General features: G+C 42.6%; 2 protein-coding genes across 3 annotated transcripts in view; both read right to left on the bottom strand.

Annotated features, from left to right (window-relative positions):
* The window catches only part of LOC124236886 (E3 ubiquitin-protein ligase LNX-like), a 91,220-nt gene extending 60,350 nt beyond the window's left edge, over positions 1 to 30,870 (bottom strand). Inside the window, exon 1 of one of the 2 annotated variants that reach the window (XM_046655838.1) lies at positions 30,503 to 30,870. In XM_046655838.1, coding sequence (XP_046511794.1) covers positions 30,503 to 30,594 — 92 coding nt within the window. In that variant the 5' untranslated portion in view covers positions 30,595 to 30,870. The remainder of the gene's footprint in view (positions 1 to 30,502) is intronic. The other variant, XM_046655837.1, reaches the window with a different exon arrangement.
* A 1,564-nt stretch (positions 30,871 to 32,434) lies between these two features.
* LOC124236834 (E3 ubiquitin-protein ligase LNX-like) lies at positions 32,435 to 115,531 on the bottom strand. Its single transcript, XM_046655773.1, has 4 exons — positions 115,255 to 115,531; positions 38,534 to 39,020; positions 33,006 to 33,098; positions 32,435 to 32,639 (listed from the first exon to the last, which is right to left on the bottom strand). Exons 2-4 carry the CDS (start codon positions 38,923 to 38,925, stop codon positions 32,435 to 32,437), a joined length of 690 nt encoding a protein of 229 aa, XP_046511729.1. The 5' UTR covers positions 38,926 to 39,020; positions 115,255 to 115,531.
* Between the last annotated feature and the right edge of the window lie 28,648 nt (positions 115,532 to 144,179).

Raw genomic sequence — 144,179 nt, 5'->3', positions numbered from 1 at the left:
GAAAGCTCCCCACCACCGACAGTATCTTCCCCAATAACCAAGGGAGGAAACAGAGGGATTCTAGTCCCACTACGTGGGCAAAATGCCACCAGCAATTAGGTGACATTATGGTCTAATATAGTTTACTTTTTCCTTTCATTCATTCATTTGCCCAAGAAATAATAATTTTGAGTCTACTGTGTGCCAGGTCCTGGGAACAAGGTTTTATAAATAAAGTTTCTAAGTTTATCTAAACTTAGTACCCATGTTCAATTGTCTTTCCCATCTGTCTCCTAAAACTTACAACACAAAAGTTGTTGCCTACCCCATCATGGTTATGTCTGCTCAGCATGTCAATCACTCACTCACACGGGCTCACTCCAAAATATTTAACAAGCAAGTACAGTTTACACAGCAACCAGTGAAAACAGGTAATTGGCCAATGTGAAGCACACCTGGACTAAAGGGACTGGCTGCCTCTACCTACCCCGGCACCATCTCCTGAGGAGGAGGGAAGGGTGAAGCAAATGATCTAACCTAGCCAATCAGGACATCCATAGCCAAAGGGATCGATTCCAAGATGGACATGTGACCCACATCACATCAGAGTTGGGACTATGCATGACTGGTTCGTGGGAAGAGGCTGCCTGTGTAAGAAGCAATCACAGAGGAAAACAGAGCTGTGAGATGGTGAGAGACAGACAGACAGACAGACACATATTGATGGAAGCCCAAGATCCAGTGATGCCTGGTAATTTCAGTTCATGAGTTGCTCTGTTTTTGCTGGTTTATTGACATCTGCAGCTAAAGAGTCCTGAGCAATACACACACACGCGCACAGGAAAACACAGGTAAACACAACACAATAGGTTTTGGTGGGGAGGGGAGTGTGGAAATAAGAAAACTTAAAATACCAAAACCTGGACAGGAGACAGCGCTACTGGAGCTGGATTGAGAAACCCACAGCTACCTTGCCTCCAGCACTGACTCGTGAAACAGAACAGCATCTAAAGAATGTGCCCAGGGGGCAGGGAGATACTTCTTCCATACCTCTGTCTGCTCCCTTGTCCAGAGACCAGGAGCAGTTATTCCAGCTGAAAGATAGAGTAATGTAGGTGGTGACTTTCAAAGCAAACAAGTTGCTGTTGTCATGTTCACTTATTTCTATATCCGTATAGAGATTACAACTCCCAGGAAACAAGAGAACAAAGGTCTAGGGAGAAGGGATGACAGGCACACTGTGTCCTGGGAGGGACAGTCCACCCAGTAAGATGTGAAGCTCTGGGCAGGGCAGATGCAAGGAGACCCTGGAGGCAGGACAAGCATGGCATTTAACAGGTCCATCTCCATCACGGGCTCCCAGAGAGAGAGAGCACCAGGAGGTGGTGGCTGTCCAAGCTACAACCATAGCATGGCAGAGCCTTGCTGGAGAGACCTCATTATGCAGTGGGGATGGTGCTGGGCCTAACTTGCTTGGCATCGGTAATTTAGAGAAAGAATCTGCCTGGTTGTTAAGTGCATGGCGACCAGCAGCAAGGGAAATGGACACACACCATCCAGGGCGAACAGACTCTGAGAAATCTTCCCTCAGTCGGGGATGGGTAAGAGAAAGAAGTTAATACAGGGCCTGTGAAAAATGCTGCAAAGACTAGAAGAAAATGTACTGAATGTTTTTCAGACCTCAATGTGGAGAAGAACTTTCTATACTACAAAGAAATGGAAGGGGTAAAGTTTGATATGTTTAATCAAGTAAAAATTAAACACCTCTCCATCAAAAGTTCCAAGCTGATTACAATTATGTAAAAATGTTTGCCTTCATACACAAACCCAGAAAACAACAATAGTTGTATTAGAGCAATGTGCTTATAGATAACATTTGTGTTATTTTCCAAATGATATTTATGATTATCTTTAAATGTTTAAAAATATATGAAAAGAGTAAGTAAAATCAAAGACTAGTGGAACAATTGCAACAGATGTAATCAAAGAATTACTCTTTAATGTATAAAAAGTACATTAAAATCACGAAAAATCCACCAAAAATGGCTAAGAAATATTGAAGAAACGTACGCAGCAAATGACACATACGAAAGGATTGTTCAACTTCACTTGTAATTAAAGAGGTGCAACATTATAATTAAAGAAACAGTGAGATAGTATTTTCATATATCAAATTGGCATTGATGATATCTGGTGCTGGAGAAAGTGTTTAAAATGAAGCACCTTGATAAAAGCTGATAGTAGGAGTGTAAATTTTTTAGAAAGCATTTTTGGCATATGTATCAAATATTTAAAAAGTTTCCTTCTACTCTGAGTAAGCAATTCTACTTCTAAGACTTGAACCTAAAAAAATTAGAGATTTATATTAAAGGATGTTCATCAGTGATTACTTAGGATAGTGACAATTTGAAAACTTAAAGATATGTCTAAGTAAATGTGCCCATGTCTAGAGAATAGTCGAATCCATCATGAGATGCCGAAAGAGAGAATACTAGTATGCAGCTAGTGAAAAACACTTGTTGAGGTATCTCTGGGTAAAATTACATAATGTCTGGAATTTGTTTTGAAATATTCCAGAAAAAAAGTATGGGGGGGGGTATAGGATGAAACAAAATTGTAAAATGTTCATAATTGTTAAAACTGGGAGATGTATATATGGAAGTTCCTTATGCAATTCTCTCTACTTTTGTGTACTTTTCTTTTTCTTTTTTTTAAAAGCTTTTCCTTTTCCTTTTTCTCTCCAAAGCCCCCTGGTACATAGTTGTATATTTTTACTTGTGGGTCCTTCTAGTTGTGGCATGTGGGATGCCGCCTCAGCATGGCTTGATGAGCGGTGCCATGTCCGCGCCCAGGATCCAAACTGGCAAAACCCTGGGCTGCCAAAGTGCAGCACGTGCACCAACCACTAGGCCACGGGGCCGGCCCCCTTTTGTGTACTTTTGAAAAATTCTACCTTATAAAGTTTAAATCATTTGTAAAGAATGATTTTTTTTTTTAAGATTTTATTTTTTCCTTTTTCTCCCCAAAGCCCCCTGGTACATAGTTGTATATTCTTCGTTGTGGGTCCTTCTAGTTGTGGCATGTGGGACGCTTGCCTCAGCATGGTTTGATGAGCAGTGCCATGTCCGCACCCAGGATTCGAACCAACGAAACACTGGGCCGCCTGCAGCGGAGCACGCGAACTTAACCACTCAGCCACGGGGCCAGCCCCATGTAAAGAATGATTTTAAAATGGAAATATGAATATTAAATAAGAACGCAAGGTAGAAAATTGCATACATACATCCCTCTGTATACACCCACATAGTAATATAGTTTCTAACCTTTCAAAGGAGTATAAGTCTAACTCCATTCAATCCTTTTTTTTTTGATGCGTGATTTAGAGCATAGAGCTGTCCAATAGAAATTTAATGAAAGCCACCTAGGTAATTTGAATTTTTCTGGTAGCCATATTATATAAAGTAAAATCTAACAAACAGGTAAAATTAATTTTAGTAATACACTTTATTTAACCCAGTGTTTAAAAACCATTACTATTTCAACATCTAATCAATAAAAAAGTTATTAATGAGACTTTTTACGTTCTTTCTTCATAATAAGTCCTTGAAATCTATGTGTGTTTTACATCCGCAGCACATCTCAATCTGGAAGCACCACATTTCAAGGGCTCAGTAGCCATGTGAGGCTAGTGGCCACCAAAACAGACATTACAAAGCTAGCCCTTTCAAACCCCTCTCCCTACATGCTGGACTCCTGGGTAGTCTTGTTGCAAACCAAACAAACCAGCCAGAACAACGATGCTCTAGTCCCTAGCCGGCTCTCTTGGAAGGCTGACAGCACCAAGCTCAAGTCTAGCAGGCCCTGTTAGACAATGACATGAAGCCCTAAGGTCCGGGCATTTGGCCAGGTAGAAGCCCAGCTTCTCTTCCTTTCTTATCTCCTCTTCTCTTTATCAACGTCCTGCCAAGGTCCTGCCATGAAATGAGTATGCCTCCCTGACAGCCTCCGAGGGTCCTCTTGTTCATGGTCATAATTTTCTCCCCCTCTTTCTCTCTGTTGCTCTCTCTCGTTCTCTCGCTTTTGCACAAAAACGTGCATGTACATACACTGTCTAAACTGAATTGTGTCCCCCCAAATTTATGTTAAGTCCTAGCCCCCAGTAACTCAGAATATGACTCTATTTGGAGATAGGACCTTTAAAGAGGTAAAGTTAAGTGAGGTCACTAGGGTGGCCCTAATCCAGTATGACTGGAGTCCTTATAAGAAGAGAAAATTAGAGGCTGGCCCCGTGGCCCAGTGGTTAAGTTCGTGTGCTCCGCTGCAGCGGCCCAGGGTTCCACCGGTTCGGATCCTGAGTGCAGACATGGCACCACTCATTAGGCCATGCTGAGGCTGCATCCCACATGCCACAACTAGAAGGACCCACTAACTAAAATACACAACTATGTACCGGGGGGATTTGGGGGAAAAAAGCAGGGGAAAAAAAAAAAGATTGGCAACAGTTGTTAGCTCAGGTGCCAATCTTAAAAAAAAAAAAAAAAAGAAGAGGAAATTAGACACACACAGGTCGAGAGGGAAGATCATGTGAAGGAGGTCACAGGAGGGAGACAGCATCTACAAGCCTAGAAGAGAGGTCTAGAGCAGATCCGACCCCCGCGGCTCTCAGAAGGAACCAATACTGCTCGCACCTTGATCATGGACTTCTAGCCTCCAGAACTACGAGGAAATAAATTCCTGTGATTTAAGCCCCTCAGTCTTTGGTACTTTGTTACGGCAGGCCTAGCAGACCAAACCATGCACACACATTGCATCCGCCTTCTTACTTAACTCTTTCTTCCAGTAAGTTAGTGTCCACAGGCGTTGGCTGAGAATTTTCCTCTCCTTTTGCCCAGCAAGCAAGTGCTGTGGACATGAGGTAGGGAAAGAACACTTTATGGGCAACAGAATACTGTGATTTGCAGAAAATGGGTCAGAAATTAAGAAGATATGCCACCTGTCCTTTTTCTGCACCAGCTCGTTGCGTTCTCTTAAGGAAACCACTTAATTTTTCAGGGCGTCTTCTCCTCTGTGAAGTGAGAGGCTTGAATGGCCAATCTCTAGCAATCTTAAAATTCTATGGCTCAGACATGGGGTCCGTCGCATATTCTACACCCACAGTTCCCTGGATGAGGCGCACGGAAACAGATAGTGGTTAGGACAATATTTAGTTTTCAAAATGTTTCTCAGTATAAATTATTTTAGCTTGAAGCTAGTTGTTTGGTTTTGCCTGCCCTGATGCTTCCCCGCCATGTAAACATATAAGCTTGGGGAGAATGTAAAGGGAGGTGAATGAACTATAATCATTGTGTAAACTGTGAACCAGGATTCAACGTGAGGCTGGAATGCCCCACATTTGTGATACGTTTGAAGCAAGCTGCTGGTAAGCCACAATTTCTGCACTTCATTTGTCTTGACACTGGACCATAATTAATGCTCAGAGTTCTAAGAGGGATCTTAGGACAAGTCCTTCCAGATACGGGTGTTGTTGCTCTTTGTTCTATCACAACAACATCCTGGTGATGTATTTATTTCTGCCTCTTCAGGAATGTTTAGGAGACAGACACAGGATGGCCTCTTTAAGGACTGGAACCCACGTTTTTGCCTCAGTTGATCTTTTTGCTGGAAAGGAGTTAAGAGCTCTGGTACTCTTGTAAGAAATATGTGCCACAAGCTGACACCCATTTCAGTCTTCCAATGAAAAACAAGGGCAACGTTCTTTCCAAATATAACTGTAATGGCTTCAGTTCTTAAGAAAGGGCTGGACCAAGGACACAAATACCATCAATATATTCAGTGTCCTCTTCAGGAAAGCATCTGTTGACACAAGGCCACCAGCTACAACAGCTGAAGACCTCAAGGGAACCCGAGACTGGAAGCCCTTGAACTGCCAGATTGCAACCAGGCTTATTTTAAACAAAATGTTTGCTTTCTGTAAAGATCCCCGCAGAAGGCCTTTCCCTCTTGAATGGACCAGCTCTTCCAGAGCACACAGCACTTAGACAGTCCCCATAGGAAATTCTCCTCATGCCAGTTGGAAAATAACATCCCCAATATGACTGTTTGGAGAGGAAGTTCCAACCACAGGAGACAGACTAAACAGCGGAATTCCTGAAAGCATCCAAATCATTCACGTTAGCACAAAGGCGTCGGATTCGGCTTTGCTAGCGCCCAGCTCGTGTTGGACTGCAGGCTGTTGGGTCTCGCCGAGGCCGCCTCACCTGTGGGCAAATTCAGGTCCAGCCTTCCCTTGGGGAAAGCTCCAGGCTGCCCCAAAAGTTGCTGCCAGGCCTCATCTGCTCCAAATATTTTCCCCTCTGGGAGCCAGCTCTCTTCTCTCTTTTAGGTCCAAAGATCCCATCAGGGGAGGTTATTTATTGTTTTCCTGGGTCATACAACCATAGCAGGGACAGTCCCTCCAAAAGGACTCCATTGTTAAGCACATGTGCTCCCGACACGCAGAGAGTGCCACTTATGAGCACAGAGCACGATTTTGTTTAGTTAGTTAATTGCCCCTGGCCAGCAGAGTTGAGCAGGTCTGGGAAAGGAAGGACTGAGCCTCACCTTTCAAAATTGCTGTAATCCTCTAGGCGGCCGTGGAAGCAGGGGCTGAAGGGCGGGGTGGGAGGGAGTTGAAAGGGAAGAAGCCCAGTAGGGCACTCATTGAACTAGATTTGCATGGGGAGCCTGATAAAAATATAATCCTGGGCCCCACTCCCCCCTTAGGAATTAGGTCCCTAAGATAGTAGTTCTTAGCCAGGGGCAATTTTGCTCCCCAAGAGATATTTCACAATGTCTAAAGACATTTTTGGTTGTCACAACTGGGGAGGGTACTACCGGCATCTAGTGGGTAGAGGCCAGCCATGCTGCTAAACATACTACAATGCACAGGACAGCCCCCCACAGCAAAGAATGATCTGGTCCAAAATATCAATAGAGCTGAGGCTGAGAAAGCCTGCTCTATGGGTTAGGAGGGTGCCAAGTACCTGTGTATTTAACAAAGTCTCCAGGTGATTCTAATGCACACTGAGGTTTGAGAACCTCTGTCATGTGTCGACAGCCAGCTGACGACATCAGGTTGCCAGGGCAGCAAGGGTGGGTTCAGATGGACATGGGAGTACACGGAATACACCCAAATCAGTAGCTCTAAAGACAGTCCTGGTCTACTTTGCAAGTTCATTCCAAGTAAGACCCATGGAAGACTTGCATAACAGGACTTAGAGTGGGACTGTGGGTGTGAGTAAGCACAGGGTTCAGGTACCCCAAGCAGAAAGGCAAGGGTCTGTTGAGCAGCTACATCTCTGAAATACCAACCTCACTGCTAGCTTTCCTATCATTACCTTTATGGCTTTGTTGGTTCTTCCAGAGTGTTTGCAAGTCCTCTTTGCAGGTGCACAATGCTTTTGGGGTAGGGCCCTATCGTCAATGCTAAGTGTCATAAGGTGATGACGAGGAGAAAAGGAGTTAATTCCAGGCCCTGCATTTGGTCACGTGGTGCGCAGCCAAAGACTTACGAGAACCTGTCTTTGGGGAAAGATGTGAAAAAGTTCAGGAGAAACATCTCAACGATCTTCTAGTTCTCGAGAGAGTACCATAGCAAGAGTCAAACGATTTGTGCTCTACTTTCTGTCACTCTACTCAGCAGCCAGGCTGCTTTGGCCAGGCTACTATCTCTGGGGGGGCTTTGGTGCCCTTGTCTATGATAATGCTTCACCTGTCTAACTCACTGCATTGCCATGAGGATCACCAAGAGAATGTCTGAGAAAGGACCTTTTAAAAAACGACACGGATTACTCAGGCAAGGGAAACGAAAAATAAACAAACGGGACTTCATCAGATTAAAGAGCTTTTGCAAGACAAAGGAAACCAGGAACAAAATGAAAAGACAACCCACCAACTGGGAGAAAATATTTGCAAATCATATATCCAACAAGAGGTTAATCTCCAAAATATATAAAGAACTCATGCAACGCCACACAAAAAAACAAACAATCTGATCAAAAAATGGTCAGAGGACATGAACAGACATTTTTCCAAAAAAGATATATAGAAGGCCAACAGACACAGGAAAAGATGTTCAACATCACTAATCACCAGGGAAATGCAAATCAAAACTACAATGAGATATCACCTTATACCTGTTAGAATGCCTACAATCATCAAGACAAAAAATAAATGTGGGAGAAGATGTGGAGAAAAGAGAACCCTCATACACTGCTGGTGGGAATGCAAACTGGTGCAGCCACTATGGAAAATAGAATGGAGATTTCTCAAAAAATTAGAAATAAAAATACCATATGACCCAGCTATCCCGCTACTGGGTATTTATCCAAAGAAATTGAAATCAACAATTCAAAGAGACTTATGCACCTCTGTGTTCACTGCAGCATTATTCACAATAGCCAAGACGTGGAAGCAACCTGAGTGCCCATCAACTGGTGACTGGATAAAGAAGATGTGGTATATATATATATATACACACACACACACACACACACACACACACACACACACACACACACACACACACACAATGGAATACTACTCAGCCATAAATAAAGACAAAATCATCCCATTTGCCACAACATGGATGGATCTTGAGGATATTATGTCAAGCAAAATAAGCCAGAGAAAGACAAACACTGTATGATTTCACTCATATGTGGAAGATAAACAAACACATGGACAAAGAGAACAGATTAGTGGTTACCAGAGGGGAAGGGGGTTGGGTGGTGGGCATAAGGGGTAAAGGGAAACATATATATCATATACAAGTGAAATTTCACAATGTTATAAACTATTATAACCTCAACTAAAAAAACTTGCAGGGGGCCGGCCCCATGGCCGAGTGGTTAAGTTAGCGCACTCTGCTGTGGCAGCCCAGGGTTTTGCCAGTTCTGATCCTGGGTGCGGACATGGCACTACTCATCAGGCCATGCTGAGGTGGCATCCCACATCCCACAACCAGACGCACTCACAACTAGAATCTACAACTATGTCCTGGGGGGCTTTGGGGAGAAGAAGAAGAGAGAAGAAAGGGAGAAGAAGATTGCCAACAGATGTTAGCTCAGATGCCAATCTTTAAAAAGAAAAAAAAAAACCGTGCAAAGAGAAAAAAGAACCAACACGGAAAGAAATGATTGTGTGTTTGTAGGTAGAAGGAGAAAAACTAGTAGCATTAACCTGTCATAAATGGAAATGTTTTTCTATTAAGTCACGGAGTTGGGGAAGGTATTTGTCATTTTCTTGGAATAATTATGAATCCTCATGGCTGCAAAGAATCAGAAGAGAAATAGAAGCAGACTTTCCTTTGTGCATTATAATTTAAAGGTTTAGACCTTTCTTTTCTTTTAAGGGACATGAGGGATATAATCAAAGTCATATGAGACCCACCAATATTGCTGTTTCCATTACAAACTAAGTCTGTTTAATTAGGTTATGCAGACCCCATAAACAACCAAGACCAGGCTTTGTTGTTTTGGTTGCTTAAGGCATGACTCTTTTTGTCCTTTTTGCAAATTCTACAGCAATCATTGTCTTTCTCCTGAAATGTTATTATTTCCATGACATAAAACTTGCATCTTGACATGACCACAAATGAAATATCTCCCCTCCATCCAGAACAGCAAACTTCAGTTACTCTGCTTACCTACAACAGCACATGGGAAATGAGTCCAGTAAAACAAATTGGCTCATTGTGTTGCAATGAAACTGAACTTTTTATGATTAGTTTTACCATTCTAGTCTATTAATGAATATTTTAAATACAATGTTAATATTCTCAGAGGCAAACATTATCAAATATAAAAAACATGGCAACCCCTTGATATAGATTAAAATGAGATGTGCGGAGATGAAAGCCAGGGAAATATGAGTTGGCTCAATGGTCAGTCCCAGATCCCAGAATTGGCTCCCCATCCCCAGTGCTGTATGTATGCCAGGTACTTTCAAGTCAATCCGCTTTCATACCACATCTCTCTTTCATTTCCTCTATTATTTCTCATTCATCTATTGGCTCGTTTCATGAGCACATGAGTCTGGGACTATCTTTACTTCTACTTTTGTAAAGCATGTGAGAATGTTGACAAAGACCCCCTTATCCCCATTTTACAGATGAGGAAGCTCCAAAGTATTAGATATAGTCAAGGTCAGTACTGCTGACTGGTTTTCAGGGACTGCACCAGTGTGAGCCTCTTGGGTCAATCATTGGCCTTGACTAAGTCTTTCTTAGGTCTACCTTACCTTAGGTTTCTACCTTTTTTTTTTCTTAAAGATTTTATTTTTTATTTTTCCTTCTTCTCCCCAAAGCCCTCCCAGTACATAGTTGCATATTCTAGTTGCAGGTCCTTCTGGTTGTGCTATGTGGGACGCTGCCTCAGCGTGGCCCTAGAGCGGCACCAGGTCTGCGCCCAGGATCCGAACTGGCAAAACCCTGAGCTGCTGAAGCGGAGCGCGAACTTAACCACTTGGCCATGGGGCCAGCCCCTCCAACCTGTTTTTAATAAGCATTTTACAACATCCTGTAACTTTCTTACCATTGTTTCATTAGCTATTCCACATCACATGGTTTTCCTTACTTAACCATAAGGAAATAGGTGGAGAATAACTAAGGCCATTTCTACATCCATGCAACGACCTCTGTCTGAATGCACCTCCTATATTCTCAAGTTCAAGTCAAACAAACTCTCATGGGAATCTCGTGGGAAATGCCCAATGGGATTTCCTCTGGGACCCGAAGGCACCCATCACCCAGCGAAGATGAAGAGATTCTCACTGCATCCCTCCTTCGGAAGATGATCCTAACACAAAGGGTATAGCCACGGAAGGTGTCCCCTGAGAAGGCTTACTTTGGACAAGCACAAAAACGGCCACAGGAAAGTATCTAGAAATGTGATTGAATGGAATGGCGCGTCCACCACAAGCGACTCCTGACCTAAAAAGGATTCCCCTTTCTCCTTCACCTTTGTCCTAGTGCACAGTGTGTGCCACAAACGTGCTTTATGAAAGTTTGTTCAGAGTCCTGATTTACCAGTGCTGGAGTAGATCTCAGTGTCACCACATTCCTAGTCTGGTGCTTCCATTCCCATATCACTTCTTTACAAAGAGATTTACAGATACCCACGTGACACAGTTTCCTTGAATGAATGCTCCAAATGCCTCTCGAGAGCCTTTGATTACACTGAGGAAGCACAAAATGTTCATGAGAAATCCCTCCTTTGTTTTTCTATAATTAGCTGCTTCTCTTCCTCTTCTCGGTTCTACACCTAATGACACATTGACTCGATTAAATAACAACAACACAAAAGATGTGGTAGGTTTCGTTTATGACACCATGACATAAATATCAGTGTGGAATTTCTGCTCCAACCCCAGGATTGTTATTTTCTCTGTTGGTAGCAAAATCTAAATATCTCTAGCAAGGTTTTAGCAGTGATCATTTCTTAATTACTGAGGAAAATCTACCTTTCTGCTTATTGCTTTATTTATAGCTTGAGCCAGTCATTCTCCTGGCATGCCACTTGGTGAAAAGAGTCACCTCTAGGTCTGTTTTACTTGCATTTTAGTGTGGTAGTGGGGAAAGTAGTGATTTTTCCTGTCAAAAGTGGTTTGCCTTAAAAAATGTGAAAAAGGTACATATGTGTGTGTATATATATATATACACATATATATTTTTTATTTTATTTTTTGCTGAGGAAGACTGGCCCAGAGTTAACATCTGTGCCAATATTCCTCTATTTTGTATGTGGGACACTGTCACAGCATGGCTTGATGAGCAGTGTGTAGGTCTGTGCCCAGGATCTGAACTCACAAACCCCAGACTGCCCAAGTGGAGCAGGCGAACCTAAACACTATGCCACAGGGCCTGCCCCTGTATAATTTTTTTTTTTAAAGGCAGCCAACTTACATGAACACTTGGCACTTTTTACAGCACCACAGAAGTCCTACGTGTACAATAGCCTGAGGTCCACCCTTTCTTAATTGATGACTCTTTTGTCTGGGGACTAAGTTCCAATCCTCCCTGTGTCCAGCCTTGGTCCTGGAGAAGAGGGGTAGGCTCTAGTGTTTCCATTAGCAGGTAGCCAGATGCTGGTTCTTTGTAAAGCAATGATTAGTTTTACCCTTTTTATAGGCACACACACACACACACACACACACTGTGAGGAGTTACAAAGGACTGCGTTATGGCCGCATTTGAGGCTCCTTCAGCATTCCCTCGCCCTCTCCATGTCCCCGTTTACTCTAGCCCAACTTTGTGCCAAACACTGGGCTTGCCATCAGACTCACAGGGACTCAGTGCTGCTTGAGCCCCACACAGTTGGGCAGCCCTGGGCGCCTTCCTCTGCGCTAGCTCCCCATCCGACAGGAGTCTAGCCAACCTGCGCCTATCACACAGCCAAGGAAGAGAACATCTCTCTCTGTCACTGAAAACAAAAGGAAGAGCTTTCAACGGGCAGCCTTCCTTCTTCCTCATAAAATACACAATCTGGTCCATCCAGTTCTTTCTTTTCAGGTGACGGCGTGGGGAAGTCAGTGATGCGAGTGAGCTGGGACAGAGCATCCTAAGACTGGGTGGGGTTTGGATACTGTCGGAATGGCTTCTCTAATTGTTCTCATTTGGAACGTGACATATTAGGGGACATAATGTATGTAAAGAAATTCGCATAGCAATTGGTTTCAATCAGCCACTGGCTAAATATAAATGTCTCATTAAAAAAACCCAAAAAACAAAAACCCAACAATCACAAAAACCCAGTCCCAAGCCTGGTACCCAGAACACAGAAAAAGAGAACACATGTGACACACAGTGCCTGAAGGGTGGGTGTCAGGGTGGTTCCTGAGGATGGGACACCACGGTGTCTGGGTGTTATCTGCACCCCTTTCCACTAGACTAACCAAAAAGCACTCTGTTGAGTGGGACCTTGTCATCAAGCCCTAGGGTCAGCTGTGACAGAAAAACATCTCTGGCAGCACTGTCTTGCTATGATTCTGCTGCGTGTGGGGCTCCTACTAACTCAGGTGAAACGCAGGGAGGAGGCAGACACGTAACCGGAGGTGGGGTATGAGATCAGAACCTCTGTACTTTTCTGAATAGGTTAGGGTTCATCTCTGCAAAACCACTAAATTGCAATTCAGGTCCAATTTATCTGCATAAGTCTTACATTTTAGAAAAGGCAGTCAATCGCTTGCTCTGCCAGATGGCTTAAGCCTAGCATCCTGGTGTTTGGTTAAAAGCTCTTCCCCAAGTAGCCTGAGTCTTGCTTGATTCATCTTTGATTCAAAAGCTGTGATTGAAAGAGCTTTCAGACTCGCAGGTGTGCAGCTCACTGGGGACACTGCACGAAAATTCAAGATGCAGCAGTCATTACTGTCCAGTCTCATTATTGTCAGGGCCAGGAAAGGCTGAACACGAACACACTGGAACAAGGACCCTTTCGGGGTAGGAAGAAAAAGAAAAAAAAGGAAAGTAACTGAAGACGCTCAATAGGGCCATATTCTACAACTTCTGGAAGTAATCAGACAGAGCAAGCCAAATAGCTGATCAACATTCGTGCACAGTTTTACCTGGCCAAGTCCAGGAGAGCCGACTGGTTGAAGGAGATCCAGAAAGAGAACCAAATCAACTCAATCCCACTGGAAGTGGAGTCAGTTCCACGGGCTTAATTTGTTTCAAGTTTTGGTTTATTTATTTATTTTTAAACATTTAAAATAAGGTAGATTTCCTGACTAAAATCGGAACAGCATGTAACCATCCTGCTACATCACAGGTGCTCTCAGTGCCTTACAGCCACCACACGGGTCAAGGGCTCCCTCTGGCACAAACAGGGCCATGAGGTGAGCTGCCGGATTCCCGAGGCCAGAGTCTGGACCAGAAATGTCTCCTTCCCAGAAGGTCCCCAGCAATATTTCCTACCCCTGTGGTCCTCTAGTCACACAGAACCTCAAGAAGTGGGGAAAGCATTTTAACCTCTGTCTACAAAAAGGAGTATACAGATATTTTCCTACTGTGTTATGTCTGGGCTGATAAGATGCTCACAGGTTCCCTAATTCCTCCTTTTCTAATAACTCATTTTAAGCACAAGACTTTAGAACTTTGATCAGTAATATTTTAGGACTTTGAAATATCTTGTCTAGTAGCATGAGCGTACGATTCAAATGAACATTTTTTCATTTGCATAAAATGATTCAGTTCCAACTGGTTTGGTTTAACCTCTGCTCTGATCTCTTTAGAGTGTCTGTATACATAAGTCTCCAAATACCAGGACTTCTGTTACCTAAAACCAGCGCCATCAAAGACATTGCTTACTGTATGTTTAAGATTAAAAGTGCACTTTCAGGGGACAGTGACAACAGCTTCTTGTAAGCTGCAGGGGGAGGCCACCCCAGGCTGCTCCCTCTTTGCAACTACCAGCAATTAGTATTTAAATTCTGCTGTCCATGCATGAGTCATTCATGACAAAGGTTGACTCGGCCACTGGTTAAAATCGGAAATTTAGTATTTTCAGTTGCTCTAGTTATTTTTGTGCAGGCTACTAATCAATACCAAATCTAATGCCATCTGAAAATAAAATGACACATCAACTACACTGTTCTTGCTAACGGCTCCAGATGACAATGGGGCTTCACTTGAATGTGCTCCAACGCCAACCTCAAGGTCAAGTGCCACGCCAGCTTGTAAAGCTTGTGAAGAAGAAGGGGTATTGCATTCTAAACAGAGCTTTCTGTTGGAGTAGTCACTGGCACAGAGTGGTTACAGATTTAAGTGTCCTCGCTTACAGAGGTCAAACATTTGTCTTTAGTAAAATAAGGGCGTTGGATGAGATTCTAAAAATAAATGGCAGGAATGCATTCTATGACTTCAGGATTCTCCAGTGGGTGGGTGGAGGCATCGACTGAATTAGGATACAGATAGCAACTAAATAAACTTCAGCAAAATACTCTCTAAAATCATGTTGACTTGGCAAGGTCATGTTAAAAAAAGAGGCTGGGTTGAATAACATGATTTCTCTGAGGAAAAGAGTGAATAATTATTGCCAAACTATTCACATAGTGGAAAGTTCTACATTTCAGGAAAATGAGAGACTTGGTGGTTTCTAAGAAGCTGATCAGCATATTCTACTGCTATTTATTTTTCTGAAAGAAATTTATAGTTCATAATTCTTTTATCCTAGTCTCTATTTATATCAACTAGAAAAAGCAGACACCTATTCAGTCGTGCGTCACCAACTCTTAGGATCACCGAACAGTTCTGAATGCTTCAGATAAGAATAAGATGCCCCAGTGGTCGGCCCAGTAGCGCAGCGGTTACGTTCTGCTTCTCAGCGGCCTGGGGTTCACCAGTTCGGATCCCAGGTGTGGACATGGCACCGCTTGGCAAAAACCATGCTGTGGTAGGTGTCCCATGTATAAAGTAGAGGAAGATGGGCACGGATGTTAGCTCAGGGCCAGTCTTCCTCGGCAAAAAGAGGAGGATTGGCAGTAGTTAGCTTAGAGCTAATCTTCATCAAAATAAAAAAAAAAAAAAATAAGATGACCCAGGGCCAGGCTGGTGGCACAGCGGTTGTCTACATGTTCCGCTTCAGTGGCCTGGGGTTCGTGGGTTTGGATCCCAGGTGCAGACCTTAGCACCACTTGTCAAGCCATGGCTGTGGCAGGCATCCCACATAGAAAGTAGAGGAAGATGGGCACAGATGTTAGCTCAGGGACCATCTTCCTCAGCAAAAAAAGAGGAGAATTGGTGGCAGATGTTAGCTCAGGGCTAATCTTCCTCAAAAAAAAAAAAAAATCAAAAACCATCAGAATTGTTTTTTTAAAAAAAGAGAATAAGATGCCCAGACAACGGACTGCATCAGTTAAGCTCAGCAGAGAAAAATATACATGAGTTGAAACAGAAGGATTTAACAAATGCAATAGCTTTAAAATCTGTAAGCTCACCCTGAGTCATAAAAAATAGGCCAAGAAGCTTGAAAGAACACAGATCCACTAAGTTTTTAAAAGAGGCAAACACTGAAATAAAAATGTTAAAACATGAAATGCTGAGCTCCTTTAAAAATATCTTTATAAGTATAAATAAGTGAAATTTGGAGAATTATAAACTCACACGGATAAGTTTGGACAAAAAGATATGTAAGGGAATATTTGGCAAACACAAACACACATAAATCAGCTGCTCCAGATGACACATGTCCTCGGGGAATAAAAGAATTTGACTAATGTGCTTACTGAACAATGGTGTAGTAAAGATGAATAATTATTTCTGAAAAATTACCTTGCACACAGGGGGATGTCAGAAGGTTGGAAAAAGACCAACAACATGTGATAGTGATGGAGAAAAAAAGCAGATGGAAAGGGTAGTGAAAAATTAGTGTATGATGTATGCAATTGCTGGCTTAATAAATTGTGGAGTAAATGTTAGGAAAGCAAAATTTAAAAGGTTCAGAAGACCAGTGATGAATAAACAAAGAACCATCTGCATTTAAGTTCCTGCAGACGAGTTTATGAGATTATCTTGAAGACTTTAATACTGTCCTTGTTGTAGTAAAGAATGTAAAGGAACGTGGAGGGGGGCAGTGAGCTGAACACACAGTGTCTTGGGAAAGATTTTATTTTCACTATTAGTCCAAAGATTCAAAAGGGGGGCTCAAAACAGAAGAAATCACAAGCAAACGTGATATTAAGTCCAGTTGTGGGGAGGTGTTTCAGAGGGTGTCTCAACAATCCGCCATCACATTGATCTGAATCAATACCCTGATGGACAACCTGGGACAGGGTGTCACGAAATTTATGGATGACATTCAGGTGGGGAATGCCACAGACGATGCAGGACAGGAGGAAGAAAGAAAAATAAACCAGGTTAGACACAGACATCTGCAATTAGAGAGAAACCACTGAAAACATAGATATGAACAGGCTGGAGAAATTTAGTAAGCAACACAATTTAGGGATGAGAAAATTAAACATGAGTTCACTCTGCGCAAGAAGGGGGGGTGTGTGTGGAGAGGGCGGCCGTTGGTATTTGAGAGTCCATTTAAAACTATATTCAGAGTGTGTGACCCAGAGTGAGGTTTAACCAGGTAAAAATTCCTCCCCCATACTCTCCTTCAGAAATAATCCAGCCAAGGCAAAAGGAGAAGTCGCAGAAACTAACATTCACCCTGCCCGCGTGGGTGCCGGCTCCTCTTCCATGGGTCTCACTGACGACTCACAGGGCTGCTGGGCTGTAGGAACCGTCATTCACACTTTACAGATGAGACAGCTGAGGCCTAGAGAGGTTAAAGCCAAGGGATGAGACAGAGAGCTAGAAAGCGTCAGATCTAGGGTTTGCCAATAGGACAGCCACTCCAAAGTCCATGCTCGTCCTGCAATCTGACGCCCTCACAGCTCCCTCCCTCACTTCCTTCTGGTTTCTGCTCAAATGCCCTTTCTCAGGGAGGCCTTCTTATGTAAATAAACCAGGGTGAGGACACGCTGTTTTATTTCATACCACTTATTTCCATCTGATATACTACATTTTTGCTTGTTTACTGCCCGCTCTCTGGAATATATGTTTACGGCAGAATCCTCAGGGCCTGGAACCCGCCTAATATTTCATAGGTACTCCGAAAACATTTGTTGTTATTAAATGATACACCTCCCAGGAATGAGTGCTTTCTTTTTACTACGTAAGTGTAAACTTAATTCATCTACCAGTGAGTTGCCTAGTTTGGAAAAGCACACTTAGAAAACAAAACATTGAATGGAGGATAGGAACTTCTAAGAAGTGGGAAACGTCTTGCTGGATTTTTTCAGAACATGAGTTTACTTCTACGGGACGAAGCAGTCCATCTGTTTCCGTAAAGCATCATTTTTATGTATAGAAAATCCCCTGCCTTTGTTAAATGTTAAACAAATAAAGAATCTGAAGGAGAACCAAATCACTGGACTCCTTTGGGGTCCACACGCCTCAATCCAACTGCATCAACCACACCAACATAAGAGGCGACGGACGTGTGTGCACAGCAGCCAACTGAGAAGTGAAAGGTCCATCTATTCATCTCCCTGATGCTTCCTCTAGTGATACTAAGCCACTGAATGGAGGATTTAACAAAAACCAAAGTGTCTATGTTTCCCACAGAATAACCTAAACCGGCCGTCTTGTATTTGAAGAAACAATGCCCGAGTTACAGAGAACCCCTTGTTTTTCTTAGTCGCCTTCACCCTTCCACCCTATATTTGAGCCCTACAACCATTCCTGTCTAGCTGCCATTTGGACTTTTTAAGTTCTCCGGAGACTATAAGTGTTTGGGGGGTGTTAATGGAGAATCAGCACCTCTCACGTGTTTAATCCTTTTTTTGTCATGTTAAAAGGAATTATAATTCCCTGATGAAGTTGGGCTGCTGTCCTGAGGAGAATCCAAAGAGGCAAAAGAGGGCAGCCTCAGGGAAAAGCCTCCAGTAATCAGACGCCAACACCTTTGCCCAATACCACATGGGTATCTTCTCTAAAGAGAAAAAATATGCAGCAAGCAAAGAAAGGAAGTTGGCTTGTAGAGCAGCAAAGACAGAGATTAAAATAGCTAACATTGGTCAACAATGCCTGTGTGCCGGGCGTGGTCCTGGCTTGTACATGCATGATCTCAACTAGTCCTCACTACGCCCAAGGAAGTTAGGCAGCTGCCCGAAGACATGCACCAAGTAAGTGACAGAGCCAGGGGTCTGTCTGCCTCTGGAGTCCACGCTTGTGATCATAATGCTCCATGACCTGCAAATCCTTAACGACATCTCAGACTTTCACAGGGTTGGTGTCAAGGAAGGTGGGGGGAGCCCCTACTTTTGATGGCGCTCAGATGTTTTCCTATAAAAACTGCAGCATCTTGGAGGGAAGGGCTGTTCCACACGCATTTGCAACAGAATTCCTTTGATCCTCTTTAATCTATCATCAATTAGCTCATCAGACCAAGATTGTTTTTTGGCTGACCACTTTAAAGAATGTCTTTGGGACCACTTGTAGTCTGCCCTCTTATGCCTACTTCAGTGGAAAAAATAATTGTACATGCTAGAAAGCTCTGTTTTCAGCATGATTTTAACTGGCCAAAAATTCCGCCCAGAAAAGTTTCGTCTCTAAAGCAATTCACTTTTCTGGTTCAGAACCCATCTCAGTCTCCCAACCTGGCCCCAGTGAATTGTAAAGACCTGGAACAACCTGACACACACTCCAGCCATGCTATCTCCAAGGCAACAAAGGGAGACGCAATGAAAAAAAAGGCCTGGTCCCAGAATTAGGATGCCTGCATCCCAGGCTGGCTGGATCATCTAGGGGAGCTTCCTCAACCTCAGTGAATCTTAGTTTCCCCATCAATACGATGGAGATTCAATGCATTTGCTGTGAGGTTCAAATGAGCTCATTTATCTATTATCATCATGGCTAATATTTATAGAGTACTTAATGATGTTCCAGGCATTGATTAAGTGCTTCATGTGTATTGTATTTAATTCTTACCCCATGAGGTAGGCATCAAGAGCTCTGATTTAAGGATGAGAAACTTGAGGCCCAGCTGAGATTAATTCATCTATCCAAGGTTACACAGCTGGTAAGTGATGTGGCAGCATTTGAACTCACATCGGAGTGACTTCAGAGGCCACATTTTAATCACTACAAGCTGAAGCTTGTAACTGCTTCCTGATCAGGCTCTGCCTTGCTTCTCTGCTGCCATCCTTTGTATATAAAACCCTTCGAATTATATGAAGATCCTTGGGATGTCATATTCAAATGTAAAGCTTTATTACTGTCAAATGGCCCCAAGTTGACTTTGTACAAAATGGTCAAGGAAGCCCCAGGACAGCTCTGAGCACACTCAGTTCCTAATAGGTGATGTGTGTAGTCACATGCATCACTGTATCACATCCATGCCACGGCTTTGCCCAAAGCGGTTAGTTTAAAACTTTAACAACTAGCTCCAGTTTTATTGTTTCCTGAGGACACATTAAAACAACAAATGTATTATCATTGTTTCCCCAAAAATGTCATGACTTGTTCAAGGTCACGTAGCTTGTTACTGGCAGGGCTGAGTCATTTGGCTACTGAGTACTGTGCCTCAGTTTCTTCACCTATAAAATGGGAAGATTGGGCCTCCTTCAACTCTAAAAAAGAACTATGCTTCTGGGCCACAGACTCTACCCAGGCATGTACCATGCTGGATCTAGCCTTCCTCTTCAGATTGGGGGAGGGGGATGATGAGTAGGAAAGAGGAAGGAAGCAGGAGCTGCAGTGTCAAGGTAACAAGGAGCTAGGTGGCTGAGGAATGACTCCAGGGAAGAAGACTGCGGACAGAGTCAAGAGAGATGGAAGGTGTGGTAAAGAAGGATCCACGGGTGGAAGTGGAGCTGCGTGGGAGGCGTGGCCCTCGTCCACTGATAAATAGTTCAGGACTCTCCCCAGACTTCACCCTGAGATGCCGGTCACCTCTTTCTGAGCCCAAGAAAGTCACTTACCTGCCTCTTCAGTGAAGGAGGAATGAAGGGACTGTGTAGTTTCAGCAACTCCATTTTCTTGATCTCAGCCTCTCCATGCTGTCCATGGATGAAGCTTAGTTATTATCAAATTTCATCACGTTGAAAACTTTCTATTGTAGTATGCACCATTATTTTACAGATTACTAAGAAAGAAAACACTGCTCATTATCTTTGTACGGTGCCATCAATTCTAAGACACAGCCTGCTATCAGAGATATTAAAAAACATCTTAGAACTGATGAAATATGTTCTTATAATTACTCTATTACTAGTAATAGAATCCATAATTTAGGATTTGCTACATAGCAGGAATTATATTGAGTGCTTTACATAATCTCATTTAATACAACCTGTGAGGTAGGTGTTATCCCCATTTATAGATGAGAAAAGCTCAGAGAGAAAAGCTCAACTTGCCCAAGGTGGACCAGATGGCAGAGACTGAATAGTAACCTGAGTCTGACTGACTCCAGAGTTTGTGCCTTTAATCATCAAGTTATCTACCTCCCAACTTCCAGCGGCAGGCCACTTTACAGTCCTCAAGATGACAAAGGGACTTACTCATTTGCCTCTCCCTATCTTACTCTTCTGGGTAGAGCTGCTGATGAAGGAAGAGGGTGGGGAAGGGACCCCAGTTACTTCCTTGGCTCATGGGGCATCAGGAAGACTGTTCTAGCTCTGGCTATGCAAGAGTTAAACACTGGAGAAGCGGGCTCTGAGGAGCACCAGAAATCTCAGAGCTGATTCTGTGGGGAGGACAGAGAGACATGGAGGTTAAGTGCTCACCCAGGAGGGGGTTACTGTCAGATTGATGACTGTACCTCAAGGCATGCATGGGCCCTTCCAAGAACCTGATTGGGGACCTAGCAAGTGTGGATTTATTTAGTGTCTTCTTTTTTTTAAAAAAAAAGAACTCCTAAAATTCTAAACACTTTGGGTTTCACAAACCTGGACCCTCCCCTGCCTCACTCTTGGAATTTATGAAAGCAGGTGTGGCTGAGGATGGAGGTGGCTGGAAGAGAGTGGGGTCCACATGGGCCACGCAAGGAAGGAGTGACGGTCAAAAAAAGGAAAAGTGACTAAGAGGAAAGGAGGTCTGGTTCTTTGGCCTGAAAGTTTTTGTTGGCCTGAAGACATGGGCCATTTCCTGCCCATTTCCTTCCAAGATCAACCCCACAGACTGGCAGTGGGAAATATCCTCTCTTTACTTTGCAGGGGTTGTGTTCAACCGCCAAGGAGTCTTGAGAGCCTCTTCCTCTGAGGTAGTCTCCAAGACGGAGACAACCCATGAGGAATGTGGGGAGACTATCACAGAATCCTTATGTAGAATTTTTTTCTTATCCTTTAAAAATATTTGTGTGTTTTATAATGGATATAATATACTGATACAGAAATATGTGTACAATTTATAGTTAACTATACATACGACAGGCACGTGGATTAACTTTATTGATAGAGGTCTGTGATCAAAAAACGTTGGGAGATGATAGCCCTAGGAAGAAGGTACTTCCCTATCCTCTTTAAGTTCCCCTTTTAAAGCTTCTGGGTGACAAGGTCATCAAAAACACTCATCTTGGTTAAATTCATAAGATTGTTCAAAGTTCTGGATCTTTCCTTCTTTACATTTCCCTCAACTTGATAGTAATTTAAAATGATTGCTTTATTTTTCTCTTTTCCAGCTACTAGCCTAGTATTTGGTGTTTGCCAAAGCTATAATCCTTAAAATTTACCTCAAGAACTCTCTTGCGTCAATGGAACGTGGCGGGGTAGGGGCAGGAGAGGGAGAGGTCTGCGGAGCCATGGTGACCAACTGCAATGTATAGACCTTATTTAGCTCACGATTCGAACAAACTAAAAAGGAAAGTTATGAGACAACAGGGAAAATCTGGATTCACTGGATATTTGATATTAAGGAGTAATGGTTCATTGTTTTTGGTGCGACATTATTATTATGGTTGCATTTCTTAAGAAAACTTATCCTTTAACAAAATTGAAAGCCCAGAAATAAAACCACACATCTATGGACAGCTTATCTTTGACAAAGGAGCTGAGGGCATACAATGGAGAAAAGAAAGTCTTTTCAACAAATGGTGCTGGGAAAACTGGAAAGCCACATGTAAAAGAATGAAAATTGACCATTCTTTTTCACCATTCACCAAAATAAACTCAAAATGGATTAAAGACCTAAAGGTGAGACCTGAAACCATAAGGCTTCTGGAAGAAAACGTAGGCAGTACACTCTTTGACATCAGTATTAAAAGGATCTTTTCGGACACCATGCCTTCTCAGAGAAGGGAAACAATAGAAAGAATAAACAAATGGGACTTCATCAGATTAAAGAGCTTTTTCAAGGCAAATGAAAACAGGATTAAAAGAAAAAAACAACCCACTAACTGGGAAAAAATATTTGCAAGTCATACATCTGACAAAGGCTTAATATCTTTAATATATAAAGAACTCTCGCAACTCAATCACAAAACATCAAACAACCCAATCAAAAAATGGGCTGGAGACATGAACAGATATTTCTCCAAAGAAGATATACTGATGGCCAATAGGCACATGAAAAGATGCTCATCATCGCTGATCATCAGGGAAATGCAAATCAAAACTACACTAAGATATCACCTTACACCCGTTAGAATGACAAAAATATCTAAAACTAATAGCAACAAATGTTGGAGAGGTTGCGGAGAAAAAGGAACCCTCATACACTGCTGGTGGGAATGCAAACTGGTGCAGCCACTATGGAAAACAGTATGGAGATTCCTCAAAAAACTAAAAATAGAACTACCATACGATCCAGCCATCCCACTACTGGGTATTTATCCAAAGAGCCTGAAGTCAGCAATCCCAAAAGTCCTGTGCACCCCAATGTTTATTGCAGCACTGTTTACAATAGCCAAGACGTGGAAGCAACCTAAGTGCCCATCAACAGACGAATGGATAAAGAAGATGTGGTACATATATACAATGGAATACTACTCAGCTGCAAAACAGAACAAAATCATTCCATTTGCAATAACATGGATGGCCCTTGAGAGAATTATGTTAAATGAAATAAGCCAGCGAGAGAAAGATAATCTGTGTATGACTCCACTCATATGAGGAATTTAAAACTATGGACCAAGAACAGTTTAGTGGATACCAGGGGAAAGGTGGGGTGGGGGGTGGGCACAAAGGGTGAAGTGGTGCACCTACAACATGACTGACAAACATTAATGTACAATTGAAATTTCACAAGATTGTAACCTATCAATAACTCAATAAAAAAAAAAAAAGAAAACTTATCCGTTAGAGATAAATACTAAAACATTTGCAGGTGAACTATGATATTTGAGATTTGGTTCAAAACAATTCAAGGAGGGTATAGATGAAACAAGATATCCATGAATTGATAATTGTTGAAGATGGGTAGTAGGGTGCGTGGGGGTTCATTATACTCTTCTCTCTACTTTTACATTGTTTGAGATTTCTATTAAAGCTAAAATGAAGAAAAATGGACCAAATATGAAACGATCAGTGAGGCTTCTGATATCCTGTTAAAGAAATCCCTACTTTGCCTTTCTCCCACCTGACATAGTCATGTGATCCAAAGAAAGGCAAACACAATTTGCCAAGCACCAGAGTTGTATTTTGAAACTCCTGGCTTCTGCATTTTAGACCAGAAAGCCAAACAGTTTGTACTGGAGTTGCTTTCCTGCTGGCAAAAGAGAATTCACTGATTCTTAAGGAGAAAACAATAAGACCATTAAACAGGGTCACTATGCTCTTTGGGCATCAAAGAATCATTACAAAGCAACATTTTGATGAGTTAAGTGTAAATGAATCAGGAACATGCGGCTTCAATTTCCTTCCAGATACACAAGTTTAAAGACGTAAGGAAAAATGCCTTATTAAACGTGCTGCACTGCCACGCTTCAAAAGACATGGAGAGAGTCACTGACCCCAAATGAGTCCTGGCTTTGCTCCTCCAGACTGGACCTTGTTCCTCTCTGTTGAAATACAATTTCTCCACCTCACTCCATTTCCTCTAAACTCTGCCTCCTTCCTTCCAGGTCCTAATCCAAACTCAGCTTCAGATTCTCAAAACATATGGCAAAAAAAAAAAATCCAGATCAGTGGCATTTTTTTTTTTCTTTTCAGTTTTGATGAAGAAGAAAAATTCTTTGAAACTCAACTTGGAAAACGTTTACTGGCAAAACCATAGAGCTCACTCTGTTGGTTTAAACTTGGAAAGTGTTGGGAGTAGTTAACACAGTGAAAATGAAGTGAGGAGGAAGTGGATGCTGAGGTAATCCCGCTGTGCTCATCCCCCTCCCTCCTCATTCACCCAAGAAAGAATCCAACTGTGACTATCTAGACGTGCCTCACGTGGATCTCCATTTACGGCAAAGCTTTTAAAAAAGATGCTCCCCCAAGGTTATGTAGTTCATAGCCCAACACCTGGCCCAAGTCTGCTGACGTCAGCAGGGAGAAAAAGGAGTTACTAAGATGAGTGCTTCTGCATGGCCTTGACCTAGAGAAGGGGCAATTGAGAAGCCGACCAGGTTCTAACAAGAGCGACATACAAAACTAAGGCAAGCAATCGTCTCACTTGAAAGCCTGGGATGCCCGGCTGGGGGTGACTGAAGGCTCTCTTTGGCCTCTGGGCCCCAAAGTGAATGTTCTCGCTGCAGGAAGACAGTGCCATTTGTCAGGCGTGTTTTGTACGTTGGTTTGAGAAACTTCTGCTGGGGAGGTGGTGGGTGGCTGGTGTCCTTGGACCTAAGACACTTGGTGGGTGTTCTGCATCTCTGAGTCTGGGCTTCCCAGGAAGGACACACACAGGGCTCCCTCATACCTCCTGCTGATCTTGGCAGTTTCTCCAGAAGACCTCATCCTTCCATAGCCCTAAATGACTCAAGTTGCAAAATCGGAGTCACTCATTTTCATTTCCTGAGCACAAAACTCCAGTGAGAATAAGCTTTCCTCACTTAGACCTGCTATCTCTACGGGGGCCAGGGGGTAAAGTGTAATTTCTCTCTGCAGATACTGGCATGAATATTGTTCATAGTGATGCCACTTACAAACCAAAACCCTTTGTTTGAGCATAAGCTAGAAAGAGAGCCAACATTTCCTGACTTCCTGAGAAGTCACACAGCTATGGCAGTAGCACTAGCTTTAGGGACCTGTCATCCTCCAGTGACCATGCCTGCCTGTCTTATTGATAACTGTGTCTCTAAAACAAAGGGTAGGTATCTACTTTGAAAAGTAGGCCGTCAACTTACTGCACATACTCAAAACTCAGACTCGGAATGCCACGGGCGTGAACACAGCATCCACCAGAATAGCATACAAAAGTGAGAAGTATTTTCAGTGGTTCTAGGAGCTAGAAATTTTTTTTTTCCTCCTTTTTATTCCCAAAGCCCCCCAGTACATAGTTGTATATTCTTTGTTGTGGGTCCTTCTAGTTGTGGCATGTGGGACGCTGCCTCAGCATGGCCTGACGAGCAGTGCCATGTCCGCGCCCAGGATTCGAACCAACGAAACACTGGGCCAGCTGCAGCGGAGCACGTGAACTTAACCACTCGGCCATGGGGCCAGCCCCGCAGCTAGAAATTTTAATGGTGGAGGAAAGATGACAAAACTTTTTGATTTTCTGTAAATGACTTTTAAGACTTGGGTGTGTACCATAAAATACTTCTTACCACCCCACTAAAATCTAAGGATTTTCCCTGAGATCTTGGCTAAATAAAATACTGAAAGAAATGTTACAAAAGCCACAGGAGTTCACTGACCAGGGCAGTGGCCATCTCAGTTATTCAAGCATGGGGCTGCTTCCTGCAACACCTGGGATGAGGCTAGCTGGCATCATTATGAGCGGGATCAATACTGCTTTCCATGGAAACCAAACCAGAGACTTCTTTATCACAGCTCACAATGTGTAGGAACTGGCCAAGATATGAGGCACATTCATTTTATTCAGTTCAACTCAAGTCTGAACTGTGCAGAAGCTGGGCATACAGGGAATAGCATCTCTCAAGCTCTCCAAGGACTCATCAGGCAGAGACAGACCCCAAAGCTGCCAAGGATGCCCAGCACAGAGGAGATGCAGGGAACAGAGTGATGACTTTCCACAGGGGAAGTCAGGGCAAGCTGACATCCGAGCTGGATCCAAGGGTTCTTAAATGGTAGTGCCCATAAGAATCACCTGGGGGAACCTTAAGAATTGAATTGGATGCCCCCCACCAGAGCTTTTTAATAGGTTTTATTGAGAGCCCAAGAATCTGCATTTTAAAAAACAAACCCAGCCCCCAATTCTGGTGAGGCAGTCCTCAGAATCCATGCTGCTCTGAGGCCTTTACCTACAAGTCTCCTCGTGTGTGGGGCTGTAAATAGGCCCAGAAAGATGGGAAGGCTGTATCCATGCTCATGCCCATGAGACTGAAAGTCTATTTCCTAAATTCCCTTTGGGGTCTAGGAAATTCAGCGAGTTCATGCGAGTCTAGGGGTGAGGGCTCATGGAGGAAGAAAGCATTGTCCTTTTGGCATGCTGTTTGCAGACCCGGGAGCAATCCTGGACTCCCTACCCCTAACCTGTGGATTGGGACCCCACACCAAATCCTCTGGTTTTAGGCTTCTCCTGTGGAATTCACTCTTCTCCAGGTCAAGGCTCCAGGAGACATTGGACATGTTTAAAGGAGCTGCCCAGGGTCATAAACTATTGGTCCTCAGGGCCAAACGAGGCAGGCAGGAGTGATCTGCCGGATTGGACAAAGTGTTTTTATTTTACTTTATGTTAAATTCAATTTGAATGCCTTTAGACATCATATATACATAAATCCTAACCAGGAAAATATATAAACATATATTCTCCACAGCTGAGCGAGTTGATCACTTCTTTTTGTCTTATACTTGAACGATTCTCATGCCTAAGTAACTCCTGCCTGGTTCCTGTGGGCCTGAGTTTGAGGCCCCTGGGCCACATGCTCAATTCGACTCTGTTTACTGGATTAGTTCTGGTTTTCTAGCTGGGCCCTGAGGGAACAGGACGCAGCCTAAGAGAACCTTGGTGTTACAGAGGAAAAGGAAGCACAGGGGACACAGGGCAAGCTTCCTCCAAGACCAGGATGTCAGAGCTCAGACTAGGGTAGCAGGAGGACGCCCGGCTTCTCAGCCCTTCCCACTGAGTCCACGCAGCTCTGCCCGCCTCGCGATCCCAGCTGCCTACGGTAGTGAGAGGAGGGTCTCTTTATCCAGGGACGTCCAGCCACCACCCCACTGCCCTTGCTCCCAAGAATGCTTGATGGACCCCACAGTCCCATTTACTGCTCTCAATTGCTATTTTTCAAAGCTTTAGTGACAAGCACAGCCACCTCCCATCCTTTCTGCCCGTGCTATTTACACTGCCTGAAATGCTCTTTCTTTCCATCTCTGATTCTGCCTAGTTCCTCCCTAATGACTTCAAAATCCAGCTCAAACCCTCAACTTCTCTAGCTTTCCCTCACCAATTTCACTGAAGTGGACAATCTCCACTTCCTCTCAACTTATTACCTACCCTACTTTTTAAAGACTTACCCCCTTATGCCTTGGATCTTTGTTTATATTTCTTATTGGTATAAATTTCATCTTCTCAATTAGATTCCCAACTCCTTGAGAGCGGGTACTGTGCCTGATTTCTTACTACCTGTATTCCTTAGGGCACAGGCCACAGTACTGAACTGTGATATGAATTCACTGACTCGTTCCATTATCACTAGTAGCGTCAGGTAAGAGCTGCACAGACTTCTCTCATAAAGCATCCTCAGCAACTAGAAGCTTCCCAGAAAGTTCTGTCAAATTAGTTTGGGAAGACTGTACTGGCAATTTCCTGGCATCATGCTTCTTGGATTGCTTTACATTTTGGAAAGAATGGCCTCCTTGCATCCACTCAGTTATTCAACAAGAAAGTTCCCTTTGATTCACATGGTCATAGAAAAGGAAACAGTAAGCCAGTATGAAGAGCCTTCCTTCAATTACGCTATAAAATTGACAGTAACTCAATGGAAAGCATCCTCAATAGCATCTGTAGTGGGTTGAACGGTGGCCCCCAAAAGATATGTCCACCCAGAACACGTGAATGTGACCTTATTTGAAAAACAGAGTCTTACAGATGCAGTTAAGCTAAGGCTCTCAAAATGAGATCATCCTGGATTATCTGGGTGGGCCCTAAATCCAATGACGTGTCATTGTAAGAAGAGGAGGAGACAAAGATGGAATTAGAGAGGACACACAGTGGAAGGCCAGGTGAAGATGGAGGGAGAGATTGGAGATATGCAGCCACAAGCTGAGGAAAGCCTGCAGTCACCAGAAATTGGAAGCAGCAAGGAAAGATTCTCCCCACGAGCCTTCCCAGCGAGTGTGGCCCTGTCGACACCTTGATTTCAAGCTTCTGGGCTCCAGAACTGACTGAGAATAAATTTCTGTTGTTCTAAGCCACCAAATGCGTGGTAATTTGTTACAGCAGCCCTCGGAAACGACCATAGCAACCAATGAGGATAGCAGATGGGGGTGGCGAGGATGGGGGTGGCGAGGGTGGAGGGAGGAATGCTTTGCACTAGATTTCAGAGATACCAACTTCAACATCCATCTGGAGAGAGGAAGAGGACTTTTCACAATGCCAATGAGTTCTGCCATCATCTATTGTTCCAGAAAATCTTCCACAACGTCATTATTACCCTAGAGATGCTCACTATTCTGGCTTAAGCCAGATACTTTCTCTTTCAACCTTCTTATCTAAGGTAGACTGGGGTTCCATTCCAATAAGGTAGGACAAGGATAAGATAATCCTGAAATGTAGAGTCCTCAAAATGAATGACCTGCCTCCAAGGATCTAGGTCATTTGTTCCTGCCTCTACTTACCAAGCATTTATAGAGCATCTATTGTGCTGGACAAATTGCTTAGTCCAGCTAATTATAAAAGAGGCCCTCATTATCACCACATATTCCTGCGGGTATACGACCAGCTGAGCTTTTCTAGTCTGGGCTCTATGAACTCTAGAGGCCCTCTTTCCATTTGCCCATTGACTGTAATTTGCACACAAGCTAACTCTTGCTATTTTTACCTGTCCGCTTAGTAAGGAGGCATACATTTTTGTAAATGCTCCAAACACTGAGGCACACCCAGCAGCACTTTTTATATGATTGCTAGAAGCTCTTCACATCAAGCTACAATCCTCTTTCAAAGCTTAATAACAAAAGGAGCCAGAAAAATATCACTGTAGAGGTGGGAGATGTGAGTCATTTCCTGTTATAAAATGGACAGAGGGCATGTAGGAAAATGCCTTTCTTTTTTAGAGATGCAGAGTGAAATATTTAGGGGAGAACTGTCATGATGACTACAATTTACTTCAAACTACTTCAGTGAAAAATAAATGAGGCAAATGTGACAAAATGTTAATCATTAAATCTAGGTGATAGGAATACAGGTGCTCATTGCACAGTTCTTTCTGCTTTCCCATGTTTAAAAATCAAAAATAAAATGGACATATATTTTTTACACATAGGGTTATCTTTCCCCTATACTGAAACTATATGTGTTTTCAGGTATGGAGACCGACCCTTTCAATAAAGGGAGATGTCTGCTTGCAGTGAGAAATGCCTGACAGAGGCTGCAGATCTGTGCACGCAGGCTCTGTTCTTAACTATTCTTTGGTTCTATTTATGGAAGGAAGAGAAGACACATCTCCTGAGAAAAAGCAGAGTACAAAAAGAAATTTAAAAAGCAGTGTTGGCATAGACATAGGAAAAGAATGCCTTGCTGGTAAAACACCCCATCAGTAAGATGGTGTTTTTTTGCTAAGTCACAGCAGCTAAGCACGCTGCTTTAAGCTGCTGGCAAAGTGTTTGGTCCAAGGGCATCTCGTGTATGTGGAATTTATTCCTCTAAACAGACATACCGGCCAGGGAACTGACTCCGGTTCCACCCCCACCAGACCCGACATGCGAACCCAGGCAGGCACAGTCAGAGGCGACTCACAGTTCTGAGTACAGGAAGTGGAGGTTGCCCACATTGTCAATGTAATTGGCAGGGCTGAGCCAGGGGAGGACCAGCAGCAGAAGCGCCTTCATTTTCCAAGCAGGGTGCTGCTTTCTTCCCAGCCACTTTCTCTCTGTCAGCCGCAGGGGCCCAGCCTAGCCAAGCCCCTTTAAACAGACCTTGCCATGTTCCCACAATCAGCAGATCATAAGGAATCTGACTTAGAGCCCTTAGAGGGAGCCACGCTGATAAATCACGGGCCTGTAAGAGGATTGCACTCTTTGATTCTCAGACGGGGAGATATGAGAAGGCAGGGACCCACCATGGTTGGCGGGAGGGCTTAGGCAGAGAGCAGACAGGCTGATGCCGGGGAAAAGGACCTGCCCCCTCCTGCAGGATGCCGACTGGTTCTTGGGAAGCAGCTGGTACATTTACATCACTGGCCAGGAGCAGATGGGCTGGAAGCTGAACTGCGTTAGAAGAGGGCATGAGCATGGCACAATCAGAGCCCGTAGGGTGAATAAGCAAATAATCAAAAGCTGTCCGACAGCTTGCTGGAGGAAGACACTGTAAGCAATTAGCATCTTTGGAACACAGCCTGGAGATTGGAGCTCAAAGAAAGCCTTCAGACATTGCGACACGGAGTGTTAAATATGAACCAACTCCACCTTTAATGTGTATTTAGAATATGCATTTAAGATATTTTACCCATCATGGTCCTGACTACACCGACAGATGTAAGAGAAATGATAGTCTCCTTGCTAACTTTGAAAATAGTCCCTGTATAAGAATAGGCTGTGTCATTTTCTTTGAGAATAACAAAGAGCCTTGATAGACAGACATAAAGTTTGTCCAAACCATGTATAGGCTCCAGTTTTGTGAGGAAGAGTCACTCCCTTCCTCCTTCTCCCCTGAGTAATTGAATTAAGCTCTGGCACTGGCTGTAGGACCCTGGGCATTTCAGCTAAGCTCCCGAGCCTCTGTCATCTCATCTTTGAAATGGAGCGAAGAACGCCTTATCTGCCTGGTCCAGGAGAGGCTGAACCACATCATCGCTTCTGGTTCTAAGATCTGTGGTTCCAGACTGTACATCTGTCTTAACATTAGGACTTCTTTACACGTCTAAGCTCTGGAAAGCCACAGAAGCCCCTGGGACACCTCCCCTCCTCCCCATATTTAAGAAGATTAAAATCCATTTTGCCAGCTCAAAGCCTAAATCTGAATAGAAATGGCTCAAAGGGATAGTTACATTAATGACAACCAAGCAATTACAGCAAACTACACTTGACAGGAAAAGATCAGAGAAAAATCGACAGGATGAGACCCACTGCGATGAGCCCTGCAGTAAGTGGGAATTTGGCAGCAGAGATCTGCATTTACCTGAGGCAGAGCTAAAAAAGTTTAAACACAGTAGATCCTTACGATGCACAGATATAAATTTTCCAGCTTGGATCCAAGATAAGATACCTTGATAAAGCATGACATGTATTAACTTATAATTTTGTTGAGACCCTAATTTGAACTCCACTCCCTTAGGTCTGGTGTGCAAGAGTAAGTCAGAGCTAGCGAAGAGCCATAAAAAGGAAGTTAGGTTTGATATTTAGATGCTGGAGTCAAACAGGCTTGAGGACGAACCCTAGCTCTGCTCCATACTAGCTGCATGACACTGGGCATGTTGCTTAACCTCTCTGAACTTCCATATCCTCCTCTGTAAAAGAAAGACAATAACAATAGTGCTTAACTTATAGTGTTGTTATGCAGGTGGAATGAGATAATGCCTATAAATGAGTGTTATAAATGAGTGTTAGCTATTGTTGTAAATACAGTTATTAATAACTTTTAATAATAGTGAATGAGCCTAGCTGGCAGCTTAGCATCTATCTCCAAAAACCTTTGTTATTCTCATCTTGTCCTTTCTTTCCTCCTGCATTATTAGGGACAAGACATGTTACAGACTTTTCCTGAATATGGAGCTTCCAAGGCCTGGAACAGGCCCTTTCTCCAAGGCCCTTTCTCCTTTCTACTGGAGAGCTCATAACTCATGAGCAGCACGGCGTAGAACAGAGGCTGCAGGATGCCTAGGATGCTGGACTGTATTTCTGATAATCTTGGACACATCACATTGCTTCTCAAGTCTCTATGGAAAAAGAAGGATGTCTGCCCTTTCACCTTCTTGCATTTCAAGGGGATAAAATTCATTAACGGATATGAATGCAATATAAAAACAAAGGTATTGTTTTTTGTTGTAGCTTATGTAACTATTGCAAAAACTGCTGGCTGCCTATTCAACATCTAATCTCCTCTTCTTCCTTTGCACACAACCCAGGTTTTGTCCATGGTGGTCATGCACGTAGCCTCTCTCGCAGACGGATGGCCACGTGACATTACACTCACCACTGAGGTCTAAGCAGTAATTACTGGATGAGGCATCCCAGAAAGCTCTTTAAGGCGGGAGTCTCAGTTTGCACATTGTATTTTGCGCCTCCTGCCTGGTTCTTCCTACCTGGTTCTTTCTACCTGGAACTTGGACATGATGCTGGAGTTTGAGGAGCCATCTTGAGACCAAGAGGTGACAAACTTGAGGATGAAAGCTAATCTGAAAAGCAGAAAGAGCCCGGATTCCTGATGGCATCATGGCAGCATCATACTAGATGTGGACTTCCTATCCCCAGACTTTGTGTTAAATGAGAAAAAGAAAACTTTTACATAGTTAAACCAATGTAACTTGAATTTTCTATTACCTGCCATTAGATGTGATACTAACTAATACAATCCCTTAGGAATAAAATCCCACCTTTAAATGCTTGTGGATTGCTCTGTAGCTTCCTTGTCAGTAAACAGCACTAACCCTAATCCTTGCCCTCGGGCTTTGCCTGTGTAAGTCCTATTTATCCTTGATGTCATCTCAGACATCATCTATCACCTCCTGTTTTCTCTCTCTTTTCTCGCCACTAAACAGGGAACTCCTTGAAAGCAGACATTCTACTGGTCTTGTTCTCTATCGCATCCTCATCAAGTGCCTAGAACACAGGAGATTCTCCATAAATATTTATTGAATGAAAGAGAATTCAACTCAGTTAAAGAGTCAACTTTTTGGACCAATCTTTCTCTATCAGAGGCATACTAGCAAAATAGGACTTCACATTTTACAAGAGCCATGGCAGGGGCTGAACACTTACACAGATGAATAATAAATGTCCAGGAAGAAAGGAAACAGGTAAGAAAGATTTCTGGGAATGAGTGCCTAGGAGAATGTTCTTTCTTTAAAGAATTGCTTGGAGCATAATCTGATAGAAACTCAATGGTTTTCTCAAAAAGTGATGCAGAAAAATTGCCTCATTTCTTCCATGCTCAGGAGAGGTACAAAGAGGCTCTTGGCCAGGGAGGGGCTGGGAAAAAGTTGGGTTCAGGGTTGGAAAGTCACATGAAGGATGTCTGTCAAAGCACAGTTATAGTGGGGCTGTTGAGCCAGGCTGAAATGACCAACATGACTTGTAACCTACCCACCTTTCCAGAAGGTAATACTCGCCTAGACCTGTGCTCTGGCAGTAAAACCTTCTAAGCACGGTAGACAGCTGGCTGAGCCTGTGCTGTCCTGAATATACTACAGAAAAGGCCCCCGATAGAAGTAAAGGTCAAGAGAGGCTCCAGCATAGGTCTTTTGAGAAGAAACTCCCAGGACACTGGATGCAAAGTTAATCAAGAAAATAACCCCAGACAGCCTTCCGTCAGGTGTGCCAATTACAACACATTTTCGCCTGGGGCTGTTTTCAAAACATTGAACAATGATCTCTTTCTTAATGCTAGTCAATACTTAAGAAGGATCAGCTTTATTATCTCCCATGTTTATTATCTTCCATAAGAGAGAAACTAAAGGGCAAAGTCACTGGTCCTATGAAATAACTCAATGTGCGTGTGATTTCAGCCTCTCTCGTTTACCTTTAGAAGGTCATTTCCTCAGAGGCAGAAATCACGGCTGGTATAGATTTTTCTTTCACTCAGGGCTTGGCCTATTGTGGATCCACAATAAATATTATATATGCAGATGATGATATTACATAATGAAGATGTAATCCTGAGCCTAAGATAACTCCCACTCAGGATCAAGGAAGCGAAAGCTTTGCCTCCCCACACCCTCTCAGCGATGGTCAACAGAGATGCGTGGATTGGCCCTCTGTAGCACCTGGCTATGTCTTCTCATAATGTCTCTTGGTTAGGAAGGCTGCCATTCGACCCGACAAGCCCCTCACTCCTGTGAGGATTCTTTCTAGTACACCAAGGTGATGGAAGTCTGCAAGTATTTAAGAGGGCAGAAGTCAACAGAATTAGCCAGAAGATTCCAAACATTAGTTACATGCTCAGATTTACTCCCATAGAAGAGCTTTCTAGTCTGAAGTCAGAAACAGTTGTCCAAGTACTTGCTGGTCCAGCCAGTCATGCCTACCCACAGTTGGTCCTAAACATTTTGCTTAAGGATTTACATTCAGCTCAGGGTCTGGAGTAGTAAGATAACAATGTTTACAAATGACCTGAATTCTGGAGAAAACAGCAGCATCCCTACTCAGGTCTACTGTTATTATTAGCATGACCCTATGGACAGGCTATGAACAGAGACCTTGGCTGAGGGGCAAAATATTTCTCTAACACACGTTCTTTTCTAAATGGATAATGGAAACATTCTAAATGTGCTTCTGCTAGAGCTTTGCATCCAAGGAGTCACCTGAAATAAATTCCCATTTTACAGGTGGAGAAACCTTAGTGTGGAGTTACCCATGAAGCACAGGACTGTTAGCTCTCTAGGACCCACTGGAAGGGAGTGTGTGGATCCATGTCAGTCGCATGGCAGTTTTCAACCAGAATTATGGTTACATTTTCTATACCAGGTAGACTCTCAGCTTGCCCAGATTATATTCATTAAAGTGCCATCAGCCAAAGAATTTTTTTAACTCATTACATTTTTAAATGCTGAAGCTGAGATGTGAAACGTATAAACAAAGCTATCTTCTAGTACAAACGTATGACAACACTCCCATACAAGCAGCCACCAACCCGGAGGCCTCATCTAGAAATGTAAGGAAAACACTCGCCTCCTGGGAACCTCTTAGTTTTCCCAGTTCAAGGGACTCCAGAGGTAGTACCTTTTTAATCTTCATATCCCTTCTGAGGGGAGCAAGAGGTGGTCTGGTGGCCCAGGCACAAGGCCCAAGAGGGCTCTGGAGTCAGGCTCTGGACAGCTCCAAATTCTTAATCCTTGCCAATAAAATGCCCAGGGGTGGGGAGGAGAGGAAGTGTATATTAAGCATTGGATGATTAACATATACAACATATTTTTGGAAATGTTGGTTTCAACCTACTTAGGAAGCTGAAGTGTGGAGAGGCTCAAGATCAAGTCCAATACCTCCTTTATGTGGGAGCTTTCCCCCTCACAGAGAGCTGCTCATGGGTGCCTGTGAAGGACTCTCAGGCCACAGCTCAGAGAGGTGATTTCAATTCATTTTGGGTTCTTTCCTCACTGTTGTTTTTCAAATGTGCACATCATCATCAGCAGAGTCTGCTTCAAGGCTTTATCCCCGGCTTCCTTGAGGTGTGTGGGTCACACAGCCTGCATGGACCGGTGAATGAAATTCCCGTGGCGTGCAGGTGAGGTGCGCTGTGTCATCTCTCTCCTGGAGACCCCATAGTCCCCAAGGGCCTCTTCCCAGCCCTTCCCCTGCCCTACTTCTGTTCTGGCCTCACCCTCAGATCCGTGTGCCATCTTATCCCTCTATTTAGGGGATATTCGTGGCTCCAAATGAGTTCTTCATGAGAGGATGAGGAGGAACTGCTGCTTTCACTTTCTTTCCAGAAAACATCTCCACTTCTTTCCTTCTCTCTCTCCTGTCTTACCTCTCCCCTGTGAAACTCCCGTGGTGGGCAGAATAATTACCCCTCCCACAAAGATGTCCACCTCAGAACCTAAGAACCTTACCTGGCAAAAGGGATTTGCAGACGTGACTAAGTTAAGGATCTTGAGATGAGGAAATAATCCTGGGTTATCCAGGTGGATCCACTAAGTGGATCCAAGGTAATCACAAGCATCTTACAAGAGGGAGGCAGGAGGATCAGAAGCACAGAAGGAGACAATGGAAGCAGAGGCGGGGGAGGGGGAAGATACTAGCAGATTATACGCTGCTCGCTGTGAAGATGGAGAAATGGGCCACAAGCCCTCCCAACACCTTGATGTTAGTCTTGTGAGACCTATAGTGGACTTTTAACCCTCAGAACTGTAAGATAATGCATTTGCATAGTTTTAAGCCAGTAAGTTTGTGGTCATTTGTTACAGCAGCAATAGGAAACTAATACATCTCCCAAACACAAATGAATAGATTGCAACATGGCAGGAACATGAGGATGTGGTGTGTGGAGGGAGCTCTACCACAGCCATTTCTGCTCCTCATGCTCCTCACCTCCCCTACCCAGTGTGGCCCAGTCTTGGTCCTGGCTCTGCACCAGCCCCTGTCAGCATCTATCTCACCTTTGACTTTGACCCTCAGTGACTTTCCTCCAGACCACGCCTCTCCTACCTGGGTAAAAGCTTCAGCAAAGGTCACAAATAGACTCCCTTACCCCGTTCTCCTCTGGCCACCCTGCCTTCCAGGCAATCGGAGAAGAGGGGCATCCTAAATACCAACAACAACAGAGGGTCAGAGACAACCCACAAACCCGAGTTAGATGCATTTGGCTCAACATCTTGGAGAGAAAAATGAGTTCACAGACATAGTCAGTATGGAAAACGTGCTAAGCATTACACCTAGCCCGTTGCTTTGGATGCAACCTTCCATGTTAGAGAATCTGCATGTCCCCAAAGACAAAGACTCAGATTCACAACCTGAGGTAGGTGACCTTTAGAAAGAACACCTGCACCTGCCTCTTGTCCTTGTCATGATGGAAACCAAGATAAACACCAGCTTTCAAATTTCCTCTTACGACATAATTGTGGTATTACTGCTCACCCTTTGTTAAGCACCTTAAATGTTCCAAGAGAGTACCTCATGTGGAACAAGACGCAGGACCGCCCCTGAGGCCATCCACATAGGAATGCCCAAGCACATGACAATGTAAGTGGACAAAATAAGAGTCGGACAGGTGAACAAGCGATGTTGGCCACCAGCAGACACGGTCACACCTTCCTTCCACTGCCAAAGTACGTACCTTGACCGAAAACTTAGTATAATAAGTCATTTGAAGGATAAAAGTTTTCTAAATTTCTCCTTTTAAAATCTAGTTTAAAATACCCCTCATCTCCTCAAAGAATAGGAGGAGGACGAATTTCTCAATTCCCATACAGAGGAAATTCTAATAATCATGGGTCAAATTGGGAGATATTTTTTTCATAGGTGAAAAGACAAGCAATGCCCGCCAGGAAATATTTTTGGGGACCATGGGCCTCAGAGAAGCTGCTCATCAGATCTTTCCAGTATCTTTCACGTTTTAAATGTGCACATATGAAATAAGCCAGTCACAAAAGGGCAAAGAGTGAATGACTTCTCTTATACGAGGTTCCTAGAGCAGTCAAACTCAGAGACAGAAAGTACAATGGTGGGTGTCAGGGGCTAGGGGTGGGGGAAATGGGGAGTAACTGTTGAACGGGTACAGAGTTTCAGTTCTAGAAGATGAAAAAAGTTCTGGTGATGGTTTCACAACAATGTGAATGTACTTAATGCCACTGAAAGATACACTTAAAAATGGCTAAAATGATAAATTTTATGTTATGTATATTTTACCACCATAAAAAAAACCCTGTAAACACACACATACACAATACAACTCTACCACGTGCTCTTTCCTCACACAGAACCACGGCCATCAATACCTAAAACATTTCGTACTTTGATTGAATCCTTTCATTAGTTGCAGAGAAGAAGATAGAGGAAAAGGTATTTTGTGGAACACCCAGGGCACTGGGGACAGCCCGCCCTTGGGAAACAGGTGAGTTCCAGCTGCCCCTGTGAGGGCGGGGCTCCTCAGGGTTGGCCAAGGAGGAGGCCCTACCTGGTCTCGAAGTGATGTTCAAGGTCACAGCGCTGCACCACCTCAGTGCAGTGCTCCACGAACGGGCAGGTCACCAGCAGCTTGTTGAGGAGCTTGTGGACCAGGATGTTGGACCTCCTGCAGTGCTGCAGAACTAGAGGCTTTCGATCCACGGGGCAGAAGTCCTTTTCCACCAGGAAGTTGGTGAGGCAGAGTGTGCAGTAGGTATGTCCACAGGGAGTGTCCAGAGGGTCGAGCAAAGCTTGCAGGCAGATGTGGCATATGAGGTCATCGTCCACATCTTTCGGGTAGGTGTAGAAGTGGTTTTCCTCAGGGGAGTGGGCTTGGCCGCACACCACACACAGGGCTGCAGGGCTGGGGTCCGCGTCATCGGCAGGGTCTGGCTGGTTCATGGTTGACCAGGGGGCACAGTTTGACAGGAAACAAATCCAGTAAAATAATATTCCCTTGGGAGCAAATCAAGATCTTCTAGGAGCCACCCACAAACCTAAAAGAGAACAAGACGGTTCATCTTTGTTTTCACAGGAAGCTAAGACTCCACTTGTTAGGGCCGTGAGGCAGTGCTGCCAGTGGACATGAACCGAGCTGTGATTCAGAAGGCCAGGGGTGAATGCCCTCTGGTGACTAACACAACCTTGGCCAAGCAACTTCGCCTCATCATTCCTCAGTTTAACCATCTATCCCAGGGGCAATAATGTTTCCCTTTAACCTCCTCATGTAGGTGTGGTAAAAATCCCCTGGGGAAACTCTGGGACATGCCCAGAGTAACTTAAGAGAAATATGCCCCAGGAACTGTAACTTGTTAATAAAATAAATGTGATTTATAAAATTCTGTCAGATCAGGACAAAAAGAAAAACAGTTAGCGCTCTGATGGCTTTCTCTTATCTACCTTCCCCACTTTTTCCAAAACTCAGAAAACGTAGGACCATCAGTCTTCACCTAAGTCACCTGAGAAGAAATAAGAGCTGTTGAGGAAACAATGGTGAAAGCATTGTTTCCTTCTGCATGCATTTCATCCACTCAGCCAGTCATTTAGTGGTTAAGCGGGCTCTGGAGCCACACTGCCTGGGTTCAAATCCTACCACCACTGTGGATCAATGATTTGAGCCTCTGTTTCTATATCTGTAAAATGGGGGTAATGGTAAGTCTACTAATTAGGACTGTGGTGAGGACTAAATGAGATATGAGACAGGAAGCTCTTAGATTTGCACCTGGCATATAGTAAGAGCTCAATAAATATTACCTACTATTTTTACAAGTATGTGTGACTGAATTCATTTTGTCTCCAGTCTGACCTGGAAACTGAAAGCTATAGTCCATATAAGGAATCTTTCAGCTTTGTTCTCATCGCCCTTTTTTATTCAACTATCTATCTATATATTTTAAGCCAGTAGAATACTATCACACTGTGTATTTTCCTTTGGTATAGGAGTCCAAAATAAGGTCATTTTCAACAGGCCTAACATCTCAGAAGTCTCTTAGATAATGAGTCAATAAATATTTTTCGAGCACCCACTCTGAGTTGGATAGTGAGTTGGGTGTGGAGACCTTTGAGAGAACATTGAAGGACACACACCTGCTCCCACAGAGTGTCCAGTCCAAGGAAGGTGGACATGAACACAAGCATTAGGAGCCCGGGAGAGCACTGCAGGCAGAGGAATGTGCCAGGAGACTGAGTCAACTCTCGTGATGATTAAGAATCCCGCATCTCCCAACCCCCAACTCAACTTTCTTCTTTTCTGAAAGTAAACAGAAAGACTTAAGCTTTCCACAAGAACATAAGGACGTGTGAATAGCCCAACAGGAAACTAGCCACATTTGGAAATAGCACAGCCGTCAAAACCATGTTACATCTTTTTTCTATTCCAAATAAAGTCTGAGGTTGTTTGGACAAACATAGTCTTATCTCAAAAAGAAAATATATTGACTTCAAACTTTCATTGGATCAGCTTCATGTTTACATTTCTATACTGAGCTAATATGCCTAAAAGAACACTCTGGTCAAGAGGTTGAAGTAAAATGCCCCAAATGTGAAAACATTTAGAAATCATAGCACTTTATTTGGCATCAGAAGAGACTACAGAAGGCTAAGGTGGAGGGTAGAGAGGGGGTGAAGTTGTTTCTAGTCCAATTTCATGGAAACCTACACAGCTGCTATTTGTCCTCAAGGCTGATAGAAGGTAGTGGAACAGGAAATGCTTTCAGTGGCATGAAAAACAGTTCAAAAATAGACATGAAAATGGAAAGGGGCCACTCAAAAGATTACCATCTGCCATAGGAAAAAGAAAGTTCACATATTTTGAACTAAAGCTCTAGATCTTTTAAAGTTTCTCTGTAAGAGTTTTCTCAAATACTCCCACGTGTTTTGGTCCTGTCAATTCTTTCTCATGTGCTGTGCTGGAAACTGGTAGGAAGGCAGGTTGTAGGTCTGGTCTTACCACTAAAACACAACTTCACATTTCTGGGCCATTCCCTTACTGGTAGAATGGTGGAGTTGGACTTGATTTTTGGATTTCAAACTCTGCTCTGGAAGCTGTGGATGCCTCAGGGTCTTCTAGGAAAGGAAGGAGGGACGGGTGGAGATTTGCCTGGCTCTAGTTTTTTTTCTTTGACACATCAGGTTCCTTATAATATTCTGTTCAAAGAACCCTGGCTTAAGGTAAAAAAAAAAAAAAAAAAAAAAAAAAAAAAGCAAACCACTAGACTAGATACCATAAAGCCCCTTTCAGAAACAGAATTCTAGGATTCTGTGCTAATAAAGCGGAGGTATTTTATTCTGGGTGACTGGCTGTTTGGAAAAATCCTTTTTTTCTTTGCTAACGGCTTTTTTTTAAGATTTTTTTTCCTTTTTCTCCCCAAAGTCCCCCAGTACATAGTTGTGTATTCTTCATTGTGGGTCCTTCTAGTTGTGGCATGGGGAGGGCCACCTCAGCATGGCTTGATGAGCAGTGCCATGTCCGCACCCAGGATTCGAACCAACGAAACACCGGGCTGCCTGCAGTGAAGCGCATGAACTTAACCACTCGGCCACAGAGCCAGCACCCCTGCTAACAGCTTTTGAGCATTTACCATGTGCCAGGCACAGCGCTAGGGCCTTGTACATATTATGCTATTTAATTCTCACAAATCCTCAGGTTTTTTTGTTTTGTTCGCTTAAGAAGAGGAAATTGAAGTGTGGCACGCCAGTCACATCAAAAAAGAAACAAACCTGCAAGGCGCTGCCACTCCAGTTTCTGCTCCTATGTTGCTCCTTTGTCTCCAGCATCTCTCTTGATTATGAGTAGTCAGAATCCCAATAATGTAACTAACCGAATACAAAAGTCCTAGGAAATTAGAAGGTTTAAAATCTCCTTAGGCCCCATTGCAAGGAGGTTTTTCCAAGATCTCTGAGTAAAAAGATTCTTTGACTTTCCTGACTGCTGAAACGGCTGGGATAGGATGGATGAATGGGCAAGCAAAAACGGCAGCTTTTAGATCCAGCTCCAATTCTTTTTTCTTTTCTCTCTCTTTTTTTTTTTTTTCTGAGAGCGATTTGAATTCCCTGGCACTTCCCTATGTGAGTAAACCAGACTCTTAAGACATATTACTATAAACACTGCTGTATATATTTTCTCACATTGCTTTAGACTAAATAAAGCCTACATGAATAGACACAGATTAGGAGAGAGTTGACTGAGCAAGCAGTCTGGGTTCTGAAGAAAGAACTAGGTAGACTTCAAAAAATATGATAAATATCATTTACCTGACATTTCTTATTTCCAGTTTGCATCTAATAAACATGTCTGATGTATCCTGACTTTGCACATATAAGTGCCTTGCTGTGAACTGAGAAGAAATTACCAAAAATCATTGTCTTAGAAGGTCAACTATTTTCTCCCGCAAAAGTGAGCGAGAGGGCCTGTCAGCTTTGAGTCCCTTTAGGTTTACTCAAAGTGTCAGCTGTCAGCACTTCCAACCGTGGCTGAGCTAAGGAAAGAGAGCTGCTTTGTGGCTTTTTTGCAGTTTGGAGAGAAAAAGAGCAGGGAAGTGATTTCCTCCTTGGGTGTGTGTATCAGGACAGGGATGGAAATCTTACCCTTCCTTGATACAACTGACCCTATTGTGGCTTAGGAACCCTCCTTTCTCCCTCTGCTCTGATTGAGGGTAGAATAGAAGCCTGAGGTGACTTTTAGAGATATGTGTAGTCCACACAATGTAGTGCTGAGAAGTGTCAGGAAGAATAAAAATCGCCATCTCTCTCCTTAATCCCTGCTTCCTTTCCCGCCAGGTTATGGTCTCACCCGAAACCTGACCAGAAGCTCCTCCGTGTAACTTTCAAATTCTGAACTTCCACAGCTGACAACAAAGAGGGTCAGTAGAGGTCATATGGATACCGTCACCTGCGCTGAACAATCCAAGAGCTTTTATTCAGGGGGGTGGGTGGGATGCAGCCTGTTTGGAAGTAGAAAAATTTCTGCGTGAAATAACCCACCAGAACAATGGGGTCCCTGGTGGGCTATTGTCCCACTAATTCTCCTTTAAATGCACACTGGCTTTAGAGAAAATGGCTATCTGATGAAGTCACTAGAATAAACCATATACTACACTGGAAAGGTGATGGATAAACATATCATTTGGCTGCTGCACCAACAATTTCACATCTTCCTTCTACGGAAAGGACAAGACTTGACTCTAAAGCGTCTCTTGAATAGTTGCGTGAGTCACGGTTTTGCAACAATAGTAATGGGACTTCATATCATCAACAAGAGTCCACCCTTAGAGTCAAATGGCAGCGTGTCCTGTGTTGGTACTCTAACCTAGACAAAGATGAAACTTTGTTGCCATAGACTGTTTGGGTTGCAAGGGAGCCTTAAGTGAAACAGGCCTTTATTTCTTTATAAAATAGATCATTCTGCCTTTGGATAGCTGTAACTATTAGGGAGGAAACGTCCATATATTGAGCAAAAATTTGGCTCTCTACAACTCACTCATCCCCTCCATAGGTGCCAGTATTATCCTAGGAACTATTTAGAGCATGTCTAATTTATGTTCTTTAATTTATCTTCAAATAATTAAAGAACACGTCCTCCCCCAGGTTCAGCTGCCTCAGGTTCACCGGGCCTTCCCTCAGGTTTCCAGACTCTATGAGCCCGACTACTGTCCTCCGCCAGCTCCCCAGTTTATCAGTGTCCCTCCTACAACGTATGGGTAGAAGGAACCCCTAAACTCCAGAACAGAGTGAAATGGGAGTAACCGCTCCCAGAGCCAGAGGCTGCATCAGCTTTCTTGGTAGCGATAGCTGCCACTGCTGTTATGGCAGTCCTGCTGGGGGGGGCACGGCAGGGCGGGAGTGGGGGTGGGCTGGGGAGTGGGGTGGGAGGGGAGGGGGGTTGCCAGGAGACACTGCCCTGAGGCGTGGAGGAAGCTATAAGCAATTCTTGGCCAAAGAGGAAGAAAAAAATCAAGGGTGATAAAGTAGAAAAGTAGGGGCTTTTAAAAACAAAAACAGGGGCTATGAACACGGTTTAGGAAATGCTAAGATATTTAGTGGCATTAGGTGGATTTCTATAAACAGAAGGAAGTCCTCAATGACTAAACAGCTCTGTGTTAGAATCCGCAGTGTATAATCCAACCCCGAGAATGAATGGTATTTGGGGAATTTTGGGCTCTCCCATTTGTTGGTAAGCATTCCTATATTGTGATAAATCTTGCTGTTCTAAAACGTACTAACGAAATAAATAGCACAAGAAAAGAGCAACGGAAACCATTTAGACAAATGGCAAGTCAGAGATAATTTTTCCCACCTGGAGCACAAACACTGATTAACTTCCACTGAAACTCACTAATAAGTGAAAAAGTTAAAATAGTGACAGACCAAGGGCGGCTGATGAGGGGGCAGTGGGATGAATTGGAAGTCCCGCAGTTCCAGATGCTCCTTACCCCTTCCTGCCCACCCACTCAAAAAAAAGATGAACAGTGTCCAAGAAGGAAAGTGTCCAAGGAGATGCACTAGTCACCTTGGACCCCTAGGGTTCTCCCCTTATGGGGGTGGGGGGCCTCTGCTCGAAAGCCTTGCTTATGGAAAATTCCTACGTAGCCTATGAGAAACATATTCAGAAAAATCCACTGAAAACATTCGTAAATAACAGAGACATTTATCCCACTAATGCTGTGCCGAGCCGTGTTGCAGCCTTGAGGAGAAAGGAAAATGTGTGTTCCAAAATACATGTTTTTGTGTATTTTATAACGGTTAATTTTTTTGCAGCTCATTAAGGTAGTTGAAAAAATGTGGGAAACATGAAAGTAGGTATATTAAAACCTACAATATCATTTTAAGTTTAAATATTTTATTTATACTAAAAACAATTTTCTAGTTTTACTTTCCCAGCTGTAAAGGAAGCAAGTTCATTAACACAATTTTCAAAATTTACCACTTCATTTATCTTGTTTTCAATTGAGAAAATTGCCATGTTTGACAATTTCTTTTGACTACGTGATAATCTTAAATAATTTTGACATAACTTTAGCTACTGATTCTCTTTATTTAAATACATTTCAACCTTTTGTTCATCATGGATTTTTTTTGCATTAATTTTGATTTTTTAAAATAATGCATTAAACTATTACTCACCATGATTACTGAGTTTTTTGGCGCCCTCTTAAATTTTGCACCCAAAGGTGAGTGCCTCCTTTGCCACACCTTAATCATGGCCGTGTCACTGTTATTTTCAGAAACCCAAGAAGAGAGAGTAAGGTGTCAGGACTGCGGTTTGGACCCAGCTCTGCTACCAACCACCTCTGAGGGTCTCGATCTTTTCCTTGCACCTGACCTGGTTCCCTGCCAGGTGAAATGGTGAAACCAGGAAATTACAAACTCTTCACAGGTGTGCCACTAAATTTTAACCAAGGTCTAAATTCATTGTTGCTCCAGCTGGTTATTATACTTGATGGAGATGCCAGGTGAGCAGTTTGCTGAAGGGGTTATGAGGCAAGAGGAAGAATTTGCTTCAAATGAGAGGAAAGAATCTAAATCTAATCTAATCTAAAGCGAGGTCCCCAAGAATGATCACCAAATGACTGGCTCCTGAAAGAGCTTTGTTTTGTGAGTATGTCAGAGCCCAGCCAAGTGATAGAAACAGTTCTCTCCAGCAAGGACGCTGTGTGGACTGCGCCTATATAAACAGCGGGAGGCTCTGCCCTACTGTGGCCGTGTTTGCGTCATAATTTTTGCTGACTTATTTAATGTTGTTCAAAATCTTTTAATCCCTTCAACCAACCCTAATGTTTTACAGTGTGTCTCAAATATATAAAGACTAACAGCCCCTATACCAGATGATTTCTGAGGTAACTTTTAGCTTCAAGAAACTGAGCTTGAGGGTTCTTCTTGTTGATGACGCTTGAAAACTTGGATGAAGCTACGCAGGGCAGAATGGTTGCAGAGCTGGTTTCAAACTAGTCATTGAGATAAATGATGTGAGACTTGGAGATATTAATAAAGTGTCATCAGTTCTTTAATATATAAGAGGATGAACACATGCTCTGTGGACTAATCCTCAGTGTACGGATACATAGGTAATAGGAAGGAATTAGGTGACTTAGTGACCTGAATAAAAATAGTCACACATGGGATAAAAACTGTCTTTGAACAAAGAGCCTGGGTTGGAAGTGGGGGCTGGGGGGGGCAGGGGCGCCATGTACATTGCAGAGGAGGAGCAGAGGGAGCAGAAGAGGGCAGGACTTACAGGCTGCTGCAATGGTCCGGGTGAGCTCTACTGCTGCTTAATATCTACATCAATGATCTCCAGAGGGAGGAGGCAATTCCTTAACAAAACCTGTGAACGACACTAGCCTGCAGAGTGTTGCCAACACCAGAAATGACAGAAAAAAAAATATATAAATGGTCTTTAAAGAGGTTGAAATTTCGTCAGGAAATTAAAGGAGAATTGAACTAAGAGGAGACAATGTAATACATCCGGAGTCAACAACTGAGAACATAGATATTCAGAAAGTGGGAAAAACAAGGGAAGCGATTAAGTGAAAAAAGTCCCAAGTGGCTAGCTAATTAGATAGACGTTTTAGAAGCCAAGGACAGTCTTTCACAAGCCCATTAGAGAGGAGCTTTGCCTCTCTTGACAGAAGATTTTACTGCCTTTCCCCTGGGGTATCATGGTATTTTTTTCATACCTGGGTTTGTTTGTAAGAACTCTGTCTCAGAAAAGATGTCCTTCCATGTTCTTGATCTATCAACATGCTGAAATGGCGCAGACCCTCTGCCAACAACAAAAATGAAGGCAGAGTATTTTGCATTGACCAAGGGTTCTGTTCATGCAAACAGTTGCTATAGGATCCTGGGAAGGGCTGATGTCAGAGGAGAAGCATGGAAAAGAAGCTGGCACTTTTCCACCCAAGGCTGAAAAACATATTCTGGAAATGCTGATGGTTTTTAAACAGGTAACCAAGTTTTATGGAGGAAAGGACAAGATGAAGGAAGATTTTTTAATTCTCACCATTTTTCTACTGTGTTTCAATTCTACAGGTATTCATTGATCACCTATTACATGCCTGGCATTTGTCTTGAATTCTGTGGGAGTTTCCATAGGGAATTCAATTTCTTCTTCAATGAGTTTAAGTCTAATTAGGCAAATGGAGCTTACACATAGAAAAAAATGTTAAAACACTGCAAGAGAATACACAAGAGTATGACAATGAGTATGGTCCTCCAAAATAGGGGCCAGGAAAAAACGCTGGAGGAAAAGGGACAAGAGAGCAGTTTAGCATGGCCCAAAACAGTCAAGTAAAGTTCATGGAATAGACGGTCCTCAGGGAGGATCGTGAAAGATAAATGGGATTTGGACAAGTGGGAAGAAATCCAGGTGAGAGGAAGAACCTGAGCAAACTCCTCAATCAAGGAAGAGGAATACACACACTGGCACTGGTTGTTCCCACATAATGATCTGTATTTGAGATTTTAAAATTACTTATTTAGAAGTTGCAGGATTTTGAGTTGGAAAAGGATCTTAGATTCTCACCAAGTGTGGGAATCCTCTTTATAACATCCCTGAAGGATGACTTACCAGCTTCTGTTTGAAACACCTCCAATGATGTGTTTCTCATCAGTTTTCTAGCAGCTGAATGCTTCCCTCTCGTTATTGTGACCTTCGGCCCTTGTTCTGCCTTTCAGTGTAACATAGATCACATTCACGCCCTCAAAACATGACAGCCCCCCAAATTAAAGACAGTGTTGGTGTTTCTCCCTTGTCTTTTCTTTTTGTTTCTGGTTCTTCCAGTTGTCTTCCTAGGTAGTCCAGGTGGTGGTAAAGAGTCCACCCAGGATGCCCTCTAGTTTGTTAAAGTCGCTTTGAAAACACGGCACCTGGAAGTGAGTTCTTACCCAGTTGTGATTTGATGGGCTCAGGTTTCAGTGAAGTGATCCCTTCTTTAACCAGGATATTACTTGTCTACTATTGTGACCTAAGATGGCCTTTACTGATGTGTTTTGTAAATAATCACACTATGGAGTGAAAGAACATAAAGAGTCTTTAGAATATAAAACACTATTGTGCCTTGAACATAGAAATAAACAATGGTAGTGGTGATAGTTGCCAATTCTAACTCTCCTTGCCTGTATTTTGCCCAATATTTCAGTGTCCAAGTGGACAAGGAATCTCTCCATAAGCAGTGGGAGGGTCCTGTGTGTTTAAATGTCAGTTGGGGGGTTTAGTGGGTAGAATGATGCCCCCCCCCCCAAAAGATATGTCCACATCCTAAACCCCAGGACCTGTGAATGTGATCTTATTTGAAAAATAGTCTTTGAAGAGGTAATTAAGTTAAGGATCTTGAGATGAGATCAGCCTGGATTATCTGGGTGGGCCCTAAATCCAATGACATCTTTATAGTATCTTTATAAGATACAGAAGAGGATAAGACACAGCCACAGATGAGAAGGCATACAAGACAGCAGAGATTGGAGCTATGCAGCCACAAGCCAAGGAGTGCCCGGGGGCACCAGAAGCTAGAAGAGGCAAGGGAGGAGCCTCTCCTAGAGCCTTCAGAGGAAGTGAGGCCCTGCCAACACCTTGATTTCAAACTTCTGGTCTCCAGAACTGTGAGGGAATAAACTTGTGTTGTTTGAAGACACTAAGTTTATGGTAATTCATTATAGCAGCCCCAGGAAACTAACAGGGGGCTATGTATTTCCAGAAGTATTCCCCTCAGGAATAGGGTGAACATTCCCAATGATCCAACACTTCTCTACATGGCTTAGGGATATGGAAAATACGTTGGGGTGGCAGCCACTTAGACTACTACATACTTAGGGACAGCAGTTCTGCCCTGGTATAAAAATGTAATAATTTCATTTAACCCATTACTAAGTTAGAATACAGATGCCTCTAGAGATGACTGTTAAACCAAATTTGCAAGGGCCCCAAGGGGAAAAGGGGCACAGACAGAATGGCTGAGGGTGTGTGTGTTGTAGAAGATGTAATACAAGTATAACAATAATACTTAATGAGGAGTTTGAAAACACTAGGTGATTCATGCATTAACGTGAGTATGCGGGAGCCTAAGCATGCAGTGTTCTAGTCAAAAAAGGCCACGTGACTGACAAAAGCAGTCATCAGCAAGTTATGCAAATCATCTCAACAGATAGCAATGACATATTTAGGCCTCACCATCACGCGTGTGCTGTTGCCACGCACTGTGCCAAGAAGCTATTAAAGAAAATTCTTGGAGAGTTTCCACTCTGCTGTTGGTAAGGTCTTTTGTGTCCCTGTGTGACAAATGCATCAAACACAAAAAGCAAATAAGAGTCACCGGAAAATAATGGTGGAATTTAAGCCCACACATTCCAAGGCACAAATTAATGATGTAAACAAAAATGCCTCTGTTAATTGAGATGGACAGAACCTACTGACACTGTTAGAAGTGTACTCGTTAATTCACCATGTCAAGAAGTGTGGCTCCCTAGAGCAGGGAGGAGGAGTTCTTTTAGGAAGGCAGAGGAAGAAGGGCAGGGGTGAAGAGAGTAGGAATTAAGAGTATCATAAAGACCGCAAATCGCAAATCTGGAGGCCATCTTCTCTATCCTCTATCTGAAGGAGGACTCCCTTCTCTCCCTTCCTTTCTAGAACATAATATAAAGTAAAACATAGTAATTATTACTACTTAATGAGCAGTTCACTAGGTACAAGAAACTGTGCTGGGTACTTCACATACATTTTCTCATTTAATCCTTAAAATGATCTCTGAGATCAGTGACATAATCTTCCTTTTACAGAAGAGCGGATGTGCTGCTAAAGAAACAGAAATCCTCTTTGGTATTCATTCATTCATTCAGCAAACACGTACCAGGCACTGAATATACCAAAAACAATCACCTTTAGTGACAGGGAACTCAGTACTCCAAAGGCAACGTACTAGATTTTTCCAGTAGGCTCTAATTCTTAGAAAGTTCCTCCTTATATTGATCTGAATTGTGTCTCTGGTTAACTAAGCAATAGGTCACGGTAGTATCCTTGTGTCACTTAGAACAAAATGAGACAAGAGGAAATGGTGAATGTAAGATTTACAGGAAACAGCCAACATTTGTTTCTGATTTCAGTTCAGTCCAAGTTTTTGTGCTTAGCAACTTGTATAGTTTTCATGTTAACCCTTATTTTGGGGGGATAGTAGATGGTTAAATTCCATTAGCCCAAGAAGAGTGATATAGTCTTCCTTCCAAATGGTTTTGAAAAGCCCTTGATGCTTTGGAGGCACTGTCAGAGGACAACACATTTGCCACCCACATCAAAGTGAGTCCAAGTAATGCCAGCACAGAAATATCAGGAATAGTTACACTGCCAGGAGGTCCATGAATACCGAGGCAATGAGGAACACACATCTTAGAGCTTCCCTCATCTGTCCTTTCTTGGCAGCATCTTAGATAACGGCCTTTTAAGCAGTCAGAATCCTAGCAGACCCTCTGTTCTCCACTTTAGGTGAGGAATTCAAATCTAAAAAGGAGACACTGGAAGCCAGGAAGCCAGGAATCATGACTCCGGGAAAATCCACTGTTTATTTACATCGCAGAACCCTACTGCCCACAGTTCTGCAAAGGACCAGGCATTTCAACTGGCAGCTGCCTTGCCCTGGAACTCCAAGATAAACAAGATAATCTTTGTTAACTGGTTTTCCTTCTAAGCCTTTGGGGGCCTTTCGGGAAATCTGTTTTGCTCAGAGACTTTGGTCCTCAACTTACTACCGTTTCCATCATTATTATATCCAAACTGCAGCCCGACCTAAGATGTCGAACCAGCATAATAATTGTTTTCTATAATAATATAACAAGAGTTAACATTTATCGAGCACTTTCTACAAACTAGGCACTTCACATGAAACCATTTCAATTATTCTTCAAAACAGCACTGAGTTTTCCATTTTCTAGATGATGAAACTGAGACAAGGAGACATGAAGTAACTTATGTAGTCTAGTAATTCATGGCAGAACTGGGTCTCAAACCCAGATCTGTCTGATTCCACCCACTATGCCTTCATTTCAAGAAAATAATATTAGTAATACCAACATTATGCCAGGTACGATTCCCAGCACTTTACACATTTCAACTCACTTCATCTTCACAATAAGCCTACTTTACAGCTGAGGTCAAGTGAGGTTGAATAACCCATCTCAGGTCACATAGTTAGTATAAGGTAGAGCTGGGTTTTGAACCCAGGGAGTCTGACACCAGAGAGCAGACCACTACTGTAAAGCAGTGGCACTGTTCCACCTAGAACTGAATAAATTGGACTAGTCTTTCCTAGTGAGGCATTGCCCACTCCCCTGCAGTCAGTCTGACCTACTCACTAGGTATGCAGCCCACCTAGCTTCAGTTACGGGACCCAGGGGTGGGTGTGAAATACACTATTGTAGCATCCCATTTTTGGGAAAAGGTAAACAAGGAAACTGACGGACTGGAAGGTTGAGGTTCTTCCCCAGGATCCCCTAAGCAAGCTAGTTGTGGGTTCAAAGTTATGAACCCATCCTCAATCTACTAGGCTGTTACCTTGCTCTTGAACGACGAAAACCTGTCTTATCATTTCAGGACAAGGTGAGATCTGTAGTAGGTCCCAGGAGCCAGAGAACACTCTTGCTCTTATGCAATGACTCAAGGTCATCAAAGGGCACAGGATATTCCAGTACGGGGGCAATCATAGCCAAAGGATCCACAAAGCCCCCTTCCACAGTATACTGCAGGCTCCAAATCAGCTGCCTCCTGCTCCTGGCGTCTTGGCACGGCAGCTTGCCAGGCTGTGGCGAAGGCTGTTTATCTGCCAGATTGGAGGAGACCAAGCTCAGTCTGCCCTGGAGATAGCACAATTGAAAGCAGAAAGGGCTGCCTGCCAAGTCAGATGATAGCAAATGACAACAGGACATTTCCCCCGAAGGCCTGTGAAGGACCACATTATGCGGGTCTGTTGTGGGGAAAGGCAGGAGTGACAGAAGTGGCCAGCAGCTCCTAAACACGGCCTGGGAGGCTGGCAGAGACCAATCTGTCCAGCCTGTTTAATGACATAGTTTAAGCATTCTCCTGCCTCCTGCCTGTTTTCTTTCTCTGAACTGTTAACACTGGAGTTAATTACTTACAATTAATAACCATAACAAGAACTATGAGGGTTCCTAACAATTGCAACCACATAAGATGGTTTATCTCAGTAGGGTCAGATTACCTCCTCTAAGCAACCCAGGAAAATGCTTTCAAGAAGCATGGACCTGGCCTTTTCTAGGCACCCACCTAGCACCAAACATTGGTGGCTTGATGCTCCATATATGTTACTTCATTTACTTCTCATGACCACTTTGTATGGTAAGGGATTATTACCTCCTGTTTCACTGATGAAGAAACCGAAGGTCAGAGAAATTAAGTAACTTGCTCAAGGATGTAAATGGAAGAGACTGTACATTTTCAATCAGGCCTCATTGCCACTTGAACCAAGGGATGGAGTTACTATAGGAAGAGAACCACTGTGGGTCTTTTAACTCGTTTGGACAATACTCACGTGCAACTTATCCAACAGACCAACTGCATTCTAGATAATCTGACTCTGAATTCCGGGATCTGTAATTATTTTCTTTTCTTATACCTGGGGGTATGGTATCCACAGCTTTGTTCCTTTAATAGCCAGGGATGCTGGCATATAGTGACCAAGTGATTTGTTTAATCATAAATTAACTGTACAAAGAATGAGGGAACCACGGTAAACCAGAAAGAAGGCAATCATGTGGAGAGATTTGTGACTTTGAAGACACATTTTTATCTGAAAGATTCAGGATCTGAGAGATCTTTTCGTCTCCTCTGCTGACAAAACTCTGAACCGAGTGAGAACACTAGCATGGGACATGAAGTAGCCGCCACCCCAACACATGCTCAGGAGAAAAGAAGAGACATAAAGGTCAGTTAAAGAACAATGCAGGGTTGGCCCCATGGCTGAGCTGTTGAGTTCACGCGCTCAACTTCAGCGGCCCAGGGTTTCGCTGGTTCAGATCCTGGGCGCGCACATGGCACCACTCATCAGGCCACTCTGAGGCGGCATCCCACATGCCACAACTAGAAGGACCCACAACTAGAGTATACAACTATGTACTGGGGGGCTTTGGGGAGAAAAAGAAAAAGAAGAAAAAAAGAAGACTGGCAATAGCTGTTAGCTCAGGTGCCAATCTTAAGAACAATACAATTCTCCAAGGAGTAAGAAGAAATTGGCAGCCGGTGCGGGGCAGATTCTCAGTGGCGAGAAACAACTGAGACAAAAAACTTCTCAGCTTGTTTCAATTTACGCTTTTGGAGAATTGAAATGCACTTTGAATTTCTGGAAGGATGAATAGGAGCATAATTCCTAACAGGTTATTCCCTTGCAAATAGAATTTACTAACTGAAATCTCAGAAAAATCGCCGAGGAAGGAATCTAGAATGAAATGCCTCCTTCGCAGGTCGATTTCTTTCCCCAAGTTTTCCAGCTCATCCCAGCCGAGACCTAGATTCGGATATAGTTTCTTTCCTTTTCACCAACAACAGCACTGAGTATAGAGTGTGGCTACTGGGCTGATGAGAACAGAAGTACAGGCTGTGTGAACAGGATGAGGAAAACAAAAATGGATCCTAGAGGTAAAATTACTCAAAAAAAAAAAGTCAGGTCCTGGCAGAACAATCTCCTTGGTATAGCTGCCATCAAAAGAAAAAGAGAGAGAAAAAGTGGAAGAGTTCAAAAAAATTAAAAATCAGATCTGAACCTACATTCTTCTAAGCCCTGAGGAAATAATCTTTAACTGAAGGTCAGCATGCAGCCAGTCCGGGTCTGAATGTCAACAATTCTAGTCCAGGCTGCAAACTGGTTTTAAAAAGAGTGTTCCACCAAGAACAAAGAAAACAGCAGACTTCTTTTTAGAGAAGAAAGAGGAAGGCAAACTGGAGTGGAGGGCTTCTGGGCAGGGCAACAGATGTTACCTGTTCCTCAGACAAGGACGTCCGAGGAAATTTAGGGACGTCTCACAGGTTTAGACTAAAATTGCCTCTGGTAAGACGAATGCAGAAAGTAAGGCAAATAAGGCAAATCTGAATTCAGTCGGCGCTGGCCTCCCAACCCGCGTTAAACGGGCTGAACAGGTCTGTACCTTTGAGTCAAGTTTCAAAAAAGTCTCCACTCCAGGGTTTAAAAAAAAAAAAAATCAGATCAACTTCCCAGACAAGCAGAGGCCGGATTAATGATTAGGAGAAACAAAAAGGATTAAATATCTGGCCTTGGAGAACTTTCCTGGGCAACCAAAATGTCAAAGGCATCCTTCTCCTCGGTCCTTCCTCAAAAGGGCTTTTCCTTTTGGGACAAACACCCAGAGCTGAGCCCTTCAGTTTGTGTTTTTCATTCAGATTCCTCGTTCAGATCCCTCAGGGGCCGGTGGTCTAAATGCCCGGAGAGGAAAAGAGAGGTTTCAGCTCACCTTGTCAGGCGTCCGTCTGGGGCTCTCAGAGCGGCAGCCCCTCAGCTCTCCTGCCCTGCGGATGAATCCCGCAGCTCCTTGCGCTGCCTGAGCAGTGCCCAGCCTCAACCTCCGCGCACAGGTGCCTAAGGAAGGAGGAGGGCACTGGTCGATCGGGACCAGGAAATGGGTGACATCACGGAAGCCTGGACAGATAAAACATTGCTGGGACCTTAGCTATTGAAACAGTCAGTAGGTCCCGCCCCCCTGTCATTTACCTGAATACCTGCGCGCAAGTAGGTGGCGTCTCTGCGTGGACAAATGAATCAGTTAGAGCAATTTGCCAGATGGAATTTACTTTCTTTTCAGAGCACGTGTCCAGCCCCGTGGACAGAGCTGAATTTATAGGCCTGGTTGCTTCCCCGGGGCCCTGCCTCCCACCAGCTGCTTACAAAAGAGTTAAAAAGGAAGTTTAAACACCGAAACGAGACGGTAATTTAGTGGGCATGAAAAGGAAGTGTGTGAAGATTGAGTGTTCGGAAAATATGAGATTTACCCCCAAACACCTTTTTGAATGGCATCCATTTGAATTCCAAGTGCTTCTCTGTTCCAACACGATCACAAATTGGAGGTGACATTTCAAATTCATTTAAAAAAAAATCTAAATATGGTACTTGTCAGCAGTTTTAAAGTCTGGTTTTCAAACACTTTTTCCCTACGCCCACCCCCTCCCAGCATCCTAATTCCGCGTTCAGGAGTCTGTAAAATTTCTGTCCTTCCCACCTCACTTGCCTGGCACTTCGAGTCACGCGGAGGTTACAGTTCTCGGTTGGCTTGCAATTAGGAGCCATTTAAATGATTCAGATTCGAATGATAGCACGGTAATAAGGTGGCGTTGACTGCCGGTGAGAGCCAGGAAGGAGGAATCAGAATTATTTCTGTCCCAAGCGTGGTGTGTGACCCTGGGCAAGCCACAGCGTTGCTTCAGCTTTCCCAGCAGGCAGAGACCTACAGCTCAGCCAGACCCACAGCGCAGCTCTGAGCGATGGGCCCGCCTCTTCAACCCTTTGGTATCTTTCGGAGGATCGTAAACAACTCCCATCCTTGTATTAAACGTTGTGTCTATCTGTGGCCCCCTCCCAGCATCTCTGGACAATTTGTTCACTCTCTGGAATGTGCTACCTGGGGAAATTGCGGGCTCTCCCTCCCAGGAGGATGGCCTGTTTGCCCAGAAAGATATTTTTTTCTCTTGAAGGAAAAAAAAACTGTTGAAATTCCTATTTTCCTCTTATTCTGTCTCCTTCTTCCCCTCCGTTCCCTCCTCCTGATATTGGAAATACTTTGGTTCCGTACTTTCTAAGGCTGTACTACTTTAGAGGTTTTTTGATCGTCTGGTGGGTTGGTGTTTTGGCTGAGGGGAGGGGGAAGGAAGAAGAATAAATGGGAGGGGGAGGGGCGAGGGGGAGGGAAGGAAGGAAGGTAGGTCTTGATGCAGGTCTCTTGGCCTGGACACTGACTGGGTGCAGTCAGTCATTCAATACCTTGTAAAACGACCAGGGAGGGAAGGAGGAGAAATTCTAGTCAAGGACATGGGGTGTGGGGTGAGCTGTCCTCTCCAGTGGTCACAGACTGCTCTAAACTACCTTCCCCACCTGGGAACTTGGGAACTTTGAAGAGAGTTGTACACACACACACACACACACACACACACAAATCCCCCATTCACATTTTTATTCAATAGAAACTAAAGTAGGTGTGGCTACCCCTGTCTTATTAACCACACAGCAAAAAGATAAAGGCTGCCTAGCTCTCACATGCAGGTCTTTCAGGAAGAAGTACCAGTCCACCAGTGTGACACTCGACTGGGAAGCTTCAGCAAAACAAAGGCTTCTCCTTCCCTCTGACAGGGTGTCCCCTGGGAGAGGAGGAGGGGCAGGGTGAGCCTGGCCACCTAATGAATCACCTGGAAGGCCTGCCTCCAGCATTCTTCTTCGAGGCAGCCTGCCTACCCTGTGTGTCAGTCATGCCTCACCTTTTTCCAAGGGCACCAGGTCTGACTTGGGAGGCGGGAATCACTGATAGGTTCCTGGAGTCAGGGGAGAGGGTGCAGGGGAAAAGAATTTGCAGGAAGTAACAGTGCATAAAGCTTTATCCAAAGGCCTCGAGGCTATGGGGCCGCACTTGCTGTATTCATATACACACAGCTGTCTGCATATATAGTCTGATGAATAAAAATTAGAACAAGAGTTGAGCCAGGAGTGGAGTTCACTCCCAGGTATGGTGTATAAAAGAAGAGTAAAAACTAGACGTATTTCACACAATCGGCCATCCCAAGTGAGATGCATCTGGATACTCCTGGATTTAGAATAATCTTTAAAGGTTTAAAAAATCAATATACGCCTCATTCCATTAGAGCTGTTGCACTATTATGGAAATGGTATCTCTAAAGTATTGGTGAAAAGATATAAACAATAATTATAAAAAAACTAGCATCAAATAAGTGCTTAGTAGGTGATACTTACTGTTCTAAGCACTTTTTACAACCACCCTATAAGTTAGGTACTATTTCTGTTTACAGCTGGAAAAACCAAGGCATAGAGAGACTGAGAACTTGCTTAAGGATGGTACAGCCAGCAAGTGGAAGGGCCGGAGTAGTTTTAACCACTAGAAAGAAAGCAGGGAAGGCTCTGATTTCTTGCTCACTGGACAACTCCCTGGACACTAATCAAATTTCTTAACTATCCTCTATTCAGAAGAAAGTGAGATCTAGAAGTAGCCCTGGGAAGTATAGTTTCTGGGAAGGAATGTCTCCAATTGCAAATGCATGAGTAATCTGGTTTATACCTTGAGTATATCTATCTATAGAACGTATGTACATATGGATACATTTATACATATATTTATGAGAAAACACACTTGGAAATCCATCACCCCTGGGTGCATACTTGAAATCATCTTCTGGGGGCCTATCAAACCAACCTCAAGAAGGGAAGGGCCCCAACTTGAGGACCCCCTCCAGAATGCTCAGTTGTGACTTTCTATGACATCTTCTATGGTCATTTTCTCTCTATAACTTCAACAGTCTATCCATTTAAACTCTGAAAATCTTATCAGAATGACCATAAAAACATAGAACAACATACAGTTGGATAAAATGTGATGATGTAAAATTAAGCCCCAATACAAACCACTGCCAAGTTAGGTCATTAGACCAGGGTTGGCAAATGCTAGACACACACTGCTCCATGCCCTCCTCCCATACCATTCTCACTGTCATTGCTAAAAGGCCATGGCACCCTTGAGCTCAGAGGTAACCTCGGAATCTTTAAGGTATAAGTCCAAGCACAGTAGCAATTTCTATCCCTGGTTGACAGTAAGTGGGAGGGATAGTCAGGAAAGGAAATGGTTGCTGTTGGCTGGTGCCAGTGAGGCCGATTTCATGGAGAATGGAACATGAAGTGGACCTCGAAGGATGTGGAGAGATGGTGAGACGGGCAGCCAGTTACAGGCAGGGCAGCAGCACAGGTGGAGGCAGGGATGGTCCTAGCCTGTGTGTGTTGAGGAGGGAGTTGGGCGGTGGGGGAGGAGGGAAAAAATGATGAAATATTCACCCCGCTGGGGTGAAGGGGATCCCTCACGTGCTAAACTTGGATGGGTGAGGTGGGACCCAATTATAAAGCGCCTCAAGGGCCGACTGCATCAGGTCCCCACATTACTCCCAGTTACTTTGCTCATGATGATTAAACAGCTTAAGAAAGAAAAAGAAAAGAAAAGAAAGAAAGAAATTCAGTATCTTGGGCACGGGGTAATTTGTTAAGAGTGACAGTGTTTTCAGTGTTGAACTAAACTTCCATGGGATGCCATTTCGGCTACCATATGTCCATCTCTCTCTTTAAAAGCAAGCCTCCTTTGCAGTCAATATGTCCTGTAAACTTTGTTCTTTGGGGAGGCAGGTGGAATGCATTAGAAAGCTCTCTGAACTCAAGGTTGGGCCTGTCCTCGTTAACCAGCCAGCTGACTTGGGCTTTTTGATTAGTTTGAATTCTTTTATGTCTCTTGACAGGGAAATCTAAAGGGGGGAAAGGAGGCCTCTGTTCAAAGCTCTTTTCTTCCAGATCACCACAATGAAAGCTGGCATTCTCGAGGATTACTCCTGGCCATGAACCTATTGTTAAGGCCATACCTTGCGATTCATCTGAATTACTTTGCTCTTGTTTGCTTCCTTTCTTCTTTTTTCATGGTATATTTGTAGAGTTGTCTGAGATGACCGAATGCCACCACCAAAGAGAACAGATTCCATCTGATTTTAATAAAAGGGATCTCTAGAAAAAGCCTCTTTGGATGAAAGTGTTTAGCATGATGAGATGGAATTGCTGTAAACATTCCATCATATTGGCCTCAGTTTTTTTAAAAAAAAACTAGCTTAGCTCCAAATCTTTCATTGGCTACTTACAAGTACTTAGCATGATGCAAATAAGCAGATCCCAGGAGGGCAATTATGGAAAATAATAGTAATAATCACAAATATCAGCTGATGTGATGGATGCCATCTGGTTCTGTGTATGTGGAAGAGATTGCATCTCTCTCACAAACTCACAGCCCGTGTGTTGCCTGGTTTGCAGGGGAGCCTCAAGAATACTCTGTGGATCTTCAGTTTAGGAGCAGACACTTCTCTGGTTTGGGTGCTTTTTAGGGGAGAGGGAGTGCATCAGTTTCTGAAGATGTCACACGTTCTACGAAGAGATGTCACACATGCTATGAAGGTTTACTACTCATATTTGTGGCCAGCACATGCTTCTTTAGTAGAAAAAAAAGGACTTCATTGTTGGCCTCTGTAATTGTCACAGGGCCTATATTCCACAGCTGTAAATGTCTTTATGTTTATATGACTCCATCCTTGCATAAACCAGGGAGCTTATTCAATTTTTTGGTGATGGTTGTTGCTGTTTTGAAGGTTGCCATATCTTTGTATCTTTCTTGGTTCCTTTATGGAATAACTTCTATAGTTGACCCATCACCATATATCAAAGATGTAAAATGTCTGTTCTCCTTATTAACTTTGGCCTCATCCTGATAGCTTCTGTGTCCTTGCGGATGACCCTTCCAGCATCCTTGACCTCCTCAACTATAAGGACATTTCCCTTTATTCCTCTTAAGCTGTCCATTCTCTGGGCCCCCCCTTGGATCTCCTTATCATCCCCAAATCTTCCATTTCAAACAAACCTGAGAATGCTACTGTCTTCTGTAGTCTCTTTTTTTTTGACGAAGATTAGCCCTGAGCTAACATCTGCCGCCAATCCTCCTCTTTTTGCTGAGGAAGACTAGCCTGAGCTAACATCCTTGCCCATCTTCCTCTAGTTTATATGTGGGACGCCTACCACAGCATGGCTTGCCAAGCGGTGCCCTGTCCACACCTGAGATCTGAACCAGCGAACCCCGGGCTGCCAAAGTGGAACGTGCGAACTTAACTCCTACACCGTCAGGCTGGCCCCTCTTCTGTATTCTCTTAAGTATTCAGATTTTTCACTCCCTTACTCAAACTTTGCTTTCTTCTCTGAATTGATTGTGATCCCTGGTTCCTGGACTCCTGGAGGCTGCCCAAGAATATTCTTTCCCTACTTTTTCCACTTCAAGCCTATCTGGCCCAGATCCTACTTCCCTCCCAGCATCTTCAACTTCCTCATGGCCTGGTGGAACCACGGCACTAGCCTTCTCTCTTCTACAAGCATGAAGATTGGTGCCACTGTATATGTATGCTCTGGAATGCTGGCTGCCCTGCTCGCTCTCCTTGGCACGACTGGTGAGTGCCTCTTCCTTTTCTCTCAGTGGTCATCCCACCTTCAGTTCATTTGCCTTCCCTGGCATGCAAAGTTTTTCATGGTCTGGCCCCTGCCTGCCTATCAAGCCTCATCACATCTCCTTGTCCTTTCCATCCACAGAATACCAACCATCCCCAGCCCCCATGCCCTAGTAACACTGTGTTAGAAGGGAGCACTCCCCTACACCCCCATTTCCACAGGAAAGTGGTTTCCAAAGCAAACTCTGACTGTGCTCCCTCCACGTTTTACTCACTCTGCCCCTGAGAGTCTCTGACCTGAAACATGGAAAGGAACAACTGGGCAAGCTCCGTTTTGTGCCCCCCACCCCCATCTTGGGAGTACGGCGATTTTCCTCTGCTGCTCCATGCTGAGTCTTTCCTGGACAGGCTTCTGTTTGAGAAGCTGTCATACCCAGATCTGCCCAATCTGGGTGACTTCAAGCTCTGTTTTCCCTTGTTCCAGGCCTTGTTCTCCAATTTAGCAATTGCCATTTAAAAGGTGATATTTTGGCCTCCATAATTACTCTTTTAAATTTTCTCAAATTATGCCAGACCCAGGTGGGAAAGAGAGGCACTGTTTATTGGGATCCCCCTTGAGTCCCCCCCAAAAAACTGATGGGTTCCCATAACAACCAGAGTCTCTCACTTCTAGGCTCTTACCCACACAGCACCATCCTAACATTTGTCCTTCATCTACCGTTGCCTGGATTGATGTTATACGCTTTTACGCGTTCTCTTATGGAATCCTGGCAGAAATCCCACGAGCCAATGCTGGTAAACAGATAAAGAAACCGAGTCTCTGAGACGTAAACTTGTCTAACATGCCCAGCTGGTTACAGGCAGACCTGAGACTCAGGCATTACTCCTCCCTTGGCTTGGGAAGCTCCTACGCCACCTTCAGGGCTCAGCTCAAATGCCTCCTCCTTTACAGAACCTTCCCTCACTTCCCCAAGCAGATAGCCCTGCCTGCTCTGGACTCTCAACATGCTCTACTTAGCAGTTATTTTCCTGATCGTAATTTTTTAAAGACTGCCTCCTGTCTAGACTGCCAGGTAGGAAACATGACTTTTCATAGATCCTCAGGACTCAGCCAGTGCCCAGAAGGAACACAGCCCATTGCCTTTGATAAATATCAGTTAAAAGAACTGAAGATGACTGTAAGACAAGGGGAGGAGTGAGGGAAGGGAGGGGATTATTGTTAGGTTAGATCTTGAGGTATCCCTTCTTTTTCCCAGGAGTCTAGGCCTGTAATCTTTGGGAAGGAAAGTAACTTCATTACATTTTTTTTTTTTTTTTTTTTTTGGTAAGGAAGACTGGCTCTGAGCTAACATCTGTGCCAATCTTCCTCTATTTTGTATGTGGGACACTGCCACAGCACGTCATGCAAACCCCAGGCTGCCAAAGTGGAGCATGCCCACTTAACCACTATGCCACCAGGCTGGCCCCTTATGTTTAATTTTCATAATTATGCTACAATCTAGACATTCATTATTCTTTCATTCATTCATTTATTTATCTATTCAACAAATTTATTAAACACTGTTAATATGCCAATCAGTGTCAAGGATGGGATGAATCTCTGTTTTCAGGAACTTACAGTCAATGGAGAAGCAGAGTTATAGCCCAATGATTAAAGCCCAAGGTGGAAGTGGAGGAGTGGTACAGCTGCAGTTGTGTGAAAGAGGAAGATCAGCTTGGTTCTTCTCATTTAAAGAATCCAAGTTGTTAAAAAGTACTTGCCCAAGTTCACCCAGAAAGTAAGTGATGGGGCCAACACTGGAGTGTGGGTCCTCTTGACTTTATAGCCTGTAAACTGCCCAGGCCCCACACAGCCTCACCTTGGCCCTTAGCTTTGTAGGGCTGGGCAGAGAGGGAGGCCAATGGGAACAGGGACCTAATGTGTTTCTGGATTCTGTGTGTGTCACCCTAGAGAACCAGAGACCTCTTACACCTTTACAATTTTCACAAATGTGGAGGCGGGTTCTCTGAGTGGATTGAGAGACTAACTTCTTCTCAAATGTGGTCTTAGAGTTATGTGTCCACAGTCAGGATTGGCTGGCACTGTGGGAAGAACTTGAAAAGATCTGTGCTCTGTAGGTGACCGTAACATCTGTAGATATTTAGATGAATTGAAATTCCTTTAAGGTGGAGTTGGCAACTTCAGTAAACTTTTTTTTTCCTGAGGAAGATTTGCCCTGAACTAACATTGGTTGTCAACCTTCCTCTTTTTTTTGCTTGAGGAAGGTTATCCCTGAGCTAACATCTGTGCCAATTTTCCTCTATTGTATATGTGGGATGCCCCCACAGCATAGCTGATGAGTAGTATAGATCTGCCCCTGGGATCTGAACCCGTGAACTCTGGGCCATCAAGTGGAGCCTGCCCAACTCAACCACTATACCACAGGGCTGGCCCCCAGTAAACCTGTTTTAAAGATCCCCACCTCAAACCTCATAAGCTTTTTAAGTGTTGTGTAATTTAAATCCCATTTAATTTTACTTTTAGTATCTTCAGTCCTCAGAGAAGAAGAACAAATTACCATCTTCCTCACAGCAACTCTCCATACACTTGCTGTCTCTTATGCTGTCTAATAGAGTGCTCTGTCCAGGCCTCAGAGCCCAACTTCTTCAAACCTTTTCCTGAGGGAGTTGAAAATTCATAAGAACTAGTAATGTAAAGTGACTCCCAAAAAAATGTCCCCATAAGGGATGGAGTGGAAAAAGCAAAAGCAAGAGAGGAATCATGTTGCTGGCTTCCCCGGGTGTCACAAGCACAAAAGAAGCCAACTTTCTAGGTGGGGAAGTGTTTTCCTTCCCAGTGAACTTTCGCTTCTATCCAAGAAAGGGCAGGTCCTCAGAACGAGGATCATTGCCAAGAAGCCTGTCCTTTAATTCTCCTAAGTCAAAGAATACAAGAAAGAGAATATGATGAAAACCACTCACCATTGATGGCAAGATGGCTCTTGGTCAGATTTTGACTAACAGAGTCTCAGCAGAGGAAAGTTCCTTTGGCTTTTCTCATATCATGAGCAGGTGAAGATGCCCCTTTTCAACTTGATGTTGAACCTGGATGAGTGTCTTCTCTTTTCAGCTCTTCTTAGATCTGACTTCCCATGGGTAGCTGTCATTAATCCATGGTGAGGTGCCTGGAGTAAACAAGGATAGACTTCCTGGTGGTCATGAAGCAAGTGAGGTGGGGCAGTGAACACGGGTTCAGGCAATATGAGGGAGTTCTGGTAACTGGCCCCAGGAGCAACCATCTCCTCCCAAGGTCAGCATGGAAGTTGTACTTCCAGCCCAATATTTAGTTTATCACGGAGTAATTGATACGTTCCCCTCCTATTATCCTTTGCCAATTATGAGAATGTTGGGTTGTTATCATCATGGACCTTTCCTGGAATCCCTCATCTTTGAGTAGCTCAACTAATCCTGAATTGGAAATGTTGACTTCAACTGCAACCAAGGGGCCAAAGGACAGAGAAGACACCAGGAACTCATTCTTCCTGGGATATGAGAAAGTTTGAAAAGATGCCTGCATTTTGTCTTTAAATCCATTCAGCTCAGTTCAGTGAACGTTTAGGGAGAGTTAAGAGCTAGGAGCAGTGTTATTAACCAGTCTGTTAATAACCAGTTAACAGATCTCCAAGTTCCCTGTTTGTACTGTTTTAATTTGAAGCTTTGTCAATATCAGTGCCAGCCATCAGCCCAGGGTGGCCAGGCTGGTCCTTCCAGTTCAGGCGGTCCCCCTAACTTGAGCCATGGTTTATTTGGCAAGAGGAGAGGCTGCCCTTCCAGTCGTCTCTCACTTTCTCTGAGTTGCCCCGGGAGGTGGACTAAAGTGCAGCTTTGACAAGTCCTGCACAGATGTCCTCACACTCCCACGCTGGGTGACTCTCACTAATGTGTCTCTCCAGGGTGGCCAGTCCTTCTGGGTGATTCGGCTGCTCCTGGATCAACACTGTTCACCCACCTATAAACTTGCAGCTGTGACTACAGTGTCAGTGTGGCAGTAAGCCAAGTGAACAGAAGAGTGCCTATTCGTCAATGTTATTTAACCGTGGGGTTTTGGCAGAGGGGACAGTAGTTGTGCTAGGTATGTCCCTTCCTCATCTTGACCCTTAGGGACTGCTGTACACACTTTTGAACTTGAAGTTGGGAGATCTGTGAGGTTCCTGGGCCATGCTCAATCCATCTCAAGGTAGCATCTTCTCCAGGATAAAGGAACCAGGAACCATAGCCAGGGGTCATGAACAGGTCAGTCCCAAGTGCCAATCATTTCAAAGCCAAACTCTCCAAACTGGTTACTATCATTTCTCACTGTCCCCATCCCCTCTTCTACAAATGTCCCCATTCTATACAATCTGTATACCACCTACTCTCTTTACCCCCACGTAAATGGCTGTCTTCTGTTAGCACTATTGTCCTACCCTGGAAATGATCACATGAGATTTCATAAGAAAGCAAAAGTGGATCCTCATCAGGAAGCCTTAGGATTCCACTGGTATGCTGGCAAGAGGGACAGAGTGAGAAACAGAAATCAGAGTCTGTCAATGAACATGCCCAAAGTAACGGAAATGAAGTTATCCTCTGCGGTGATAGAGGGATGGACCCAAATGTAACAAGCGAGTTCTGCTGTCCATGATCTTGACAACACCATTAGGGGTTAGTGTGGGTCCTGTGAGAAACAGATGCAAAGATGAAATTAAACATGCAAGGACTTTATTAGGGAAAATCCATGTGTCAGCAACAATGGGACAGGAGCTGGGAAAGGTTGGGAGAGTGCACGGACAAGCTTAATAATGGCTTTGTTGAATGAACACACAAATGAACAAAGTACAGTTTGGAAAGGGAAAGAGACATTTGGGTACAAAATGATGGGAATTAGCAGAGTTGCTACTGGGTTATAGGCAGTGTAGATATTCACCTGGCATCTACCATGGGGATGTACCAGGTGTTTATTCCTGACATCTGTTCTCATTGGTCACATCTGTTCTGAGTGGTTGATGCCTGTGTTGTACTGATTGTTAAATATTTTGAGAATCACCCCCAGTGATGTGGACTATCATATTGCCTGGAATATCTGGCCATGGTTTCACAAATGGAAAGCCATTTTTTTCTGATGGCCATTCACTGAAACATAGGACCACCATACATATTAACAGGGTCTTATAGGTAGATGGTAGTGGTGGTGCAGAAACAAGGAGAGCTGCCAAAATCCAAAAGCCATAGAACATAGTTGTCCTATGACTCTGATGGAGGGTGATTTATCACATTGATGGTACATCCATTGCAAGCTGCTGATGAGCTGTAGATTTTTGTCCTATTCTTCCTAAGAAAGAATGTGTATTACTCTTTTCCCTTTGCCCTGCTAAAAATACACTAGCAACTAAAGCTGGTGCACTCCCTATGTGTTCTCTTATCACAAGTACAGTACGTCCTCCTTAAGCTAGAAAATGTTAGAAGAAAAAATGAATTGAAACTAAATGAAAAGTGACCTGTCATTAAAATTTTTATGTTCACGAAATGCTGAGGTAGTGAGGACATGGGGAAAACGGATGAATTGCCTGGACTTAAAAGCCAGGGGGACAAGAAGCAGAACTAGCAGAACTCATGCCAATGTGGGAGTGTGGAGGCAGGGAGAAGCAAGGAAAAGTAACCCAGGAACTCACAGAGATTGTACTGAGGACTCTGAATTCCCATGGGTGGTGGTGTTGGGCTAAGTTTAACTAGATCTCTAAGAGGTTTGCAAAGGGGCACAGCTGATACCTGGAATATACTTAGGCTAGCTGAATTTGTTTGTTTCTTGCAACCTAAAGTGAATTATGAATCAGTCCAAAGTCAGAGACAGACAAATTTGTCTTTCATATAATGAACCAGAAGGCAAATTTCCCAAGACTAAGGGTTTCTGTTCATGTCTCGGATAGGGTTGAACCTCTTGGGTGAGGAGGGCAGGTCATAGGTTACCTCTTCCAAGAAAAAAGGGAGGCAGGATCAGGAAACTGGAAAAAATGGTGCTATGGATGTATAGGACTCCCAGAGAAAGACATGCTATCTTATGTGCATTTAAACTCTCCTTCCAGATTAACGGAGTGGTTAATTTTCCGACATAGGTTGCAAGCTCTCTTTCTCTCCTGTGTAGTAATGGCTCCACCCATCCCACTGAAACACACACTCTTACTAGCACCAAGTGCTGCCCTGTCCCTCTGTTCACCTTTGGACATGTCCCCTATAGTAAGCTCTTTCAACGACCTGATTTGACAATGGCACCTGTTTCCTGCCCAGACTGACACAGTGGCACAAAGGTACACATAGCTCTGTCTTCTGGGCCTGCAGGAAAGAATACCTAAAAATTCCTGTCTCTTCTTATGCCAGGCAGACAGAAATGAAATTAGGTCTGGACAGCAGAAAACTCAAGGAATTCAGACCGAAGATATCCCAACTTGAGAATGATCAAACTTGTCAAAATTAGGAAAAAGAAAAAGTGTAAAACATAAAACCAAACGAATAATAAACAAACTTAGAGAGGAGAAATAAAATTAAGTATATCCCCACCATCACACTAAATGAAGAACATGGCATTGCCCTGCCACTCCATCAAAACTGTGCACACTTGGCCAAGTTGCCAGTGACGTCCCTACTGCCTAATCCACAGTAATTCTCAGATCTAATCTACTACTCTTCCCTCCTCACCCTATTCCAGCCACACTGGTTTCCTTGCCTTTCCTTGCACACACCAGGCACACCTCCACCTTACAGTCTGGGATTGGCTGTTATTTCTGCCTGGAATACTCTTCCTCCAGAGATCCACATGGCCAGCTCCCTCCTTCCTTTAATCTTGACTCAAATGTCACCTTCTCAGTAGGGCCTGTCACAACCATTTTATTCTTAATTGCAACCTCCCCCGCTTGCACTCCCAATCCTATATACCATGCTCTACTTTTATTTTTTCCCCCAGCATTTAGCACTTCTCACATGCTATGTTAATTGCTTATTTATTATGTGCATTGTTTATGGTCTGTCTCCTCCCATCAAATTTCTTGAGGTCAGGAATCTTTGTTTTATACACCAATGTCTAGAACAGAGTCTAAGACAGAGTAGGTGCTCAATAAATATTTGCTGAATATGTAAATAGCACAAAATTCATCTAAATGTCATTAATGTGATGAAACAAGGGAGTGAAAAGAGGCAAATGCAAAGATAAAAATATCTGAAGTAAAATATTAACATCAGCAAAGGTGGAATTTAAGTTTCGTATCATTAAACAGGATAGAAAAGGACATCTGTTGTGATAAAAGACAGTTTTTATAAAGAAGATGTAAGTCACAAGCCTGTTTGCATCGAACGTTAAACATCAAACTGTACAAAACAAACACTGTTAGAAATATAACAACTTGAGTTTTTAAAAATACAGTTCTGGTGAGTAACCTCAGGATGTCATTAGAATGGGCTTGGAACCGTGATGACAAAATCAGACAAGACAGGGGCTGACCCCGTGGCCGAGTGGTTAAGTTCACACACTCTGCCTCGGCAGCCTGGGGTTCTCTGGCTAGGATCTTGGTTGTGGGCCTAGCACCACTCATCAAGCCATGCTGTGGCAGCATCCGACATAGAACCAGAAAGGCTTGCAACTAGGATACTCCACTTTGTACTGGGGCTTTGGTGAGGAAAAAAAAAGAGAAAGATTGGCAACAGATGTTAGTTCAGGGCCAATAAAAAAAAATCAGACAAAACAGAAGAGAAATGCAAAACTAATGGGAGGTAATTTAATGATCTATAACACTTGTTCAAAAAATATGAAACTATCTCAGAATAGAATCAAGTAACGAAAAAGATGAATTGACTCCAAACAAGTATTAAAGCAACTTCTTCCTCCTTACAACCCCTGGTTGGTTTGCATACTCGTCAGAGAGTTAAGGCAGATTCCAGGGAACCTGGATTACAAGATCACAGCAAGACTTGGAGTCCCCATCAACCTAGTGACGTGGAAGCTGGTAGGCCAGGTAAGGGCTATGCCGAGAATTGGCATAGCATAACATCTCCCATATTCCAGTGGTAGAAGGAGTCCCAAGACCCACCCAGATTCAAAAGGATGGAAAAACAGAATCTACCTCTTGATGGAGAGGGGCAAGCTCACATTGGTGAGCATATGGTATGGGAACTGTTGTGATGTGGTTACCCTTTTGGAAAATACAATCTACTGCAATGGATCCTTGGGACATTTAAAAAGAGATTTTAATATATTACCTTTATGCCACATATTTACAGTGCAGTTGAACACATTAAAGAATTTAATTATGGAACAAGAAAAGACCCCGAATAGCCAAAGGAGTTCTGAGAAAAAAGAACAAAGCTGGAGATATCACACTCCCTGATTTCAAAATATACTACAAAGCCGTAGTAACCAAAACAGCATGGTACTGGCACAAAAACAGACACACAGATCAATGGAACAGAATCAAGAGCCCAGAAGTAAACCCACACATTTATGGACAGCTAACATTCGACAAGGGAGCCAAGAGCATACGATGGAGAAAGGAGAGTCTCTTCAATAAATGGTGCTGGGAAAACTGGACAGCCACATGCAAAAGAATGAAAGTAGACCATTATCTTACACCAGACACAAAAATCAACTCAAAATGGATTAAAGACTTGAATGTAAGACTCGAAACCATGAAACTTCTAGAAGAAAACATAGGCAGTACGCTCTTTGACATCGGTCTTAGCAGCATATTTTCAAGTACCATGTCTGACCAGGCAAGGAAAACAAAAGAGAAAATGAACAAATGGGACCACATCAAACTAAAAAACTTCTGCACAGCAAAGGAAACCATCAACAAAACAAAAAGACAATCTAACAATTGGGAGAAGATATTTGCAAACCATATATCAGATAAGGGGTTAATATCCAAAATATACAAAGAACTCATACATCTCAACAACAAAAAAACCAACAACTCAATTAAAAAATGGGCAAAAGATCTGAACAGAGATTTCTCCAAAGAAGATATACGGATGGCCAACAGGCATATGAAAAGATGCTCAACATCACTAGCTATTAGGGAAATGCAAACCAAAACTGCAATGAGATATCACCTCACTCTGGTCAGAATGGCTATAATTAACAAGACAGGAAACAACAAATGTTGGAGAAGATGTGGAGAGAAGGGAACCCTCATACACTGCTGGTGGGAGTGCAAACTGGTGCAGCCACTATGGAAAGTGGTAAGGAGTATCCTCAGAAAATTAAGAATAGATCTACCATATGATCCAGCTATTCCACTGCTGGGTATTTATCCAAAGAATTTGAAAACACAAATGTATAAAGATACATACACCCCTGTGTTCATTGAAGCATTATTCACAATAGCCAAGACTTGGAAGCAACCTAGGTGCCCATCAAGCGATAAATGGATAAAGAAGATGTGGTATATATACATGATGGAATACTACTCAGCCATAAGAAATGATGAAATCCGGCTATTTGTGACAACAGGGATGGAACTTGAGGGTATTATGCTAAGTGAAATAAGTCAGAGGGAGAAAGTCAAATACCATATGATCTTGCTCATAAGTACAATATAAAAACAACGACAAACAAACAGATAGCAATAGAGATGGGATTGGTGGTTACCATAAGGGAAGGGGGGAAAGGGGGAGGGCAAAAGGGGTGATTAGGCTCACATGTGTGGTGATGGACTATAATTAGTTTTTGGGTGGTGAACATGATGTAATCTACACAGAATTCAAAATATATTATGATGTACATCTGAAAGCTATATAATGTTATAATCCAATGTTACTGCAATAAAAAAAAAGAAATTTAATAAATGAAGTTATAAAAGATAAAAGTACCCTGAGAAGGGATTGTATGTTTTTTGCTGTATTTATAAATTAAATAATAATGTTTATAAATTAAACTTAAAATCTAAGTAAGCGGCTTCCTCTTAGGATATAGAAAGCTTGAAAGTGCATCATTCACACCCTAAGAATAAGAAAAAGCAGAATAATCTACAAAATCATAACTTCTCTGGGGTCTGTTAGAGAGGTGAGGTTGTAGGGCAACCAACTAGCCTGAAATCTAAGGAAAAGTAGGCACCTCCGAGGAAAAATATGAGTACCAGCTAATCTGAAGCAGAGCATGGGAGGAAGACAGATTTGCCATAAAAGAAGGTATGAAAAATTCAGCTAAAATTTGTAATGAATTTCTAAGGTCAAGTTTGGGCTATCATGAGAGTTTAGAAATCCTGGGAACCACAGATACAAGGGGGATTCACACCCACTCACAGGCTGTTCTCCAGATCTACACAAGGTAAGACTGGAGCAGGGTAGAAGACAGAAGAAGTCTCCCTCATGGTTCAGGCCTGTGGAAGGAAAAAGCTGCTACTGCAGGAAACAGAAAGCCCTACAAAGATCCTTTTCCCTCTGGAACAAAGGCCTTAGGACGCTAAGTGAGGAACAATGAATCCTGTTGCCTCCAGGGCATGGCGAGAAGATCTGTTGTGACTAGGGGAAGAGAACAACAACAACAAACACCTTTCTACTCCTTAGGAGGCACTGGACATCATCCTAGGCCCAGACCATTAGAAATATCCTGCCTCTGGGGGGAGGTAGATCACTGGGAAAGTTCAACCCTTGAGGCCCAGGGCAAGGACAGAGGCTGACGTAGGCAACAGAGAATTGCACTCCCCTCCCTACTGCCACCTTGACCAAGCTACAAGCATCAAGTAACAAGTTAGCAGTCTACAATGGAGGAGGGACAAGAGACATTCTCTCTGAGGTAGAAGGTCACAAGGAAAGGCTAAAGCTGAGGGTGAAACAGGAACATTAAGAAAAAACCCTCTGGTAACACAGCCCCCGAACTAAGCATAAAGTAAACCCAATGGGAGTTTGAATACTGTAGTACACCAGGGGTAACCATAGCAACAAAAAAATCCAAATGCAACAGAACTCTTGACAAGATTCATGCAACATCCTACACTACAGGCCTCACAGAAGAGACAAGCCCATTTCTAGGCATAAATATAGTTTATCTGTCTATGATGTCCAGCTTTCAATCCAGAATTATGAGACACACAAGAAAGCAAGAAAAATCAAACTACTATTAAGAGACAAAGTAATTCACAGAACCAAATTCAGATATGACATAGTCATTGAACAATCAGATAAGAAATTTAGAATAATTATGACTAATAGATCAAAGACTCTAATGGAAAAAGTGAGCAATATGCATGAACAAATGAGGAGTTTCAGCAGAGAGATGGAAAATAAAATGAGTCAAATGTAAACACTGAAAATGAAAAACACAGTAACAGAGATAAGGAATGCTTTTGATAGACTTAGCAATCTACTCAACATATTCAAGGGAACCATCAGTGAACTGGGAGATAGGTCAATAGAAATTTCCCATTATGAAACACAAGGAGAAGACTGAAAACAAAAGAATATAAGAGCTGTGGGACAATATCGAACAGTCTAGCATACATGTAATTGGAATCCCAAAAGAAGAATAGAGAGAAAAAAGAGAAAAGAAAATCTGAGAAGTAATGGTGGAGAACGTTCCCAAATTAATAAAGGGCATCAATCCATTCTTGGTTCTCTGACCTTCTGCTGAGAAAACACCAGGCAGGGTAAATCCCCAGCTCTCCCCCACACAAAAAAATATATACTCTTTGACACATATTTAAACTCTTGTAAACCAAAAGGGAAGAGGAAATCATGAAGGAAGTCAGAGGAAAAAAAAGACATTATTATCAGAGGAGCAAAGAGGATAAATACAGCAGACGTCTCATCAGAAACTATGAAAGCCAAAAGGCTCTGGAGAAACATCTTAAAAGTGCTGAAATGGGGGAAAACTGTCAACTCAAATTCTATACCCAGTGAAAAAGTCTTTCAAATATGAAGGGAAATTAAGATTTTCTCAGCTACACAAAGACTGAAAGAATTTATTACCAACAGACCTGAACTACGAGAAATCTTAAAGGAATTCTTAAGGCAAAAAAAAAATATGAACTGAGACAGAAACTTAGATCTACACAAAAAAATGAAGAGCACTGGAAATGGCAAAAATGAATGGACCATGGAACTCTACACATTTCCCACTGTTTTGGGAGCATGCCTCTGCCCAAACTGAATATACAGGCTGCCCTATGTTCCCTGAGCTGCTCCAAAGGGAATCTAGCATTCTAAAGTATATCAAGAATGGTTATTTATGTACTACTTTGGGGAAAAGGCAACTTAGTTAAAGGAAGAATAGGTTGGGGCCTCATTTATTAAAGGGCAAAGAACTTCTAATTTAAGTGTGGTCAAGTGTAAAAAAAATAAGTAATGAAGATAGGAAAATTCAAGGAAGTAAAATGAGCATTGAAAATCTAAAGAAAAAAGCTAAGAAAATACTGCATTTTAAAATTTATCATATTAATAGTTTAAAATTTAATTTTAAAAAGTACCAGAATAATGTTTTAACCCACAAGCCATCTTCAAAAACACCTAAAAACTTATATTAACCCAATGTATCTCTTTGGACTGTATTGGACAATTCTATAGAACGAATGAAATAAGGACACAGAGGAACTGACTAATTCTTTTTATTTATATAACAATTATATAGCATTTTCTATATGCTAATTTCTAGTCTAAATATTTTATGAATATTAAATAACTTCATCCTCACAAGAACCTTATGAGGCAGATATTATTATTCACATTTTACAGATGTGCTCAAGGTCGTGTGGTAAAGTCAAGACTTGAAAGTAGACGTATTTTCTCTGAAGTCTTTGCTTTTAACCTCTGTGCCATGCTGCTTCCCCACACAATAACAGAACAAAACCCTCCATTCCGGATACACACAATTGTCATTACTTTTCATATGTCTGCAGAACGTCTATAAAGACTGATCATGTACCTGGCTACAATGAAAATGCAGCAAATTCAAAGGGTAAAGATTTTATAGGTTATATTATCTGATCCTAATTCAACAAATAAGAAAAAAATTATTAAAAGATGAACAAAACATTGACTACTTGAAAATTAAGAAATGCTTAGAAAACATTTGGTTCAAAGAAGAAATCAAAAGGGAAATTACTGACCACCTTGAAAGCTATTAAAAGGAGAACTTTATAATATACTCTAAGATCCTGTGAAAATTGTATCAGAAAAATTTTATAGCCAAAACGTCTTTCTTGTGAAACAATGAAGATAAGAAATAAAGAAACTAATCCACATTCTAAGAAATTAGACAAAGAGCAATAAAGAGTGATTATTAAAGGTAAAATCTTAAATTAATAAATTAGAAAGAAAAAAGTAGTAGAATATATAAATAAATTTAAAATCTTGTTTTATTAAAAATCCAGACATTTGAGAAATAAGCTTGATTTTTAAAAAGGAGAAAAAGCAAAATTATAAAAGATCAGGAAGTAGAAAGAACAGACATTAAAATGACTAAAAGCGTTAAAAGAGAACTTAATATGAAACTTTATGGCAACAAATTTGAAAACTGGAGAAAACATTGGAAAGAAGACGAAAAATGACCTATTTTTGCAGATGATATGATTGTAAACCTAGAAAACCCAAAGGAATCTAGTAAAAATCTCCTAGAATTAAGAAGAAAATTGGTGAAATAGATGGATCCAAAAATATGCAAAAAAAAAGTCATTAACTTTTCTCTACGCTAGCAGTAAGAATAGGAAGGGAAAAAATTCACTTAAAATAATGAAATAGAAATCCCTATGAAATACTTAGAAATAGATATAACAAAAAAAGGAAATAAACAGCAAAGTCATACTAAAATATGTAAAAGGAGAAATGAAGAGATGGAAAGACACTGTATTCTTGGATGAGAAGACTCAATGCCATAAAAATATTAAATTCCTCCAAATTGTTTGTATATTTCACTAAAGCTCACGACAAGGTGCGTATTTTTGGTTTAGTTGTTTTTGGCAATTGCATAAAGTGATCTTAAAGTTTCCAGAGAAAAATAAATACCAAAAAAAAAGACAAGTAATTTTGGAAAAATAGAGATGGGGCAGGGGGCTTTTTTTACCAGTTATTAGAACTCTCTATAAAGCCATTGTATTTAAATTAGTATCCTATTTGGATCCCAATTTTATTAGGTATAGTACAAATATATGAGTGAAAAATATAAAAGATAAAGTAAAAGCAAAACTCTTATAAGAAAATCTAGTAGATTATATGTACTAAACAGAGCAGGAAAAGTTTTCCTGATCAAAACTGAGAAGTGAAAAGCTATGAGAAAAAACATAGACATATTTAGTTACAGAAATTATAACGTTAAGGCAAAGATATCGTAAAAATACAAAATGGAAGATTTGCAGAACTGTTCATAATGCAGATAACATTTAATTTTTATACAAAGATTTATTACAATTTGACAAGAGAAACAAGAACAAACCAATGGAAAATGGGCAAAGGATATGAATGGGCAATACACAGAAAAGCAAATCTAAAGGGCCAAGAAACATGGAAAAATCTTCCAATTCACCAAAAGTGAGGGGAATGAAAATGAAACTAAATGAGATATCGTTTTATACCTACCAGATTGTCTAAAATTTAAAAGACCTGTAACACTTGTTGTTGGCAGGGTTGTAGGAAAGCGAGCACTTTCATGCAGCATGGACGGGATGAGCAATGCTACAGCCTCTTAGGGAAGCAGTCTAATGACAGCTGTTAAAATTTAAAATGCATATACTCTTCAGGCCAGCTATCCTTTCCTTGAGAATCTCTTCAATAGAAATAAAGTCACCAGAACATACAGATTCATATACAAGGTGTTTTTTGGTGGGGGAGGGAGTTGTTTTGGTTTTTCTGCAAATTGTCCGTGAAAGCTACAATGTGTTTCCAGCAATAGGGGAATGGCTGAGTGAACTATGGCATATCCACATGATGGGACAGTACAGCCGTTAAGAAGAATGAATTAGAGTTGTGCTCGTTGACAGGAGGAATTTCAGAAGGTATTGTTGACTGAGTAAAGCACAATGCAGGGAAACAAATGTGTAACATTGTTCTCTTTTTGTAAAACAGTGATCAGAAAGCACCCACGTGTGCATGTGCGTGTGTGTGCATCTGTATATGTTTATATCGCCTTGGGTAAAAATAAGAAAGATACATACTAGATTATTAATATGGGTTATCTGGGTAGGTGGGTGGGTTGGGAATTGATATGTGCGGAAGAGAAAGGGAGGTGCTAAGCCAAAAAAGGAAAACAAACAAAAAGACCACCCACACATGACCACACACATGTATCTATGCTTGAATTGAAGCACATACATGCATTTATCCCTCCTTGTCCATACTTTCTGTCTTGAAATGATTTCCAGGTTAACCTTTCTAAGTAAAGTAAATCACACCATTTGGAGCAGATTCTCCAGGGGTGTCAGGCCATGGTCCTTCTCTCTCCACAGCGCAGAAGCCAGAAGGTGAAGAGTTCCACCATGGGTACCTGGGAAAATGACCAACTGCTCTTTGGGTCATAGGACTTAGAACTTTAGAGTTGTACAAATTCTGAACTTCCTCAGGATCAAATATGAAGTAAAATATAAGAAGCCAAGAAAACTAGTTTGAGATACTTTTAGTCAGCCCACGCTGTTTACTGCTCAGAAGTCCATCACTCCTTGATGTTTACAGAATGTTTACTAGTTCTGCATTCCATGCTCACATCTGTCTGCCTCCCTCAGCCTCCTTGTGGTAGAGCAATTTCCTTCACTTCAAAGGCAGCTCCAGGTGCGGGGAAGACTCCAGGGGTGTGGCCAGCCTCAGAATCTGGCTCCTTTTCTTTACTAAAACATGTACTCGCTTCATCTTATCCCAAGTTGACTTTTGGAGCCATTCCTAAATTCATTCATCTGCTTTTGAACTCTGAGAGTGAGAGAGAATGTAGTTTTCCTTTCTCCTCCAATCATTGGCCCTAGTTTTGTCGGGACACTTCAAATTGATTAACTGCAGAAAGAAACAGGCGGGATAATTACGCATGCCACTAAAGGGAAAATGCCACAATTTAAAGGGTGGTGAGTAGGCTGTGAGAGAGTAGAATAATAATGGTCTCCAATGAACTATAAAATAAAATTAAAAATCGTTGTTTAAAGCCACTAACTTTTAGGGTGGTTTGTTATGTAGCAGTTATCTGATGCTGTGTCCAACGCCTTCGCAATGTGGTGTGCGGCTCCCAACAAGAGGTAGGAACTATTTCTCCACCCCCATGAATCCGCCTGGGCTGGCCTTGGGTTGTTGTGGGAGTTCCAGAGCCTGGGCATTGACAAGCCTTGCAGCTTTCCCTCTTGCCCTCTTGGAACTTTCAGGTGGCTGTGCTGAAAAGAAGCTCAGGCTAGCCTACTGTTGAATGAGAGGCTTTGGGAAGAGAACCGAGGTGGTCGCCAACACACAGCACCAACGCCCAGACATGGGAGTGAGGCCACCTTGGACCTTCCAGCTGAAGGCAGCCTCACAAGTGATCCCAGGCAAAACCCACAGAGGACTAGTTCAGTCAACCCCCAGAATTGTGAGAAATAATAAGTGATTGTTGTTTTAGCCACTGGGTTTTGAAGTGGTATATCATACAGCAATAGCTGATTAATACAGAGGCTTGGACATTTTAATTCAATATCTACTTTTTCTTTTTGTTTTCTGTTTTTAATGAGGCTCCTTTTATTTTTTTTTCTCTAGAAACCTAGGGAAACTCACATGGATACAAATAACTCCTATATACTATACTCTTAAAAGTTCGTAGGAGACAGAAGACTGCAAAGGCAGACGCTAGATCTTATGTCTACTCTTCAGTATCGTGCATCCAGGGCAGCATCATATACCAGTCGGAGGTCAGCATATGTTGACCAAATTAAGTAGCTAATGGGACACCTATTGCCACTCTCACTCATTTTCTTAGTACTTGTATGTGTCACAAAACGAATGGCCTAGTTGATCTGGTTTACCTGGCGGGCTCTGCAGATGTCCTCATGTTGCCTTGCTTTTCCACACAGATAACTCTCAAAGATCCCAGGCTGCAAGAAGAGAGTATCTCTCCAGTTGATGGAGGATGAGCCCATTGGTCACAAGTCCATTGGTTGTAGTAACATTAGTGGCGGCAGCAGGAGCAGAAGCTAACGTTTATTGACACCTTATCCATAATGCCATTCACTTTACATGAGTTAACTAATTTAGTTACTTAGCTGTTTATCATTTCCATAAGGAAACTGAGGCCCTGATGGGCTAATTGACCTGCCCAAGCTAACACAGTTAAATGGCAGAGCTTTAGCTCTTAGCAAACACTCTGGCTGTAAATGCAGCTAATTGTATAATTACACTGGAAGGTTTAAACTAAGAGTATAAACATAGTCATTTATAAAACTTGCCTAACAAGAAATCACCTATAAGTTACAATCTCCAAAATTTTAAGATATCACTTGTACTTCTCACTAGTCAAGAAATAATTATTACTAAGAGCATAAGAAGTCTGCGCTTGTGCACAGAAAGTTATAAAACATATAAATTAATACAAAAAGTAACATCATATAAGAATCTTGGCTGTAGAGGTGCTTACACTATTTTGAAGAGACCAGACTTATACAACGCAATGACCAAAGAGTAAGACAAGATATAATAACACAAAACAGAGCAAAGGAGTTCTGAGACCTCACCTCTTACAGGGAAGAATCTGAGTCATCTTTCAAACCGCTCTTACTCCTCGAAGCAAAACCACTGCTTTCATTTTTGGATGTCACAGCACTAAAAGATGGTTCAATAGGCCAGACTAACCTGTGTGAGCAACTAGAATAATCTCCAGAAAAGAAAATTTACTTTGGGATTTAAGATGATCAAAACTGATTACTTCTCAAGAGGCTTAGAAACCCAAAGCTGTAAACACAGCTGGGGAAACACTTGAATGTGGGTCCATAAAAACTCCAGTGAATAATCTATCCTTCTGCCTCATGACGTGGACTCTACACCACATACATGAACCTATAGGAAAGCAGTAAATATTTTTATACAACCTTGTTGGTGAAGGGAAAAGGACAATGTATAGAGACATGCCCACCCACATCTTCTATGTGTGTAATGTAAATCTATCCCTTGTTTTATGGAAGGAAAGGCAAAAGGATTACATTCAGCCCAGCCACTGAATTGTAACACAGGGATGTTTTTTAACCAAACCTATAAGAATTGAATTTATCATCTCAAAATTTAGAGCAGCAATATAATTATTTTTGATTGGATGAAAAATAAATGTTCTACTATTTGTTGACCAATAGACACGGATAGAATTTGGGCCAATTTTCTCTCTATAGAATAGTTTTGACTTATCATGAGCTTTTTTCCCTGGAAGGATAGACATCTGTATATTAACAATGACTATCTCTGGTAGTACGATTAGGAGTGTTGATTACTTACTTCTCTTTGCTTTTTTGGTGTTTTTTGAAATTTTTCAAAATAACCTATATTGTTTTTTAATAAAAAGATATTTAATAAAAAAGATACAATTTTTTAAAAAGCAATCAACCTGCTTAACTTCCTCACTGATGGGCCGTCCTACACTATTTAAATAAATTGCCCTTAACTGCCAAATAAATCCTTGTCTTCAACTCATTTAAAAACAATTTTCTCTTCCAGGATAATTCTCATGATCAGTTTTCACAGATATCTAGAAATATATGTCATGGCTAAGAGTATTTTGACATGGGACTTGAGCCTTGGAAAAAGTTACTCTGAGGAGGAAAGAAATGTGCCTTAAAAATTTCTTTTTCAGATGACTTGCTGTGTAGTTCATTAGCAGGAGACACAAAAAGTACTTTCTAAAATAATAATGGCCCAGAACCTTGCTCTTTGAGATAACAAGGCTCTGTTTTTGCAGGTGGCCTTCTACTCAAAGAACAGAAACTGGAAACATCCATTGAATTGCCCTGTTTACAGGCGTTGAGTCATGCTAATGGAACAGAGCTGATCAAGCCCTGGATACAAAGCGCTTTATGTAAAGGAAAAGGACCAGCCTCAGATTCACTAACCCCAGATGCAAACACTGTCATGTGTCTCTACAAAGACATGAACCTATTGGGGAGAACCTCGGAGGAAGAGCTGGCCAATAGAGAGATAATAGGAGCCACGTGCAGAATTTTAAATTTTCTAGTAATCATATTTTAAAAAGTAAAAATAAACGGGTAAGTTAATTTTAACATTATATTTTATTTAACCAAATATATCCAAAATAGTATCATTTCAATATTAAAAATGTATTTAGATAATGTACATTTTCTTTAACTAAGTCTTTGAATTCCGGTGTATATTTTACACTTACAGCACAGTTCACTGTGGACTCGTCACATTTCAAGAGCTCAAGAGCCACATGTGGCTAGTGGCTACCTTATTGGACAGTGCAACTCTAAGATGAAAATGTAATCCTCACCACGTAGGATTACAGGGTCTTAAAAATTTTTTTCCATTGAGATATAATTCACATACTATGAAATTCACCCTGTTAGGTGTACAATTCAATGGTTTTTAGTGTATTCACAAGACTGTGCAAACATCGCCACCAATTCCAGAACGTTTTCATCATCCCTCCCCAAAATCCCATGCCTTTGTCAGCCTTCTTCAGTCCCTTGTTTCCACAGCCCTGGCAACCACTAGTCTGCTTTCTGTCTCTATGGATTTGCCTACTTTGGATATTATATGTAAATAGAGTCATACAATACATGGCCTTTTGTATCAGACTTCTTTCACTTAACATAATGTTTTCAAGTTTCATCCTTGTTGTAGCATGTGTCAGTACTTCATTCTTTGTGGTTAAATGCTATTCCATTGTATGGATATATACCATATTTTGTTTAGCTATTCATCAATGATGGGCCTTTGGGTTCTTTCCACATTTTGGCTACCATGAACAATCCTGCTATGAACATCCATGTAAAAGTTTTTGTGAGAACATATGTTCTCAATTCTATTGGGTATATACCTAGGAGTGGAATTGCTGGGTCGTACGGTAACTCTACGTTTAACTTTTTGAGGAACTTCCAAACTGTTTTCCAAATCAGTTGCATCATTTTACAGTCCCAGGAGCAATGTTTGAAGGTTCCAATTTCTCCAACATTTGTTATTGTCTGTCTTTTTTATGAAAGCCATCCCAATGGGTATGAAGTATAAATATTTTTAACAAACCCAAGAGTCAGCTCCTGTTTTCACCAATAAAGAAAATATAAAAACTGTGGTTACAAAAACACAACAGGGGCTATAATATTCGTACAGATTTAAAAGATTAGGGACTGAGCTCACATTTGCCAAGTTTACTTGTAAAGAAACACATTGCAGCTTTGTTAGAAAGCTGTTTTTTTCTCTCTCTGTGCCATCAGCAAGTGAGGTGAGTTCCTTCAGCAATAACAAATAATACTTATTTGCAGTTCCTGAGTGTTTTAAATATATTAGCTCATTGAATCGTCACATTGGCCCTAGGGGGTAGATGCTATAATTATCACCTTCATTTTATGGATGAGCACTCTGAGGCCTGGAGAAGTGAACTAATTTGCCCAGATTCCACGGCTTGGAGTCCATGCTTTTAGCTATTAGCTTACTTCATCTCATTTGTTAACACTTAGTTGGTAGGAAGTAATCAATGGTCTCCTGTAGACCAGTGGTTCTCAAAGCGCGGTCCCCAGACCAGCTGCATCTGCATCACCTCTGATATTACAAGTTAGAAATGCCAACGCTCAGGTTCCACCCCAGATTTACTGAATCACAAACTCTGGGAGTGGGATCCAGCAAGCTCTATCTTAACAAGCCTTCCACATGATTTTGATGCATGCTAACATTTGAAAACTACTGATCTAGAGCAAACATATTGTATGACCAAAGTTTATGGAAAAATTCCTATGGGTCAGATACAGCAGTAGGTGTTGGGTGCATTCACTTTGAGGATTCAATGCTGAAAAAGACATAAGTGTCCCTCCAGTGCTTAGAGTAGAGTGAATTTGATAGATGGTGAAGCAGTGTTACTTTACCGTGCGACAGGCTCTAAATTGAGATGTGCACATGATGCTCCATTTGGAAGCATGAGAAAGCTTCCTCGTGGAAATGACTTTTGAGCTTCCAAAAAACTTAGAAAGCCCACATCAGTTTCAAGTCATTTAAGTATGTTTGTTACTCCTGTTACTTTTAAGAAAGAATCCAAATTCTGTAGCATGACCTTCAAAACACTTCATTGACTGGCTCCTGCTTGTGTCCCCACCTTCATCTCCCCTGTAGCTCCTTGCTCCTCAAAGTGGGGGCCACAGAGCATGCTGACATCACCTGGGAGCTCGTTAGCAATGGAGAAATTTCAGAGCTTCATACCTACAGAATCAGAATCTGCAGTTTACCAAGAACCCCAGGTGATTTGTGTGCATATTAAAGCTTCAGAAGCACAGCTCTAGCTACTGTGAAGGACCTAGCAATTCTCTAAAACTGCCAAATTATATTCTCTGTGTCCACCCTCTGCCCGGAATGCCCTTGCCTCCTTTGACCCCTGGAGAAGTTGGACGCCCCTTCATGACAGCACGCTGACTGGGTTGTTTATTTACCTGTTTGTCTTCAGTACTAGATGGTGAGCTTCTCAAGAGCAGAGAGACTTTTATTTTTCTCTGTAATTTGTGGGGATTCAGGACCTACTTGCTGTCTTGTATGTAATGGATGCTCAATGTTCATTTGGTGAAACTCTGTGTAGATGAATGAGACATACCAACACGCATGTAGATACCACATCTTCAGTGAATTTTACCTAAGGACTTACATTCCACTCTGTCAGTCACATAATTCTGGTTGATTGTCTGGTTCATCGGCATCAGAGAGAATCAGAAAGTTAGGGCAGGAGGAGACTGGGCAGTGGCTAGGGGTTAAAAGGAAAATCTAGTGTCTGCTTTTGAAGAGTTTACGTTATGATTTCCCATTATGTTTTGATTTACCAGATCCTACCTCAAAAGACAGAGACAGTGACGTGAAATGAAATGAGCACTGGATTGAGAGCTGGGTTCTAAATACGGTGCCGATCAGCAATGAATTGCTTCAGGCCTTTCATTTCACTTCTGTGGGCTCTGTCTCCTGATAAATCAGTGAGGACATTGAACCAAGCAATCCCATAAGTCTTCCCCACACCCCACCATAGATCTTTCTAAGCACTAAAATTCGAATACTTAGTATGTAGGCAACTTTTGGAAAATAAGGTTTTATTTGAACAGGCCTCTGGAGGATAAAAATCAGTGTTCAAAATCTCTTTTATAGGCAAGTTGTACTAAGTTATATGTGTCCCCTATTTCCCTAGATATTTTGAAAAACATTGTGGTATATTTAGTTTTCATGAGAAGGAAACTGTTGAATGGAATCTGCTTCAGAAAGATGTAGGTATGTCGTAAGCCAGGAAGAGCGGATTTTGATCAAGAATGGCATTTGCAATAATCCAACTTTGTTCTGAGTGATTAAGTTCTTTAGAAAACCTATTGATGTTTCAGAGAGTGCGTAGATTAGAAAATACTGACAATTTCAAGAACACTAGCCTTGCATTTTAATGCCCCGGTGTCGTTGGTGAACAGTAAACTACTGTTGGCACACACTGGGCCACTCTCACACGCGAAGTGTGTCAACCTGACGGGCTTGTGGGGACTACAGCTCTCCTTGTTTCCCTTCACTCCCCTACCCACGGGCTAGCAATGGGCTATTATCTCTCATTCTGACATCTGAAGGGAGAATCTGAAAGCCAGGAAGGAAGTTTTCCAAATCGGTATAAAAACAAAATCCTCTTATTACAACAGGATACAGTAAAGAAAACAAAGAAGGAAGCTCATGAGAGGGAAAAGGTTTAAAAGCGTAAACGAAAAATATTCTGAGAAAAACAAGATACTCCTAATGCAGTGCAGTTACTTAGATTTACTGGGAAAAAACAACATTGCTGCAGAGACTGGAGTATGGGAGTGGGGCTGACACGCATTACTGAAAAGATTGCTCACATTTTCGAAGTCACAGGATTTTAAAATCTAACATGTAACTGGAAGTCAATAGCATTTTGTTTCACAATGTCATTTCTCTTAGAAGTAAAATATTGTTCTTTGGAAGGGGAGTTTAATGAGTTTTGCCCAGAGTGAATACGGTTGCACAAGAAAGATGGAAGCAGCTCGTCCTTTCATTATCCAGAGATTAAGGGAAAATGGTGTATGGAGATATTAAGTCATAAAGAGCTTTAATAACTTATCCTAGCTCAGGGCTGGCAGAGATTTCAAAATGGTGTGCTGACGTCATCACTCAGGGTTCATCACCCTATCCTGAGCACGTGGTGCTGTATACATTGTATGGCTGGAATATCTCCAAGTCAGCCAAAGTGAATGGTTTGACTAAAACGCGGGCTAAGTTCGTCTCAGTTATACCAGAGGATGGGAGGAGGAAGAGATTTGACTCCATTTAACATGAATGAAGATGAGTCAAGGGCAATTCTTACACAAACCATATGTGTTTCTCAGATATTTGTCAAGAGTATTGTGACTAAGTGGTCGGAAGAGGGTTATGATGGAATAAAATATAATTTCAATCAATTGAATTCTCAGTTGAAGTAATAGGGATGTGTTTTAATTTTGTTAGAGCTACTGAGAATTTATATCTATCAGGAGATTTATATGTAGTTCTCATATAATCCTCACACAAACAACTTGATGAGGTAGGTCTATCATGGTTCCTATTTTTTTTATTACAGTAACTTTGGTTTATAACATTATGTAAATTTCAGGTGTACATTATTATATTTCAGTTTCTGTGTAGATTACATCACATTCACCACCCAAAGACTAATTACAATCCATCACCATACACATGTGCTTAATCACCCCTTTTGCCCTTTTCCTTCCCCCTTCCCATCTGGTAACCACCAAACCAATCTTTGTCTCTGTGTGATTGTTTGTTGTTGTTTTTATCTTCTATTTATGAATGAGATCATATGGTATTTGACTTTCTCCCTCTGACTGATTCTGCTTAGCATAATACCTTGAAGGTCCATCCATGTTGTTGCAAATGGCAAGATTTCATTGTTTTTTTTGGCTGAGTAGTATTCCATTGTGTATATTTGCCACATCTTCATTATCCATTCATCCCTTGATGGGCACCTAGGTTGCTTCCAAGCCTTGGCTATTGTGAGTAACACTGGAATGAACATAAGGGTGCATGTATCTTTACGCATTCGTGTTTTCATGTTCTTTGCATAAATACTCAGCAGTGAAATAGCTGGATTATATGGTAGTTCTATTCTTAATTTTTTGAGAAATCTCCATACTGTTTTCCATAGTGGCTGCACCAGTTTGAACTCCCACCAGCAGTGTATGAGAGTTCCATTTTCTCCACATCCTCTCCAACACTTGTTATTTGCTGTCTAATTAATTATAGCTATTCTGACGGGAGTGAGATGATATCTCATTGTAGTTTTGATTTGCATTTCCCTGATAATTAGGCTGTTGAACACATTTTGACGTGCCAGTTGGCCATCTGTGTATCTTCTTCGGCGAAATGTCTGTTCAGATCTTTTACCCATTTTTTAATTGGGTTGTTAGGTTTTTTGTTGTTGAGATGTATGAGTTCTTTATATATTTTGGATACTACTCGGTTATCAGATACATGGTTTGCAAATATCTTCTCCCAATTGTTAGATTGTCTTTTTGTTTTGTTGATGGTTTCCTTTGCTATGCAGAAGGTTTTTAGTTTGATGGAGTCCGATTTGTCTATTTTTTCTGGTTCCCCTGCACTGTCAGACATGGTACTTGAAAATATGCTGCTAAGACCAATGTCAAAGAGTGTACTGCCTATGTGTTCTTCTAGAAGTTTCATGCTTTCAGCTTTTACATTCAAGTCTTTAATCCATTTTGACTTAATCTTTGTGTATGGTGTAAGACAATGGTCTACCTTCATTCTTTTGCATGTGGCTGCCTAGTTTTTAGGAACATATGGTTCCTATCTTGTAGAAGAGGGAAATGAAGCCTAGAAGAATTGAATATCTTCCCAAGGTTGCACAGCTAATGAGAAGCAAAGCCAGAATTTAAACCCAGGTCCGCCTGCAACTGGAACTCAAGTTCTAGGCTTTGAACTTCTTTTAGTTTAAATTACTACCTTGCATTGAAAGATCTATACTTAGGTAGTTACTCCCTAAAGGAATATAGGTTTTTATGTTTTCCAATTACTTGTGTAACCTGTGATCATTAATGCTGTCTTTTCTGCTTGCCCTTGAGAACAGGACTCTCAAGTCCTCCTTTTCTTGAGCTCCTCCAGGCTTTCCCTCTTACCAGCTATCTCTTCTCAGCGCACACATGCTGAGGTTTTTCTTATATTGAATAATTCTTTACTCGACTCTTTTAGTAATTATCCTATTTCTCTCCACAACAGTCTGTTCAGCTGTGACTTCATAGCCCTTACTGCCCCCTCCTCCACTCTGCTGAGGTTGTGCTCTCACAGGGCACTCGTGATCTCTAAACCCAAACCCAAAGGCCTTCCCTGGGTTGTCCTTCGCCTTGACCTTTCTGCAGCAAGTAGCCCTACTGACCTTCCACTTCTTGGAGAGCATGTGCACATCAGACACAAAAAATGTATTTGTGTGATTGGTTAAATGAAATGTGCAAACATTTTCTCAACTCTTAAATGCAATGTATTTATGGCTAAAGACCAGATTTTTTTTTTACATATAAACATCCTTGTATATTTTTAAAGAAATCATAAGAAAATGATTCTAGTTAAGGAAACTAGCTAACATTGTGGCAACAGCTCTCTTTTGCAGAGCAAGGAGTAAATTCAATTGTTTTCAAAAAGACTGATCTACTTTTAGGTTAATGTTTTAAAAAGTTGTCGGCATACTATATACAAAAATTAACTCAAAATGGATCATTGGCATGGTGACTATAGTTAATATTGTTTTGTATATTTGAAAGTTGCTAAGAGAGTAAATCTTAAAAGTTCTCATCACAAGAAAATAAATTTTGTAACTATGTGTGGTGATGGATGTTAAAACTTATTCTGGTAACCATTTTGCAATATAGGTATATCTAATTATTATGTTGTACACCTAAAACTAATACAATGTCATATGTTAATTGTATCTCAATTAAAAAAAGGATCATTGGCCTAAATACCAGAGCAAAAACTATAAAACTCTTAGAAGAAAACATGAAAGTCATTCTTCATAACCTTGCATTAGGCAATGATTTCTTAAATATGACACCAAAAGCAAAAGCAACAAAAGAAAAAACAAATTGGCCTTCATCAAGATTAAAAACTGTGGTGCTTCAAAGGATACCATCAAGAAAATGAAAAGGCAACCTATGGAATGTGAGGAAATATTTGCAAATCATATTTCAGATAAGGGGTTTGTATTCAGAATACATAAAGAACTCTTACAACTCGACAATAAAAAGACAAGCCAATTAAAAATTGGGCAAATGATTCGAATAGACATTTCTCCAAAGGAGATATACAAATGATCAATAACTACATGAAAAGATGCTCAGCATCAATAATTATTAGAAAAATACAAATTGACACCATGATACACCACTTCATACCCACTAGGATAGCTAAAATCAAAAAGACAGACAATACAAATGCTGGTCCACAATGAGATATCACTTCATACTCATTAGGATGGTTATTATTACAAAAACAGAAAATAACAAAAGTATTGGCCAGATGTGGAGAAATTAGAACTTTGGGCACTTTTTAAAAAAATTTTCTCCCCAAAGCCCCCCAGTACATAGTTGTAGATTCTAGTTGTGAGTGCCTCCGGTTGTGCTATGTGGGATGCCGCCTCAGCATGGCCTGATGAGCAGTGCCATATCCGTGCCCAGCATCTGAACTGGCAAAACCCTGGGCTGCTGAAGCGGAGCATGTGAACTTAACCCCTAGGCCACAGGGCCAGCCCCCTTTGTGCACTTCTGTTGTGGAAAACAGTATGGCAGTCCTCAAAAAAAAAAAAAAATTGGATTACCATATGATCCAGAAATTCCCCTTCTGGGTGTATATCCAAAAGAATTGAAAGCAGGGACTCAAGCAGATATTTTCACACCCACGTTTATAGCAGCATTGTTCACAATAGCCAAAAGGTAGAAGCAACCCAAGTGTCTATGGACAGATGAATGGATAAATGAAATGTGGTATATCCACACAATGGAATTATCCAGCCTTAAAAAGGATGGACATTCTGACACATGCTGCAACATGGATAAGCCTTGAAGACACTATGCTAAGTGAAATAAGCCAGTTACAAAAGGACAAACAGTGTATGATTCCACTTATATAAAGTCCCTAGAGTAGTGAAATTCATGGAGACAGAAAGTAGAATGGTGGTTGCTGGGGGTTGAGGGAGGAAGGAATAGGAAGTCACTTTTTAATGCTAAGGAATTTCAGTTTGGGGAGATAAAAAAGTTCAGAAGACGGATGGGGGTGAAGTATATGCAACAAGGGACTCTGCTTAATGCCACTGAACTGTACACTTAAAAATGGCAAAAACTAAACAACAAAGCCAATCAAGCCAACAAAAACAAATGTTGGCAAGGATATGGGGAAATTGGAAGCCTCATACACTGCTGAGTTTGTAAAATGTTGCAACCACTTTTGAGTTTGGTAGTTCCTCAAAGTGTTAGAGTTTCCATATGACCTGGTAATTCCAATCCTAGGTATAAATATATATATATCCCCAAAGAATTAAAAATATATGTCTATGCAAAACTTGTACCCAAATGTTCATAGCAGCATTCTTATAATAATAGCCGAAAAATGAAAACAGCCCAATTTCCATGAACTGAAGAATGGATAAACAAAGCATGGTGTATCCAAATAATGGAATATTATTTGCCAATAAAAAAAATGAAGTACCAATACACACTACAATATGGATGAACCTTGAAAACATTATGCTAAGTGAAAGAAGCCTGACACAAAAGGCCACATATCCTATGATTCCATTTAAAAGAAATGTCCAGAATAGGCAAATCCCTAGAGATAAAAAATAGATTAGTCATGTTCAGGGGCTGAACAGAGAAAGGAAGGGAGGGCTGTGACTGGGTCTGGGGTTTCAATTTAGGCTGATGGAAATATTCTGAAATTTGATAGTGGTGATGGTTGCACAACCTTGTAAATATACTAAAAGCCACTGAATTGTATAACTTGAAAGGGGGAATTTTATGGTATGTGAATTATAACCCAATGAATCTTTTTAAAAAGAAAAAAAGAGTAGTGATCAGCCACCCATAAACTAGTACATATTTTCCTTGACTTATGATAGGATTATGTCCTGATAAACCCATCACAAACTGAAAATATGGTAAGTCAAAACGCATTTAATACACCCAACCTACGGAACATCATACCTTAGCCTAGCCTACCTTAAACATGCTCATAACACTTATATTAGCCGACAGGCAAAGTCATCTGAGCCTATTTGATAACAAAGTGTTGAATAGCTCATGTGATTTATTAAATACTGTACTGAAAATGAAAAACAGCATGGTTGTAAGGGTACAGAATGATTATAAGCTTATTGGTTGTCTCATGATTGTGTGGCTGACTGGGCATTGCTGCTGCTGCCCAGCATCATGAGAGAGTATCGTACCACGTATCTCTAGCCCCAGAAAATATTAAAATTGAAAATTCGAAGTACGGTTTCTACTGAATGCGTATTGCTATTGCACCATCTTAAAATTGAAAAATCCTAGGTCAAACCATCGTTAAGTTGGGGACCATCTGTTTTCATTTCTTTCTTCACTAATTTGCCAAATCTTTGTGGAACCTGCTTTGAGTGAGGGGCTATTAGGTGCTGGGCATAACAACATTTTGAAAAGATGGCCCGACTTTAGCACGGAGACCAGATTGGAAAGGGAACAGAAGCCGTATGGACAGTTGACACAATTGGGAATTAGCCAATACAGAGACTCATTTCTCTTCTCAGTCAAAAGTAATTTCTTTACATCCTTTTCACATATTAAGAAAACAGAAAATAACAAGTATTGGCCAGGATGTGGAGAAATTAGAACCCTTGTGCACTGCTGATGGGAATGTAAAACAGGCAAACTAAAGAAGGGAAACGAGCTCTTCTTCAGCTCTTTTATGGTCTGAAGAAAGCTCTGAAGTTTCTTAGGGGCTTCAGAAAAAAGCTTTAAAATCATAGAAACCAAAGACTTGAGTATTAAGTTCATTTTTGAAACATGGCAAAAAAATACCATATACCCATCTTTGCCAAGAGTCTGAAATGGAAAGTGAAACTAGGAGCACAGCAAGTACTCTGGAGACTGACCCTTCCCTCATCACACATCTTTGACAAAAAGCGCTACATATTGAAAGACTGGCCAAGGATCAGAGGCCAATGAGGTTGGATAGGAGTGGCATGTGGGAGCATCACATGCTCCAACAGTCGCTCTTCTAGTCCCTTTCAGCTACATTTGCCCCAGGTACACTTACTGGGTTTTAACAGGGCTGTGGCATGGGACACCAAGCTTTGTACCCAGCCTGTGTCTCATAGATTAGTGGTGTCTTCAGAAAGGAAGAAAGCTTAGCTAGTGTAACAAGAATCCCCAAGGTGGTGTGAAGGGGACCAGATTTAGAATTTTTGACTACCTACAGCCTTCTCCATCCTCTGAACTCTCTTATGGTTCTTGAAGGTACAGAGTGATTCTCAGGCTATATTTATCATTCTTTCTAATGTGAACTCATTAATGTTGATAAGAAAAGCCAAACTAAAAATGTTATTAAACTGATTCTAAAAGTTAAGCAATCTTGCTGAAAGTTTAATTCCCTTCCAAATAACTTGGGTTGATTCTCTCATTATTTGCATGAGAATTCCTACGAATGGTGAGCTCTTATGCTGAAAGTAACTCAACCACAGATCAACAAAACAAGATCTTCTGTTTTGAATTGATGCCCTCAACTCCAGTAAAATGAAATCATCCCAAACTGAATTCTCTCCACCTAAAGAAAAGAAAACTCAAACCTGAAAAAAATCAAATAGTTGTTGAATGAATGCATGGAAGTGAATAATATACTTCTCTTCATCAAATGTGCTTATGGACAGGTCAGTCTTGAGTTAGCACATCTCTGAGAGGGATGCCATAATCCATTTAGATGTAATGCTCTGAGCTGAACCAGAACCTGCTAAGCCTCCACTGCCATTGCTGCTCATCTGAAGGGCCTGAAAATGCTTTGTGTAGGAGCCCTGCACCTGCTGATCAGCCAGTTCTCCTTCCATACTTCCCGTGGGAGGATTCCAGGATGGCTGTTCAATGGGCATGCTCAGCGCCAGGTCGAGTGGACCTAGGATTTACATAATTCTGACTTTACAAGTCTCTGAGGAAAACAACCAAAAGAGAAGATCATGGGTATCAGTTTATAACATCCCAACTTGAAGGCTTTTTTCTTTAGTGCCTCTTCAAGTTTCCAAGTGAGAGTGAAAATTAAATTAACTAAAAACAGAATCGTCTCCAGGATTTCTATTAGGCAAAGCATGGAGGCGGCCATTCTGTCAGAAGGACGGGGGCAAGGAGAAGACTTTTGTTGAAGCTGTGTCCACACGGCAAGCACACGGGTCTAGAAGGTTTGTGTGGGCTGACTGGGGGGCTTCTTGAGATGGGGGGGGTGGCTAAAACCCCCTCCTCCCTGTCTCCAGCCATCCCTCAGTGTGCTCACAAACTGGAAGCAGCACTGGAAGCTGCCCTTAGCAGAAGCTAGAATAATGGTTGCAAGGTCTTCATCACCAAGAGACAGACCAAGTTCACATGGACTCTAGCAAAGAGCACTGAAAGCTAAGAGCTCACTCTGGCTCTTTCTGCCCTTGCCTTGGCCCATTCTTTCAAAAACATCCCAGGCAGAGCCAAAGCATGGCTTTACTCCAAGACCTGGAAAGAAAGCATCTTGTAAAAGATGAGATCTGCCTTCCAAATGGCTCATCTGCACACAGGCCACAGCCCTGCCCAAGGCTGCTCTGAACGAGCAGCAAAGTCTTTTGCCCATGGATGCAGCAACAGAGCTGGACCAGAGGCGAGGGGCAGGCTCAGACCTGGGAGGTGGGAAAAAGGACAGCCACTCTCCATGTTTGCTCAATCTTTGTGGTGACCAGGGTGGTAGTGGTTAGTCTGCACCTCTTTCCAGCAGGTCGCATGTGGACAACAGTGAAGCCAACACTCCTGGCTCAGAGAGAGCCCTCTGTTTTGTTTACATTACAGGCACACCTTGGTTTGATTTTTAAAATGGATAATACTATATCAAAAAAAGAAAAAAAAGATCCTCTCTGTGTATCCACAATTAAAGACCACAAAGAAGCCTATTTTTCTCATTCCTCCAAGCTACCATTCCATTGAAAAGTCAAAATCTACACAAAGTACCTGTAGTAAATTTTTCTATTATTTTTTATTGTTCCAGAAAAAAAATTCAATCATCTTTGGAAATACCAGTATTTTCCCATAAGAACAGTTTTTTGGTTTTTTTTAAAAAAAGAAGGGTACGAGTTTTCTCTTTGCCTGAGCTGTGCTGTATTTCAGGAGCTTTTGCTTGAAACAGATGCTCTTAAAGTAATAGCAAGGCATTAAAACAACTTGTCACTCGGAAGTGAATGCTTATGCAGTTGATCCTCATTATTTTGTGGATTCCATAGTTGTGCTAAATTTATTTGTAACCCCCAAATCAATACTCACGGCACTTTCACAATCATTCGTGCACACGGTCAGATACATCTGCCTTCTTTTTTCAGCTCTCATACTGTAAACAAGGGTCTTTTTCATGGTCTATTTAGGGCCACATTTTTCTTGTATTTTTGTGCTTTTTGGGGGGGTGACTTAACTGCTTAGAACGGCCCTGAAGCATTGTGCTGAAGTGCTATCTAGTGTTCCCAAGTACAAAAGATTGTGATGTGCCTTACAGACAACTTAAGTGTGTCAGAGAAACTTTGTCCAGGCATGTTCAGTGCTGTTGGCTGTGAGTTCAATGTTAATGAATCAAAAATGTATATTAAATAAGATGTCTGTAAACAGAAACACACATGAAACAAGATTTTATATTGATTGGCTGCTGATAACGTGTCCAGAAGCTTGCAGGAAGCGAACTCTGTATTTCCCCCAGGAGCAATGGTTCAGTATTCACTAATTCAAAGTTTGCAGTGACTTTATAGAACATAAGTACGAGGAACACCAAGAGTCGACTTACCCGTTTTTAGAACTTGGAATGAGGAGTCAGGACAGGGTACAAGAATCATCTATCAGGGTGGGTCAGGGCCCACCTGGCTGCAGAGGCCAGTCTGGGCAAGCAGGGGAGTCAACAAGGGGAATTGCAAGAACTTTGCAGGAAAGCCCACTGGGCTAGAAGTGCAGTCCTATGGATTGGGTCAACATGGAGAGGTGTGTGTGTGTGTGTGTGAGATGGGTGGGGAAGGAAGGCAGAGACTCATGAATATGAGGAATGCAGCTACTTGGAAACAATTTCAGAACCCAGTGGCTGGTCTTCATGAGGCCTGTGCACCCGATAGGGGTGAAGGATGAGGAGCGGGTGGGATACTGCCTGAACTGTCTTGACTAGGTCAATTAATTCTGGGTTTAAACTCAGGTAGAATAATCTCCTTTTCCACGCACCATTTTTGGGAGGAGCCTCCTTATGGGCCTCCAAGAGAGATCTGCTAAGGAAGAACCTGAAGAAACAAAAAGATACCTGAAAAATTTAGTTCTACTTTACGAATGATAGGAAATGCAATCAAACTGGCTGTTCATTGTCAAATTAATAGTGAGAGTCTCTTTTTTCACCTCTGCTGCTACTGTCCACAGAGGCCTCTTTTCCTCTCACGAGGACTTTGATCCCAGCACGGTTCTGAATCTTCCTATCCTGACATGCTTCCCCATGGCACAATGTTAAAAATCCCCAAGCCAGGCATTCTCCACCTTGGCTGCACATTAAAAGCATCAGGGGAGCTTTAAAAAACTCTGATGTCAGACCCCCACTTAAGACCAATCAAATCAGAATTTCTGACAAAGGGGACCTGAGCATGGATACTTTTTAAAATGCTCTAGGTGATTCTAAGGTATAGGCCCAAAGTGACTGAGGAATGACTGGCATGGTGATTCTCAATCCTGGATGCAAATAGAATCACCCAAGAACTTAAAAAAAATCCCAGGTTAATCAATTCAGGATCTCCCTGGAGACGGAGATCGCCTGGGCATTGGTGTGTTTTTTTTCTTTTTTTAATGAAGTCCCGGAGAATCTTTGCCTTAGTGAGATTCCATAGTTACCACATGTTTGAAATTTTGAAATAAAGTCTGCTGGGAAAAGTGAAAAAGAGAGACCGGAGAAAGAGTTGGTGATAAATATATGAATGTGGTGAAGCTGAAGATCCTGGGTCATCTGACTCTTCTAATCCATTTAATATTGACTTAGATGGGAGGCAGGTGGGCCACTGAGGGGAGCAGTGTGGTTTGGGGGCAGAGCTAGGCCCCCATTATCACAGGAACTGCCCCAGCGTGAGGCCTGCTACCTGCAGATTGGCTGCTGCCGTGGCCAGGCCTTTGGAACTGACATCGGCACTCAGAGTGGGGTCTTCAGTGACCACTGCTGGAGCTGTTCTTTCTCTTCTGGGTTCCCCTTCTCCCTTCCCTTGCACAGTAAGAGACTGGTAGTAGAGTGCAGAGAAGATGCTGCTGCCTGGCACAGATTGCCTTTCCTGGGCTGGTACATCTATCCTCTAACTGCTGTGAGCATGGCTGCTAATGACTTTCATGTGCCTCCTTCTCCAGAGACCCGCCTTCTGCTAAACAGCCACTCCCCTGAGATGTTACACCCCCCACACATCCTTCTCCACCCTGGCTAAGAGAGATGGCCCACAAACCGTGACTGACTGGCAGGGGTGCCAAAATCTGACTCCCTTGCCTCAAAACGAGATGAGTTCTGAAGGGCAATTCATGTTCTCTGTTGATCAGGCTAAAGCTAGAGTAATTGAAGCTATATCCTTGTTGAGAATTTTCCCCTGCCCTCTCCTGCTTCCCCCAGTCCTCTTCTGAGAACACTTCCTCAAGAAATCCTTGTCTCATGCTCTGCTTCTAGGTAGGCTGTCCCAAGACAAGTAGTGATTAGATAGCATGTGGGTGATAACGAGGGTGGGGCAGAAAGAATATGAACTTGGGAGTCAGCTATGTCTGGGATCAGCCCCAACTTCATTACTTCTTAGCTGCATGAGTCCATCAAGCTCCCTGGACTCTATGATCTTCTCTATACAATATTTCCTTCTCTATACAATGTGGGATGGCCATACATCCCTTACAAGGATGTCATGATGATGGCATTAAATGCAACAAGAAAATGGATGTGAAAGTCAATGGCGCATAGTAGGGACTCAGTAATGTCAGCTTCCCTTGCCTCCTGGAACTTTCACACCACCTCTCTCCAAACTTAGTTTTCCTCTGTTCTCTTGGGTCCCTCATACCCTACGATTTTCTTAGTCTCCCCATTCTCTTTCTCTTTCTTTTCTTCTGTATTTTCTTCTTACCATCTCCTTTTCTCAGGGTTTCTGCACCTCATTTTTTTGGTAGTGCTTTCCACTTCCCCCGGCCATGATAAACTAAGAGAGATACACGGCAATACCCAGAAATACAGACCTTGTTCTCGGGGCCACGGCCAGGAAAGTTGGAGTGAGGTTATCAGCTTTTGCCAGCTCAGCAGAGTTAGGTTGGGTTCATTTTTGTAAACAGGGCCCAGGGGGCTGGTTTGTGGCTTTTCCTGAAATAGTGTTTAGCCAGGGCAGGATATGCTATTTTCCTTGTAAGATGAAAATAAAGGCCATTAAAAACCAATCACACTAGTGCTTGACATAAGAACCCTCATCAACATCAATCTTCTGCATCTGGGCCAAATGGTGGAGCAGAAGGGAGCTGAGCCCCATACTCGGGACATGAGACAAGAATTTACTGGCCCGGCCACAAACTGGTTGCGGGACTTTGGGGAGATTGCATAACCTCCTTAGGGCCCAGTTTCTCCACCACCAGAAAGGCTTTACAGCAAAATATGTGCCAACTACCTCACAAGGGACATCCTAAAATTTATAAAATATTATTTGGGAAGCACTGGAACTCTGTGCAGAAACTGACTGAGAACAACGTATTTTGTTACTTATTCTTGTTAATAACACTATGAAACCACTGCACATCAACTCACTAGGGCATGTAAACCATGTCTGTCATGATAAGATCCCATATCGAAGATGGTGGGAAATCTGAAAGTCACACATTAGCCTTGAGCACCAGATATCAGCTGCTCGACCGGATTTTTATAACAATTATTATTATCATAAGCCCAGTGCAACCGTCTGAGCTAATTAACACTTTCTTGTCTGCCCAGCCCATCTTTCTGTCTTTCTTCTGCATTGGTACTCCTTTTACCCTGGGAGCTTCTTCTCTACTCCCTGGTCCTAGTGGGGCTGCAATCATGGGTGTCATTGGGCAATCAACTCACTCACATGACCCAGCCTCTGCTGACCACAGTCCACTTCTCTCTGGTCACAGGGATTGGTCCAATGGGTGGCAGATTCATCAAGTCAATCAGATCCTTCCCCAGCACTTTGGAGCAGGAGGGAGAAGAGTAGCACCCTCTGCCTTTTTGAAAACAAGTAGCTGGGATGAGGCCTGTCCTCCATCTTTCCTGTCACATGGGTAGAGGCAGAGAGAATGCTACCAATACTCTATGAAGCAGGAAAGTGCAGAGGCCAGATGCAGAGAGAGAAAGAGAACCCTGATATTATTTGAGCTGGATCCCTTCTTTGGATTTCCTAATTATGAGAGCCAGCAAAATCTCCCTTTTTCTTTACTTAGTATGAATTGGGGTTATGTCACATAATTCACCACAACATTTAAAAGACTAATTTAAAAAATATAAATTTCCATTTAGATAGATGCTTTCCTTCCTCAAGTATCTTATATTAAAGAATATGTGTGATTAGAATAGAATGAGTTCATTCAGTGTTAATATATTACAATTATTTCAATATTATTCTGAAGGAAACTAGAACTAATATCTTGGTGTGAGTTATATATGATTTAAGGTAAAACACATCTTTTGGAAAATAGGGGCATGATTTGATCAAATTCTATCCAACGCATTAAAAACAAGCCATCTTACGACGGACTTTTACTACTTTTTCTGACATAGGATGTTTGAAAGCATCGTGAGCTTGGGAGAGGTGCCACACAGTGGACATCTTCCTCATCCTTTCTCATCAGTGCCCTTCCGAGAGGCCACAGACTTTAGGCCTTTTAGTCAAGGGTTGTACTCTCGGCTCAGAACGTTGAAGAACAACCAAGAGGTTGAAAAGGACAAAATAGGAGTCTTCAATCTCGGGTCTCCCAGGTTTTAGTCTAGTACTTTTACCATCAGGAGTATTGTGTTCATTTAATTTGAGTTTATGTTTCTCACATCTGTTTTACATGCACATATATATAAAGTACTTCTTGTCCTAACTGTGGCTGGGAAGATATTTAAAGCCATAAATATTTACTAAGTGTGCATAAAACAGCAGTCTGGGCTAATAAGGCCAATGAAGGGGAATTAAGAGCACTGGGCTCCACTCAGGCTCCACTGCTAATTCCTGTGTGACCTCGGGCAGGTCAATTAAAATCTCTGTGTTCTAGTGCTACACATACGAAAAGGAGATACTGATCTTTATTGACCAGCACTTTATTGACCAGCACTCCCAAAGTATTAACCACTGAGGACAATACCTGCTATTCAGAACAGAAATCCAAGAAGAATCTCATTGAGATTGCACATCTATTACTTTTTCTTTCTTTCCTTTCCTTTTTTTTTTTTTTGTAAGGGGAGGAGGAGTGGTGGAGCGAAAGGGATGTATCCTTGCCTGGCTTGAGGGAAAACAAAACTTAATTGTCTCAAAAAAATTAGCAAGCACCTGCTTATGCATGTCACTGTGGTAAGAAGACAACAATGTGAATAAAATAGCCAGGTTTGAAATTCCGCTCAGAGAAGATCATAGGACAAGTGGAAGGCAGAGCGATTGTAACAGCACCTACAGGACCCTGGTTAGTTCTTGCCCCTTAGAGTAGAAAGATCAGGGCTTTCAGACAGGACTTGGGTGTTAAGGCCATTCTGTTCCTTTCTCCTGTGACATTAAACAAATCATTTCACCTTTGAGTGTCAGGTTTTGATAATAGCAAAATGGAGATGATAATGCCCATATTTAGGTGTATTAAACCAGTTATGCACAAGCACTTAACAAAATGGCACATAGAAGCAGCCTGATGAATCCTGATTTTCTACGCCCCACCATTTATTCACTTACTTTGATGGTAATTTGGCAATAGGACAGCAGATAAAGCAACCTCCAGGTTTTGCTACCAGGGAGCAAAGCCTCAGCAGGCATTCAGCCCTACACACCCAATTAGCTGATCCCATCATATGTCCATATTTATTTATTTGTTTATTTATTTATTTATTTTTGGTGAGGAAGATTGGCCCTGAGCTAACATCTGTTGCCAGTCTTCCTCTTTTTGCTTGAAGAGGACTATGGCTGAGCTAACATCTATGCCAATCTTCCTCTATTTTATTGGGATGCTGTCACAGCATGGCTTGACAAGCGGTGCTAGGTCTGCACCCAGGATCCAAACCTGCCACCCCCAGACCGCTGAAGTGGAGCGCATGAACTTAACCACTATGCCACTGGGCTGGCCCTCTCATATTTAGACTGCAGAGAAATTTCCTGAATTTATATTGTCTCTTCACATGAAGGAACAAACCACTACACAGACAAGGAAACATGGTCAAGGTCTGTAGTTTAAAACATTTGTTTGGAGTGAAGGTGTTATAAGCTTTCTCTTGTATGTAGAGTCGAGGTAACCTCCCTCCAAGCAAAAAAGGGCAATCGAGGGGAGGATCTGGATGACCTGGACAGAAGGATCCTGGATTATATTGATAATTTGGGACTGAATTATTGCCTCAACTGTTTCACTTTCCTTTTACTACTGAGAGGACAGAACAGATGCAAAAACAGTTTTATGAGAAGAAACCCAATTTGCACTGGCAAAGAATCCCATAATACAAATAAGAGAATCCCAATAATCGATCATGCAACCTCACGGTTGCAATATCATGAGCTTGGAGAAAGCTCTGCTCTGGCCCCCAAGAAACTTGTGCTTTGCTTTCCTCAAAGCAGTAGTTCTGAAACTCTTTTTAGACTCTAGTTCCAATGACAGAAAAATTTATGACCCACTAGACTAATCTGTTGTACCAACGATGGCATAAAAAAATATAATCAGTCGTAGGGGGTCATGGCGCAACTTTTATGAAATTTCCCGAGGAACTTCAAAAGTAAAAGATTGATCTATTCCAGGAACAAGAAACTACTCATGGTAATAATAATAATTTCTTAACTTGCAAGTTCTTTGCACTCTCCATATCTTTTCACATGGTGTTTCCTTTTTTACTACAACCCTGTGAGGTTGTAGTATTGATTGATCCTCACAGAACCACAAGCAGGGGTATCATTTTTACTGTATTTCATTGCTTCTAAGATGCCAAAAGGGTGGAATATCTATCCCTATTTTATGTGCCATCCAGAAAGATAATAGAATGCTGAGAGTTAAACCATGACACATCATCAGTTATAAAACAAACCAACAACAAAACCCCCCACAGTTTCAGATATGTTAAAATGTGAAACAATGAGTGTCTAAGGATTGACGAACTATGGACTTCCCCTTCTGCAGATGAGGCAATGTATGCCTTGTTCAAGGTCAGGCTGCTAATAGAGACTGAAGCCTGAAACACCACTCAAATTCAGACCTTCTGACTTCAACTCAAATGGACTCCACTCAAACAGACCTATGACTCTGAAGATGATCTTGGAAGCAAGATAGAAGCCTCCCACCAGCTATTCCTGAAACCACCACCTTAGAAGGAAGTGGTTTATCATGATAGGTAGCAGTCATCTTGGCAGCATTTTTAGCGAGAAACAACAAATTATTTTCAAAGGGAAATATGGATGGAGACCCATCTCTGGTCTTCTCAATATACTGCATTCATACAATATAGGTACAGTTGATCCTCATTATTCATGGATCTCATATTTTCAAATTTGCCTCATCGCTAAAATTTATTTGTAACCCCCAAATCAATACTCATGGCACTTTCATGGTCATTTGCAGACATGTGCAGAGCAGCAAGAAATTTGAGTTGCCTCATGCATGACTTCCCAGCTGAGGTCAAACAAGGCGAATGCCTTCTCATTTCAGGTCTCATACTGTAAACAAGCGTCCTTTTCGTGGTCTATCTAGTGCCACATATTTTTTTGCATCTTTGTGCTTTTGTTGATGATTTCAGTTTAAAATGGCCCCAAACGTAGTTCTGATGTGCTGTCTAGTGTTCCTATGTGCAAGAAGGCTGTGATGTGCCTTACAGAGAAATAGGCGTGTTAGATAAGCTTTATTCAGGCGCAAGTCATAGTGCTGCTGACCATGAATTCATCGTTAATGAGTAAATGAGATCTGCTAAATAAGGTGTCTGTGCAGAACACACATAAAACGAGGTTGTGTGTTGATCGATGGATGAAACCGTTGTTTCATCAGAGGCTCACAGGACCCTAACTCTGTATTTCCTCTAGGAACAGTTAGTATTCACTAAGAAGAATTGACTGTTTTGGGATGTTAAAGTGTCAAAAGGACTGTTTTTTCTGTGACTAACTTACCAGCCATTCATATCTTGTGACTGCAAACCCAGTGGACAAGTCAGAAGAATAATCAGGAGTTATACACACGTGCACACACACACATATTGAGTAGACAAAAAAGTATGTCCAATGACAAGATCTGGAGGGAAACAGAACAACAGTATGACAGTGGTGGTGGGAATATAGGTTTTTAACATTCTTTTGTTAACCTTTCTAATTGTTGGCACTTGTTTGGAGATTTAGATATTAAAAACAAGAAAGACTGTCAGGAAGGGGAGGAAGCAGCTCCTAACTGAGGGGGGTGGTGGCCCAGCAGCCCTGAGAGCCCATCAGGAGGTGACTTGTCTGCAGAGAAATCCGTCTTCCCCTGAAGCACTTCTGTGGAGCAAGCTGGCTTGATTATAGAGGAAACTTAAAGCTCTGTATCAGCTTCTCCACCTTTCTAGCCTTCTCTTTAAGAAGTCAATGAAAGAAACATGAGGGGAGAGAGGAGTAGGAGGAGGGGAGAAAATGAGTCTATAGTGTTTTTCTGCTGAAGACAGAGCATTGGCAAGCACGTCAAACACATTCTTTGCTAAAAATAAAGGCCACAAGTGATTTTTTTAAGCCTTGATGTGATATTAATGATAAAGAAGCACCAGTTTACAGAGAGACCACCTGCATCTGTAACCCTGAAAAACACAGTTTAGGGGGAACTGTTGGCAGTGGAGGAAACAACCAACGAGACTGTGCCATTGCAGAAATGCTGCGTCTCGCTGGTTTGTACAAGAAAACGCCCCTCCGCCCCCCATAACTTAGGGAAGAAGCAGAGGGTCTGAGAAAGCAGTTTGTTTCCTTGTCGCCAGTGACTGATTTTCCACAAAATTGTGCAGTGGCTGATTCTCACAAGAGGTTTTGACAACAAAGCTAGGGTTTCAGGTTCGACTCACAGGATCTGCTTTTATTTGGACGGTCTTTGTTTTCCCTGGGCTGGTCGGCAGTCCTTCCGGGGTTTTCCTCAGTCCCTGGCGGGGGCTGAGTCCCAGCCGTTGTTCCGGATGAAAAGGTATTGGAAGCCGGCTGCTCTAATTGGAGCTTGCACCTGCAGACCCGGCCTCGGAGGCGGCTCGCCTGGGTGCTGCTGTGTGTGCGCATTTGGTTTCCTCAATGAACACTGGGACACTGCACCGTTTTTTGGCCTGAATATGCTGGAGGAGATCCAAGCTGCTGGGCCACTTTCTCGGTTCTGGGGGGAGGCACTCTCTTTACTCTCTAAGAAGGAGGGAATTTTAGCTGTGTAAGTATATCCAATGTATTTTGGTCTAATCTCTTCTGGCTCCAAGAGGACTTACCCAGATGAAAGGTGCCCTTCAGGGAGTGTGAGAGGGTGCCACAGCAGGCTTTCACCCACCCATAAGCTGCTGCATTTTTTATGAGTTCCTCACACTTCACTCTAGTAACACTATCCAGGCAGTACTGAAGAGCGATGGCTACAACTTCTGTGTTGAGCCCCAGAAGAGGGAAATGGAGAAATCACCCAAGTGCATTTGATTAAGGACGGTGCCTCTTCACAGCACAGCTGTGTCTCCTTCACAGCACCCTTAGCTCCAGAGCTCCGTCATAATGCACAAATTTAATGTGTACCATCTGATCGATTTGGGCATCCCAATCTGCCCAGGAAATCGTCACCACAATCGAGATAATGAACGTATATATCACGCCCCAAAATTTTCTTAGCCCCTTTGTAATCTCTCCGTCTGGCTCCTCCCTTCACCACTACATCCTCAGGCAACCATTGATCTACTTTCTATATCTGTAGTTACATTTTCTAGAATTCTATGTAAATGGAATCAGATACTATGTATTCTTTTCTGTCTGGTTTTTTCCACACAGAATAATTTTGAGATGCATTCATATTGTGTGCATCAGTAGTTCATTCCTTTTTACGGCTGAGTAGTATTCCATTGTATAGATGTATCATAGTCTGTCTAGTCATTCACCTGTTAATGGGCATTTGGGTAGTTTCTAGTTTGGGACTATTAAATAAGGCTCCTATGAATATATGTATTTAAGTCTTTGCATGGATATAAGCTTTCTTTTCTCTTGGGAAAATACTTAGGAGCGCAATGGTTGGATCATATAGCAGGTGTACATTTAACTTTTTAAAAAACTGCCAAACTGTTTTCCAAAGTGATTGTGCCATTTTATTTTCCCACCAGCAGTTCTGGTTCCTCCATATCCTCACCAACATTTGATGTGGTCGGTCTTTTTAGGTTTAGACATTCCAATCAGGATGTAGTGGTATCTCATTCTGATTTTAATTGGCTTTTCCCTCATGACTAATGATGTAGAGCATCTTTTCCATGGGTTTACTTGTTATCTGTGTATCTTCTTTTGGCAAAGTGACTGTTCAGATCTTCTGCCATTTCTTAAATTGGCTTGTCTGTTTCCTCGGGATTGAGTCTTGAGAGGTTATTATACATTCTCCGGGGGATATTTTTTATTTAAAGAATTATCCTGGAATGTAAGACATTGCATAGAAAGTTTCTGTGGAATTTTCAGCACTAATCTGAGTGTGTGGGAAACAATTCGCGGGCCCAGGACCTTGAGCCCCTGGAGATCACACTCCATATGTGCCTTATTCTACCTCATAATGATGAAAGCAGGCCATGCCAGAGTTAAGGCAGGCCTAGGCCACTTCCACTTTTTGAGGCTCTTGGGATATTAAAAATGGAAGAAATTCCAAAAATAAGCATATGAAAAGTGTGATATATTTTAAATGTATATACTGAACAAATTAGTGCTTTTGAACGTATGCAAAATTTCAGCATGTATCTAACTTTGGAGATGATGTCAAGATCTTAAACTTGAGACCCAATGTGGGGCCTGGACCAAAGGGCTCTCCTGGCCATTGGCCATCTTATGATAGGCCATGAGAGGCCAGCACCAGCTTGGGGCACATCTCACATACCCCATTTACCCCTAAAGTCGTATCTAGCATGGTTACTTTTTAACCATTTATGCTCGGGGTCAAATGAAAGCTATAGAAATGGCTATGGAAGAAAAAACAATTTCCCAGATAAATGCAAATTTCCTGCCAGAGTGGTGACACTGGGAAGGCCAATCATAGCCCTTAGGGCCTTTTAAAGGGATCGCTTGCTCCACCCACCTGCAAGCCCCTGGGACCTGAGGCTTCCTTTGGGCTGGTTAGAGCCTTGGCCTTTTCCGCTTAGTTTGAGGTCAGGATGATACTGTGCTGTGAGAGGGGCCGCTGCACTTGAAGAATTCCCGGCGCCCTCCCAGCCATGCCCACAGAAGCTCCCACTCTCTGGGGACTTTTACCATTACCTCTGTGGAACCTTAATCTCCCTTCGCTTCTGGCTGTATCTAGTGCAGTGGTTCTCCACATGGGGTGGTTTTGCCCTCCAGGGGACATTTGGCATTGTCTGGATACGTTTTTGATTGTCACAACTTGGGGGTTTGTTCATGGCATCCACTGGGTAGAGGCCAGGGATGCTGCTAAATATCCCACAAGGTATAAGACAGCTCCCACAACCAAGAATTATCCAGCCCCAAATGCCAGTGTCAGTGAAGTTGAGAAAACTTGATCATGATTTAATCAGGTGTCAACCTGAATGGATGGGGAATATGACCAATGGAGATTTGAAAAAAGTGGTTCTTTGTTCATTAAGCAGACAAGCACCACAGTATGGATGCAGAGTTGGTCAGCAAGCTTGAGGGGATGTGAAGAACAGGCTACCCAAGACCGCTCATCCCCTCACTTTACCTTTCTCTCCCCTCCCTCCTCCCTCCTGTGAAGAGCTTTGGAGTGTAACAGACCTGGTTTCCCACCCAGTCCTGCTGCTTGGTGACTTTGGGTAAGTTACTTAATCTCTTTAAACCTAAATTTCTCCACCTGAAACATGGAACTAACCATGGTACTTTTCAGAATTATGAGACTTAAACAAGATAAGCCAAGCCATGTAAAAAGTTTGACAGTGTCTGGCTCATGAGAAGAACTTACTAAGTGACTGTGATTGTTATTATTCCATGAACTGAGCACCTGCTGAAACAAAACACCTGGCCAGGTGTGTTTCCTAGCCACTCAGTGCCCATTGGTGACAAATTTTTATTAGTCTACAAAAACATTTACTTGAAAAGTCTTAGTGATAACCCTAGCCCTTCAGTAACAAAAACTGATGGGTATGTTGAATTCGCTGTGTTTTGTACTTCACTTTAGTGATAAAAGAAATGAATGAAAAGTGATTTTAAGTTAAAACAATGTATTGTATATTGAGGTATTTATGCATGTGCGTCGATATATGCTTACATGTTCGCTTATGGTCCATGGAAAGACATTTGCACAATGAAGTTTGTCAGGAAACTCAGCACAGCTTGGACTTTTGTGGCAAATCCTCGGGAACTCTTGGGCTGTTCCATTCCTGGACGAAGGGGGATTCCCCATCAAGTGCCTTGGATAACATCTCAAGCAGGGTAGCTTGCTTCGGCACTGTAAGGGCCTTGTTGGCAGGTGCTAAGCAGAGACTGTGAAGCTCATGCCAGAGTGAGCTCAGTGTGTTTCTAGAAGGTCATTGTTGCAAACCCAGAGAACCAGTTCTGTGAGGTTGGCTCAAAGGGGATATTTAGTCAGAGTAACCAAGAGGTGTGGTAATGGAGTGGAGGAAGTCTCGGGAAGGATTACAACAAGCACAGTCAAAATACTCTTCTCGGTTTTCAAAAAAGTGAGGGAGAAGCAATGCTTTGGCCCTGACCCTCAGACAACGTCTTGATTCTTGCCAATGGCAGTAGAGTGAGCCCATAAAATTGCCAGTGAGCCAAGAGATAATCCAGGTGATAAGGACTCAGCCAGGCGGTATCTGGGCCAAAAAGTAAGAATAGAAAATCGGGCTAAACTTCCATTTCTGCCTGTGTGTTTTCTGGTGGGGCAGGAGGCACATTTAAAAGCATAGATATGCTCTGCACTCGGAGATACACAATGGAGCTAACACAAATTAAGAATCTTTTGGGCTCCTTGGCAAGTGACCTCTTATGAGGCTTTGGACACTGGAGCCATGGAAGAACTCCCTAAGAACATTCTAGAAGACAGGCTAGATTTCCCAGCCTTTGGAAGCCAGTCCAGGAGTGTGGCAGAGTCTTCTGGCGCAGGGGGTGAATGAATAGACTCAGGAATTAACTTCCTTCAGGTGGGCTGTTCTCAGCATTAAGAAGTCAGTGTGCACAACCGTTGGTGTTTGCCCACTGGGCTCTTTCCAGAAAGAGGAGGAGGAGATTCATCTATTTAAATCAATAGGTTCAAGGGCCACAGAAATTGCCTTTTAATAATAAGAGTGGCTGTCACTGAGGAATGTCACAAAGAACTGTTAATTCTACTCTTTACTTTCTGTTTCACCAGCTGAGAGATGATAGCTTCATAGAAAGAAGATAGTTTGAGGGACAGGCATTCTGTCCATCGTCTGAATACTCTGAATTGAAACCAGCAGGAACAAGGAGTCTGCATGGCATTATCTTGACCTCTAATATGACACCCTTCACCAAGTTTAGTTTAGATGAGATGTGCCCTCATCTCTTATCTATGGACACTAGAAAAAAAAGAAGACAGTGGGCATGTTTTCATCTTGAGTGCTTATGCTAGTCTCTCAAGAAAAGTCTTCTGAATGGTCATGAAGGCTCTTGCAGAGTCCATACTTGGTTCTTATTCTCTCTAATCTTGTCATCCTATTCTTATTTGTATTTCCCCTGTTCCTAATTTAAATTTTTGATTATATTTCCCATCAATTTATCACACAGCTCAACATCAGATGCCTCCAAATGCCAAGCAGGCAGCAGTAAATGACTGAAGTGAGTGGGGTGATAGAGTGTGGTGTGGACTGTGGCAAACAGAGAGATCTTCCCTGGCTACTCTACTAAAATAGCATTGCCCCCTTACCCCCTTGTCAATCTCCATCCCCTAACTGTCTTATTCATTCATAGCATTTATCATTTTCTGTAATTATTTGTCTGTTTATTTGATTATAGTCTGTCACAGTGTCTAACACAGAACTCTCACCCAATTCACATTGGCTGAGTGAATGTGTGGCCATATTTTCTGATATTTTAACAAAATTTGAAATTTGGATTTTTATAGGAAATCTGATTTTCAGATGTTGGTGGCTAACGTAAAAAATTAAAAACACTTTGCTTGCCAGAAATGGGCCATGCTAGTGTGTGACCACTGTTCTATTTTCTAATCTCCAGTCATAGCCACCAGAGTTTCTTTGTGGAATGAAGTAGTATACAAATACATAAAAACACACGTCTGTTTTATGGTTTATAAAGCACCATCACCCACTAGCATTTCATTACTGTTCCAAATTTACGTAGGAGTAAATTAAGGCCCCCACGAAGGTGAAGTGAACTTGCGAGTTTGGAAGTGGAGGAAGCTATGAAAGGCAGGCCCCGCGCCAGCAGTGATAACTGGCTTCCTGGTCAGGTACTCAGGAAGGAGGGAGGAAAAGCCCTTTTTGCTCCCTTTCCTCTCTTGCTGACCCAGAACCAGCAGTCAGGCAGATGCTTCCCCTGACACAGGCTGTGACCTCGAATTCGGATTCATCCTCACGCTGTCCCGTTTCTCCAGCTTTCGGTGCAGAAGGAGACTATCAGTGTGATGTCTCTTAAAATTCTCTCACATACCACTTTTGGCTCACCAGCCGCCAGTCAAGAACTATAAGCTTAAAATATTTTAGTAGCATACACACACAACTGAATGGCCAAACATATCACAGTGTCCCTTTCATTTTCGTATCTTCAATATGATGGTGATCGTATTTGTTTTAGGAGGCAACCTTCTTGTATCATTGGTACAGCTGTAGGTTCCTTGTGATTTGGCAAGGAATATCTCAGCCAGTCTTTGAGAGCTTGGCCAAGTCTGACCAAGACTTGCTTTCCTATGTATTTATCTTCCCAGAGAAGAGCTTTAAAGTAAAATTTAAGTATTGAAATTTATGTCTCTAACATTTCTAGGAAACTCCGAGATGTGTATAGGGTTTTCTATCAATTATAGGATCTTTTTTCTTCTATGGTATTCCTAATCATTTTCCCCAGAGTCAGTGGTCCACCTTGTTAAGGAAAAAAATAAGCCAGTCACTATAGGACAAATACTGTAAGATTCCGCTTAGCATAATACACTAAAGGTCCATCCATGTTGTTGCAAATGGCAAGATTTTATCTTTTTTTAAATAGCTGATTAGTATTCCCTTGTATGTATACACCACACATTTTCTTCAATCATTCATCCATTGATGGGCACTTAGGTTGTTTCCAAGTCTTGGCTATTGTGAATAATGCTGCAATGAACATAGGGGTGCAGATGTCTTTTAGCATTAGCGTTTTCAGGTTCTTTGGATAAATACCCAGCAGTGGAATAGCTGGATCATATGGTAGATCTATTCCTGATTTTTTGAGGAATCTCCATAGTGTTTTCCATAGTGGCTGCACCAGTTTACATTCCCACCAGCGGTGTGTGAGGGTTCCCTTTTCTCCATATCCTCTCAAACACTTGTTATTACTTGTCTTGTTAGTTATATCTGTTCTGACGGGCATGAGGTGATATCTCATTGTAGTTTTGATTTGCATTTCCCTAATATTAGTGATGTTGAACATCTTTCCACGTGGCTGTGGGCCATCTGTATATATTCTTTGGAAAAATGTCTGTTCAGATCCTCTGGTCATTTTTTTCCCCTTTTTCTCCCCAAAGCCCCCCGGTACATAGTTGTATATTCTTAGTTGTGGGTCCTTCTAGTTGTGGCATGTGGGACGCTGCCTCAGCGTGGCTGGGTGAGCAGTGCCATGTCTGCGCCCAGGATTCGAACCGACAAAACACTGGGCCGCCTGCAGCGGAACACGTGAACTTAACCACTCAGCCACGGGGCCGGCCCCCCCTGCTCATTTTTTAATTAAGTTGGTTGTTTTTTTGTTGTTGTTGAATTGTATGAGTTCTTTATATATTTTGGAAATTAACCCTTTATCAGATATATAATTTACAAATATCGTCTCCCAATTGTTAGATTATCTTTCTGTTGATGGTTTCCTTAGCTGTGTAGAAGCTTTTTAGTTTGATGCAGTCCCATTTGTTTATTTTTTCTTTTGTTTCTCTTGCTTGGTGAGACATGGTATTCAAAAGATACTGCTAAGACTGACGTCAAAGAGCATCCTGTCTATATTTTCTTCTAGAAGTTTTACGGTTTTGGGGGCTGGCCCCATGGCTGAGTGGTTAAGTTCGTGAGCTCCGCTTTGGCAGCCCAGGGTTTCACCGGTTCGGATCCTGGGCATGGACCTAGCACTGCTCATCAGGCCATGCTGAGGCGGCGTCCCACACAGCAGAACTAGAAAGATCTACAACTAGAATATACAACTATGTACTGGAGGATTTTAGGGAGAAGGAGGGAAAAAAAATGATTGGCAACAGATGTTAGCTCAGGGCCAATCTAAAAAAAAAGTTTTATGGTTTTAGGTCTTACATTCAAGTCTTTAATCCATTTTGAGTTAAGTTTTGTGTATGGTGTAAGATAATAGTCTACTTTCATTCTTTTACATGAGGCAGTCCAGTTTTCCCAACACCATTTATTGAAGAGACTTTCCTTTCTCCTTTGTATGTTCTTGGCTCCCGTATTGAAAATTAGCTGTCCGTAGATGTGTGGGTTTATTTCTGGGCTCTTAATTCTGTTCTATTCATCTGTGTGTCTGTTTTTGTGCCAGTACTATGCTGTTTTGATGACTATGGCTTTGTAGTAGATTTTCAAATCAGGGAGTGTGATACCTCCAGCTTTGTTCTTTTTACTCAGGATTCCTTTGGCTATTCATGGTCTTTTGTTGTTCCACATAGATTTTAGGATTCTTTGTTCTATTTCCATGAAAAATGTCATTGGGACTTTGATAGGGATTGCACTGAATCCATAGATTGCTTGAGGAAGTATGGACATTTTAGCTGTGTTAATTTTTCCAATCCATGAGCATGGAATATCTTTCCATTTCTTTGTGTCTTCAATCTTTTGAACAGTTTTATAGTTTTCAGTGTACAATTTTCTTTGGTTAAATTTACTCCTAGGTATTTTATTCATTTGGTTGTGATTGTAAATGGGATTGTATTCTTAATTTCTCTTTCTGCTATTTCATTGTTAGTGTATAGAAATCCAACGGCATCTGCCAGCATCCATATCAGCATGACAGCTCTAGGTCACAATAATGGCTGTCACCAATGTCTCAGTCCCTGAGGAGGTAGGCCCAGCTTCCTTCTGCCTCTCTGAGATGCACTCAGAGCTTGGCAAGTGATTCTCTTTTACCAATAGACTACGTACCTTCTTTCTAGTGTTTTTGTGTTGGTTTCCAGAATGAGTGGATCTATGCATGGACCCTTTAAGAGCAGGCTTTTCTGTCTCTGAAGTTCAGTAGTTTTTCTGCAGGTATTCCCCCTTTGTTTTCCAAGCCAGCAAAGGCAAGTATTATGGAATCTTGTCAACGCTGTGCTGAATCTAAAGGCTGGGATGCTTCCTGTGGCATGGATCTCCCACTCAGGACGCCCCTGCTCCTCAGGGAAAAGCTTCCTACTTTGAAGATTGCTCCCGGCCGTGAAGCACCATTGCTAGGATGTGGTTTTTCCCTCAGCAGAGGTGTATTTCTGCCTTCCACCCCTGTCAGTCTTGTCCCTTCTTGTGGGGGTTCTTTTTTCCAGTTTCCAGATCTCTCAGAGGTAATTGTTCCACAGGTAGTTGTAGATTTGTTGTGTCTGTGGGAGGAGGTAAGTTCAGAGTCTTCCTATGCTGCCGTCTTCCCAGAATCCTCCAGAAGTTTTTAATTTTGGTGCACCATCGACATTTCTGAGGCTCCATTTTTGGTTTCCCTGCCTCTCAGGGGATGTGGACTATAGGGAAAGGAGGATGCCTCACAGCTCCAATGACAGAGAGCTAGGAGGCTATTGCTGAAAGGCTGCCAACTCCTATTGCAAACAGACTTTTAGGATGGTTTCAAAAATGCCTCCACTCTCCACTCTTCCACCCCCCACTTCCATAGTCAGGGTGCAGAATTGCTTTAGTGATAATTGAATTTCAGAATGTTCCATTTCAGCTTTGGGGTAGCCTTGGTTGGTGCTGGGTTTGTTAGAACAATCATGGCTATTACTATTGGCCGGGAACTCAATGAGTGTGTACCACGCCCACTTGTAACAGATCTCAGTGAATGGGAAACCAGTAGAAGAGAGGAGGTTTCTGTAGCATGGTCTTTTCTGGAACATTGGGACCTTTAGAGGCCAAAATGAAGAAAAGATTATGGTGGTCTCCGATTCCCCAAAATATGTCAAAAGAAAAGCAATGGTAAGCCATAAAATAAGCTTACGGAAGGGCCACAACGTTCTGATTTTTCTCAAGATAATGACATTAGAGTTTCTGTTGAAATGCCCAAATCTATTCTTTTAAATTTCTCTCTCTTTCAGTTAATGATGTTCTTTGGTGTCTCTGCTTTGCCAGTGCCCTAATCCCTTTTTGATCCACCTATTAGGAAATAGTAATACTACCTAATATTTGTGATATGCTTTCTATATGTTATACGTTTTTCTGTGCACTATACAAAAGAACAAATTTAATTATTTTATCAATCTTATGAGGTAAGTACTGTCATAATCTCCAGTTTTACAGCCAAGGAAATGTAGGGACAGAGCAGTAACTTGCCTAAGATCACACAGCTGCTAAGTGGCAAAGCCAGGATTTGAACCCAGAAAGTCTGGCTCCAGAGCCTCTTGTCCTAAAGTCTAAAATCCAGCCATATAGGCCTGGCATGCATGGCCTGCCTCCACCAGCCTGCACTTGCCCCTCAGCCCCCACCCGCCTTGCCTCTGGCCCTTCCCACACACCAATCCCTTTGCCCCCTTTCCAGCCCTTCCTTATCCTGTTACTCCCTGCCCATTCAGGACCCCCTCAGGCATCTCCTCTCTGCCTGCCCTGTCTGGGTTAGGTGCCCTCCCATGGGAGGCTGTTGAGATGGCTAACACTGCACTTTGCTATACGAAATTGAAACTGTCTGACTCTTGTCAGTTTCCCACAGGGGACTGAGAGTCCCTTGAGGCTGGAGACCAAGGTTTTAAATCTCTGTGTCTCAACCTAGCCAAGTACCTGGTACATAGTAAGTGCTTAGTATCTGGTTTTGAGTAAATAAATGAGGGAGAGCCTAGACTAGGATTTAGAGTAGAAAAGGGAGCAGTGATTGCCCAAAGAGTAGTTTTTGGAAATGTTGTTAGCACCCTGAGCAGACAGTGTGCAGCCCATGTCCATATAGATTAGGGCAGTATTGAACGGAATAGAATCAATGGTGTGAACCTCAGTCCCTTGGGCCTGGTGCTGGGGACACGTGCCCTATATGTATGGAGGAGACTGCTCTGCTCCCCACAAATCAAAGAGTGACAACACACATACGTGCACAAATGCATATCATGGGTCACGGAGTAACTTCTGAGTTTCTCAAAAATGTCACAATTGAATGAATGTCTTCTTTCCCTTCCCTTCTCTTCCTAAATAGTTCAGTCTTTAGAGCCATTGTGTGGAGCCAAGTAAGGTAGTCACTCATGTGGCAGGTGGAGGCAACATGGTGGTCCAGATAGGGTGAGGGGGTTAGCCACATCGAAGGGCTGCTCAGTGCGAGTGCCACAGTCTGGGTGGGCAGAGGAAGGTATCCCCGTGGAGCAGCAGCCTGTCATGGAGCATCAGATGTGATGTGTATACCGGTGTGAATATGGTTTTCAATACATACAGATCAATATAGAAATGAATATAGATGGATACACACACTCACATACACAGGTCCTAGCTCTGTCCACTGAGAGACTCTGAGAACAATGACACTCCGATTAGCAATACAGACGCCTAGCAGTCAGATTTGGACTCTAAATAATTCTCCACTAAAAGGAATTAGAGCTCCTTGGAGAAATAGCTGACTTTAAGGCTGGAGTATCTTGTTGGGATCACGTGAAAAGGGAACATTGAAAGTTTGATTAGGAACGAGATATTTACATAACTTCAAAATATGGCTCTACAGAACACTTATTAATTAAAAACGGAAAAAGAGTAACTTTCCAGAGGAGAACCCTGGCAGCCATGACTTTAGTCAAGTGATCTCAGTGAAATTTAGAATTGTCTGCCACCTGATAGGATGTAATGAGAAGAACATAGCATCATTTCTGTGATATTCTTGCCGAAGTTGTATAACTTGAATCTAAGCATGAGGAAACACAGACAAACCCAAATTGAGGAATGTTCTACAGAATAATTAACCAGTATTTTTAAAAAGTGTCAAGGTCATGAAAGTGAAGGAAATACTGAGCAATGGTTCCAAAGTGGAGCAGACTAAGGAGATGTGACAAATAAATGCAATGCTTGATTCTGAAATATTCTTTTACTATAAAGGATATTGCTGAGACAGCTGGCAAAAACTTGAATTGGTTTGAGGTTTAAATGACAATTGATGAAGACTTTCTGGGTCTGAGGATTAGATAATGGTCATGTACAACATTAATTTCCTGATTTTGTGGTTCTATGGGAGAATGTCCTTGTTTACAGAAAATGTGCATTAAAGTATTTGGAGAAGATGAGGCATTGTTTTGGCGGCATACTCTCAAAGGGTTCAGGAAAAGTGCAGTGCAAAATTCTCCACACTATACTGTATCTGCAACTTTTCTGTAAGTTTGAGATTTTTCAAAATAATATGTATATCTACATCTCGATCTGTGTGTAATGAATATCTAACGTTGGAATTACAATGTTTTCCAGACTTGCCAGGGCACAGGTGCCCAGAGGCTGCTTTCGGTGGACAAAACTTGGAGTGGCTGCCCCAGGAGCAGAGTCAGCGTGTACCTGCTGCACGTTGGTTCTCTGCTGAGATGTAGGAGCTGGGTATTCTCATCCCACTCATTTAGTGAAGAATGGACAGATGCCTGAATAACTAGAAAGAGGTAACTGATGGTACCTGTAGGGCTGATCATGCCAGACATTTGACTTATCCGACGATGGGCTCATCTGTCAGAACCCAAAAGTAGAAACACTGAGGGCTCCTTTGTCCTTTGCAGAAGTCCGTGGGATAACTGAGGTCCAGTTCTCTGTGTTTATCTGGAATGTGGATTGTTCAGGGGACTCCATGCTCATTTGAGGCTTGGCCCAAATGCTAATAATAACAACCACAGCCTGTCAGGCCCCTTCCTGTGGGCCAGAAACTGGGATAGGGGTTTTATGTGTTCTTTTTATAATTATCACAATGGTTGTTCTTGGTAGGTATTGTCCCCCATGTTATAGATGAGGGAACCGAGGTTCAAAGAGGTTTAGTAACTTGGTCATTGTTATGGGTCGAATTGTGTTCCCCCCAAATTCATATGTTGAAGGCCTGACCTCCAGTATCTCAGAATGGGACCAGATTTGGAGATAGAGTCTTTAAAGTGGTTATTAAGTTAAAGTGAGGCCATTGTGGTGCAGCCTAATCCAATCTGACAGATGACCTCATAAGAAGAAGAAATTTGGACACAGAGAGATACCAGGGGTGGGCACACATGGAGGAATGACCACATGAGGACACAGCAAGAAGGCGGCCATCTGCAAGCCAAGGGGAGTGGCCTGGAAGAATCCAAGCCTGCCCACACCTCCATCTTGGACTTCCAGCTGCCAGAACCGTGAGAAAATAAATTTCTGTTGTTTAAGCCACGTAGGCTGTGGTACTTTGTTATGGCACCCCCTAGCAGACTAGGACATCTGGTAGAGGATAAGGCCGGGATTCAAAATCAAATCTGTGCAGCTCTTTTCACCGTCCTATACGACCTCCCTCCACACAGGGCCTCTGCTTGAAACCTCTTCCCACCTCCGCCAATGGGCTGCCCAGAATTCCCACCCCAAATCTCACAGACTTAGCAGATCCTTCCTCCATGATCCTGAGCACTTACTACACTGAATATAATTAGTTACATACAACTAACTCACAATGTTCTGAACAAAGTGAGGGTAGGGCTTCTCTTATCTGTATTCCCAATATCTCCCGTGGAGCCAAGCACATGGTTATTATAACAGTCAGTATTTGTTGAGTACTTATGATGTACCAGCAGAGCCTTTACATACATTATCTCATTTAAAGCTTAAGACAACTCCATGAGGTAGGTATTACCATGATTCCCATTATACATATCAGAAAACTGAGGTCCCAGGAGTTCACTGAATGACCCAGGACACGGAGCTAGTAGGTAGTGGAACCAGGATTCAAGCACAGATGGTCTAATTCCCAGAATGTGCTCTTCACTCCTTGCTCTGTTGCCGCAGTCTGCTATAAACGTTCACGGAGTGAATTCCCGGGTGGGGAGTTGTGCTGATCTGAAACACTCTCCCTCAATCCAAGTGCCCTCTTTCGGCTAAGCCCGAGAGCGAAGCTCACCTCCTGTGGAGAGTCTGCTCACATCCAACCTCCGCCCTCCAGCCCACTCTGCCCTCCTGGGGCATGTAGTTTGTACTATACCCTTACGTATGACCCACTGTTGGGCACAGGGACATAGTTTATCAACATTTGTTGAACTCGATTCAATGTCCAGGGATGGAAGTGAAAAAGGATAAATAACAAGCTGGCATATTGTCCTGGATACCATGACTATCTGTTTCTAGATTTTCCAGGAGGGTTCCAATTACTAAAATCCCATCCTCTCATCAGATCACTGGCGAGAGTATGTGGCTGAGAATGGAGTCTGGTATTTGGTTTAGAAAGGTTCACCATTCTACTGAAAAGAGGCAGAATTGGAGACAAGAAGTGTTGTCTGTCACTCACCTACCTACCCACACGCTGTTGGGCGAGTCACCATTTCTCAGGACCTGTCTCTCTGTGGGTAAAATTGCAATGGCAATGCCTATTCCTACTGTAGAAATGAAGCAAAACGTGTGACTGAGTTTTGAATACTGAGGAAGAAGAATGTCACCATTAGTGGGATTGCTTCCATTTTTACTGACCTGTTTGGCCAGTAAAAAATAAAATTAAAAATGTTTTATTTTTGAGAGTAAAAGAAGGTTTCCATGCAGAAAAATTGGACATAAAGACAGCAAACGTCCTGAGGCCTTTCTGGAGTGTTTTGAAAAAGACGTAATTAAACATTTTTATCTTCTAGGTTCTCCTCAACAACTTGGGTGTGTGTGTGTGTGTGTGTGTGTGTGTGTGTGTGTGTGTATTAGGGTTGGGGGTGGGAGGCTGGGCTGGGGTAGTCGGAGCAAAGTTTTCTCAAATTGCATGAGATGCTACCTGGTGGAGGAACCAGGCTTCTTACCTTGGCTGTATTGTGGATCCGTTCCCAGCTGTGTGAGGCCTCAGGGGACAGTCTGTTTGGGAGCTGAGCTTTTCTGACTCAGTAGAAGCTGAGGAAAATTTTCTCGCTCTTTCCTGTGTCCCGTCTTCCAGATATACATGAAAACCCCTCGGCCGTGGAGTTCATCAGCTCACCCCCTGCCCCTTCTGGAAGGCTTTGCATTGAGCTGACCTGAAAACCTGAGAGCAGCCGCTGTGGAGCTTCCAGGGAGCGCCACCCCCCAGAGCAGCCACTCATTAGCGTCAGTGACAAATCTGTTCTGGTTGGGATGGGGCTGAGGCTCGCTGAACTTCCTTCTGCTCTCGCCAAAGCCAGGATCCTTTTGTTCACCTTTCGGGCTGCCAAGTCAGGCCTACCGCACCCCTGGATGTTGTTTTCCTGCAGGCAATGGGAAAATGAGCTTGGAGCCAGGGAAGGAAAATCAACAAGGAAATAAACACAAGGTCACTGCTCCTTCAGGTCATCACTAGGCCTGAGACATCATTATATTAGGACCAGTTCCTAAACAGGCAGGGGCTACTGCCTGGATGGGCCTTGGAATCCTGGGCATTTTTTTTATTTTTAAATATGCAAAGAAGCATGCACTGAAATCTATATCAGAGAAATCAAGCCATCCTGACTCGTTCCAATGCCTTGCCAAAACCTTCAAAGATTTTCCATAGGCAGTGTCTCTCACGACCGAACATTAGCTAACGTTTGTAGACAAAAAGAATGAGCAAGTTTATGGCCAACACTAGTCAAGACTTCTAACTCTAAAGATACAGGATTGTTGTTAAATTAAGGATTTCTTCTACTTAGTCTTCAACATCACCATCAGCAGCTGCAGGATCCTTGCTAACAAGTATTGAGTGCTTACTGCCTGACAGGTCCTGTGCTTGTTACCTGACCTGCATTATTTCATTTATTCTCAGCATAATACTGTAATTATCATTCCCACTTTGCAGATGAAGAAAGTGGAAGTGTGCTTTTCCCACCAGTCAGCTTAAGCACGTCTGTGGATTGGCAGCTCTGCTGATGACCGAAGAGCTTGCCTAAACAAACTCTCCGCTCTGGGAATAGAATTCTAAACAGAAACACAGATCATCGACTCGTTAAGCCATCTCTCCCCGGAGTTGTGAGCCGGTGTTATCTTTATGTAACTTGTACGTGGGACACACATGGCCCCAGTGCCCTCTCTTCTCTATGATCCCAGGTGGTGCGGCTGGCTGCTGTCACCTGGCTCTTCACTGTGATTCTGATTTACCAATAAGGAAGTGCCCTGTGTGTGCTTTGGGTCATGGCCTGATTGCGAGTTTGTCCTTTTGACTTTAAGAGCCTGACAGTTACAAGCTTCTTTTAATCAATAAGCCATGGGATGAATGACACCAAGTTCCCAGCCTGGCAACTTCTCCTTGGTGAGAAGAAATCAGCACATGTGCTTTCAGTCCTCAGGTCATCCTGCAACTTGTTTTGGTTTTATTGGCCTCGTCTTTACTTCCAATTGTTAATGTTTAGCTCTCCTGTGCCATGGCGGTTACCCAGGGCAGCTGGCCACCGGTCAAAGGAAAGTAAAACCGTTAATTAGGAGACAAGGAGATGCCTCCCAGCGGGGCCCAGTTTGTCCATTTTTGTAAATATAGGAGTTGCGACAACAGGGCTCTTGTTACCCTTGGATTTGGTTTGGTGGAGTTTTGGGATATTTTGCTCTGGGGCCACATAAGCCTTTAAACTTGAGGTTGGCCAGCTTTTTGTTCTCAACAGAGACTAAAGACCTATTTCCTGCAGTTATGGCAATAAAGTGGAAGATTGGAAAGGGGCTGGGTGTTTAGATATCATTTCATTTTTCTTTCCTAGTGGTTTACAATGAAACGCAGTGTCCATATATGTTTATAGACTCTGGTCTTGGAATCCTTTGATGAGGAAAGGCAGTTTACAACAGCCAAATGGGCCTTTTCAACCTTATCATGTGAAATGAAAAACCAAAATGTTGGAAAGGAGCTGATGTAATGGGGGTTTTCATATCCTCACTGTTCTGCCCCCAGGGAATAAAGATAGTGGATTTGGGGACTGCTGGAAAATTTAGGGTTTCCATTCAGAAAGGTAAGATGGATGGATTTTGTTTCTCCTTTCTCTCCTGTGAACATCCGGATCAGTACTGATTGAATGGGTTTCAAGAGTTGCGTCCATCCTGGGATTGACGATAAATAAGCGTGCCTCCACAAATTTTTTTTGCATGGTCATGTAACCAAGGCAGCTGGCTGTTTGAAACTGGAAACAGAGAGAAGTCACGGATGAAAAACAGGACGTATTAATTTAGCTTTACAAATGTGCCCTTTCCGAAGCCAGAATTACTCACTCCCTGGCAGCTCATGGTGGAGAGCCCTGGGTCTGTTCAAACTCCATGGCTTTAGAGTGTCCTTTCCATTCGGTGTGGGATGTTCCAGGTGAGTGACAGGCTCCAACTTGGCAGAAATGTCCAGAGGCAGCTAAAATCCTAATCATTATGGGAAAGCAAACATCTCTTCACCACGCAAGGAAAAATGGCCCAATTTTAGAGTGTCCCAGAAAAGTAACATGCCCAGTTACACGTAGAGAAAATATCCTCATGGTTGGTCCATTTTGAGGGAGGAATATTAAATCTGAGAAATGTAAAATTATAGAGGAGCTATTTCAGTATTCTGTGACAAAGAAATCAGAACCTGAGCTAGCTCTCTCTCAGGCCTATTTTTGCTCTTACAAGATGCTCAGGGTGAACATGGATGTATCATAATAGGAGGTGGAAAATGGATTCTTTGAACCATTGTGGACTGATTGCTCTCCTTTCCCCCATCTAAGTGCGGAACTGACAGTTTGCCCACCCGTGTCTACACGGCAGAGGCAGTGAGGAGTCTAAAGCACCACCCCAGGCTTTAAATACCATATCTGTGCCAACAACTCTCATATTTGGATCTCTGGCTGAGACCTCTCTTCTGAGTGACCAACCGTGTTCTCAGTGTCTCACAGCATCTCAAACTTCACGCATCTCTTCTTACCCTTCCTCCTGTTTCCGTCTCAGCAAAAGGCCTTTTCATCCACCCAATTCTCTAGCTTGGGAGTCTGCCTTACTCAGCCTCTCCCTCCAGTCCCACATCCGGTCCATGAGTAGGTTCTGTCACTTCTACCTCCAAAATTTGGACCAACTGCAACCACTGCCTTCGATTTCCACTACCACAATCGCCGACCCCCATCAGCTCTCGCCCGGATTTCTGCAGTAGTCTTTTAGCTGGTCCCCCTGCTTCCTTCTGGCCCCCAGTCTCTCTACCAAATCCATACTCCACATTCCAGCCAGACTAGACTTTTTAAGAAGTGATTCAGATGATGCCGTTAGCCTAAAAGCCTCAAGGCTTTCCAGTGCACTAAGGAGGAAATACAAAACTCCTAACTTGGCCCACTAGGTTTGGCAATAATTTGATCAATTCTGGTCTGCTCACCTCTCCAATGTTACCTCGGTGACACTCCCTTCCTTCAGCACACTCCAGCCACACTAGCTTGCTGTCAGTTTCTTGAACATTCCAAGCTTTTCTCCTTCTCACAGCTTTGCTGTCCCTGGACTGGCTTGTGCTGACCTTCATCCCTCCCCCCACCCACCAAAAACACAAACTCACTCTCTCTCTTCCTGCTTAACTGGTTCTCATCTTTCAGGTCTCAGCTCAAATGTCATTTCCTAGAGACAGCCCTGCCCCATTTCCTTCGCAGTACGTGATATGATTTGTGAGCATATTATTCATTTGCCTATCCGCTATAACTTCCATAGCTGACCCTCCTCAACCCACCGCTCACCTGCAACTGGGTTTCTTTCCTTGAAAGCAGGAACTCTGTCTGTTTTGTTCACACTGACATGTCCAGGGCCTGGTAAATAATAGCTTCCAAGTTTTAAAAAAAAGTTGAATGAAGGAATGAGTAATTGAATGAGAAAATATTTTTCTCTCAATTCAGATCACTCAAGGAAGAGGTTCTTAAATAGCTCTTGAGAGGTACTTGTTCTTATTCGGTTGCAGATGCAATTTTCCCAGTAGATGTAGAGAATTAGCAGGTAACTGTGGTCTTAGAGAATGTCGCCAGTCCTCCCGTCCGAGGATCCACTTTCTATTGCTTCTGGGAGTGCCGTTCTGCAGCCCAGGGAAACGGGTTGGGGGAGAAGTAACGGATGGACTGGTGTGGACCCAGGACCAACATGTTTCTGGCTTTTCATATTAGATTTTTTTAATTCGTTCTCCATCAAGACAAAAGGGCAGAGTGGAAACTCCACTCTTATAAAATCTTTTGGGGGCCAGCTTTGGGAAACCAAACACTCTTTAGATTTACAACATCAGTTATGGGGGAAAATGTGTTCCAAATTCTAACAAACAACATACCGCAAAAACCCCCAAATCAAAAAAACTTTTAAAACAAAAACTGTTTCTAAGAGGGAGTTGCCTGTTTTGTGTTTTACATGAATTTTCAAATATATGGTGACTCATCACCAGCCCCACCCTCCGTGACCTCTCATCTTAATTTGCATCCTAGTGAGCATGCATTGGACGCATTGGGAACACCTATGAGATAATTTGTTCACACAGAAGTTGTATTTATTTGTGTTGAGGCAGAGCCAGGAAACATTTATTCTTCTGTCCGTATTTTCGAAGGAACCACCAATTCATTCCCTAGGAAGGAGCAATATGGAACCACACTTCCAGCCACCTCCCCAACTCCCGTTTTGCTCCTCTCTGTAGGAGGAGTAATGACCAACCTGATTGGTGAGACAGGGAGAGCATGTCCTTCCCTGGGCTCCCTCACTCGCCTGCTACATTGAAAAGCAAGGGCCACTTTCCCTTTGCCTCTTCACTTTTGTCTGGTCAGACTTGGATGAAGGCAGGGGGTGTCTGTGCAGCCTCTGGTCTCCCTGTTTTAGGCAGGTCATTTGAGGACGCCAGGCCAGCTGACACAGGTCTCTGCTTGCTTGCTTCCCTTTTCTTCCCTCTCAGTGGTTGGAAGAGTCAGACTCTTGTGGGTCTCATAGTTCAGGGCATGCGGCGTGAAGCTCTGCATCGTTGTCAGTCCAGATCCTCAGAATGCAAATGCCCTTTTGGCTCTGTATTTCTATCCTCAACTAGAAGGAGACACCCTCTTCCCTCCAACTTCAGTAACTTGTGTTATATCTTAATTTGTCTCTTTCATAAACAACTTTTCTATACCTACGTGTAACATGTATGTGACGGTAAATCTTGCGCTGGAATTAGAAAGTGTGTAAATCAGCTATTTGCTTTGTCTCCAAAACCAGTGTTAAAATGAAATCTTTCTATATCCCAGATTTTTCAACAAAACCTAGGCAAACTCCCTAAGGACTTTTATATTAAGCCGTTTTGCCCTTGAGTCAACTCAGTCAAATGCACACCCATGCATCCTGTGTTCAGAGCTAGGATTTCTGTTCTACACGTTTGTCATCCACATAATGCTTTTACAATGCTTTGCTCACAAATAAGTATTGTGTTATTGAAAGGAACAGGCCTAGAAGGGTGTAGCAAGGATGACCTGCTCCAACTCGCAGTGGGTCTTAGAGCTGGGCATGCGAATCAGATAGCCAGCTCTCAAACCTGCAGGCTATAAATCCCACATTACTTGGTAGTGGCTGCAGTTCCACTCCCTGGTTCCCAGGAAAACTCAGTTTGCAATCTCTGTGGAAATGCTGTCTTCTTCATATTTATATACCTTAGGTGCCCCAGATTACTGTCTTGAAGGGGATGTTTGGGCAGAGGCTGGACTAAAAGCTGTAAGGTAAGTAAAATGAGTTGTTACATCAAGAAAAATCAAATTTTATTTGTAATGTCTCTAATTTTTAATCAGAGTAAGAAGAACACATAGATTTGAACACTTCCACTAAGTCACAAATATTAGAAATTCTGAGCAGTCTGCTTATGATCCCCAGGCTTAGGAAGATCCTTGTTTCATGCCTTTTTTAAAAGTTGGGAATATTTCCCTTTTAGGTGAAACTACCTCTTGCAGTGCTCTGTGAAACACCACAAGTTGAAATATTGTACATTTTGGGAAAGTCATGGAGAGGAGGACCAAATTGTCATCTTTTAGGCAAAGACCATGTCTCCTCTAGGATTTCGTTTCCAGCCCTGAGGATACTGTCAACACTTGCTAAATAAATAAAAATAGCAATAGTAAATATCATGAATGGAAATAACACGTGAGGGGCACTCAGATGATGTACAATCCAGGAAGAAATCCCAAGATTCTATGACACTTACCTCTATTTTTAGGGGACAAAAGCCTTTAGATTCCTTATTTTGAAAAGGTCTGGTTAATTTCTCTGATTGATTCGGTCAGTTGATTTTTAAAACCACATTGCAATGAAAAAGTGATTGGAAAACATATAGGAGCATTTTGTTTTTAAATGCGGAGTTCTCTCAACTGGTACAGACAGCTGGACCCCATTTTGTGTTTGTTTTTTCAAACAGATTCTTCGTGTTCTAAACTAGATCCAGCTGTATGAACTAATTGCATTTCAGTGACTAGATTGGATGTTGTCTTTTTGGGAAAATCTCATCTAAAAGGAAAATGGATGCTTAAATCTCACTGTAGTTGCCTTATTCCTGTAGTCTCAACTCTACACTTGAAGGGAAGGCAGTCATCCGGGCACACCAAGCCTGTGCTGATGTTCTGGGGGCGTGTTGTACAGCCACTACAACTTCAACATCCAGAGCAATCATGCCAGATGGCCTCTAAAGACTCCCCATGGATTTGGAGCTCCTTCCCCACCCTAGTTGTTCACATACGTGTGCATAGGCAAATGCTTTGAAGTATCAAGAGAAATTATTTTTTGTTTAAAAAATTATAAAAGTAAAACATTCTTAGTGAAAAAACTCAAACAAGTATGAAGAAAAAAGGGCCTCAAGTAAAAAGTACAAGTCCACCTGCCCCATAGTGCACAACATCATCAACAACAACAATACATACACACACATACACACACACCGTCTTATTCCCAGACTCTAGGGATAATCATTATATATAGAGATATATATACTCTATCTGTATGTGTATACACACACAGAGGTCACAAGTTGTTTGCATCTTTTATTCATTACCTAATGTTGCATAACAAATCATGCTTAAGTTCAGCGGCTTAAAATAACTCTAGTCATTTACTCTCTCTCAGAGCTTCTGTGGATCAGGAATTAGGGAGTGGCTTGACTGAGTGGTTCTAGGTTCTAGGGGGCTTGGGGGCTCTCATAAGGCTGTAGTCAGATGTTGGCTTGGGCTCCAGTCGTTTGAAGATTCGACTGGGGCTGGAGGATTTGATCCCAAGGTGGCTCACTCCCATGGCTGACATTGGTGCCAGCTGTAGGCAGGAGGACTCAGTTTCCCTTCATGTGGGCCTCTCCACAGGCTGCTTGAATTTCCTCATGAAATGGCACCTGACCTGCCCCATGGGGAGAGGTCCAAGAGAGCAAGGTGGGAGGTGCAATGCGTGTTACGTTCTAGTCCCAGAAGTCAGGCACCATCCCACCCTCAGAAGTTCTAGTGTTCACACAGCTCAGCCCAAATTCAATATGGTAGAGGACTACACAAACACATGAATCCCAGGATGTGAAGATGACTGGGGGGCATTTTGGAGGATGGCTATGAGACAGCAACTCCCATTAAGAGATGGAGTCTATGTCCCTGCTCCTTGATTCTGGTCTAGCCTTGCAACTTGCTTTGACCAAGAGAAATTAGGAGAAATGACACTGTGGGGACCCTGAGCCAAGGCCGCAAGTTTTGCTTTTTCTGCTCTCGCCTTCTTGGAATACTGCTGCTGTGTAGACAGCCTGGACTAGCCTCCTTGAGGATGAGCAAACAGGTAGAGAGAGAGGCCAGGTGGAGAGACCTGTCCCAGTGACCCCTGCCTAGGGCCTCAGATACATGAGTGAGTCCAGCCAACAACATGTACGGCAAAAACAAGCCGTCCTAGCTGAGCCCAACCCAAATTGCCAAACCATAGACTCATGAATAGATAAATGATTGCTGTTTTCAGGCAATAAGATTTTGGGATATGCAGCAATAGACAACTGATACAAATGATAAACAATGGTCTCTATTTTGTTGTTTTTAAACTCAACAATGCATTGTCATCATCCTTTCATTTCACTATGTACAGATCTTCCTCATGTTTTAAAAGGTCTTCCAATATGGAAATTTCATAACGTGAAAATGCCATTAACTATTTAACATATTTACTATCAATGGACATTTAGGTTGTTAACAAAATCTTTACTAATGCAATCAATGCTTTATGAAAATTATTGCTTACATTCATAGAAGTGGAATTGCTGGATCAACAGAATTATGCATGTAAATATTTGGTGTGTCAAATTGTACTTCAGAATGGTTGTGCCAATTTCCATCCCACTAACAGTGTATCAAATTTGAAAGGAAAATCCTAATGGCTAGTTTATGCACTCCTCCTGAATTTGCCTTAGTTCAAAGGCAGGGGATGGGGAAACAGAGCTGAGATGAGGTATAAAACTGTGTGGACCTAGTACTTTCTCTTGAGCTATAGTGAAAACAGACCAAGGGAGGCAGTGTGAAAATACCAAGGGCGAGTATGTGAGAGGAGTAGACGGAATCTTGGGGGAGGTTCCTCCCACAGGACCCAAAGACACTTTTTCTGTCTCTGAGAGGTGTTTTGGAAAAAAGTTTAGTAGACAAGGCTGCCAACTAAAAGCTTTTTTTTTAAAAAAAAATATTACAATAAAAAGCATTAAATCTAAAGTATTAAAGATAACAATAGTGGTTAGGGTCCTCTAAAAATTTAATATTAAGGCAGCTTAAAACGAACTTGTCAAATTTTTAGCCAGAGCATTTGGATGAGCCCAGGCCCCAGGAGAGCCTCTGTGATTCTAGGTGTGCAAATAATAATGATGCCTACCATGCAGCATGTGGCAGATGCTATTAAAAGGGCTTTACATATACTGTGACATTTAACTCTCACAGCAAAGAAACTAAGGCACTGGGTAACTAAGTAACTTGCTCAAGTTTGCCCTGGTAATAAGTAGAGAAGCCAGCATTCTAATCAGTTTGATCTCAGAGGCTCTGATCACATCGACTTCTGTGTGGTAGACCTCTTGGCTGCCTGCTCCCACCACTGTTCCTTCCTGGGAGAAGCTGGAGATGCATTCCCTTCCCAGCCTCCTTTGCAGCTAGAATATGTGACCCACTATTGGCCAATGGGACCTTAGGAGAAGTCAGCTGGGGGATTTCTGGAGAGCACTTTCCCTCCTAATAGAAGAAGATGCCTGGAAATAAACCTCTCTGTCTCTCTCTCTCTTTCAGATATTATGAAGTCCAAATGTGTTGTCTGGAATGTGGCAGCCTTTTTGCACCTATGCTGCCAATGTGGAAGACGGCAGAGTGGAGGGATGAAAAGGGCCTCCATCCTTAATGATGCTGCTGATCTGCTGATCCAACCCCAGCCTTGCCTGCCTACATCTGAATTCTTGTTTTCTGAGATTACTAACTTCCTTTTTTTGCGTAAAACCACCTTTAATGGAGGTATCCTGTTACTTGTAGCCAAAAGAAACCTCACTAAAACATTACTGTGTGATGCTGTCTCCTAGAAATTTTAATTGATTGTAACCTGGATATTTTGAAATTGTATTTTAAACAGAACTAAGAAGTCTTAATAGAATCCAGAGCACAAAGTCCATAGATAATCATCAGACTCCCGCTTGATTCTACTCTTTTAGCTACAAACACAGGAAAGGTTATTAATGACAAGTTTCATCATTTTAAAATGACTCATTAAAAGAAAAATACAAAGGGAAAAGCTAAGTCATTTTTTAAGTGATAGGAATCCTGGTTTTAAAAAGTGCTCTCCAACTGAACTGGCCGTGCAAAGGCCTAGTACTAATTGTTGACATAAGGGAGAATCAGAAATATGAATTGGAAGTGCCCCCAACTACAGACCAGGAAACTTACATTCTGCCCTGTCCTTTTACTTGTTTTCAAAATTTTGTATAATTATTCATGAAGAAATGATCTTCTATACTTTGAAAGTTTAAAGATTCAAAATGGCTCCAATTTCTGTCTATCTCCACTGGAGCAGGGTCCTCATTCTGTGACATTCCAAGAAAGGATATAGTTTAGGGGAATGACATCTTGACAGCAGTTTTGGTGGAGACAAAAAAGGTTTTGCTTCATATTATCATGCCCTAAATAGTAACCTCACTGAGGGTAAATTAGTATGGGCAAATTTCACACCTTCAGGTGAGCTGCCAATGCCTGTCAAGGGGGTTGTTTCGGGGGAGGGTTTAGAATGGACAGTGGTGGAGGGAGAGGATGAGTACCTGTTGCTAAGCTGAGACTCATTGCAGCCACGTGGGCTGTAGTTTGTCTTGCGAACTCTCCTCTTCTTATTCCCCTCAGGAAGAAAGGCCAGTGGGAAATGTGGAAAAGCTGTTCCCTGAGCCAGCATGAAGTGGAGCTCTGTGGTGTAAGGGGTGGACTGTGGTGGCCATGGAGGTACATGGTATGGGTTGCATTGTGTCCCTCCCAAAATTCGTATATTGAAGTCCTAATCCTTGGTACCTCAGAATACGACCATATTTGGAGATGGGATTTTTGCAGAAGTAAAATGAGGTCATTATCCAATATAGGCCCTACTCCAATAAGACAAGTGTCCTTAATAAAAGGGGAAATGTGGGCACAGACACGTACAGAAGGAAGATGCTGTGAGGACACAGGGAGAAGACGGCATTATAAGCCAAGGAGGAAACCAACACTGCTAACACCTTGAGCTTGGACTTCTAGCCTCTAGAACTGGGAGAAAATAAATTTCTGCTGTGTAAGCCAGCCAGGTGTGGTATTTGTTATAGCAGCCCTAGTAGACTAATATAATGTACCACTCAGCTCTCCCTCAAGAGAACCTGCCATGGGGAGCATCATTGACTGACAGCTTCCTGCTGGCCCACCATGGCACCTGCTACAGCATTTGCATCGAGGCCATGCTTCCCCAGGCTGCTCCCTGCTGATAACTGAGCACAGTGGGAGGACTGGGCCATTTCTGCTCTGTGTGGGCTCCTTGAATGGGCTGCCTTTGTCCAAGACTCCCCGTCGGCCTGGCAGAGACTTTCTCAAAGCTGCAGTGCAGGCTGAAGCTCTTCCTCCCCAATCCTCCTTCCATGTAGCTCTTCTTTCACAGGTTTTACACTTAATTGTGCTATCTTAGGCTCTTTCCACTTTCTTCAGCAACCTCACCCTTTATTCTTCACAGGCTATATATATATATATGGTGTATATATAAGCATATATATATATACACACAGACATGTTTTGTGTATATATATAATATGTGCATCTGTCATATATCATAATAGGTATAATATACATTATAATATACCTTTTATTATATACATGATATATATCATATAGATATATTCTAACTATCTACCTATTCTCCACCATCAAAGTCTTCTTACTGGTAAATAAGTTTAAAAGTTTCGAAGCTAGTGTGTATGGATCATTATAATTCATCAAAAGCCAAATGCAAGTGGAAGTTGACACACAGATGAGAAAACATTTTCAGAGTATCATATCATGTAATGACTCCATGGATTTCCTTTAAGTAAGAAAAGAAAAGAAAATTGACAACTTGACCAGAGGAATGATAAAACTTACTGACATATTGCTAGAAGTCAGTGGTAAGTACTCGTAGGCAACAGAAGGGGCCAGCTAAAATTTACAGGGTAGAACATTTCAATTTCTGTTTGACTATATTGATAAAGAACCAACTCAGCATCTCAGTGAATCTGACCCCTAAGTAAGACAAAGAGTTAGTCCTTGAATGCAAGGACGGTCACCAGGCAAAGCAAAGAACTCAACTCCCCACCCCTCCAGGGTTGAGGGTGGAGGAGGGGCAAGTTCCCAGTGAGAACACTTGTGCTAATTTTGGAATTGAAGAGCCCAGCACATGAAGCCAACCAAAGTCACGCCAACATTGTGCGTAAACAATGCCATGCCAGCTGCTTTGAATGGGGTCAAACATATGGCAGGTGAAAGATTTCCTCCCGAACATTTGTTTATTATTTACCATCTTTGTTCTTAGAGATGAAAAAGGAGATTGGCTAGGATTTTGGATCCATGTGTTTCTTTGCTTGCTTATTTGTCTCATCATTAGTTTTCTCACATTAAAAATTAAAGCACCCTCACTGAAGAAAAAAATGTCAACAACCTGGAAGTGGATAAAAGAACAGTGAAAGTCCCTCTGCCTCTCCTCTCGCCTCTTCATTCTCTTTCTGCTCTGTGGTCCTCCTGTCCCGCGTGTGGAGGGATAGCCCCACTCTTAGTCTCATTGTTAGTCACTTGGTGTGTATCCTTCTAAACTGTTTTCTGCATGCATGAAAAGAAAATGGACTTTTTAAAAGAAAAATTTTATTGCCACGTGTTCTTGAGGTGATCAATACTTTTTGTTACCATTTTTGAACATCTCAGAAAGATGACAGGCAAGAGACGGCCCTGTGCTCAAGACTCCCAATTTGTGTCTATGTATTCTCCTGAGACTTCCATACCTAACTAAATTAAATTAAATTAAATTTACATAGCCACACACGTGGCTGGGGGCTACCGTATGAGACAGCACAGGTCTAGAGAAAGTAATCTTCCTCCAAAGAAGACTCAGTTCTCCAAAATGGAAGGAATTTGACCCACGTCCCTGGTCCCTCTACTTGGGTCTCCTTTTCAGTGATCCAGCCCTGATCCACTGTATAACTTGGACTCTGAAAACTACGACCTTTAGATATAGGTGATGAATTTTAGAAACACTGCACTCGTTGAAAGTCAGGATAGAGAGGGAGAGTTGGGGTGGTCACCAGTGGCTCTTTTCCTCATGGAATAAAGTAGAATCTGAACTCTGTAACCATAGACTGGGAAATTGATGGAGTCTATTTCTTTGCCTTTATAAAGACAATCACACAAACAAATCCTGTTACATGTTCACATGTTTATTGCTAAGAGGCCTCCAAAAAAAGACATCCCAAGCCTGCCTCAGTACCCCAGGCCAACATTTGATTGGCTTCATTCTAAAATACTCAGGGGGCATTTTGATTCTCGTCTTCTTTCATTCCTGTTCACCTCCTGGTACTCACTGTAGAGTGGTCACCATCTTTCCTCTTGGATTCTGATTTAGAAAAACCTCACTCAGTTTCCCTTTTTGTTTTGCGAGCTTCTTGTACTAGGTCCTGGGTAATCATAAATAGCTCTAAACAGCTCCCTTTGCCCTAAGAGCTAGTGAGCAAATAGCTAGAAGGGTTGAAGGTGATGCTCATGGAGATGTGAAATATTAGACGGCCTGTTCTTGGAACCAGAAGGGGTGTGATCTGTGACCGGTATAACACAGATGTGCTCTCAGATCCAAAACTGGGTATGCATCTTGTTTTCTTCTATTTCTTCTCAAATTGTTTGTGCGGCCAGAGGATACTATTTACAGACACTGTGATTTTGAAACTTCCAAGCATCCTTGAGGCAACGAACATATTTGGAGCTAATGGATACATGTTGTGGTTTCTTTGTTTCCCAAATGACAATGAAAAATGAAAACAAAGTCTCATTTTTTTCTGACTAAAAAGTAATTCTAGGTCATTATTTTAAAAAATACATAAAGTGGCAAAAAAAGAAAGTAAAAATCATCAAACTCTTCCACTCAAAGATCACAACTAATAAGATTTTTTGTGAGTATTATTTCAGATACTTTTCTCTCCATATATACACAGACATACAACTCCATTCTTAGGCCTGTAACGTGGAAGATTATGAAGGAAAAACCCATTTCCGTAAAGAAAGCAATCATATAGGTCCAGAAGATGGTACAAAATGTTGCTTTTGCCCTGAAATCCCATTTCAGGCCAAACAGAGGTATCTCAGGTGGGCGCCTGGCCCAGAGCACCTTCTCTGGTCTTTCTCCTCTCCTGGTCTCCACATAATCTCCACGGTCTTTTCCAGCCCCTGCTCCCTCCCCAGAGGGCCCGGCTCCCCTCTGGAGGTTCAGAGCCTTATCCTGCCTCATCTTGAAAGAGCTCCTCTTGCTGTGCAGAAAGGAGCACAGGTCATAGCGCTGCACAGAGAGGTCAGCGGGGAAGGCCAGCACTCACCGTCAAGCTCATCTTGAGCACCAAACCCCTGTTCACTAAGTGCCTCTGCCCACACACTTGCAGCATTCTGCGCCGGGAAGCTGTACAAGGAAGAGGGGAACGTGACTTATTGTAGAACTGTGAGGACAGGAAGCAGCATCCGTACAACTTGAATTCCACCACAGTCTTTTGGCAATCGGGCCAGACTCCCACCCAACGCGTTCCCTTTATGCCTGGATGTTTTCATCTGTAAAATGGGGACAGTGATATCGACTTCACAGGGTTGTTGGGAAGATAAAATGAGATCCATGTAGCAGTTTAAATAAGACCAAGAGTAAGACAGACCCCAAGATGTCTGGCGGACTGCTCTCCAAGACTCCCCACAAATATCAGCACTCTGTTGTTCCAGAATCTGGTCCTTAGCTTTGTAAAGATGCCCAGAATTTGGATTAAGAGTTCACCCAATAGGCCCTTGAGGTGGGAGGGGCTGTTGCGTGTAATTTAATGAATTAATTTAGTTAGTTTTTAGTTAAATAATCACAGAGTAATCTTACTAAGTTCTTTACATCACATACTGGAAACACGATGCGTGGCTCAGAGAAGGAGCTGTATTCTCCCGGACGCTTTCTTTCATCTTGCCAATCAACGCGTAAATCCTCATGAGAACAGGAAATGAGAAACTCAGCAGGTTATTCTTCCAAACAGCCTCATGACCCTGGGGCAAGTTGTTTTTTCTCTGGACCTCAGTTTCCTCATTTGGAAAATGAGTGGTTATCTCTAAGGTGCTTCCCAGACTCAGAGTCTTTCATGTCTATATTCTAAGGGATCTATGATGGCCTTGGAGCAGTGACGGCACTCCATAAATACTTGTTGATTGAAATGGGGCCAAGGTAACACGATGCACTTTTGAAAAGCTGTTCCTTGTGCGCCAGAACAAAGTGTTCCCACAAAGGCGAGGAAGAGTCAAAGGCTATTGGAAGGCTTGGGGGAGCCGTTAAGGCAACAGGGGAGCCTCCCTCAAAGCAGAACTTGGCTAGGTTGCCGTAGGAGAAACAGCAGGAAATTGCACAATTTTGTAGGAACCAGATTAAAAATGCTAACAGAAGGAGGCATTCCATTTTCAAGAGACGTGAAGCAGGAGTCAAGAGCCAGTTGTTGCTCAGAGTGAAATAATAGAGGAAGTCAACTGGCTCTAAATGTCCTCCCTCCCCTCCAAAGGTCTGTTCTTGTCGGAGATACTTAAAAATGGGACAAAGTGTTATCACTCCCGCCAGCAGACAAAGTGCTCTAATGTTCCCATCATGGTTCTCTTCCTTGACCCTACATTCTCTTCTAACGACCCTCACATGGCTAGTTGCATCATCCCCTCCCATATTTTACCTCCTCGTCCGCAAAGGGAAAGGGGTCTTCTGGTATAATAGGCGTCCAGGTCTCCTGTGGATGCCGTAAAGAAGCCTTCAGTTGCAAGGATGCACCATGTCCCTCCCAGGTGGCACTGAGTGGAACCAACACTCTGAAGAGGAAACAGAGGGGCATGAAAGGGAAGCAGAAAGAGAAGGGACAAAGTGGAGATAGCACCATGATGATACCAGACAAGAGAACATTTCCAACTGCGGCTGAGACAGCTGAGCATCTCCTAACATCTATTCTTTCTGTCTGAATAGAAATTTAAGCCAGCCACATGGAAGTTCCACTAAAGAACCTATTTCCAAGCCTGCTTTGCAGTTAGGTGTGGCCATATGACTAAGATCTGGTCAGTGGAATGTGAGTGGAAGTGATGTGTGTAAATTTGTCCTTATGCCTTTAACGGGACGTATTGTGTCCTCTCCTTTTTCCTTCCCCACTTTCTGGCTGGAATGTGGATACTATGGTGGGAACTAGAGCAGCTATGTTGGGCCATGTTATGGACTTAATTGCATTCTCTCCAAACTCGTATATTGAAGCCCTAAGTCCCAAGGTGACTGTATTTGGAGATGGGGTCTTAAGGAGGTAATTAAGGTTAAATGAGGTGATAAGGTGGGACCCTATTCCGGTAGGGCTGGGGTCCTTATAAGAAGAGGAAGAGACCCCAGAGGCACACACAGAACAAGGTGGATGTGAAGACACAGTGAGGAAGCGGTTGCTACAAGTCAGGAAGAGAGGCCTCCCCAGAAAGCTACCCTGTGGCCCCTTGATCTTAGACTTCCAACCCTCAGACCTGCGAGAAAATACATTTCTGCTGTGTAAGGCACCCCGTCTGTGGCATTCTGTTATGGCAGCCTGAGCAGACTAATATAGGCTGTGAGATGAAAGTCATAGGTTGAGGATGACAGGACAACAAGATCAGAAGGAGCCTGGGTTCACAGTGGTCGTGAAGTTGCCAGACCAGCCCTGGATCACCACCCTGGCCTCCTGCACGAGACAGCACAAACTTCTATGAAATCGCTGTTTTCAGGGATCTTTATTAAAGCCTCAAATCTTGTAGCCAAACTAATATAGCAATCCTCCTAGGTATAGTCCAAGTGGAACATTCCTGCGTTGTATGTTTGTAATTAGTTGTAGTATTTCACTTTACCATATGGTAGAGTCAGTTAATAATTCATCCATAGTGAAGAAAATCATTTTCAAACGTATCCTTTTTGTCCATCAACCTGATTAAGATCCTTAACGGGATATGGATTGAAAACACTTATTTGAATCAAGATGATTTCCGCTAAATGTACGTTTTCCACGCTGCTGTCCCTACAGGGACATCCTGATACTTCTTTGTAGCTGTCCTGCTCCTCCATTTTCCATTAGATAGAAAAGGAGGTGGCGCTGGGATCCAGAATGTCTACCTGGAAAAGGGACAGGTACCCACTGTGTCTGTGACACTTCTGACTTGGGGGCTCATGCATCCTCAAGAAATTAAGCAGAGAGATGGAAATCGTGATCTACAACTGTTCTCTTCAGAAACGTCAGAAGAAGAATTTAGTATTATGGAAAGGATTTTGTGGTAAGCTTAAATTCATTTTACTGGTTGGTTATCATTAAAATTGCTTTGTTATCTTTAAAAGTTATCATTAACGTAAACTTTGAGTTAAAGAACTCAGAGTTTAAATCAGGTCCTCTCTTTGCTTAGACCGTGTTGACACAGTTTCTAAAAGTTATCCCTTAAAATTTCTTAAAAGCAACAAAGTTAATATTCTCGAAACAACTTTGCCAAGTTGACAGAAGGGATATGTTGAGACAATTTGTTTTGGTGTATAGAAACCTCTCCTATATCACAATTCTGAAGAATGGCTTGGCAGCCTGTGAAATATTTATGCTGCGCACATGTGTGTATACACAGTCCTCGTACAGACTCCGGGCGCTATTTGTCTTCCACCTCTCAAAGGCCTCTTCAGGATGGAGGCACCTCTGCCTCTGCTTATTTCCTGTGACATTTGCTATTTCTCTGCATCTGGCCCAGTTTCTTTCCTCTCAGTTTACAATAACCATCCCACTCGTTAAGGATATATGAACAGCCTCCCCCACTCCAACTGTTAATACTGCTCTGAAAATGGATGGCACTGTCTTTGCTGAGTATTTTAATGATTCACAAAATGAAGTATAAACTTTCAATTTGTTGGGCTTGTAGTGTGAGAACCTGACCTCCCATCCTTCCATTTTAAAGATGTTGCCTTTCTTCAGCTTTTTTAAAACATACGGTTATTGAGCATCTATTGTGTGCCAGATGTCATACTAGCTTCTTTTGCATACACTGTCTCAATGAATACTCGCAGAGTGGACGCTATTGATATTGTCTATCCAATATCACATACTCCCTTCTTCCTTACTAACAGAACCTGGATTTCGTTTGCAAAGGAAATGGTCCCAGATAAATACTTGTTTTCTCACTTCCCTTGCTCTTAGAGGTGACTGTCTGACCAGGTGGCCAATAAATGTAAATAGAAGTATACTGATGGAGAGGGGTGGTTCTAGAACTGCATTTGCTTTCCTGATAAAGGGGACAGAGACAGCTGGCATTACCCCACCTTCTTCTGTCTTCTTCCCATCTGAAACTCAGATGTGATGGCTGGATCTGTGGCAACCATAATGCAATGATGAAGAAGTCAGCTTTAACATCATTGAGCTACTGGACCTATATTAGCAACTGTCAACTTCCAGACTTCATGTTATTTGAGAAAAAAGCAAACAACTCCTTGTTTAAGCCACTGTGGTCATGTTTTCAGTTATTCGCAGTAATATAATCCTAATTGATATAGCTCGCAATGATACTGAAGTTGGTTTTAATTCTGCATGGTCTATCTTTTTTCCTTCTTTTCTTCTCCTTTACTGCGTTCTCAGTCCGTTTCTTTCTCCCCTCAGTTCTGTTTATCCTTATCTCTTTCCCCTCCAGTGTTTCTGCTTAATTTCACTTTCTTTTTGCAATTTTTCCTCCACCTCTGTTTCTTCCTGGAGTCTATTAAGGCCTGTTCATCTATTACATGATGAGGTCTGACACAGTCCAGGGACAACGGAGATGTGACTTTGGTGGCATTGTGGTCATCCCTTCTTACACTGCCCTAGACTTCACACACACACACACACACACACACACACACACACACCCCTAGAAGGTTGTGGGAAGATAAGAACATAGAGTTTGCCTTAGATCTTGGAAAAGTGTCCTGTGAAGAGCAGTGATTTCCATGCCCTAAGAGTGCCCTTGCAGTGTTTTCTCCTTCATAATCATTTTCTTATTTCTTGCTAGCAGAGTCTTGATATTTGTCAGTTTACAGGCAGGGCTCTTTATGCTTGTAAAACGAAGGTCCCCAAGCTCCCCCCACCCCACTGGCTGCAAGGAATGACCTGTAACTGTTCAAAGGATTCTCCTAGTCCTGATCCTCCTTTCCTCTGAACGGTCAGTTCCCCATCTGCTCATGCATGCAAATTTTCCACTCGTTCCTTTAATATATTAATCACAGTTATTTTAAAGACACTTTGTGATAATTCCAGCATCTCTGAGTTAGTTCCGTGATTGCTTTATTTCTTAACAACGGGTCTCATAGAAACAGAGAACAGATTGGTAGTTGCCAGAGGCCAGGGGGCGAGGGTAGGGGGGTGGGGTGGAATGAGAGAAGGGGGAGGATGGTCAAAAGGTACAAACTTCCAGTTCTAAGACTGATAAATTCTGGGGACATAATGTCCAGCATGGTGTCTGTAGTTAATAATACTGTACGGTCACGCACCTCATAATGACATTTCAGTCAATGACAGCCCGCATATACGACGCTGGTCCCATAAGATCAGTACCATACAGCCCAGGTGTGTAGTAGGCTACACCATCTAGGTGTGTGTAAGTACACGCCATGATGTTCACGTAACGACCAAATCGCCTAATGACGCATTTCTTAGAATGTGTCTGCGTTGTAAAGCGATGCATGACTGTATTGCATGTTTGAAAGTTGCTAACAGAGTAGATCTTAAAGTTCTCATCACAGGAAAAAAAGGTCTGAGAGGTGATGGATGTTAACTAAACATATTGTGGTAGTCATTTCATAGCATATACTTGTATCAAATCATTGTGTTGTACCCCTTAAACTTATGCAACCTCACATGTCAATTATATCTCGATAAAACTGGGGAAAACAAAAACAAAACAGTGGGTCTTTTTTTTCCTTGCTGTTTGGTATCTCACCGTTTTTCGTTGACCGCCAGGCATCGTGTTTGAAGAACAGTAGAGATGAGGTAAACGATGTTGACTTCTGGAAATGGGTGTGCCTCTTCTGTCAGGCCATTCGTGTGGGGGAACTGATTCGATCTCCTCGGTAGCCAAGCTAAGTTTGGGTTTTATTGTTGCTGTCATGAGCTGCAGCGCACCACAGGCTTCAAATTGCTCTGGTGGTGCGCTGTCTTCGCCTGTAGCTTAGTCAGAGGCCTTGGGTCCTGGAGTAGTTTTTCCGTATTTCTGCTCCACCGTCAGATTTCAGCAGTCCCTGCAAGCTGGCACCACAGAGGGGGTCTTTTTGCTGTTATTTCCCCTCTTCCATGGTAGACCACCGGTGCTTGCTACTTGGTGCTAGGCTCCTGGGGAGCAGGAGCAGATTCTCAATTCTCCTGGTCCAGCCTCGGTCTTAGGCAAGGACTGTGCACTTGGCCTTGCAGGCAGGATCTCTCAGCATTCCTGCTCCTCCTTTCTCCTCCTCTTCCCCTTCCTCCTCCTGCCCCGCAGGGCAGTAAACTCTGTCTCCCATTGGTGTGAACTGCTGGCAGGAGCCATTTTCCCATCCCTTCCCATCAGTAGCACACCTCTGCTTTGTGCTGGTGCAAGATCCTGGGCCAAGAGATTTTCTTGCCCCTCCTCTAAGGCGCACAGCTTCTGTTTCTATCCTTCCCCAGAAGCAGTGGGTCTTTACCTGGTTCCTAGGGGCCAGGAAGGAAGCTTTTATACCCTCACCCAAGGCAGATAGGTTTTCCATCTACCCCTCCCCGATTAGCTCTGGAGGCGTCATGTTTTTGCTGCATTTGCCCCAGTGGCGTAACACTTTTGCTTTGTATCACAGAAAGGTTGGGGGAAGCACGCAATCATTTTTTTTCCTGTTCTCCAGTGTCATCTAATCATTTCCTACACACCTGGGCTACTGAGGGACGCTCTCTCTGGTCTCCTGCCCTGCCCTCAGTCTTTGTGAACACCTGTTAAAGGCCGGTGGAGAAGAGCTGGAGCGTGAGAACTCCCCGGGCGTCTACAAGGGGAGTTACACCACACTGGTACACCAGCCCACGCTAAGTCTTTAGGAATTTGCTAAAATGTCAGCTTGTTTCTTGTTCCTTCTATGGCAGCCATCTCTTCTTCCTGTGTCTTGCCAAAAGTCAAACAGTCTGTGTATCTCATTTCGCATTTCTGTGGCTAGGAGAATGTTGTTACTTTCTTGAATTCCATTTCTTTGGTTGCCTTGAGACGTCAGTTCTCTGATGGACTTAAGAAAAATGATGATTTTATAGATTATCCAGATTTTTCTCATTGTTAGTATGGGAGCAATGTATTCTTGTGGTTTTTTGCATCCTAAGTAGAAGCGGAACTTTGAGAAATTTTATCAGTTTTAAATTTAAAATTTGTCCCAAATCTGACCATCTCTCACCATCTTTACCACTTCCGTTCTAGCCTCATCTATCATGGTCTGTTGCTCTTTTATCACAAAAGCTTTCTAACCAGAATCCCTGCTTTTAATCTTGCCTTTCACGCAGTCTTTTCCCAACGTGTCAGCCAGTGATCCTTTTAAAACACAAATCAGATCATGACACCCTTTGCTTAATTCTCTCCAAAGTTTCCCCACGTAAAATAAGAACCAAAGTCCTCTAAACGCCCTCCGAGGCCTTACATGATCTTCCCTCTCCCTGGCTTGCTCTGCTCCAGTCGCTTTGGCTGCTGGCTGTACCCTGAACATGTCAGGCATGTTCTATCCTAAGGCTTTGCAATGGCTGTTCCCTCTCCCCCATCTCTTTTCCCTCAGGTATCTGCGTGGTTATCACCTCATCTCCTTCCAGCCTATGCTCAAATAACTATCCTAACTATTCAAACTGCTGCCCACCCCCTCCCCACAAAGCCAATTCTGCTTACTCTGATCTATTTGTTCTTTTTCCACATTATATTTATCACTTTCTAATAGACTATGTAATTTACTAATTTATTGTCTTTTAGTTTATCTTCTCCCTCTGTTGGATTATAATCTCCAAAAGTAGAGGAATTCTTACCTGTTTTGTTTTCGGATACATCCTAAGCACCTAGAACCACACCCAGAACATAGCAGTTGCTCATTTAAATATTTGTTAAATAAATGAATTCCCGGCAGTGTATTCGTGGATCGGATTGTTGAAGGCGATCTGCATATCCATCAGTGAAACAGTGGATGACTAACTGTGGAGTCTGCGTATCATAAGATCTATAGCACAATACAGTATGCAAAAAATAGGATGCATATGCGCAAGAGCACATTATTCACGTTGTAAGCACACAAAAATACATATTAAACACATTAGAACGGATGGTGGTGTGAAGGAGAGATAAAAGGTAAGAAGTAAGGAAGAAAGAAAAATGGAAGGGAAAAAAGGAATGGAAGAGCCTTCCCAAGGACAAATTAGAATAATGTGTCGTGAAATGAGGAGAGTGAATTAATTCAACACTGGGGATGTGAGGTTAAAAAAAAATCATGCAACTTCAGCACTTTACCAGCTCAAATTGTTCTTCCCCTCCACAAACCAGAACAGAGAGAGTTCACTGTGGTTTCACTCCTCAAGGGGGGAAGCTGGGGGTCAGGTTGAGTAAATGATACAGGAGTTAAGACCGAGGAGACCTAAACCTGCCTTCTCCGTGCCTCCTCAAGTGCGTGATGTCCCTTGTCTGTCAATGACTGACAGCCCAGCGAGGATGCAGCTGAATCAGCCAGCTTTGCAATGTGCTTCTTTGCATTCTTTAGCTTGTCTCGAGACAGATAGATTTTCTGTCCCTAGCATTAACTGCTTCTCTCCCTCTTACATCTTCTACCAATAAAATGTTTTCAATCCGTGGACACAACTCTCATTTAACTTTCTTTTTGCTGCTTATGAACAATGGTGGGATTTTTTGAGAGTTTATGAAGTTACCTACCTACATAAAACAATGAGGGGTTGAATAAAACAAATCTCAAAGTGAAGAGGCCTGTTGTAAGAGTCAGTGAACGGAAGGGGCTCAGTCCCATGTGGTTCGTATATTCTGGAGTTTTGCTGGAATAGAGCTTCACGTTTCTCTGAACAGGAGACACATAACAATTTGTTATGAAACGCTCCTCTTCTGACATGCACGGGACAAACACTTTGTTTCTAATAACACCGAGCAAGTCCTTGCCTTATCCAGCTCTTTAGGCATCTGTGTAATGCACGATTTTTTTTTATACTTCAAACTCGAAAAGGAATTATTTACCACCTTTCATTAAGAGATGCATGGAGGAGAGGTGGCTAGAGAAGCAAAGCAAATCTCTACTCTTTAGGCAAGGACAGGACGCCTTGGGCTGGGTCTGGATACGCTGTGTGTGAGCTTCACTCAAGGCGTGTCTGAGGGTCAGGAGACCATGTGAGCTCAGAAAAAGGAACAACCAAAAAGGTCGCTGGTGAGCTCTGATGGGAGATGGGGAGACAGGTTAGGACTGACTCAAGGACTTTTCCAGTGAGGCTGGCAAAAGGGAATGTAACTCTTTGGAAGAGAACGGGTTGAAAGCTCTCCAGCATTTCTTCCCCTCACGTGGTGCTTACAAAGCAAATCTCCCCGAGGCTGTCAGGATAAATGGGCCAGAAACATATGGATTATATTTTCCCTGAGACTCAGACGTCTTCTACAACGAGGTGGAAAACTGCTCTGAAAATATACACCAGAGGTTACTCTAGGTCCTCAAGCCTTCCAAACATATTTTAAGCTATTTTGCTGATTTTCAATACTAAGTAAATTTATAGACGTGAATATGTTCTTAGCTCTAATAACAAATAATAATACATGGTAGGTTTTCAACCCTCCTAGGTGAATTTCCTTGGATTGAGCAGGCCTGGCTAAGGCCAGGGCAGCCACAGCCTGAGGAGAATTTCTAGGAACTGTAGGTTATTGCTGGCCGCGTCTTCTTCCTCCCTTGTCTTCCAGTGAGGGTGCAATATGTGCAGCTTATGACTGAGGGAGAATTCCTGAAGAGAGCGGAGATGACAGGTCATTCATTCCTTCAAAACTGTTCGAGGCATTCATTGGTTCATCCAACAAATATTTCACGTGTGCCAGGCAATTTCTGAAGTGTTGGTCCTTTGATCTTCTGTGTGAGGTGGACTGGCTCCGTCTGCTAGGGCTGCTGTAACAAAGGACCACGGCCTGGGGGGCTTCAACAACAGAAATGCATTGTCTCATAGTTCTGGAGGCTGGAGAGCCAAGATCAAGGTGTCGGCCGGGCCGGCTCCTTCTGAGGGCCGTGAGAGAGAATCTAGTCTGTGCCTCGTACCTAGGTTCTGACCTTTTTTCGGTCTTCCATGGCTTATAAACATTACCCTGGTCTCCACCTTCATCCTCGCATGACCTTTTCCCTGTGTGTGTGTGTCTGTCTCCAAATTTCCCCTTTGTATAAGGACCCTCGTTGTACTGGATTAAGGTCCACTGTGATGGCTTCATTTAACTTGATTACTCCTGTAAAGACCTTATATCCAACTAAGGTCACATTCTGAGGTACTGGCACTTAGGGCTCCATAACATGGGCTAAACAACATCAGACTGGCTGCTTGTATCCCTTTTAGCTACAGAGATGTGGCTCCTTTGCACAGCCCTGCTCTCCCGAACCTGGGATCCAAGAGTCCCCAGTAATGCTCCAGGGAGTAGAAAATCTGTCCAGGAGGTGCGTCTGGACCTAGGGATCCCTTTAGTAGCTTCCTCAAAAGACCACGATCCCTACATCCCAATCTGATTCAGAAAAGTAATGGGTTGCATGGCGTCCCCATGCCTCCTCTTAGACAGGAGCCAGAGGCACATAGCTGGGCAGCTGTCTCGCCTCAACGTCCCAGGCCATCATCATTTTCTTGCATTAAGTAAAATATGATTTGAATATAATTCTCTTTTTCTCCAATCAAAACATCATTATAATTTGGTCTGGGAGAATGAAGGTGAATTTAACAGTATTCCTGTTACTTAATGGAAATAAAAGTACGCTAAAATATTATTTTCAGATTTCTTCAGCTGGTGTTAAATGTTTGTATTATACTCATAGAATCAGGACATTCTAGAGCTGAAAATGTCTTTAGAAATCGACTCACTGAAGCTTTACATTTAACTAAAGAGACTTTATATCTAACTAATTACTTTAACTTTTACATTACATTAACCTTTAAAGTAACTAATTTTTCAACAGCAAGTTAACACTCGCCATGTGCCCAGCACGTGCTAAGGACTCTCCATGGATTATCAGTTTTTCCGCATGGCTGGTAAGCAGTGAGACTGCCATGTGAATGCAGGGACTGTGGCTCCAAAGCCAGGTTCTCAACCACTACGCAATAGTTGGTTACTGGTAGAGCTGTGGTTTGCAGCCAGGCCTCCTGAACCCAGTCCAGTATTTTTCCACTATCCCCTCCTGCTTTCCATCTTGCCTTCCTCCATCCACACTGTGCAGACAACTGCTAGAGCAGTCTGTGAAAAGTACAACCCTGCCCATAACATCTTTTCTGCTTACACACCTGGAATCCGTTGCCTACCAAGAGGCAGTGCGAATTCCTCACCTGATGTATTGAAGGCCCATAACAATTTTTAGTCTTGTTTCTTAGAGCTCCCTTGTGTGTGCTCCTAAACTCTTCAGCCAAACTTGGCTACCCGCTCTTCTCCAAAGACGCCTGTCTCTTCTGCCCCTGCCCAGGCTGTTTCCCATAACTGGAACGCCCTCCTTCCCTTTAGAATAGTCTGAATCCTTCCTCTGTGCATTTTTCTTGTTCTTCTAACAGATGTAATTGTCTGTGCCACAGGCTGCTGTTGCCTAGCAGTATCCATGCCCCCTTTCTCCTTTTAGAGATAGAGTCTCTGAGTTTTAGCTGGGCACATAGCTCCCAGGAAGGAAGACATTTTCCAGTTTCCCTCGTGACTTGGTGTGGCCATGTGATTAGTCCTGGCCAAGGGTCTGTGAGCAGACACAAAGTGTGCTATGATGGATCACACCAAAAGGACCCAGGGACTCCCTTCTCCTTCTCTCTCTTCCTGCTGCATGAAATTCAGACCCAGTGGACACGGTAGAGAGTGACGCAATTTTCAACCATGCAGATAAAGGCAACACCATAGGTGAGGGCACTGCCAAGGATTAGAAGGAGCCTGGACACCAACACAACGGAGCTGTCACATCAGTCCTGAATGGCCTATCCTCAGACCATTATGTGAGAGAGAAATATTTCCATTTTGTTTAAACCACTGTTTGGTTTTGGTAATTCTTGGTTCTCTTTGCTACAGCAGCCCACATAAATCCTTAGGAATGTATTCTTGCTTCTTTGACTACCTGCAGCCCTTTGTGTTTTTCCTAAGGCACTTCTACAATTTACCACAAAGCAGAGAAAACATGAGATTTTGAGTTAGATAGCCTTGGCTTTGAATTCCAGCTCCACCACTTATCAGCTGGGTGACTCTGGGCTAGTTACTTAGCCTCTCTGAGCTTCAGTTTTGTCATCTGTAAACACTGGAGACCATGATACATGGAGTAAATTTCCACTATTCTGAGCTGCCTCTCCAGGGTGATTTTCACCAGGCTGTGGGGACCTTGTGAGTCACTCTTCTCCATGATAGGAAAATACCAACCACAGAAACCAAAATGTTCACATCTGCTCCTCAGGCCCCCTCTCCCACGAAGTGAACAGGAAATGCTGACACATTCTCCAGCGCTCCCTTTGCTACAGTTGGGGCAGACCATCGCCCCCTCTGTTTGTAGATGCAAGGCCATGACTCACCCTTCCTCTGTCCAACTCCTTGCATAAAGAGATGATTATAACTCCAAGTTCAGAGCTCATTCTTCATACACCCATTGATGCTTAAAGTTACAAGGCACATGGGGGTCACATGGTTCAATCTTCTTCACCAGATCAGTAGAGTCCTACAAGGACCACACTCCTTTACAGCCTGTCTCACCAACGGCCATCTTGCCTCTGGCAAAAGGTTTCCCCCTTGTTACATGGCAGCTTGTTCTGTTTTTCAACAGCACAATCTTGATAAAGTTCTTGATTTTTTTATTCTGTCCCATTTCTGGAAGGCTCATCACTTAGGAATTTTAATTCCCAACGCAGGATGGGATAATTCATGAGCTGTGCCCTGTGGAAAGCTAATCTAATTCCTATATACATCCTCAACAGTGTCAGGTTTGGGGGAACTTAACTGCAATCCGTCTTCCTTGGCTATCTCACGTGTGGCTAGTGGTTTCCAAAAGTTTTGCGTCAAGCATCTTTGTCAGTAAATAATTTTTGAGCATGCATCTCCCAACTTATACATATTTATTATGTAATAATATATGTACTACTGTATTAACATATTATAAAATTAAGAAGACCCACATAAAGATAGATATTAAAGGAGATAAGAAATGTATAAGTGGAAGTTCAAATATTTTCGACCCGCACACCCAGGGTCCATCTCACACATCTCTGGGCAGCACATCTCTTTCTTTGGAGGCCTCTGAACTACACATGATGATTTTTCCTCACTAGCATGCAAGTTCTGTATGAAGGCAGAAATCCTGTCTTTTCTTTCCTGCTACACCCCAGGGTTCAGACCAGTGTCTGGCACACAAGACATACTCAGTAAACGTTTGTTGAATCAGTGAGTAATTCTCAGACTTTTATTTATAGCGTAGACTCCTCATTTGCAACTGTCTACTAGACAGCTTTACCTGCATCTCTTTAAATATTTCAAACCCAACACATGCCAAGCTAGACTCTCCATCTTCCTACCCCACAGCGTCTCCCTCCACCAAAGCATCGTCATTTGTTTTTATCTGCCTACTTCACATCTGCCCCCATGTGGCTAAACTAGCTGGAGTTAACACACAACCAGACTGACCAACCTCACTTGAAATCAAGGACCATATTATTCAGCCCTGAGAAAGAAGGAAATCCTGACATAGGCAACAACATGGGTGGACCTTGAGGGCATTATGCTAAGCGAAGTAAGTTAGACAGAGAAATACAAATACTGTATGATCTCATTTATATGTGGATTCTAAAGAAGCCAAACTCAGAGACAGAGAGTAGAGCTTTGAAGAGCCCATGACAGCAAGAATATTGAAATTTGTGAATATCTTATGGCTCCAAATTTTGCACATTCAGCAATTTGTGGAAGATGATCAGAAAGGGAAAAAGAATGAGAAGATACACAGGGCTACCTGAGTATGGAATAACTTTTTTTTTTTTAAGGAAACCAGAATGTATCCATTTTAAGCTGCCTTTCCTCATAGTGGCCTTGTTGCATTATCCACTTAATTTATTGGTTTTCTTTTAAGGATTATAAATCTATACTTTATTAAGATAACGACTGACAGTGTGGTATGAAGTTTACATTTTAACAAAGTTTTCACAGAAACTTAACACATGCCTAAAAAGATTTTACAATGGAGCTCTTAACACGGATCTAGGTGACGTCAAGAACTGATGGATCTCATGATTCAAAACAGCATTTTGGGTGTTAGTCAATTCTAATGATTAAAAATTTTGTTTTGTTTTGTTTTGTTTTCTCTTGTGTTTTAAAGTGAACACTGCCCTGGTATGCAAGTCTAATCTTCTTCTGAGACCATAGTGTTTGAAATCATTCAGCTTTTGAATGGATTCAATGAACTGTTGCTGTCAGTGACGGAACCCTGTCACCAATGGTTTCAGATCTCAAAGTTCAAAAAGTAGAGAGGCTCCAAGAATTTTCCACGCTAATAGCATGGGCCCTTGTCTTCCCCTACTCTCCCACCTCCTATACCGCCCTCTTCCCTTCCTCAAATACCTCAGCCAGTGGCTTGGACGGATGAGCTGATATTTACAGCTTTATAACTGGAAAGAAAGCGTCTTCTCGTCAATTTCAAGAATCAGCCCCTCTAAGACCACGATCTGCCTGTGTATAGGCTCCAATAAAAGACTTGCTCTCCTCAACCAGTTTCCATCCCCCAAACGGCAGCTTTAATACGTTATTAACTGGCTTAGTCCTTTGTTGGGAACAGTATTAACTCAGGCAGCCAACACCTAGGCTTCTAAGTTTCACGCATCCACAGCTTTTAAACAGCCCATCACAGTCCTTGTTTAGGTTGACCAATGACACTTTTTGAAAAGATAAAA

The sequence above is a fragment of the Equus quagga genome, chromosome 3 (assembly GCF_021613505.1).
Source record: "Equus quagga isolate Etosha38 chromosome 3, UCLA_HA_Equagga_1.0, whole genome shotgun sequence".
In the NCBI taxonomy this organism is placed as follows: Eukaryota; Metazoa; Chordata; class Mammalia; order Perissodactyla; family Equidae; genus Equus; species Equus quagga.
Note: the sequence above shows the minus strand (reverse complement) of the source record. Positions and strands in the feature narration are given on the sequence as shown.

Coding starts and splice junctions, on each gene's coding strand:
- LOC124236834 (XM_046655773.1), bottom strand. CDS start 38,925: ATGAACCAGCCAGACCCTGCCGATGACGCGGACCCCAGCCCTGCAGCC. Junction 33,099..38,533: donor GAACATCACTTCGAGACCAG/GTAGGGCCTCCT, acceptor TCTGCTTTTCAG/ATTAGCTTTCATCCTCAAGT. Junction 32,640..33,005: donor TTCCAGGTAGAAAGAACCAG/GTAGGAAGAACC, acceptor CTTTTTCCATAG/AGACTTGAGAAGCAATGTGA.